This window comes from Chrysemys picta, chromosome 8, assembly GCF_011386835.1.
Source record: "Chrysemys picta bellii isolate R12L10 chromosome 8, ASM1138683v2, whole genome shotgun sequence".
Classification (NCBI taxonomy): Eukaryota; Metazoa; Chordata; order Testudines; family Emydidae; genus Chrysemys; species Chrysemys picta.
In genome coordinates this window covers 35816411-35960589 of record NC_088798.1, presented here as the reverse complement: position 1 = coordinate 35960589, position 144179 = coordinate 35816411, and the positions used below count along the sequence as shown (strand labels likewise).

General features: G+C 41.5%; 1 long non-coding RNA gene across 1 annotated transcript; it reads right to left on the bottom strand.

The window, feature by feature from the left end:
• Positions 1–40460: 40460 nt before the first annotated feature.
• On the bottom strand, positions 40461–114217 carry LOC101940588 (uncharacterized). Its single transcript, XR_256848.4, has 6 exons — positions 114065–114217; positions 106442–106541; positions 59986–60093; positions 54968–59251; positions 54302–54478; positions 40461–41952 (listed from the first exon to the last, which is right to left on the bottom strand). It is a non-coding gene; the product is annotated as an uncharacterized LOC101940588 (long non-coding RNA).
• Positions 114218–144179: the final 29962 nt, after the last annotated feature.

Sequence of the window (144179 nt, the reverse complement as noted above, 5' to 3'; positions counted from 1 at the left end):
GGTACGTCAGTGTACAGGGAGGGCTTAGTTCAGGGTGTAGGGAGGAGTATTAGGGGTTGTGTGCTGGGAGGACTCCCCTGCGGTCCCTGTTCCCAGAGGGATCTGCCAGCCACAGAACCGGGTCTCCACATCCGGGGGGCTCTTACCAGCTGCCTCTGCGGGAGCAAAGGGGGCTGGGAACTGAGGAGCAGCTTCAACCTGGGGCACGAGCAGGAGAGGAAGGAATGCTGAGGCTGTCTGCTCCATGGCACCAGCCAGAGCAGCAGCTGCCCCACATTGCCCGGCTCAGGCTTCCCGCCTCCGACCTGGCCAGGGGGCGGGGAGAGGAGATGGATGAGGTGTGGAGCTGTCCCCGGGACTGCCTTGATCTTGTGCTGGAGTTTGGGGCAGGAGGGGCAATGCCCTCTGTGTCCCCAACTCTGTCCACCGTGGGCTCATGGCTTCTGCCCCACAGGGAGCATCAGGGCTCGGGGCTCCGTGATTCAGCCCTGTGCCTCCCAGCTTCAGTCCCACAGGGGATACCAGGGATTAGGGCTTCAGCTGCGGGGATACGCAGCCCCCTTGAAAGGGCTCGTGGACCCCCTGGGGACCATGGACCCGCAGTTGAGAACTGCTGGTGTAAGGTACCCAGAAGACTGTAGCTTTCTCTATATTTTAATTGATATTGACATTTTCTATATACTGTACATTACTGGGCACTTTAGAACATGCTGCACTTAGGAAACAAATTACCATGAACCTCATACTATACTTGGGTCCCTTTTATGGCTGATAAAAGCTAAGGAATCCAGATACAGGTTAGCACTTCCCAGACCCTCAGCCTTACTAATAAGCAGCAATGCAGCGGGAGAAGGGTTTGGACATGGAAAAAAATGGACAGTCTTGAGTGTTGTCAATTTTCTTCAGTAATGGAAATATGACTAGGAAAAAGTCAAATCCAAATGTAAAACTTATAAACCTCTAGACACTGTAATGGGGGGAAGGAGTGGTAGAGAATTTTAACATGAGATTGTTCCCTAATATTCACACCAGTAGTTAATTTACACTAGTAGAGAGACACCAGAAGCAAATCCACTGGAAATCAATGGAATTACACATCAAAGTCAATGGTGCAAAACTGTGAACATGGGAGCAGAATCAGTCCCTAAACATACAGTTTCATAGATTTTAAGGCCAGAAGGGACCCTTTAAAATGATATAGCAAGAAAAGGAAATGAAACCTCCCTTTAAAGTGTCCGGCTAAATTACATATGCAGTTGTATTGGCATGGAGGAGTGTGCACAAGTGTTTTTGCACAAGATTTTTTGCGGGGTTTGGGGACGTGACTAAACACAATTAGGCCCAGACAACACTAATATTGAATTGTGCTTTAACCATCTTGGGGGAAATTGTGTCATCACCTGTTTCCCAATACATAGTAAACAGGTCCCACTGCAAGACTGGGAGCATACTGTCTAAGTTAAAGAAGTTATATTCAAACTAAAGCTCTCTTCCATTATCAGGGGACTGTTCACCAGAGGGACAGCCCAGAGCCAACAAAAGAGTTCTCTCCTTTCCAATCAAGGTACAAAAACATCAACATAGGGGATGTTGTATGGGAAAGAGCAGGGCCAGCCTTCATGATCTGGGGAGGTTAGGGAGGGGGAGAGGAAATCAAGCGGTGAGTTGCCTTACTCCTTTCATAGAATCACAGAAATGTAGGAATGGAAGAGGTCATCAAGTCCAGCCCCTTGCATCCCTGAAAGGTGCTTGTGCAACCTGTTCTTAAAATCTTCCAGTGATGGTAATTCCACAACCTCCCTTGGAAGCCTATTCCAGAACTGAACTATCTTTACATTAGAAAGCTTTTCCTAGTATCTACCATAAATCTCCATTGCTGCAGATTCAGACCATTACTTTTTGTCCTATCTTCAGTGAAGATGGAGAACTGATCACCATCTTCTTAATAACAGCCCTTAACATATCTGAAGACTGCTATCAAATCATCTTCAGTCTTCTTTTCTCAAGGCTAAACATGACCAGTTTGTTTTTTTAAAGTTTCCTCATAGGTTTAGAAAATGTGACCTTTCATAATTTTTGTTGCTCTCCTCTGTACTCTCCAGTTTGACCACATCTTTAATTAAGTGTGGATCCAGAATTGGACAAAATACTCCAGCTGAGGCCAAGTATTCACCATTGCCAAGTAGAGTGGGACAGTTACTTCCCGTGTTTCACATAGAAAACACCTGTTAATACACCCCAGAAGATATTAGTCTTTTTCACAACTGCATCGTCATATAGTTGACTCATATTCAATCTGTCATCCACTATAAACCCCAGATCAGCAGTACTACCATCTAGCCAATTATATCACACTTTGTAGTTGTGCATTTATTTTTTTCTCCTAAATGTAGTTATTTGCACTTGTCTTTATTGAATTTCATCGTGTTGATTTCAGACCAATTCTCCAATTTGTCAAGACATTTTGAATTCTAATCTTGTCCTCCCCCAAGTGCTTGCAATGCCTCCTAGCTTGGTGTCATTTGCAAATTTTATAAGCATATTCTCTCCTCCATTGTCCAAGTAATTAATGAAAATATTGAATAGTACCAGACCCAGGACTGACCCTTTTGGGACCCAATGGTTTGGCAGCAAACCATTGATAACTACTCTTTGAATACAGTCTTTCAACCTAAGTTCCCTCTAAGCTGCACGGCCATGCACGGCCTATTAAGGTAGAGATGACTCACTCAGCCCCGGGCCTGCCACAGCCAGGGGAGGGATGTCCCTCCCTTGGCCCCAATCCAGCCCGGCCCGGACCTGCTGTGGCTGGGGGAGAGGTGCCTATCCCCCGCCCCAGCCCAGGTGCTGCTGCGGAGAGTGAGAGCTAGGGGGAGTCCTCTCTCCCTGCCATAGCCCCGGGCAACCTGCACCCCAAACCCCTCATCCCCGGCCCCACCCAAGAGCCCGCACCCCCAGCCAGAGCCCTCACTCCCCCACCCCAACCCTCTGCCCCAGCCCTGAGTCCCTCATCCCTGACCCCACCCCAGAACCCACGTGCCCAGCTGGAGCCCTCACCCCTCCACACACCCCAACCTTCTACCCAGCCCTGAGCCCCCTCCCACACTCCAAACCCCTCGGCCCCATCCTCACCACATGAATTTTGTTATGTGCACCAATATGGAGGTGATGTGTCACACATCAAAAATAGTACATAGCAAAATTAATTCTGAACATGCATGGGAAAAATTAGAGTTAACACTGCTTTCAACCAGTTGTGCATCCACCTCATAGGGTATGTCTACACTACGAGAGTAGTTCGATTTTACTTAAAGCGAATTTGTGGAACCGATATTACAAAGTCGAACGTGTGTATCCACACTAAGGACAGTAATTTGACTTTGTGAGTCCACACTAACGGGGCAAGCGTCGACATTGCACAGTGGGCAGCTATCCCACAGTTCCCGCAGTCCCCGCTGCCCACTGGAATTCTGGGTCGAGCCCCCAATGCCTGCTGGGGCAAAAAATGTGTCGAGGGTGGTTTTGGGTAACTGTCGTCATTCAACCCTCCCTCCTGCCCTCCCTCCGTGAAAGCGCCAGCGGGCAATCAGTTCGCGCACTTTTCTGGTGATTGACAGCGCGGACGCCACAGCACTGCGAGCATGGAGCCCGCTGCGATCATTGCTGCAGTTATGGCCGTTGTCAACACCTCGCACCTTATCATCCACCTTTTTCAGAGGCAGATGCTGAGAAATCGGGCGAGGAGGCTACGGCAGCACGGTGAGGACATTAAGTCTGAGAGGGGCACAGACCTCTCACAAAGCACGGGACCCCGCGCCGTGAACATCATGGTGGCAATGGGTCATGTTGATGCTGTGGAACGGCGATACTGGGCCCGGAAAACAAGCACGGACTGGTGGGACTGCATAGTGCTGCAGGTCTGGGATGAATCACCGTGGCTGCAAAACTTTCGGATGCGTAAGGGAACTTTCCTGGAACTTTGTGAGTTGCTGTCCCCTGCCCTGAAGTGCAAGGACACCCGGATGCGAGCAGCCCTGACTGTCCAGAAGCGAGTGGCCAAAGCCCTCTGGAAGCTTGCAACGCCAGACAGCTACCGGTCAGTCGCAAACCAATTTGGAGTGGGCAAATCTACCATGGGGGTTGCTGCGATGCAAGTAGCCAACGCAATCGTTGAGCTACTGCTCTCAAAGGTAGTGACCCTGGGAAATGTGCATGTGATCATAGATGGCTTCGCTGCGATGGGATTCCCAAACTGCGGTGGGGCTATAGATGGAACTCACATCCCTATCCTGGGACCAGACCACCAGGCCAGCCAGTACATTAACCGATGGTACTGCAAGCACTGGTCGACCATAGGGGACGTTTTACCAACATCAACGTCGGATGGCCGGGCAAGGTTCATGATGCTCGTGTTTTCAGGAACTCTGGTCTGTTTAGACGACTGCAGGAAGGTATTTACTTCCCAGACCACAAAATAACTGTTGGGGATGTGGAGATGCCTATAGTGATCCTCGGGACCCAGCCTACCCACTAATGCCCTGGCTCATGAAGCCCTATACAGGTGCCCTGGACAGTGAAAAAGAACTCTTCAACTAGCGGCTGAGCAAGTGCAGAATGGTGGTGGAGTGTGCTTTTGGCCGTCTCAAGGGGAGATGGAGAAGCTTACTGACTCGCTCTGATCTCAGCGAAACCAATATCCCCATTGTTATTGCAGCTTGCTGTGTGCTCCACAATCTCTGTGAGAGCCAGGGGGAGATGTTTATGGCGGGGTGGGAGGTTGAGGCAAATCGCCTGGCTGCTGATTACGCACAGCCAGACAGCCGGGCGATTAAAAGAGCCCAGCAGGATGCGCTGTGCATCCAGGAAGCTTTGAAAGCTAGGTTCCAGAGTGAGCAGGGTAACCTGTGACTATTATGTTTGTTTAAACAGAAGCTGAACCTGCCCCCGTTTCCTTACCCAGTTAATGTTGACTATCCTCTCCAGTTACCAACCCCCTTCCCACACACCTTTAAAAATAAAATAAATGAAACTTTGTTCATTAACACCATTTTTTTTATTAAGGATTTCATGGTAAAGTGTTGAAACTGGTATGCAGACTGTGGTGGGGAGCGGGTGTAGTGATGGAAAGGACGCTTCTAAACTCGAGGAATGACAGGCTCCTGCTCCTAGAGTGGTCCGCAGTGGTGGACTGGTTGTTTCAACGGAGCCTGCCATCCCTCCTTTTCAGGACTCTGTGTGTGGGGGCTATGTGACTTTGTGGCGGGGGAGGGCGGTTACAGATCCCCTGCTGTGTGGCTCTGTCATCCAGGCTAAGGACCGCTGCATAAGATCTGTAACTGCCCTCCCCCGCCACAAATTCTCATAGCCCCTCCCCCCCCCCACAGAACATGAAAACCACCTCCCAGACTGACCAGGGTGTCTACTGACTGCAATGTGTGTGTGACCCTCTACTGAACCTGCCCCCATGTCTGTACCCTGGTAAAGGTGACTGTCCTCTCCAATTACCAACCCTCTTCCCCACTTTCAAACACACTCTCCTCTAAAAGAACATGACGGAAACAGTAATAAACAGAAACATATTTTTTATTAACAACTACACAGTTAGGGGATGAAACTGGGACGGGGGCTTGGGTGAGGTGCTTTTGGAGTGAAGGAAAGGACTTATCAAATCTTTGGGAATGAGAGCCTTCTGCTACTTGAGCAGTCTGCAGGGGTGGAGTGACTGTTTTCACGGCCCCTGCCGCCCCTCCTTCTTGGGACTTTGGGTGAGGGGGGAATGGGAGTTTGTGGCGGTAGAGGGTGGTTAGCAGTAGAATGCAGCGGGGCTCTGTCCTTCTGCTTCCGGTCCTGCAGAACATCTACAAGGCGCCGGAGCATGTCCGTTTGCTCCCTCATTAGTCCAAGCAGCGTTTGAGTTGCCTGCTGGTCTTCCTGCCACCACCTGTCCTCCCGTTTGCTGTGCGATCGCTGGTATTGCGACATGTTCTCCCTCCACTGGGTCTGCTGTGCTGCCTCAGCTCAGGAGCAGCCCATAAGTTCTGAGAACATCTCGTCCCGTGTCCTTCTCTTTCGTCACCTGATCTGTGCCAGTCTCTGGGAGGGGGATGCTGGGGTAGCTCGGGAGACACTCGCAGCTGTGGGATGGGAAAAAGGGAGTGAATTCCTCACGAAGATACAGTTTTGTGAACAATGAATATAGTCTCTCTGTGAACAAGACCATGCACAGTACCTATCACATGCACACTCAGTACAAGGTCGAATTTTCGGCCTTCCCATTGAGTGCCTGGGGTCTTGCTGTACAGCTCACACAAGTGGGGCCGAACAACGGAATTTGGCTAGCAGGCGAACATGGTAAGCCGTAGACTTTTGGCTGCTTAGAGCTTAATTTATAGCAGTGCCCTCCTTTCATGTTCCAAGCAATGCTCCTAGCGTTGGCCAATTCCTGCTGCCAGCAATCCGGGCAGCATGAACTCTGCCCCTGTCCCACCCCCCCTCGCAGCCGTCCCCGGGAAAGATCCCTGCATGCTGCCCCTGTCCTGCCTCCACCGCGTGGCTGTAAACCGCTGGTTACAGTTATGTAAAGGAACAGGCAATCAGTCCCAATACTAACATTCCCCTAATTCAAAGCAGGTCACCATGAGTGATATCACTCTGATGAGGATTTTGGAGACAGAGAAAGACCGCATGCTGCGTGAATGCCAGCAAACACCAGGGCCGTATGCTGCCATGCTTTGCGAGGCAATGATCCCAGAGTACTTGCTGCTAGCCTGGCATGGAAAAGTTTCCTACCATGGAGGACGCAATAAGGCCGCTCTCCCCAGGAACCTGATGCAAAGGCTTTCACAGTACCTCCAGGAGAGCTTCGTGGAGATGTCCCAGGAGGATTTCTGCTCTATCCCCAGACATATTGACAGAATTTTCCAGTAGCTGCACTGGCAAGGACTAAAAACTAAAGTGCCTAGGGCAAACTAATCATGAAAAACCCATTGTTAAGATACCATTCCTATTCTGTTCAAAATAAATGTTTAAAACACTTACCTACTGATGTTTCCCCTGATTCACGGTCCGGGTTACTGCCTTGGGAGGGTTGGTAGGGGATCTCTGTGAGGGTGATGAAGAGAGCTGTCTGTCGGGGAAATCAGCGTTGAAAGCGCTGTCGACTGCCTCGTCCTCCTCATCTCCTTCCTCCTCTTCCCTGTCTGCGAACATCTGTGAGGAAGCGGCCGTCGACAATACCCCATCGTCAGAGTCCACGGACAGTGGTGGGGTAGTGGTGGCGGCCACACCTAGAATGGAATGCAGTGCCTCGTAGAAACGGCATGTCTGGGGCTGGGATCCGGAGCGTCCGTTTGTCTCTTCGGTCTTCTGGTACCCTTGTCTCAGCTCCTTGATTTTCATGCGACACTGCGTTACATCCCAGCTGTATCCTCTCTCCGTCATGGCTTTTGAGATCTTCTCGTAGATCTTCGCATTCCATTTTTTCGATCGCAGCTCCGAAAGCACGGACTCATCACCCCACACAGCGATCAGATCCAAGACTTCCCGATCAGTCCATGCTGGGGCCCTCTTTCTATTCTGCGATTGCATGGTCACCTCTGCTGGAGAGCTCTGCATCATTGCCAGTGCTGCTGAGCTCGCCACGATGTCCAAACAGGAAATGAGATTCAAACTGGCCAGACAGGAAAAGGAATTCAAATTTTCCCGGGGCTTTTCCTATGTGGCTGGTGGCTGGTCAGAGCATCTGAGCTCGGACTGATGTCCAGAGCGTCAACAGAGAGGTGCACTGTGGGATAGCTCCCGGAGCTATTAGCGTCGAATTCCATCCACACCTACCCTAATTCGACATGGCCATGTCGAATTTAGCGCTACTCCCCTCGTCGGGGAGGAGTACAGAAATCGATTTAAAGAGACCTCTATGTCGAAATAAATAGCTTCGTTGTGTGGACGGGTGCAGGGTTAATTCGAGTTAACGCTGCTAAATTCGACATAACCTCCTAGTGTAGACCAGGCCATAGTAATTTCATCTAGACCACATTCCCTATTTTCCCTACTGCCAAAGGAGGGAGAGACCTGGGCAGAAAGGTGCCTGATCTCTCAGTCCTATTACCAGGTGAAGGGAAGTTAGGTGGAAACACTGTAGAGCTGCTTCTTCATTTCTGCTGCTGAATGGTGAGACTGAGCCAAGTGGTGAGTTGCCTTCCTCTCTGGTATGTGTTATTAGACTGGGAGATCAGGCAGCCAGTTCCTAGGGCTGGAAATGGCAGCGTGTTTAATATGCATGAAGTCCTCCTGCACAACACAGAGCTCGAATCAGCTGGTTGCATTGCGCATGGTTAAAGCTGATCATAAGAGAGAAAAGCCTTATCACTGTTCAGAGTGAGACATAGAATTCTTGGAAATACAGCAACAAGAATGACTAACTCAAGGCTTTTACAACACACAATATAAGGCTCTACATTTCTCACATGTCAAAAATTAGGTACAGTGCACAGTGAGTTCAGTAACAACAATACAGAGTCTATTCAGTAACAGCATATTCAGTGCAGTATGTAATATCTAGCCGTGTAATCAATGTTATCACAGTAGTCCCATTTCCTTGGTTTGCAAGGTTAAATAATTAAAGCAAATTAATATTAGTCAGTCAAGGTCTTAGGCTATGTCTACACTACACAGCTCTTAGCGACATGGCTGTGTCGCTACAGCCATGCCACTAAAAGGTGCTCTGTGTAGCCGCTGTTTGTCAGCTCTCCTGCCGACAAAAAACTTCCACCCCCCACTGAGTGGGGTTAGCTTTGCCAACAGGAGAGCGCTCCTGCCGACAAAGCACTGTTCACACTGGCGCTTGTCGTCAACAAAACTTTTCTCTTTATTTTGTGGAGGGGGGGATTTAACATCTCTGAAAGACAAAAGTTGTCGTTCAATTGCCAGTGTAGACATAGCCTTAGTTATACTGGTAGTACAGAAAGATGGGTATTACACAAGTTTCAATGTAGTCTACTGAAGCAAGGCGATATGGGTGAGCTCTTAGCAGCGCTGTAACACGAAGTGAGGAAAGCCACATACTAATGGGGAAAGTTCTTCATACCCTATATGAGGTAGACGTAAAAGCCTTAAACTGTGATGAGAGGGGTCTCCTGTGGCCCACTGCATTAAGCTATAGATGGGAAAGGAGGCCAAGAAGCTAAGGAGAAACAGAACTAATGGTAAAGAACCAGAAAGTAACAGGAGCACAAAACATGGCCTATAGCAGGGGTTCTCAACCTGGGGGTCAGGACCCCTCAGGGGGTCACGAGGTTATTACATGGGGGGGTTGCGAGCTGTCAGCCTGCACCCCAAACCCCGCTTTGCATCCAGCATTTATAATGGTGATAAATATATAAAAAGTTTAATTTATGCGGGGGTCTCACTCAAAGGCTTGGTGTGTGAAAGGGGTCACCAGTACAAAAGTTTGAGAACCACTGGCCTATAGCCTGCAAGAAGCCAGGTAGAGGGTCAGGTTGCACAACAGGAGCCATGAAAAACTCAGAGAGAAGACAGAGCTTAAGACAGTCCCTTTCAGGTCCATTATATTGCTGCTTTGAGCTGGAGCATTGGAAACTGAGTATTTAAAGTGTTAAGGCACCTTTTCTAGGTAGGCAGAAAATCCTCAAGGGAAAGAGAAAGACAAAGCCTATTTGATCCTGCAATGTTAGAGCCCAGAAAAATAGGCTTAGGCCACAGACACAGAATTTAAGGATGGGGTTGTAGTCCCAGCAGGATATCTGCTGTGCATTGATGTAGCTGATAGGAAATGGAAGGGTGAAATGCAAGAAGCTGTGTTTCAGCAGTTCATAATACAAGTTTTGATCTCTATAGAAACAAGTAAGTAAACCTCAAAGAGTCATTGATCCTTGTCTTACTGTCATCCATTCACTTCACCTCCATATATCAATCTGTTAGAATGCTTGAAAGGGTGAGAGGGTCCCTTTTCTTCAGAGTGATTGGACAAAACTGGATCACTGTTTCTAAGCAGGCAGGATGTGAAACTGATTATGCCCTAGAAGAATGTGGGTCTCAGGCTTTCCTCAGGGTCATTATTTAAATGACATATTATTAGATTAGCCAATAGGCAAACATTTCAGTTGGTACCGTTGGATGTGGCCTGTTAGCTGAAATTTTGCCCCTGCATATACACACACACATGTGGTTTTCTGTTGACTTCAACGGTAGCCTCACATGCCTATCTCTGAGTAGGCTCAGGCCTTATGATTTTATGTAGGCAACTTCTTGCTCTCATTTAGTTTGCCCCAAACATTAATATATACAAATCAATCTAGAAGTACATTAAAACAAGCTGGGTTAATTATGTCAGCCGTGGGCGATAGTGGCTCACAAATGAGCCAATGACGTGATGTAGTTGCAAACAAGGCTAACTTCATTCTGGGGTGTATTTACAGGAGTGTCATATGTAAGACATGGGATGTAATTGTCCCACTCTATTTGGCACTGGTGAAGCCTCAGATTAATTATTAATTCCAATTTTGGGTGCCACACTTTAAGAAAGGTGTGGACAAATTGGAGAGAATCCAGAGGAGAGCAATAAAAATGATAAAAGGTTTAGAAAACCTGACCAATGAGGAGAGGTTACAAAAGCTGGGCATGTTTAGTCTTAAGAAAAGACAAATGAGGAGGAGACCTGATAACAGTCTTCAGATATGTTAGGGGCTGTTATAAAGAGGACGGTGATCAATTGTTCTCCATTCCACTGAAGGTACGACAGGCAGTAAGCAGTTAATCTGCAGCCAGGGAGATTTAGATTAGATATTAGGAAAAATTTTCAAACTATAAAGATAGTTAAGTACTGGAATAGGTTGCCAAGGGAGGCTGTGGAATCCCCTTCATTGGAGGTTTTTAAGAACATGTTAGACCAGGGGTCGGCAACGTTTGGCACGCGGCTCGCCAGGGTAAGCACCTTGGCGGGCCGGGCCAGTTTATTTACCTGCTAACGCGGCAGGTTCGGCCGATCGTGGCCCCCACTGGCTGCGGTTCACCGTCCCGGGCCAGTGGGGGCGGCGGGAAGCTGCGGCCAACACATCCCTTGCCCGCGCTGCTTCTCCGCATGCCAAACGTTGCCGACCCCTATGTTAGACAAACACCTGTCAGGGATGGCCTAGATATACTTGATCCTGCCACAATGCAGGGGGCTGGAACTAGCTGCTCTTTCAAGTTCCCTTTTAGCCCTACATTTCTATGATTCTATGTGAATGGATGTATAATTCTGGAATGGATATAAGAGAGAAGACGTTAGACTGGTAATGTAATGACTTAAACACCATGAGTCATCATGCTTTGTTATGCTCTGTATGGAGGTTAAAACAGAAACGAAAAAAAAAAGCACAGGACAGCAAATAGGTTAAGAGAAAACACATGCTGCCTTTTAACAATTTTTGTTGTGCTGGATTTTTGCAGATGGGCTTGTGGTACCTATTTATTAAAATAAAAAGAGTGGAAACAGGGAATATTATTTTTATATTACGGCATTACTGCTGAGTTCTGGCCACCATATAGAGCTGAGGAGAGAAGTTGGAGTGACACTGACACAGAAATAAAATGAATTGAAATTGCTACTGACAATAAAATAGGAAGTAGTGATAGACAGTAAAGGCTTGTCCCTGAAATTTTTATAGCTTCTCTGGTGCTGGAGGGAACAGTGATTTTAAGACAGTTATGGATCTTTAAAAAAAAACAAAACCCAATAATGTTGAAGTCAGCCATTGGTTGTACAGAAGGGTTATTATTATTTGGTTTTAACTGCACACAAAGCCTTTATGACTTGTAAGTGCATTGGTAATGGAAAGATATTGTCCTTGCTGCTCTGAAATTTTAAAATGGAATTGAGAGACCAGGGAGAAGGGGGAAAAGCTAATGTTAGTGGGATATTGTATAAAGATGCTGCAGCAAAAAAGCTTAATAGGCACATTAATGAAGACAACATTTGTGAGCTTCTGAAATGAACCACAAATTACACTTTATCCTGAGATCTAGTCTAACTGCATTAAGTGTGTCCTTTTCCTTGCATGTGACTATAATGCACAGCAGCTATCAAGCAACAGAGACAAGCCTAAAAAAGCAAGCACAAAAATAAAAAAGACTGATTTTTTTACCTCCACGCTACAGGCCTCAGCATAGTCACTTCACACTCCCTTAAACCTCACTGCAGGCAGGGAACCTATGTCAATTGACTGATCAAGGCCTCTGTGAACTACACACTAAAATGCTTCTTTTTCTTATCTAGAGAACAAAATGGAAACTATGGTAACAGAGACAGATCTAGTAAAGTCCATCAAAGGACTGAAGATAACTCAGTCTCCATACCCATTCAGTCCTTGACCTCTCTGCTAAGACTGCGAACAAGGGGGACAGTTGTGGTGATGGTATTTATGAACTAGACATAGGGAACTGGACCGAGGGCACAAACTCATTTTACATAGCCATAGGCCACAAAACAATTGGTAGCAGTTTTCACCTGTGCTGCACTTGAACCTGTGCTCTGGATACATAAATCCCTCTATTTCTGTATGTATTACTCCAACTTAGGGGAGAAATAGACTACTCCAAAGAATCACTCTTTTGGTTGGCAATTTTAGCTGAATCTCGTGTGTCCACCTTAAGCTGTGTTTTAACATCTAAAACATGTTTTGTATCTGTCTCACTTGGATACATTATAAGTTCATGTAAAGTACATTTCAAATACATAGAGTATTTAGAGCAGGGGGTGAGCTGCTTTTAGGGGATAAACATTTACAGTTTTGTACTTTTCCTTTGGTCTGGAACCACAGGCAGAAATTCAGAACTTTGTGTAAGAGACCTATCTTGATTATCTTTTTCTGAAGAAAATATGGAAATTTCATATTTTTATAAAACACTCCATGACAGTTTACTGTGACATGGATTTTAAAAGTAAAGCTTATTTTTATCGTCTGTGGCTTTTTTCCCAACACACTGGAATTCCTTTGACAGCAGCAAGAATAATGCCTAAAATACCCTGTGGATTTAAAATCACCAAATGAAAGTAGAGTATATTTTACAATTGTCTTTTCCCTTTCTTGCAGAAACCAAATGCTTTGCTTTTGGGGGGAAAGAAGGAGCTTGAGGGTCTCAGAGAGAGATAAAGGGTTACTTATTTCAGATGAGAAAAGGATGTTTTTTTCACAGGCCAGGATAAATTACATCCTTTGTTTAGAAAGAGATGGAGAGCATTGCGAAATCAGAAATAACTGAATCTCCATTACTATAGGGATTGTTACGTTAGCAGTTTTGTCTCTTCTCTGACAAGGCTCATTTTTAACCCGTGCCCCAAACTTCACAACTGGACTGTCATTGCAAATGAAAAAAGTAGGAATACTTTACCAAACCCAGCAAAAAACTTCAGTGGTCTATGATAAGGAGGGTTAGAGCAGAGTAAAGCAATAGAGCAGCATACCACCTGGTGCTTAGAGTATCACCTGGTACTATACTGCTGCCAGAATTTAGTTCTTAATTTATGGTGTGTAACTCCTCCTGCTATCCTAATTTAAATGGAACAAATTTTTAGAGAAGGCTCATGGTTGGGACCTAGTGATTTGTACTGGGTTCAAATTCTCTCCCTGTGTACACTCTGTGCAACCAAATCAGTTTACAAAGGATATGTATGAGAGCAGAATGTGACTCCAAACGCTATGTGTATACATTTTTCACTGGCTTTTTTGAAAGACACGTTTTAAAACAATGTGAGAGCTAGTCTTCTCGTAATGTTTTAGTTCCTAGATGATGTAAATAGCATGAGAAGACCAGACCTCTTTTTATATTGCCCCTATAAATTGGTCTCAGAGTCATTAAAACCCGTGAAAACAAAACACAATCAAAATATCAAGATATTCAGCTTCACGCAATTACCACTATTTTTGGCAGCCTTTGGAACCTGAAGGTGCAGCCCCAGTTAACAGTTTGAACTGAAGTTCTCACTAAAATGCAGCAGCAAGTGTTCAGGGAAACTTCTCAGAGTGCACATCTAGTCACGAGGCCTTTCAGTGTTGATCCAGTTTTTTAGCCATTCGGGTTTTGTCTTATACTTTTTTTTTTTTAAAGTACATCCTATATAGACTGTCTCCTGGCCATTTAGTAATAGGATTGACATTCACGCAGCTTTTATTATCCCAACCTCTGGCAAAGCATTTTGCACCAGAGGTAATAGATGTTCTTTTACAAATGGACTGTGACTCTTTCTTAAATTTATTCAAGAAATACTTAAGTAATTAGGTTCTCCAGAGGTTGAGACAATAAAGCTGTGTGACACTATGACAGATATAATCTGATTGGCCAACTGCAAGTCTTTAATCCTGAAGTAACAGACAAACTATGGAAATAGCAAACTTCAACTTCTTTGGGGATTATTTTATCACAGCTGCAAGAATAACAGGATAGTAAAATATGTCACCATCGTAAAGTTTAAAGGTCCATTTTATTTCCATATTGATGTGTGTCCTGGTTGCATACCTGACACTATGGGTGCAGGGGTATTTTGGGGAAAACATTTTGTTAATTAATCTATGCCCAATTATAGGGCAAAGGTGGGTTTAAATAGCTGAGCCCTTTGGATTTTGTATAGCAAAACCTGTTTAAAAATTATTCCTTATTTGTATCCATGGAAATACACTTATAAATATAACAAAATTTGGAGACAGTTTTTTACAAATCAGAGTATGAGATTTGTATTAATTATAAAGATTAATAAAAAAAATGGCAAGCACATTGTATTGAAGGAATGCCAGTATTATAAATTATCCCAAGTATATTTGATCTTTTTTCTTTTTTAGGCTCACCAAATGGAAAAATAAATGGGTTCTTTTATAATGTGTTTGTTGCTTGTCCATAATTTGAGATTTTTATGCATAGTTTTATATCATTGTTTTAAAAATCTATGAAGGCCTAATATTGGAGGAAAAAAGCAAACACAAATTGTGGGATTTCCCCTCTAAATTATCCTACTTTGCACAGACAATATTCAGTCCTGCAACAGTAACAGGTTCAAGGCCTGGTATCTCTGTGACCCGCCAAGTCTTAAAGTAGGAGCTGTACACCCTTGGAAAGAAAAACTTTTTCAGTGGTACATTGGCAGGTCCAGTAGAGATCACTAGTCTAGATCTTAGGAATCATAGAGTTTAAGGCCAGAAGAGATCACTAGATCACCTAGTCTGACTGTGACAGGGTGTATAAATCCCACACTGATAGGGAAGGGGCTAGAGAGCTGTGTGCTGAGGTAGCCCCACCCTTCTGCCCCGCCAATCATGCATGGCAGGAAGGAGACCTTTAAAAAAGAGGAAGCTGCAGTCAGCAAAGGAGGAAGGACACCCCTGAGCCACAAGTGGGTGGAGTGGCTCCTGAAGTAGCAGAAGGGACTCCCATACTGGAGATCCCTACTCTCCAACCATATGAGGACTACAGTGAACTCCCTGTGTAAGCCTGACAGGGAGAGCCCAATTCAGCTACCCAGCAGAAGGACTCCTGTAAAACAGCTAGACAAGACTCCTGAAGTAAGGGGATGCCACTGGCTGTTTCTTTTTTGAGTTGGCTCCGGGAAGAGTTCATCCTCAGTTGCAGTGAAATATTTGTTTCCCTTTTGATCCCCAACAGTAAAGAAATATAAGAAGGTCCAGAAAGGGTGGGGGCCATTGCAAGACCCAAGATAGGGGGACCTGTGCTGGGTCCACCCAGTATTGATAACTGTGTGACTCCAGGGACTCCAACTGGATGGGAGGAACACCCAAAGGGGACTTGTTTACACTGACCTCCTGTATATAAAAGACCACCAACACCACCCATCACTCACACACTAATCCCGACAACCAAAATTAGACCAAAGTATTACAGCCCACAGGAAACTCGATTGTTATGTGCCACAGGAAGAGAACAGGAGGGACAGAATAGGGTGTACCAGTACTCAAGGCCCCTGAAATGGCAGGGAAATTATTAAATGAGATATACCCAGATAATCCGGGCAAGTAACCCACACCCATGTGCTGCAGAGGAAGGTGAGACACTCCCACTTGGGTTCAAGTCTCTGCTCCATTAGAGACTTCCTGTGTGATGACAGGCAAGTCATTTAGCCTTTCTGTGCCTGAATTTCCCATCTGTAAAAAGGAGATAATAGCACTTTGCTACCTCACAGGGGTAACCTGAGGATACGTACATTAAAGATTGAGTGTTGCACAGATACTATGGCGATGGGGGCCATCTACAGTATGTCACAGATTTCAGACCTTAAAACTTTAATATTATTCTGTATAGAAAAGCTACTTTGGCAAGTTTTATAGGTTTCTATAATGCATTAGTTATGATTTTCCTCCTTTCACTTAGACTGTGTGTACATTTCTCACATCTGAGAAAATCAGGAATTGGTATATGTGTGTTGCTATTACTTCTCTAACAAAGCCTAGGTGTCAGTTATAAAAATAATCAATTTTTATCATTATTGCAAGTAGTTATTTTTGGTATCATATTATGCATTTTAACCAGATCTTTGTCACACACAGTATGTCTACATGTAGACTAATGTAGAATTCCAGTGAACTGTAGAATAGTTACACTGCACATCCTTATAAGTATGATTGTAATCTAAACTCTAAACTTTTTTGGGGCAGGGAGCATCACGTGAGGAAGTATTTGTACTGTGCCTACCATAAGGGAACTTCAATCCCTGACTAAAGCCCTTTGGAACTACCATAATATAAACAAACAATTAACACAGTCACCTACATTACTGTGCCTGTGCTTCTATTTTGCTGATGTTTTTAGTATGCGCCTTTCAGATTTCATACTTTTTAAAATAATAGTGCAGTAAATCAATCATAATTAACTCATAAAAGTATTATTATTTTCTCTTAGCACTATGTGTGCATGACTCAAAGCCAAGATTTGTCTAAAGTGGAGTAAGTATTTAGAAGCATAATTGTTGTTACTACTTACAATGCTAATAAGTATGTTTTATTTTTCTTTCTTTGCATGTAATTTTTATTGTGTATTTCCCTCTTTTTAAAGCATTTCAAAAGCCATTATAATATGTCACATTTTCTCAAAAGAAGTCTTTAGTCATAAAACTTGTCATTTAAGGTGAACTTTAGATCCCACTGATTTTCTGCTTCAATTTGTAAGAAATGAGTCGACGGGCAAGGAATGGAATTTAGAGCTGCTTTTTTGGCAAAGACCAAAGCTGATCCTGAGAGACAGTTCAGCCAGTTTCAACAATATGAACATCAAGAAGGACTCTAAGCCATGTAAGGTCAAGAAGTGGCCAGGGGCGGGGGGTGGGAGAGAGAGGTTTAAGATGCATCACAGCTGTGCCATTGCTCGGTTGTCCAGATCTAACCTTTGAAAGGCTCCATCTCTTCATCAAAGGCTATTGAAGAAAGCAACAAAAAACTAACTTTGAGATGATGTTTTGAAAAATAAAGATTAAGACCAAAAGTGTAAAAGGACAATCTCTGCCTAAAAGAATAGCCACAGAGATCTTCCATTGTGTACTGCTGTCTTTGATAAGTAGTTTGTGATATTTGATACGAGGCAAGTGAATGACACTGGCATACTTAATTTTCAGTTTTACAGCCACTTCTGTCAGGCTTATTTTGCACCTTCATTAAAGAGTAGCTAACAAAATAGACAAGCAGAGATCTGAGATGTCGGGAAGCAAAAAAACAATATCTGTGAAAAGATTATATTTAAAAAGAACCCTTCTGATAGAGGTTTACAATGACTTTTGCTTTTGGCTAGCCACTTGGTTGCCTCCTTTACTGTCAGATACAGAGCACTGAGGCATCTTTATGCTGCACTGGCAACATAAAGGGGGCAAAAACAATATCCCTTGCACGGGGAGCCTCCCTGGTTATTGCACACCTGAAATAACTACATGCTCTGAGTTTGAAAGGAGGAGTGGTCAGAGCAGAGCATACGTTTGGAGGAGACATGGCTGAATTGCAGAATACTACAGCCATTGTCTGCTTCCCAGGGCCCATAAGTAGCCATGAGACACAGCATGTTCGGTTAAAGCAGCCCCTTGGGGGGCTCAGAAACAGGGATGTTCTGTACCTTTCCCTGCATTATACATTGATCTTGATCCCAGAATCCAATTTAAATTATCTGGATTTATAGGTGTATACTTCACTCAGACAGGATTAATCATACGGCTGTATGTGGATTTTTAGCATGTTTTAAGGGCTCATCATTACTATTTCTATTACTGTAGCAGCTATCATTGATCCCACAATGTAATAAATCTCATATAGATTGTGTAGGTTTCAAGGCATTGTATGTTATATGTCAGTGGAATTCTTTGTATGGTTCTCAATGTTTTGTTTTACATAACATACCTTGTGTACTAACCACTGTATTTGTTTTTTGGAAAATTCATGTAAAAATAATAAAGATAGTAACTTACTCTCTCGTTATATCAGTGCAAACCAATGCAGCTCTTAATACACAAACAGCAAAGCTGACCAGGCATCAGAGAAAAGGTCAGCTCTGTTAGTATTTAATCAGACAGTGGACAGATGAGAATGAAGGAAGGAAATGGGAAAATAATGTGAAAGTACTTTAACATTTAAAGTGACACAACATTCAACTAACATTCACCAACCTCATCTCTAATTACCGCAGTGATTAAGTAGTAAAGACTTTGGTCCCATGGGGATTGCAGTTCTGAAGAAAATACAGTGACATGTGTTACATATTTTTTTCCCTGGCAAATTATTACGGAAATTCTGATCTCCATGGGTTTCCTAACAAACTCCTCTTTATGAAAACCATGCTTCATTTGTGAAGTGCCAGAGGAAGTATAGTTTTCCTGTTTCTGAAGATTTATATCTTTATTCCCATATCGTCAACTTGCCTTTTTAAAAAAACCTTTTATGTCTAAAGAAACAAGAATAGAATGCATTATACATTTGCATACTGTAGGGGTTCCTATCATCCTATGTGAAGAACAAACAGAGGAAAAGGGAGGGTTAGATAAAAGCCCCAAGTCCTTAACTCAGCATGAAGCTGGCCTAACAGTAAGTGCAATTGTAATTAACACAAGCTCTGTTAAAATTTTAGTCCTAGGGGACTCCCTGGTAGACCTCATTTAAAAATACTCCCCTCACCCCCGCCCCAATTTCCTCACAGTTTAATCATGAGATCAAGATTTTTCTGGCAATAAAATAAAAAATAAAAGAGACTGAGGTTGAGAAAGAAGTGCAAGTGCTTTGACTTTAATTTACAATTATGTTTAAACTTCCTTGTGCAGTAGATCAAACTGAATAATCAATGTCTGCTGTACAAACCAATACATATTTCATCCTGTTATACTGGTATTTATTGTATTTTCATGTCTCAGCAGATGTCCCCTTGCCCTACCTTCCACTCAGAAGAGAAGCTATAAAATCTCATCTTCTTGCAGTGCTAGCACAGGAGATGGGGGAATAGTCAAAGGGGAATCCTAGGTCTAGTACTTACTTCTTCATTCTGTGTTGACCTTTCTCCATCATGACCACATATCCCCCCGTCCTCCCACTCTGCTAATACATTCTAAATATGCAATTGTGTATTACATAAAACAAGGTGCATCATCATCATACCTAGCTCTTATATAGCACTTTTAATCTGTAGTTCTCAAAGCACTTCACAAAAGAGATATGTATGTATAATTATCCCCATTATATAAACGGAGGTCTCAGGCATCATCTGTATCAAATATATACAATAACGTCCCCAAAAAAGTCCCTAAGCAACCATGGGCTTGCATATATTTTACAAAGGAAAGATAATTATCAGGGCCTTTCCATCTCCCCAGGCATGCTGATGGAGTTTGGAAGATCGAGAAAGAAGGAGACAGCTACCAATATCCCAGTGCTCTGGTTTATATTATTTATTATTAGTATGATCATGTTTATAAGAAAGAATTAGAGCTGAGCAAATAATGCATTTTTCAGTTCAGTGGTAATTTCAAAAAATTGGGTGAAAAAATAATTGTGTGTCCGAAAAATGTCACCTAGATAGCTAAAGGATCTTGTCATTTCCTAATGAGTCTGAGTTTAGCTGGAAACCTAACAGATACACTGAGAATTTCAAATTTTAAAACGAGACATCTTTCTTCTTGGTGGAATTGTTTTTAGTGCTAGGAAAGATGTTCACTCTCTCAGCACCAAAAAAGATGTTAACCTTACTTTTCCAAGCTCAATTTATGAATCATTCATGATCAAGTGTAGATGCTAAAGAAGTCATGAGAAACCTGGTTGAGAGCATTGAACCAGTAACAAGAATATTTAGGGGGACTTAATGGGAATGCGAAAAAGTTTAAAATATGAATAGGAGTGAACCAGTAAGTGAATGCAGTAGACCAGAAAGCTTATCAGTTAGTTCAGTCCCATTTATGTTATCAGGAATACCTAAAATACGAATATTGTATGATTTTGCAAAATGTTTCAGATTCTCAAGTTCTCCCTATAATATTATGTTGTCTTTAATGATTACTCTTGTGAGTGATTTCACACTCTCAAGTTATGCTTGTGACTCACTAAAACCTTTCTGAGATTCATCAATAAGGTGTTCTAAATTAGTCAAGTTGAGTGAAACAGCATTTGACTTAGAATCAAATGGATCAAATATTGTTTGCAAAGAATGAGTTACAGTAAATATAGTTCCTTCTTAGAAGCACCTGTAGTTACAGATTTAGAGGAAAATTCTTTGTTAGCTGATCGTAAAACCTGTCTAACAAAGATAGTCAAAATGTATAGAACTGCCATGAGAGCAAAAGCATCCACATCGCCTTTGCTTTCCCTTTGTCATTCCCGACTAGCCATAAATTATAAATACTTTATTGTGCTTTCTTCCTTATCTCATGCCACCTCTAGGCGGTTGGAGAGAACATAGTCAGGAAAAAGGAAGAAGATGAAAGAGATCACCTTAGAGCCTATTGGGATAAAGATGCCTGGGTAGAAAGCAGCAAGAAAAGCAAAATTAAACTTCCGAGGCCGTGCAGGACTAAACCCAAGAGATTAACCAGCATGACTTGCAAAGATGGTAAAGTTTATTTGACATCATATTTCCAGGTGCAGGACCAACCTGAACCCATTGGACCTGAAACACCACAAGTCAAGATCAGGTAGTGAGGGTTATACCCTTCTACAACACCACCCCAGGCAGCACAACATGTGATCAATTGAGAGCCTCCAGAGCTCCCAGTAAGTGGCACGTAAGTGTGTCAGAGAAGTGAGGGCTTTATTTCCCCTACAATGCCAACTCTGGCATGGCCTCCAGAATTCCCAAACAGCAGTCCCCATATCCTCTTTCTTATGACAGCTACTGTATGTATATGGCAAGAAGAAGGGCAGACAGAGTGTGATCAGAGGTTACCAGAATTCTGGCTCTTGGCTAACAGATGGTGAATAAAACAAACTGTAATGGTCAGTTACACTCACCCCTTCCACCTTGCAAGAATATTCTGTCTGTTTCTTTCGTCAAACAATGACTTGGCAACAGTAGTTCATGCAATCAGCACCTAAAGCAGGGGTGGGCAAACTACAGCCCACGGGCCACATCCGGCCCGACAGACCATTTAATCCTGCCCTCAGCTCCAGCCGGGGAGCGGGGTCGGGGGCTTACCCCACTCCGCATGGCTCCCAGGAAGCAGCCAACATGACCCCGCTCTGGCTCCTACGTATTATGCGGAGGTGTGGCCAGGTGGCTCTGCGCGCTGCCCCGTCTTCAGGCACCACCCCCGCAGCTCCCATTGGCCGTGGTTCTCGGCCAATGGGACCTGAAGGGACGGTGCCTGTGGATGGGGCAGCGCACAGAGCCGCCTGGCCTCGCCTCCACATACTACATGGAAATTGGAGGGGGGGGGGGATCATGCCAGCTGCTTCCTGGGAGCCGTGCAGAGCGGGGCAAGCCCCCAACCCCGCTCCCCAGCTGGAGCTGAGGGCCAGATTAAATGGTCTGTCGGGCCAGATGTGGCCCGTAGTTTGCCTACTCCTGCTTTAAAATAAACATCAATATCGGTTGAAATGATAAAAATAAAAATAAAATTCTGCCAAGCCTATGTAAAATTCACTTGTTTGCCACTGCAGTCCTCAAAGAACCAGAAATTAAGGAAGTTCTATGGAACACTCAAAAATTAGCCCCAGATTAGACCTTTAGCATGATGGAAAACTAACATCACGCTCAACCTGGGGTTTGAATACACCCAGAACACGATGTGAAACTGAGTGGTCACCCCCACACCTAGCCAACTCCATTTTTTAATTTATTTTTTGTAATTTGTGTGTTGTGCTTAGATATTATGGGGTAAGAGCTTTACAAATTCTTCCCAATAGATAATTTTGGTTTAAATAGTATCTTTTCACAGTGACAAGTTGCATGCATACTAAAATTGTGAAAAATAAATGCGTTCAGATTAGTACTACACTACAACAGGTTAATCATCAACAACTTGGCTTTCTATTAAATAACTCTGGTCTCTTTTTCATCAACTGTGTTAGCTGGTAAAACTGCAAGGTATTCACACTTTGAGCTGATACAATTACAAAAACAATCACCTGTTTTCTTAATTATTGTAAATTGCATTCTTACAAAAACATAAGTAAACGTTCACCTTTTAAAAAGAGCAAAATCTATGTATTGCTTTGAAAAGGGCACTAAATGGCTCTTTTACTTAGGACAGAGTGGTAAAATTACTCTTGTTCCTGCAGTGCCTCACATTATGCTGTTGGCCTTTGCTATGATGTCAAGTGTTGGCCTTCGTGGTACTGCAATTCTCTTTTAAACAAATAGATTTTTGTGAAATTGCTTGCACAGAATGAAATTTGCAGACTCTCATATCTGCTAGTGGGACATTTGTTACATATTCTGTTTTGAATTTAGTAATACATATTTCAATGTGGCATTGCTTCTTTGAAAGGTTAGAAACCTCTTAGTCCTGTGAGATTTGTGTCAGCATCTGATTTTGTGTGCAAGGTAAGCGTTAAATATTAATACGGAGAAAGGTCATGCACTCTTTAACCCCCAAAATGGAGTTAGTAAATCAAGATCTGGCAGTAAAAAAAATACAGGGCACATCACTATTTGGTGAGGGCAAAATCTAAATTTAAATTAAACTAAATTGTCTGTGGTGTATAGATAAAGTATGAAGGTGTGTGTTTTTAAGTAAGCAAAAGTAAAACACCAGACTGCTTTTGAAGCAGTGGTTGGAGAAAATTTGTTAGAAGACCATTAATAATATCTCCCTTCTTTCAATAAATGTCTAAAATTAGAGGAAGTTATGTGATTAGTCTAATGGTTGGAGTAAAAATAAATGGGGAGTTGCAGACTCTTAGGACAGATCTTCATCTGGTGTAAATTTTCATGACTCGGTTGGCTTCAGTAGAACTATGACAGTTTACATCAGACAAGACTCTAATCCACACTGAACCACTGATTTATAGCAAGAGTCATGATCTCTTTATATACCGTTCAACCCACCTAGAAACTAAGGTAAAATGTGCAGGACCTTGCTGAAAATCAGATGATGCACCTAAATGGAGTTTCCATAATCAAATAAATTATAATATATTTAAATCTCTTGTGCTGTGACATATAAAACTGGATTATTAATGATTATGTCTGATAGATATCTAAAGCTAAGTTCCCCAGCCAGCTGAACTCCATGTAACAAATAACCAACCACATCTGTTCAGCTGCCTAGACAGGTTCTACCTCCAGCCCTGGAAACTCTGGCCGGTAAGCCCTTCCGATGATTAAGCCGCACGTGCACCCCCACCAGATACCTTCACCAAGTGTCTTTATTAGTATTTCTTGCCTCATGTTCCAGGTACAACAAAATATAGCAGCAAACAGAACAGCCTCCCTTCTGCTCCCTGACGCAGCCTTTTATACTGCTTGCTTTCTTCTCTGAGCTATCCAGCTGGTGTATTAATTACCTCATTAGCTCATCAGACTCCTACAGGTGCAAGTAATCCCCACTAACCTTCCAAACACAGACTATTTAACTCTTTCCTACTCTAACTAGCCAGTGCCCTGCAGGTTCTAAGTGACCAGGTGCTGGTTCCTAAAAGGGATCCTATTTATAGCTGCTAACAGTACCCTGTCATAACTTACAAAGGGACATTCACAGCTGTGGAGATGGGGACTGGATTTTTCTCATAAGGAAGACAGTCCATTGAATCTACTCATGGATGGTGGGTATCATAGGCCGGGTGAGGCTGTGCCTCCCCAAACAGCCACGTGTGGCCCCACCCATGCTCTGCGCCCAGACCCTTCCTCCTGCTTCTGCTCGGCGCAGCTCCAGTCTCCCTGGGGGGGATGGCGGCCCTGGCTCAGGCTATGCCGCCTGCCCTCCTGGTGCTCTGAGACTGGGGGGACAGGGGCTGTGCTACTTACCCTCCTGGCGCTCCAGGGGGCGGCTGGGGTCACTCTGGGGCTGGAGGCTCTAGCCTTGGGCTGGTGGTTGTGCTTGGGGGGTCATCTGGTGGGGGCTCAGAAGGGGCAGGGCCTCAGGCAGTTCATGCACTGCCCATGACTCTACTAAGAAGAGACAGAATGGGGAAATAATTTTAATATTGTAATAAGGGGGTTTACAGATTTACCCTAATTGTAAGAAATGAGTAGAAGTTAAAAAACATTAATAATTTATAACAAATGTTGACAGGAAAAGGTGCAAAAGTGGGATAGGAAGACCAAATTAGTCCAAACAAAAAAGGCCTATGGATACAATTCAAGGCCTGTGTTAAGAGCATGCCAGGTAAATAAGAGAAGTGTGGACCCAGAAATCAATAAACCAAAATTGATGTATCAGAAACTAGACCTAACTTGTGAACAGAATAATAAGGGGATGAGCTATTCCTCCCTTTACTGCCTTTTTGGGGTCCTTAAAAGAAAAGAGGTGGGTGGGGAATTAAGAGAATGCAACAATTGCTGACTGCAAGAAGAAGAAGAAGTGAGCTTTACCATCATGGCTGCCACACCACCATCTCCTGGGACCCCAAGATCCACCATGACACTATTAGGACTGCATCATCCTGATCCTGAGAGCTGTGTTAAGCAGACTGGGCCAGAGAGAAGGATCCCAATGACATTGCCACCTCCACTGGCTCTGGCTGAATCCTGAATACTTGAGATGTGAACCTTTGTTGTCTCCCCCCCATCCCCACCGACACACACAACTGTCCTTTTCTTTCCCCACCTTATTTCTTCTCTTTCCTAGAATTCTCCTTTTACCTTCTGTCTAATAAGAAGCTGGCTTAGCTGGCCAAACACTGCTGGAAAGCTTGTGACCAGAAAGGCAACTAAAAGCCCTAAACCACCCACTGCTGGTACAAGTTTGCCAGATCTCAGACTGGCTGATAAACCTATGTGCTGTGCCTGTTTCTCTCCAGCAGTAAGATTGCAAGTGAAAGTCAACACCGAAGACAGAAGCTGTATTTTCTCTCTTGGCTATTCTTTTCTCTCCCCTCGTGTATGTTTGTCTTGTTTTGTCTTCTGGGAACCGGGATCAGACTTAAACAGCATCAGCAATTACAATAGCTCCAGCCCAACTTTTTCTCTTTTCCCCCAAAAGGACAGTTATTACTACCAGATACTGTAAACAACGTGATTTTTTCCCCCCTTCCAAATACTCTACAGCTGAAGGGAAAAGGAAAGAGGGCTGTTGTTTAAATGAAAGCCTTACTTAATACTTTGCATTCAAATGCTTTAACTATTTTTCTTTCTTTTCTGTATCTTTAAAAATATGTTTAAAAGATTTTTCATGATGTAGTTGCCATTGTAGTAAGCAAGCTGAAGTCTCTGTATAACAAAGTCTGAACCTTGTTTAAAACTGTTTAATGTTTCGACCACAGAGAAGATACGGGAAGGGAGAACTCTGCAGCCGACAGGTAGACAGCAAAGGGAAGTGAACCATTTAAACATAAATACTGCAAATGCATTTGTTAAATGGGTAGGGGTGTCATTCTGAATAGAAGCAAGGAGGAGTCCGGTGGCCCTGAATAGAATGTAGATTGTTGTAGCTCTTACATGCTATTATTCGAACCAGAGCCCAAAACAGGTGAGATTTTACACATGGAAGAGATTGAGGCCAAGGACAATTTTAAATAGTCATATAAAGCAGTCTCCTAAAGCTGCCAATCATTTTAAATTATGTCAAGTTGTATGTAGAGAAGCATATATGACCTGATCCAAAGACTTCCATTGACTTCATTTTTGTGATGTGGACTCTTGTGTCCATTGGGAACTGTGTTAAGTCCTTCAAACTCATTTCCTTTAGCACGTTTACCTTGCTGTAATCCCAAATCAAAAAGTGTTTTTTTGAGCTTCATCCAAAGCCCGTTGAAGTCAATGGGAGTCTTTCGATCAGGTCTTATACCCGGCACTATGCCAGACAGATTTAATCCCTCTTAAATATTCAGTATGAAACGTAATCTCTCTTTACCTAAATTGTAGCTCTGCTGGAATGAATGCTCCAGTTCTGCAAAATAATTAAAACATTTTGTAGACAGGAAAACCTTAATTCCATAATCAGTTTAAGTTATTATGTTTTGGGGTTTTCAAAGCACAGCAAGGTTATAACATACATCTGCACTAAAGACTTATGTCCCCCTGGAACATATAGATTATTTGAATGACTTCACTCTCTAAATGTAACTCTATTCATAGGTGGATTTTCCAGCATGATCCAATAATTGCTTTAGAAGAGTATTTCTGATTCTCACTAAGTAATGTTGGCATGTTGAAAGCTTCAAAATGTTTGTAATGTTTCAAAATACATAGGACCCCACTGCACTCCAGCACTGCCCACTGGAAACGAGGTCTTTAACCGGGAGGAGGGGTGGGAAATTAACGAGGGTATATTGAGAAACTAACAAACCAATTGCCTAACCGCAACAACACAACAAAAGAAATTAGAGTCCATCATCTAAGGAAATGAGAGAAGAAGAAAAGGAGAGGGGAAAACACTGAACTGCCCTAGACTCACACGAAGACATATGATTTGTCTACACTGCAATTAGACACCCACAGCTAGCCCATGCCAGCTGACTTGGGCTCATAGGGCTTGGGCTCCAAGGCTGTTTCAATGTAAACGTTCCAGCTCAGACTCCAGCCCACGCCTAGACTTATACACTGCAATTAAACAGCTTCTTATCCTGAGCCCCACATGCCAGAGTCAGCAGAGGGGGGACAGACTAGCATGAAAGGGAAAATAAAGGTAAAACAGAGTGCCTGATCATACCCCTATGTGGAAGAAAGCAGGAGTCCAGCCATAAACCTGACACATGCTCAGTGACGGTGGTAGCACAGGGCCATACATGCAGGGACCTTGTATTTCCACAGCAGCTCTGGGCCCCCTGTGGCTCCTCTGATGGCAGGCTGCCTCCAGAACCCAAAGGAAGGGGCTTCTGGGCAAAGTTATTATAGTCTGTGATTCTGCTAACTTTACACCGGTTTTTGCACAGGGTGCCGAAGGAGGGATGTGCTACAGATGACAGGCCCCTCCTTCCAAGTAGAACAGGGGAGACATGTGCATGTGTCAGAAGGGCCTGATCTGGCCCAGAGAAATTAAATACGAGAAATGGCACTGAAGCCCACAGCAGAGAGTGCTGCTGGATCTACACCCAAGTCTGACTAATCTCTAATTATGCTGGAGAGGAGGTTGTGAATCCAGGTTAATTTAACAATTTAAAATGTCTGAAGTTACCTTGGTCTGGTTGCTTAGGGAAGGTGCTCAGTATGCAGTGCATCATTTGTGTCTGAACCAAGTTTCTAAATTACTGGAAATAGCAAGTTCTCTGGGGCAAGGATCATTTCTTCTTGTCTGTCTGTAAAGCACTGAGCACATTATCATTGTTCCATAAAAATATCAATAACAGCAGCAAATAAGGATAAACAAATCTTTAAAAAAATTAAGTGCAAAAGCTGCAGCGATACGTTTTTACATACAACTCATTCAAAATCATCTCCAAATACCTGGAATGGGCATTAATTGTAATTTAGAGTTATCAGGCAGGCTGTAAAGAATAGGATCACAAATATCTTAGGAGCCCAAAACGTGTTTCTTAGCAAAAGTACATACTTTCTCTGGTGGAAGGTTTTTTGTGTGTGCGTTATGGAATATATGTTTCAATAGATATTTAAGTTTAACCCCAACTGTAAGAGGGTTTGTTAAAAGAGTAGAAAAGCTAAAGTACAAAAGGAGTCTGTCTGACTGTGTACCTGCACATTTACTACCACTGGATGTTGCAGAGTATATCACAGCCCATCAGCAGGATGAAACAGCTGTTGGGTGGAGTAAAATCTGACAAATCCTAGTTTTTCGAGACAGAACAGCAGTATAGTGTTGAGATGTCAATTCTAGCCAAATAGAGTTCTCTGAGGATGGAGGCTGGTGAATAATTCAACTAAAAAAGCCCTTTCTCAAGTGTGAAAAGGGTGTCAGTGGCACAAGGAGTCACCACTTCTAAGGAAATCCTTCCGAGAGCTGTTAAAATACCATGGTGTCTTTAGATTGTACAAAATGGATTCTTAGATGTCAGAGAGAGTGTGAGGGAAAGTAAAGAACCGTGTACAGTCAGTTTGAGGTTGGAACAGACTGTAAAAGCCCTTAGGATCAGAAAACTCTTTCAGTAAAAGGCTTGTGGTTTCCAAATAGCAGAATCAATGAAATCCCCAATAATTAGCATTATTTTAAATATCCCTCTAAAATACACTGTAAATCTCTTTGCCCTCAGAAGAGCCATAACTCAAAACGAGCAAAAGGTGCAGGCAAAACACAAAAGTGAGTCTCTAACTCACTACATGGCAACTGAGTCATTCAGCAAGTTCTCTACAACCTTCTCTGGGCTGTAAAAAGAAAAAAAGGAGGGTGGGGGAAACTATCCAAAGTTTCAGTCAATATTTACCTCTTCAGTTAATAAATTGTGATCTTGACCTCAGCAAAGGTCAATGTATTCTAATTATTATATGTAGGCACTTTCTGCACCTTTCTATTTGCCCAGACTCGTAATGTAATGAGCCACCAGTTCCACTTGCAACTTCACTTGAATTTCAAATGTCTGAATTGAACAATCAGTCATATCTCAAAGGGACAAACCATATCTAGAGCTGCAAAAAATGTTAACTTCGTTGCTAATTCTAGTGAACCAGCAAGCTCATCAGCTTGTGGGGCAAGGGAAGCAGGGATTAAGTAACAAAAAATAGCCATTTTAAATCCTCTTTTAAATATATTTGAGCAAAAAGCAGCAGAGAGCGAGGACCCTAAATAGTACTATTGCGTATAACAGAGACTGCAGGAGTGGGAGGAAAAGAAAGATGATGATCTGTCCTGAGCACTGAACTTCTTTTATGGGAGGATTGCTAGTGAGTCTCTTTCTCCCTGCATATAACTTTGAGTGATAACCATAAACTACATGTCTATTGTAACATGTACAGAATCAAACATGCGCATATTATCAAGGCACTGATGAATGTGTGCCATCAGTAAACCAGGCGTATGGCAGGTTACATGCTACCTGCTTTCTTAAAAGGTAGGCTGGGCTGCAGTCAGAGAGAAAGTTCAAAACAATATTCCCATGATTATATATTATTGTATATAGTGCCAGAGATGTGCACTGTGCTTTAGAAACCCCCCACCCCCCAAAAGCACAGCTTTCCCCATGAAGCTTATAGAACAGCTAGAATCAGGTTTCATTGGTGATCTTCTAATTCTTCTCTCTTCAGCATAAATGATCTGGAAAAAGGGATAAACAGTGAAGTGGCAAAATGTGCAGATGATACAAAACTACTCAAGATAGTTAAATCCAAATTAGACTGCAAAGAGCTACAAAGGGGTCTCACAAAACTGGGTGACTGGGCAACATAATGGCAGATGAAATTCAATGTTGATGAATACAAAGTAATGCACATTGGAAAACATAATACCAACTATGCAGATAAAATGATGAGGCCTAAATTAACTGTTACCACGCATTGTGAATAGTTCTCTGAAAACATCCACTCAATGTGCAGCAGCAGTCAAAAAAGTGAACAGAATGTTGTGAATCATTAAGAAAGGGATAGATAATACGATAGAAAATATCACATTGCCTCAATATAAATCCATGATATGCCCACATCTTGAATACTGGGTGCAGATGTGGTCTCAAAAAAGATATATTAGAATTGGAAAAGCTTCAGAAAAGGGCAACAAAAATGATTAGGGGGTATAGAACAGCTTCTTTATGAGGAGAGATTAATAAGATTGGGACTTTTCATCTTGGAAAAGAGACAGCTAAGGGGGGATATGATAGAGGTCTATAAAATCATGACTGGTGTGGCGAAAGTAAATACTTCTCATAACACAAAAACTAAGGATCACCAAATGAAATTAATAGGCAGCAGGTTTAAAACAAACAAAAGGAAGTCTTTCTTCACACAACAGAGTTCCACAGTCAATCTGTGGAACTCTCTTTCCCAGAGGATGTTGTGAAGGCCAAGACTAGGATTCAAAAAAGAACTAGATAAATTCATGGAGGATAGGTCCATCAATGGCTATTAGCCAGGATGGGCAGGGATGGTGTCCCTAACCTCTGTTTGCCAGAAGCTGGGAATGGGCAACAGGGGATAGATCACTTGATGATTACCTGTTCTGTTCATTCCCTCTGGGGCACCTGGCATTGACCACTGTTGGAAGACAGGATACTGGGCTAAATGAACCTTTGGTCTAACCCAGTATGGCCATTCTTATGCAACATCCTCCAATGACTTTAATAAGCTTGCTTTAGGCTTACAAGCTTAATGAAGCTGGAAATATTTCCATATTCACAACTCACTATCCACACACCCTTTTGTAACTGTAAGTTAGTTAAGCACTTCGGTTTTCCCTTGCTCAACACTGTTCTATCGTCAAACACTTTCTGATGCAAGAAATAAACAAGGAAGAGACTATCATTATCAGTTGTTTATATCCTTAACTCAAGCATAGTGATTCTGCAGCAGTAGAAAAATCTTTGATATCAAAAACAAGTAAAGAGTAGCATTATGATTGGCTGGCTGATTATGAGATCTGCTGGTTCAAGAACATTATGGACACTAACACTAGAACACAGCACAGACCACTGCAGCACATTTTTAAAGGCATGTTTAATATGTCTATGTGGCATTATATGACATTGTGTCCATGTAATATCCCATTTGCAAGCCGAAATGACTCATCATGATCAGACAAGGTAACATGTTGCACTCCTGGAGAAGTCACAGATTTACTAGTTTCCAACTGGAAACCATGTATTATTTTCAGATGGAACATTTAATCCAATTTTTAGCAGCTCAGATAAGCCAATATATATTATCTGCAAATACTTTACTTAAATACTACATCCAAGTCAGTGATGTATGTCCCAGTTGGCAGGAGACAGAGCGCCAGTCTGGTTTTGAAGAAAAGCACCTTGTTGAAGGTAGCATTTCCTTGTTTACTTGACAAAGTTAATTTTTTAGCTCACTTGCTGAGAATACATTTGTACATGGAGACCATCACAGGCAACGGAGTCATTTAGGCAGTTCATAAAACTAACTGCAGCTGATTTTCTGTAACAATCACATGTGAGTTAGACATAGGATCTGAGAATTATAACTTACAGTTTTTAACAGTCACTCAGTATCCATGGGCCTGCGCCCATTGAAGTCAATAGGAATTTTATTATTCACTTAATAGGAGCAGGATCAGACACATTACTTCCACATCATGACTATATATTTAAGATGCTACCAGCCCCAACATCACCTTGGTGCCAACCAATAAAACATATTGCAACAAATTTAGTTAAATATATGTTATTTAATAGTATGTGCATGGCAAAGTGGAAGGCTGGAAATTGTCTTTACAGAAGACACACATGAAGCTTCAGTAGACTGGAGATTATGTGACTATTTTGTGACCCTGGAAGACTTTGAACATCAAAAGTTATTAGAATATTTAAAACCGACCTAAGAATTAGCAAAGACAAAGGAAGGGAACTGTGGCAAGGTGAGCAGCTATATAACTATGTGCTGTGGTTTCTGAAAATTCAGCATTTTCCCAGAGTGGGGTGTGCTTCAACAAAGCAATTTCAGAGTATTCTGCCTCTGAATATTTAAACAGCTTTTGAGAGGCTCCTAGACTGGCTGACAAGGATAGGACAGGTTAGAACACTGCAGGAATTTGGCTGTCTATATTTGGATTCCAAGTTACATCATTCAGTGTCAGGCAAACCAGGATATTTAATCATTTAATGTGAAATACATCCCTGCCTGTCTTTCCATATAATATATAAGTGATACATTATTTGAATCAATAAGAAAGCTCTTTTGGGTATTATGTAGGCATAAGTGGTGCTGATGTTTCTCAGGAGTGTAAAGTGAATTATTTCTTGAATTCTCAATCAGTCCTGTACCATACCTCAGCAACAAACACATAAATGATCAGAACTGCCAGTTAAACCTGGCTTACTTAATAAGGCCCCTATGTAGTGCTGGGCAATTTTCTTTTGGTGAATAGTTAATTCTCCAAAAAATGTATTTTGGGGCACTAAAACTATTTCCAAATTCAGGTCTATCCCTCACTAGAAGAATGAAAAAGGAAACTGCAAATTAATTTGATGTAGGACTGTGGTTGGTGTCATTCTTACTGGAGAAGCAAAGTGGGTGGGGAGAAACATGACAGGAGACAGGATGAGGTCAAACATGTAGGCAGGGGAAGAGTTGTGCAGGGCCTGAAATGAGAGTACAAACAGCTTCAATGTGATATATTAAGCAAGGGAGGGTGTCAGGACTTGATCCAAAGTCCACTGAAGTCAGCGAGAGTCTTTCCCCTGACTGTAATGGGCTTTGGATGAGGCCTTCAGATGCAGGTGACATAGTTTGAATGATGGATAAGGAAGGTGAATTTGGTAAGAGCATTTTTGGATAGACCAGAGGGGACTGATAAAGGAATCAGGGAAAATGGAGGAAAGGAGTTTGCAGTAAAAATTTTAAGTTGGAGCATGGGTGTTGGTAGCAAAGACACAAGTAGATGTAAATGTAACTCACTAGCCAAAAAATGAAAAGCACTGAAAAAACGAAGAAATACATAGTTACGGTGGGAAATGGGTCACACAGAGTATTCTCCAACGATGAGACACAACAGGTACATTAGAAAGCTGGTTAATGAGATATCATGTTGTGTTAGATATTGCTCATATTCTATCATAATTGTGGCTTTTATATTTATAAATCATAATGGTGACATCTTTTAATTTTTTTAATGTTTTTCAGGGTGTTAGATTTCAGTTTTCTTATTCAGTTTTTAAAAGCATACTCCATGAATGATACTTCAGCCACTGGACTAAATTCTAATGCATTGACTAGAATATGAGCAGGCAGAGTTTAAATTTAATGGGTGATCTAAAATATGGATGGATAGTCAAGTGAAAGCACACAAAAAAAAATACAGCATGCAGAACAAAATATGTTTAGAATGGAAGCAAACCAAACCCGACTTAATGTTAGCAATGTTTGGAAGAACTGAACATATACTTTTGCATTACCAACATTTTATTAAATCAAGTAATTCCTTGCTTTGTACAGAAACAAAGATAGACATAGAGTGAAAGTAGTTTTCAAAAGTTTAACAAAACAAATGCAATTTTGAATTATATGAGCATCAAAGAGTATCTTAAAAATACAGTTTTTCTTTAGTCTTTTAAAACTCAAAGTTTTTCCCCATCCATCCCCAAATTCCTTCTTTCACCCTTCTCAGATAAAAATGGCTCCTACAGAGAGATCTTATATGTCAAATTTCAATCTGATGAAAATATTTTATTGCTGAGTTATACAACAATGAAAATAAGGGTTTATGATTAGACAGCTGATACGAGCTTTAATTCTGCAACATGACTGGTGCGGCTATAATTTTAAAAAAGCCAGGAATTCTATATCAATTGGCTAAATAACAAACAATACACTTATCATGGCCATATAAATTTAAAATCTTAAAACCATTCCACCCCTATTATCTCCACCAAAAGAAAAATGTTTATAATAATACACATATTGACTTCTGCTTTTTGGTCAATTACAAGATTTACTGCCCTACTCTTCAGTCAATTTTAACCTCTTTAGGTCAACAAATCTCAATATTGATCTCAACAGAAGTCAATACCTGCTTATTACTTACCTCCACATTTAGACGCCTACCACAAATTCTTATGGGCATTCCCCTGAAAAGCAAAAGTGTGTACTTTCTGTCTAGGTTCTATACAAAATATGCTTGCTTTTCTTTCATATACATAGCTTAACAGTCATGAGATGAAACAGATTTTGAAGGAAAAATACTAGCAAAATCTAATTTTAATAATTAGAAATGAGAGATGCTTAGCTTTTCCTCAATTTCCTTAAGAATCCACAGGCTTACCTTCCTATAACTGTTATTCAGTGTTTCCTCCCTACATAAAATATAATTGAGTAATGTGATATTTTGACTTGTTAAAATGTGAAGGTAATTAACAATAACTTTTTTTTAAAGTTCCATGTAAGCAATGTTACACGAACCTACAAAAGCTTGGAAATTCAATATTGAGGATAACAGTTGCATTCTCATTATTATTTATGTAATATACCCCAGACTTAAAAAGCAACACCCTCAATTTTCATTGTTGCATCTCCATATATAAATGAAATGAATCAATTGCATACTAGACCATACAAGATCTAATTTCGGACATTTTACACACAGCCTAAAATTTCAAACAGATTTGTTATAATAGGATTCCCAAATCTCAATTTTGGATACTCAAACTGACACCTAAGCACATAAAATAAGAATTTATGGTATGAGCCAAAGGCTGATTTCAGGTTCTAAATATGGGACTGGATATTGTGGAATGCATTCAAAATGTTGCCTCATCGGAAACACAGGATTTTGGTTTTGGCACTAACTTTTGAGAATTGGGCTACTCATAGATATGTAGTATAATGTCACTTGAACACAACGGTGCAAGTAAAGGATGGAACTCTGACTTTTGGCTTTTTAATTTTGTCATCTTAATCTATAATATTATTGTTCATTTCAGAACACATCATTGTACCACAATCTTTGTACTTCTTATTGATTACAAAAGAAAGTCCAGGAAAATGTGTATTAAAACTTAAAGTTCAATATGTTAACACAAATTTAGGTAACAGCTTAGAAACCATTGAAATCTAGTGAGTAAATTATATGGTTTTAAAAGTTATCCAAATGGAAGCAGCAGTAAATGACAGAGAGGAATGGAAGAGACTATTTTATGCCCTGTGTGCCAACATCGGTGCAGGAAGGATGTTTAAAAAACAAATGGAAAAACCATGCCGTTATGAAATAATCACATCTGCTTGAAGCCATTTCAGTCCATCAATAGGCAAATGTCTATGAACAGCTTCATCTAGAACACATTTATCTGATAAACAATTATTTTTAAAAAATTATTTATGAAAATGAAAATAAAATAAAATTATCCAAAGGAGAAAACCAGAAGTAAGCAGCTAATCATTGAGACTTAAATTGAAAAATGCCAGTTTATTCAGAGCTTTGGCAGAAAATCCATTGTTAACTTTCTATTTTCAGACACTGCAACTCACATGGCATTATTTAAGGCTTCTGTAGTATTCCATATTCATATTTCTGGTATATTGTTCCATGTTATCTGCAATATCTGAGATAAGATGAGGACTTAGATTCAGCTTTAACTTATATTTTATGTATTTGTCAATTTAATCCAGACATTTGAAAATTATTTTAAAGTAGGAAGTTAGATGTCATTTATACTCAGAAGATCTGATTCCTGACTAGTTGCATCAGTTTTACATTTACACAATATAAAAGTGGTATAATGGAGTAGAGAATCATGCCTTGAGTTTCCTAAGTAGTGTATTTGATTAACAAGGTGAGCTGATGTGGAATTAAATAGTTTTTCAGCCTGAACAGAATCAATATTATTCATAGGATGTGATAGCAGGTCTAACATTTCTAGCTTTTTAAAAATAGAGAAAGCAATATTGACACAATGTGTAAAGCATTGGTGAGTTCAGGTACATAGTACTACCATCATGTAAGAGCTCTAGGTTTGGGAGCAACAATAAAACTGCAATTCATCTAATCAGGCAAGAGACCAAGTGCAAGGTTAAGGTGACTACTTTGTGGCTTTCTTGGTCTACAGGAAGATGTCTGGAGGAGGACAATGGTAATTCATTTAGCTTTTCTGCATTCCTCATGATTAGGGTGTGATGGGTTCCCCCTCAGGGTGCCACCTGAAACTGGGGTATCACTGAGCCCCCCTGACCTGCCAGCCTGAGCTCCCTTTTACACTGTACTGCTGTGACAAGCTGCTAAGCTCTCTCCAGACTCCAGCCTGCATTTTCACCAGCACACATACAGGTAGGGACACACCCAGCTGCAATTCCACACATTATAAGGGATAGCAAACAGATCAAAGCAGATTACCTATCAAATAAACAAAAAATGCAAACTAAGCTTAATACAATACATAGATCGACTATGAATAGCAGATTCTCACCCTAAGTGATGATACAAACAGGCTACAGATTCTAAATGGGAAAGCTGCACTTGCTTACACCTTGGAATCCCCAGGTGTTCCATTCACAGGGTAAAAATCCCTTTAGCCTGGCTTTAGCACTACCCCCGGTTCAGTCTTTGTTCCTCGGGTGTTTCTAGGAGTCTTCTTGGGTGGGGGAGTCAGTGAAGAACCACAATGATGCCACTCCCCTGCCTTATATAGTTTTTGCATATGGCAGGAACCCTTTGTTTCAAAGCTTGGTTCCCACACCACTCAGTGGAAAAATACTGACATCCCAAGATGGAGTCCAGCACCAAGTGACCTGGTCACATGTCCCTGGAGTGTCACAGCCACCATTACTCGGAGGCTGTCTGTAGCATCCTCAGGAAGGCTCCCCAGGTTGGAGATAAGCTTCTCCTAAGTCCTTGTTGTCTCTAATGGCTCATTAACTTGAATGGACCGTTCCCAGCCAGCCATCTAGACTGAGAACCTTTTGCCTAGTGGGCGTTACCCAGGTGTAACTACAAGTGAGATACAGATACAGTCAATATTTATAACTTCAGATACAAAAATGATACATTCATACAAATAGGATAATCATATTCAGCAAATCATAACTTTTCCAATGACATTTCACATGATTTATCTTGCATAAAACAAATCATAACTATGTCATAATCATATCATAATAATATCTCTATGAAGAATATGGAGTGCAGTATCACATAGGGCATGGAAAAACCTGAATTACTGCCTCAGAGAAGACTATGAAGGCTGTATTCCCCTCTGGGGATAACTGCACAATGACAGTGGGAACCAAAAGGCAGGAGATAATGGGCACAGTGGCAATACCTTCCAACTCCTTTGTACATTTATATTACATTGCACTGATTTATTATGAGCTTCAGTCTAGTCTCACCTACACCATTACACTGGTGAAATGCCATTAGCTGGTATGGAGATACTCCTGATTTACATCATGAGAGGAAAATTGGGCCCATACAATGCCTTTGATCCAAAACATATTTAGATACATAAACATCAAGGAGAGGGGGCAAATCCAGCCACCACTCCATGTTAGTTCCTCCATGGAGAGCCCCCGACAGTGGAACTAGTGGAATTCTACTGCTCAAGACAAAGAGGGCTGGATTCAGAGGGAAGTGATGCAGAGAAAAAATACATCTGCATGGCATAGAGCCAAGCTTTGTTCAATCTCTCTGTGAAGAAGTGTGGAGTGGGTGGGAGGCCTGGGCAGACTACAGGAGCTACTGCTTTAGGGATTCTCCCATCCTCCCCTTGCAGAGGTCTATCTGATAGGTAGGCGCTACTAGACATTAGACTGCAGTAGCCTCCATGGAGAAGATAATTCCTCTCCCTGACCCTATATGTGCCCAGAGCCTGGGCATGCTATTCATGGTAGAACCTGGGTTCAGGATTTGGTTCTTACCATTTGGCATAAATGTCACATTTAATGGAATTCAAGCAGTGGTGCAGTTCATTTACTAGAACTGGTATTAGCATTACATTCCAAACCTAACAAGTTAACATATTCTTTTTAAATACTGCAGATTAAATTTCAGGCCATCTGGAGTCTTAAGTTTCGAAAGTAAGGACTTAGGAAGACCACAAAAGAGAGAAAGGCAATATTCAAAATAGGTGGAATAAAAATTTCAGCACAGGCAGAACAGAATTTCAGCAAACGTCCAGTGCCAATGTAAGGCAAAATAGAAGGAAAAGGACCTTTTGAGATAAAAATACATTTCTGGCCTTGACAGCAAAAAGTACGTTTAAAGAGTGATCAGTAACATGCTATTGAAGCCACAGATAGTGTGATAATGAGAGTCACAGAAATGAATATGTAACAAAGAAGAAGCATAGATAGAATCAGATGGATGGAAGGAAGAGAGAAAAAGAGGGTAAATATAATAATAAAGAGCCAAATTACCCCTCCCATAGTAAAGGCCACAGGAGGGCTTAGAGCAAGGAAATATCAATGAGGATCCCCTCATGGCGGTTCTCCTGCATTATTATTTTTATTTGGGGGAGATGGGGGGGAATAGTTTCACCAATGAAAAAGTCATGGGGACCACCCAGAATCCTTGAAGATCCCAGGAGATTAACAAGAAGCCATGGCTATCCATGTGGAGGCCCTGTGGCTCTGCTGCAATTCTGGGTTCCCAGCCCCATCCCTCTCCTGCCAGTGATATCCCTCCAGTGAAACAAGTTGTGACAGTCTATACCTCTATGTTCACCCCTTTTACAAGACTATGATAAATTTTGTACAAAGTATGCCATGTGGGGTATCATTTGAAAACTCATAATTTGCTGATCATTATTGTCCTGGTAAAATACGTGTGGCAATATTGTATGTAAAGTTATAAGATTTTACTGTAAGATATTATTAGGACATGTTCCAAGTCTGGAGAGCAGTCACAAACCACTTCCCCAGAGACAAAAGGCTAGCTGACGCCTCGTCCAGGTGCCAATAAAATCAAATGGATCATCACTAGGTTAAGTAGCTATTCTATGGCAGGAAAGAGGGTGTGGGCAAAAATCTACATCTTGACAAAGAAACAGCTGGGTGTTCCTCTCTACACAAACTTTCTGTCTCCGGAACCTCAGCTAGAGATGATTCTCAACGAAGAGACAGAGCTATAAGAGAGTTGCCTCAATTTCTCTCTCTAGCTACAGCATCAACTACCCTTGAAGAACCAAGGAAGCAGCATTGGACTGGGGGAGGGATCCTGACTGAAAGACATTCAGCCAATAAGACTGCTGAAATATGTGGTGTGAGAGACCTTTGCTTTGAATTTGCTTAGCTTGTTAAGTTAGGCATTAGTTGCATTTTGCTTTTATTTTCTTGTAACGATTTCTGACTTTTATGCCTTATTACTGGCAATCACTTAAAATCTATCCTTTTGTAGTAAATAAATTTGTTTTACTGTTTTATCTAACCACTTGGACTGAAGTGTTTAGGAAACTCCATTTGGGAGAACAGGATTTGTGCATATCATTTTCTATTAATAAATGAGGAACTTTATCTGAGCTTGTATTGTCCAGGAAAGAGCTGAACAGTACAAGAAATACATTTCTGGGGAAAGTCTGGGACTGGAAATTTGCTGGTGTTTCTCTGTAGCATAATTCAGGAGTGGCTGGCTATAGCATTTATACATAACTGGGAGTAACTTACATGCTGGAGGGGGTGTGTGAGCAGACCAGGAATGGTAGCTCTTACAGCAAAGCAATGTAAAAGGCACCCCAGGTTGGAGAACTGAGAGGACACAGCTATTCATTGTATCCTGGGTAATGTCACACAAATATACATTAAAAACCTAAGATTTATCATTAAGCCTCTAATGTTTCAGACTTAGGCTATGTCTATACTACCACTGATGTCGGCAAAACTTCTCCAGTGGACATAGCTTATGCTGCTCATTGGGGGTGGTTTTTTTTATACCGACAGGAGAGCTCTCTCCCATCAGCATAAAGCGTCTTCACCACACACACTAGTGGCACAGCTGTATTGGTACACCCTCGCTGCTGCCACGCTGTATGTGTAGACATGGCCACAGGTTCCAAAGTATTTTCTCTCTAGTTCACTGGTACTGTATGAGCTGAGTGAAATCTTGTTATGGGTTGAGTAAAAACATAATTCAGACTGATGTGTGAATGTATCCTTCACTTAAGATACTTGTAAGAAACACTTAATGAACTACACCTAACAAGGCCTAGTAGAGTCTCCCCAGAAACTAGAACCATGTGGTGGTATCGGGGATGGGGCACACAAACTTTCACTGGGTATTGTGACCAGGGCCGGCTCCAGCAAAAAAAAAAAAAAAGCCGCGATCGCAATCGTGACTGGCAGCGGCAATTGGGGGGGGAGGGGGGGAAGCCATGATCAGCGGCGGCAGGTCCTTCACTCCTAGAGGGAGTGAGGGACCTGCCACCCCCGAATTGCCGCACGTGCTGCCCCTCTCCCTTGGCTGCCCCAAGCACCTGCTTGTTAAGCTGGTGCCTGGAGCCGGCCCTGATTGTGACCAGGTTTGTGTTAATTTTAATTTAAAATCTTCAGGTGTGTTAAAGGCTCTATGTTAGACTTTCCAGTGACATGGCATAGCTGTGTTGATGGAGCTATTACTGAAGACAACTTTTAAGTGGGGATCTAACTGATAGGACTACTGTTATAAGAATCTCTTAAATTCCAACATGTATTTCACTGGCCAATACCAAACTCTTTTTATCATGTTATGTATTCCATTTGAGTTCGCTGCTTGAAAATACTTATGATTGTCATCCTTGACCAGGTTTAAATTGACATTTTTATCACAGCATTGCTGGAATGGTACTGCAAGTTACTTGCTTGTGAGTAGCTATCAACTGGCAGAAATTTAAACAGAGGTTGGTTGATTAAAATTATATGCCAAGAGTGATACAGGCAGCAAAATAGCGAAAGTCAGCCAAGGTAGCAAAGGGAGTTAAAACTATAACTTTTCAGCAGAAAGGGGACATATATGCAAAACAAGTATAAATACCACATCTTAATTTAATACTTTATCATCAAAAAGCTACTAATTAAAACTTTCCAGGTTCAGCTGGTCAGGTTTTATAGCTGAGTGCACTCTCTGAGCATGCGCAAACCAACACTTATGAGATTAATTTGTAAACTCTTCAAATTCTGAATCCCCAAGGTTTATGCTGTCTGTGCGTTGTTTGCATAATGCAGTTTTATACTGCAAAAGCATTACCTATAAAGGGATTATTTTCATATTCGGCACATTAAAGATCTAGCACAATTCACAGATATCATACTGTGTTTATGCCTGAGATAACAGGTAAAGAGTTTCTCATTCTGATTATCCATGAAGCAAACTAAGAATATGAATGTTTTTGGAGAGAATGTTCCCTTACTGAAATTAATTCCCCAATGGTTTTATTAAAGTCTGCAAATTGCATTATATTCCCATCATATTTGAAATATTGCACTCCCTTAATGCCTGCTCTAACCCATGGCATGCCATCTTCCCTGGAGTGTCTAGACATGGTGTCTTAGATTTATGTGTATGATCTCAGTGTGTTACAACATCACTCCTGACTAATGCATTATTACAATACTTACATATATTCCCAAGTGCCACTATATGGATTAGAAAATCACCAATCTGCATATGCACACCATCTGTGCTACTGACAGCAAAACATGCATGATAACACTTGCCTTATTTGTAGAGAAAATTCAGAAGGTACTGTAAGAACAAATGGGAACACAGTCTTTTTTATGTTTTGTTTTGTAGACTGATAAAAGAAGACAAATACTAATTTTACAGAATGACAGTCCATGCCTATGAGAGTTTAAAACAGCAGTGTTGTCTTGAAAACCCTGTAGAGAGAGAAACAATTGGCAATAATATGCAAAGAGACAGCCTAGCATTTTTGAGATTGCAAATGATATGGCAACTTTCAAATGGCAGTGAAGGCTACTAGTGTCATGAATTTTAAAAATCTCAGCTCATATGCAACTCTAGTTTTGTAGCAAAACTGCCCGTAGTCAGCAATGAATTCTCTCTCAATTATAAGCTGCAAGAGTGCTTGCAAAAGATGAATGAGTCTCTGTCTTACTGAGGTGAAATGCTTTTAAAGGACAGGAATCTGCTTATCTTTGATTGATTGCTCAGTCTGATACTTTCCTTTATAAAGTTTATTGACTACAAGCCCATAAATCAATGAAAAACAAATCACAGGTTCAATTTTGGGGGCACTGACATCCTGCCATCTTTGCAGCTGCAACTCAGAAGTCAAGGAGCAAAAAAAAAAAAAAAAAAAAAAAAGAAGGGATTTATGAGACAAAAAAGACTGTTTTGAGTAAATTATCACTTGAAATAGTTTTAAATGTTTGTAAACAAGGACTTGGGTCACATTGATCACTAAAATGTTTAAGTAAATGTAAAAGTATAATGAATACAAATATACAGGGGAGGGTTGTTTGTTTAAGTCATTAAATGCACAGGAGATGTAATTAACAGCCAAACACACTTCTATTTTGCTATCAAGACCACTCTTCTTTCTACTCCTACTAGTGCACTAAAGATGTTAATTCCCATTCTCCAGCCCCAGTAAAATGCAGCATTTTTCATTCAAATTACTCAAGCAAGAATCTAATTACTTCGGGGTGAGTTGAGGGTTAGTGGCAGTGGGTTCAAAACCTCTACCCTAAAACTCCCCCATGGAGAAAAATACTTGCACCCTAACAATGCAAAAGTCATAGGTCTTGTTCATATGTAGGATGAGGCAGAATGTGACAGCAGAATAACACAGATTAATTTGTGCTGTTGACCCTGACATAAAATCCTGTTGTGTCTTCTTTTAAAGTCAACGTTCAGGTCACTGGAAAATCTGATAGTTTTGGGATTTGTTTTGTTTTTTTTTTAAATAAAATTTCCCATTCTGAAGTGTTAAATGTGTGAAACAAATGGCAGAGTACTATCATTATACAGCACAGCCTCTCAGTAAGGGGTCCAATTTCAAGGGTACCCTGACTGAATTACATTATTATTAGCATTTTTATAATTCATGTCTTGCTGTAGTACACAAAATGCCTACATTATCCAAAGCAGCTTTTTAAAAGCTGGTTCGTGTTCTAAGTAACCAGGAGTGACCGTAGTTTTCTTTTATCTCTTTACAGCTTTTGTTAAGGGCTCAATCTGTGAGATTCTCAGCACCCTGGCCATGATCCAGAAAAACATTTCAGCATGCACGTACTTTTCTGCACATGAGTAGTCCCCTTTATTTGAATGGGACGTGCTTAAAATTATGCACGTGCTCATGTACCTTCCTGAATCATAGCTTGGGGCCAGCGTGCTCAGCACCTCGCAAGATTGAGCCCTATAGAATTTGTAGCCATTTTCACTATTATATTTCTTGTCAATTTAGAACTATGTTGGGCTGTGCCTGAAGGGAGTGCAGTGAAGGATAATGTTAACACATTCCCTTAAGAAAAGATTGGGTGACAGAAGGATAAAGACTGAACCCTTGACAGAGTGACAATCCGTGGCAAAGTGTGTGCATGTTTTTAAACAGATATTTGCATGATGTTAAATATGGAAAAGAAAACAGAAAATTAAGGAATTCCATTCAGTTCTACATGGGATTCCACTATCCTCGCGCCTCCTGAAAACATTCCATTCCCTCCATCCCACCCCCAAGATTCAACAAGTTCTTTGGGATTGAAGTTCATGGAACAATGTACCAAAATTCTTGTTCACTCTGCAGGTTCCCAGGGAATCTCAGGAAGCCTTCACCGGAGCGACTATCACTTTCTAGTGGTCTAATGGCCTTTAATTGACTTTAAACAGAGCATGGTGCTTACGAGCATTTCATCTTCCCCAGACAGGCAATAACACACAACACAAGATGCATTAATTGGATATGTGGTACATATCCTTGTATACGTTGTGGGACATGATGGCCTTGAGTCTGCACTGCCTTGTACATTGTGTGGTCATTTACACCTTGCAAAGTGAATGTAGAATGCTCCCACTCTGATTTTTCACCTACTTTGCAGAGATATACATGATTAAACAAAGGGCAAGGCAGAGGGGAAGGCTCTACTATTAGTGCAGGGGTTCTCAAACTGGGGGTCGGGACCCCTCAGGGGGTAGCGAGGTTATTACATGAGGGGTCGCGAGCTGTCAACCGCCACCCGAAATCCCGCTTTGCCTCCAGCATTTATAATGATGTTAAATATATTTAAAAGTGTTTTTAATTTATAAGGGAGGGTCACACTGAAAGGCTTGCTATGTGAAAGGGGTCACCTGTAAAAAAGTTTGAGAACCACTGTATTAGAGTATGTTTTCTAAAAAAACCCTACAAAATAAACCAAAGAGCTTTTTTTCTTTTTTACTTTGAATGAAAGAACCCAGCAGAATTTTCCTGTGAATCACAATGCCAGGAATAACAGTTCTTAAAGAAAGAAACAAACTTGAACTTTTAAGAGAAGGAATCATTTGCAGTAAAATTGGTGGCATCAAACTGTGAAGAAAGGCAATGAGTAGGTAACAGGAAGCTGCTAGCTCTTCTTTTGTGGAGCAAAGCATGTGTAGAGAAAAAGGCTTTGTCACACAACAGGGCTGGGTGGGGGCAGCTACTCTGCTGCATGTTAGACCAAGGTGTAGTAATTTCCAGTTATTTTAAATGTGATTTCAGCCATGAGGTCTCAGATGTTCACCATTAGAAGTTTGTCCACAGCTCTTGAAACAGCAAAAAAGACTAACTGGTCAATGAGAACATAGCATTGGACAATCAATATCTAAAGATTTAATCTCATTAACGTTTTCCTAAGAATTCACCTGTCAGTCTGTAGTTGGCAGCTAGTGGAAAGTTGAGTACAATGAATTAGACATCTTTTAAACATTATTTTTCGAACTATCTTCCTGATCTTTTATACTTGTTTGTTCTGCAGTTTCTTAGAAGTTATAACTGCTGGAGTACGCTGAAAACCCAAGGGAAAAAATTTAACCTGGTCTCCTATGCAGCTTCATGCTGCTGAGGTCAGTGATTAATAAAGACAAGATTCTACTTCAGGGAAGCTAAATGGAGTTCATTACAGGCATGAGAGTTAGAGAAGGCTAAAAGGTGAGAATATGGGAAACAGGATGAAATAAGAGTCTAACAAGTGTAGATTTCACTTCCTTAGTGTAACAAGAAGGACAGCTTTTAACTACCAACTACTCTTAAAATTATGGATAATAGTGTTTTAAAGGAAATATGTTATGGGAATATGATCATTGATTGCTCTATTTTCTTACAAGTGGATCCTTGCATATACATACATATTAAATCATGTGTGTACTTGGGGAAATTAATATTCCAGTGTATTTTAATTTGTCATTTAAAATAAGTTTATGTTGTGCTAATGTTGGTAATCATTATTGTAGCAATTTAAATATCGTGTGCTTTGCATTTTCCTTGAAAAAGAAGAGTAAATCTTATTTAATTTGGGAGAATGACTCACATTGCGCAATAGATGCTACCCCTGTATGTAGACTGAAAATCTCAAGAATTTTAAGATATTTGTCACTATTGCTGAATCTTTGAATGGCTATAGCAGTACTTTGTGGAAGGATTTCCCATCAGGAAATGTCTCACAAGAACCAGACTGGTTTTATCAGGCTCTGCCTGGTTATAGTTCTACCTGCACTGCCTACCAGAGTGGATCAGGCTGCATGTCTCTGAATAGGCCCTGACACTTGAGAGGAGATCTTTGGGACCTAAGGTTCTGGATGTGGCAGCCTTGGTCTCATTGGCTTCCGAAGGCATTTTCTGGACATAACAATGCTGAGCACCAAGATTGTATCCACTAAATGTTGCAGACGTGCACTAGAGGAGTCTCTCATAATGTGGTCTATTTACTCACAAAACTGACAATACACTGATGCCCTCCCATATCTACTATTTTGTTCTCCTGTAGATCATCCCCAATGCTCTGATTTTCTCTTGGGTCTGGTTAGTGGTACTGGGGAATTCCTTGCTTGGTGAGATGTCTTGAAATTCCATTGTAAACACACTGCTTTCTGTTGCAGTTGACAAGGTTCTGCACTGCCAATACCCGAGCCCAGAAGGCAATCTGACCTTTGTAATCTGCTACTAGCCAGCTGAAACCTGCTGGTAGTGCCTGACACCAGGTATTGTAGATCTAGAGTAGATAGATGAATAATTAAAAACTATGTATAAATGGATCAGACACCAAGAGAAGTTGGTCAGCATGGAAGCAGCTCACAAGTAGGGCTCATTGGTGAGAGGAAACAAGATGGGAAGGTGGGACTGGAAGACAGCATGCACACTTTCAAAATAACTTGTGAGATTATAACAGTGGGACAGGGAAAACAGAACCTAACATGTTATGCAAAGCAGCAAATCCAGTCCTGAATGGATTTGGGCATGATGCAATGGGCATTACACTTAATAAGAAACCATCAGATCCTTCAGAGAATGCATATCTGTGCAAATACCTTTGGTAGTGGGGAACAGGGGGAAACAGATCAAGTATCAAAAGTATAACTGATGGTGTCCAGGCAGACTAAAGGGGGAGTATGAAATGAGACACTTGATACTGGAGACTAGGTCTCTGGCATGGTGTTCTGCAAAAGGCTCAAGGGAGAACAGGAATTGCCGGGAAGAAGATGGACACCTGAGAAAAGTAATTTTTTTTTCTTACTCCCCTAAGTAACAACATGAATGGTGTCTATGTAGAATAGATTTTCCAGAAAGTCAGACCAGATATGATATGCAGACCATTTCTTTTAACATTTTTTTTTCATGAAACCATAGATTCCAAGGCCAGAAGGGACCATTGTGATCATCTAGTCTGAATTCCTGTCTAACACAGGCCATAAGTTCCCCAAGATAATTCCTAGAGTATGTATTTTATAAAAGCATCCAATCTTGATTTGAAAACTATCAGTGATGAAGAATCCACCATGAACCTTGGTAAATTCTTCCAATGGTTAGTTACCCTCCTGTCAAAAATGTACACCTTTTTTCCAGCCTGAATTTATCTAGTTTCAACTTCCAGCCACGGGATCATTTTATACCTTTCTCTGATAGATTGAAGAGCCCATTATCAAATATTTGTTCCCCATGTAGGTATCATAGAATCATAGAATATCAGGGTTGGAAGGGACCTCAGGAGGTCATCTAGTCCAACCCCCTGCTCAAAGAAGGACCAATTCCCAACTAAATCATCCCAGTCAGGGCTTTGTCAAGCCTGACCTTAAAAACCTCTAAGGAAGGAGATTCCACCACCTCCCTAGATAAGCCATTCCAGTGCTTACGTATATATGTAATCAAGTCACCCCTTAAGCCGTCTCTTTGCTGAGCTAAACAGACTGAGCCCTTTCAGTTTATCACTATAAGGCATGTTTTCTAATCCTTTAGATCATTCTCGGGGCTCTTCTCTGAACCCTCTCCAATTTAACAATATCCTTCTTGAATAGTGGGCACCAGAACTGGACACAGTATTCCAGCAGCGGCCATACAAGCACCAAATACAGAGGTAAAATAACATCCCTACTTCTACTTGAGATTCCATTTATGCATCCCAGGATCTGATTAGCTCTTTTGATCACATCATAACATAGGGTGCTCATGTTCAGCAGACTATCCATCACAACCCCCAAATCTTTTTCAGAGTCACTGCTTCCCAGGATACAGTCCCCCATTCTATATGTATGGCTTAAATTTTTTGTTCCTAGATGTATACATTTACATTTAACTATATTGAAATGCATATTGGTTGCTTGCGCCCAGTTTACCAAGTGAACCAGATTGCTCAGAATCAGTGACCTGTTTTCTTCATTATTGATCACTCTCCTTATTTTTGTGTCACCTGCAAACTTTATCAGTGGTGATGTTATGTTTTCTTCCAGGTCACTGATAAAAATGTTAAATAGTGTAGGGCCAAGAACAAATTCCTATAGGATACAACTGGAAACACACTCACTTAATGATAATTCCCCATTTACACTTAGCTATTGAGACCTATGTGTTAGCCAGTTTTTAATTCATTTAATATATGCCATGTTAATTTTATATCATTCTAGTTTTTTTCAAATTAAAACGTTGCATGGTACCAGGTCAAATGCATTACAGACTTCTAGGTATATTATGTCAACACTATTACTTTTATCAACCAAACTTTGTAATCTCATCATAAAAAAGGATATCAAGTTAGTTTGACAAGTTCTATTTTCCATAAACATACGTTGATTTGCATTAATTACATTACTCTCCTTTAATTTTTTTTTTATCAAGACCTGCTCCATTATCTTGCCTACAATCCATGTCAGGCTCACAGGCCTATAATTACTGAGATCATCTTTTTAACCCTTTTTAAAATTTTGCCCATTAAGTTGCTTCCAATCTTCTGGAATTTCCCAAGTGCTCCAAGATGTATTGAAAATCAACATTAATCATCCAGCAAGCTCCTCAGCCAGCTCTTTTAAAACTCTCGGATGAAAGTTATCTTGGCCTGCTTATTTAAAAATGTCTGACTTTAATGGCTTCTGTTTAACATCCCAGAGATACTAGTGGAATGGGAAGTGTTATCCTTACCTTACAAGGAGACTATAGAATCTGTTTCCCCCCGCCCCAAATACAGAACAGAAATATTTATTGAACACTTCTGCCTTTTCTCCATTATTATTGATAATTCTACCATTTCCATCTAGTAATGGACCAATAGCATAGTTAGGATTCTTTTTGTTCCTAAAATATTTTAAAAACTCCTCCCTATTGTCCTTAACTCTGCTGACCACAGATTTCTCTTTGTGTCCTTTTGCTTCCCTTATCAATTTTCTGCAATTCCTAATTTCTGTCATTTGAGTCTTAATTTTTTGAGGTAAAAATCTTTATGATATTTACATTAAGAGAAAATGAGAGGCCAGTGGGGAGAAAACCTGTTTGCATAGCAAAGCTAAGAATAAAGCCAGAGGAGTCAAATGCTAAACAAAATTAATGCGACTATTAATCTGGAATAAAACAAGAAAAATCAAATGGTAAACAAAGTTAATGTGGCTATTAATCTAGATTTAATAGCTGCCAGGGGAAGTGAACTGCATGGGAAGAGCCCTGCACCTGAGAAAACACTGTCACGGGTCATGGAATGGAGACTTTGGAACCTAGTGACAGCTGCCAACTGACCCTAACTGTAGTGATGGGCATCCTTAGTACTAAAATCAACCTCAAAATAGGTGCTCTTGGTGGTAGACTCAGAGAGGACAAGGACTTAATGGGCCTGTAGTGGTCTCTCATTTTCAAGTGAGGAGGAAGACAACTCCACCTCACTACTGCAGGCAACAATAGATGGACCCACTGGCTGGGACAGAGCAACAAGCAGTCTATAGCCCACAGCCTCCTGTGTGGAGCAGACAGCAATTAACAGGTACAGGCCTTCTAACTAGGGGAAGTGTCAACCCAGGTGTGGCGTTAGCAGCTGGGGGGTCAGTGGCAGAAGGTCTTGGGGGACCTGGCCCCTCCGGGTCCCAGCCTAAGGCCCTGTTAGTGGCGGGTGGTCCTGCCACTGTATCGGCAGGAAAATGCAAACACGCTGCCTCGCTTCCTGGCAGCACAACCGGACCAAAGTCTGGTTCCCCTGGGCTACTTCCTACCCTACTCAGCCTGTGTGGCTCCTGTGATAAATGAAGGGGGAGTGGGAGTAGCTCCCTTTTATAGACACCCAGCCAGCCAGTAGCTATAAAATCCCTCTTAGTAGCTGTTCTCTAATTGGTCTACCTGTAAAGGGTTAAAAAATCTCACTACTGCATAGGTAAAAGGAAGTGAGTGGGCACCTGGCCAAAAGAGCCAATGGGAAGGCTAGAACTTTTTAAAATTGGAACAAGACTCCCCTTTTGTCTGTTCTGTTGTTGTTCTCGGGGAGAGGCAGACAGGGAGTAGTTATGCTGTGAAAAGCTTGGGCCAAGTATGAAAAATCATAAGTATCATACCTAGAAACTACTCATTTGAAACCCCAGATATGTAAGTAGATCAGGAAATGTCTAGGAAGACGCAATTAGGTTTATCACTTTTTATTTCTTTATGGCTTGTGGACTCCTCTGTGTTAACCCCAGGTGCTTTCGTTTTGCTTTAAGCTGAACCTCAAGAGAGCTATTCTTATAGTTTTTTTTTTAAATCTAGCAAAATCTTAAGTCCCAGATGTATTTTCTTCTTTTTTCAATAAAATTTACCTTTTTTAAGAACAGAATTGGAATTTTCTATCTTAAGAGGTTTGTGCACAAGTTGTTTAATTAGCTGGTGGCAACAGCTGATTTCCTTTGTTTTTCTTCTCAGCTCTTTCTTGGGGGGGAGGGGGCGGGTGGAAGGTGAAAGGGCTTGAGGGTACCCCACAGGAAGGAATTTCCAAGTGCACCTTCCTGAGTTCTCAAAGGGGTTTTGCACTTGGCTGGTGGCAGCATCTACCAAGCCAAGGTCAGAGAAAAGCTGTAACCTTGGAAGTTTAGTACAAGCCTGGAGTGGCAAGTATTAATTTTTAGAGTCCTTGCGGGCCCCCACCTTCTGCACTCGAAGTGCCAGAGTGGGGAATCAGTGTTGACAGCTCCATTGGCACTGGGCTCCATCTCGCTGCTTCGCAGTCAGGCAGCATACTCTCTGGCAACTCCTCGGAGTCCTCTGCCTCTTAGGTCAGTAGGTTACTCAGTTGCTGATCCAGGATCCTGCAGAGGACGTGGCTCTCTAGAACAGTGGTTTTCAAACTGTGGGTGGCCACAAAGTATTGGGTCGCAGAATGTATGGCATTGGGTCACGGCGACTGTAGTCAGCACCGCCGACCGGGCCGTTAAAAGTCCTGTCAGCGGTGCTGCCCGGCTAAGGCAAGCTAGTCCCTACCTGTTCTGACACCGCGCTGCACCCCGGAAGTGGCCAGCAGCAGCTCCTGATCCTAGGCGGGGGGGCCTCGGGGCTCCATGCACTCCCCCGAGCACTGGCTCTGCACTCAGCCAATGGGAGCTGCGGGGTGGGAGTGGTGCCTGCGGGCAAAAGCCGCATGGAGCTGCTTGTGCGCTTCTGCCTAGGAGCTGGATCTGCTGCTGTCCGCTTCTGGGGTGCAGCGCGGTGCCAGGAGAGGCAGGAAGCCTGAATTAGCACCCCTGCTGTGCTGCTGACCGGGAGCTGCCCGAGGTAAGCCCATGCCCCAACCCTGCACCAGCCCTGAGCCCCCCCAAACCCAGAGTCCCTTCCTGCACCCCACACCCCTCATCCCTGGCCCCACCCCAGAGCCTGCACCAACAGCCCAGAGCCCTGACCCCTCCTGTGCTCCAACTCCTGCCCCAGCCCACAGCCCCCTCCTGCACCCCAAAACCCTTATACCTGGCCCCACCCCACAGCCCTCACCCCTGCACCCCAACCCTCTGCCCCAGCCCTGAGCCCCTCCCACACCCCAAACCCCTCTGCCCCAGCTCCATTGGGTCGCGGGCATCAACAATTTTCTTCAACTGGGTTGCCAGAAAAGAAGTTTGAAAACTACTGACCTAGAAGAGATGTCCACCTCCTTGTCTGTTCCAGTCCCAACTGAGCTACAGGGCCCTCCTTTGATACTTCCTGTCCCACCTTGGTACTTCCAGTGAGGAAGGCTCTGCCCACCATGGGGAAGGTAGCATTCCTTCACTATCGAGTCCGGAGGGAGGCCACTCTGACTCAATACAGGGCCACAGAGATAACTTTGGGTAAACCAGTTTACAATAAAATTACTTCCCTAACACAACCTCAAACCTTTGCCCACTCCTAGAATTAAGTTTGAATCAAACCTTCCTGAGAACACTTGACTCTGGCAACCACTCTACAGCAAGAGATAGGAGGAATGTCTCCAAACAATGCTATTTGTGATTCAAAGTACCTAAACATTCAGGTGAATATTTGGCTTGTAGTAGCATAATAATGACCATGCCAATGAATGAGTAGATCTCTATTTTGGCATTATCTGTATTTTTGCTACTTTAAGAGTGACTTCTTGACAATTTCATACTTCACATTTGTCCTGTTACCTGTTCCCAGATCTTGAAGAAAAATCAAGAACCTAAATTATTGTTTTGCTTAGATAGCAATTATAATAATAGATTAAATGCCAGTGTGTGTGTGTGTGTATATATATATAGAGAGAGAGAGAGACACCTATCTCATAGAGCTGGAAGGGACTCTGAAAGGTCATCAAGTCCAGCCCCCTGCCTTCACTAGCAGGACCAAGCACTGATTTTGCCCCAGATCCCCCTTAAGGATTGAACTCACAACCCTGGATTTAGCAGGCTAATGCTCAAACCACTGAGCTATCCCTCTCCCTTGAATTAATAGCATGATATTACTGAGGCTCAAATAGCAGTCTTAGTACATAAGCAAAGACGTCTGAATAAAAACAGAGAAAGGGCAAAATATTTTAAATATATCATTACTACAGATAAATGTTTGAATAAAGTGGAATTCAATGTTAAAAAGCCAGTGAAAATTATTAAACATCTGCGTTTTGTTATGTACAGCAACTGCTCTCATAATGCATTAGCTTCAAAGCCTATGTTCAAGTCAAAATCTACAGCTTTTAGTCCAGGGCACAGCTTTCAATCATCTTTCTTTTTTTTTTTTAAGAACATCTAAATGATAACATGTTTCAAGCAGCTCCTTCTGTGGAGTTGAACAAAACTAAAGATCAAAGTTAGTGCAATCTTGTTCAAAGGTGAAGAGGTGAAATCTTATGCATTCTGGAGGATCAGAGAAAATGGAAATGTACAGTGCTTCTTATGTGACACCTGAAGCCCACTTTCATTTAGGCACCTCATTTTCATTTAAATTCAGCCCGTTTCTCATCTTACAGTAACCATAAGAAATAGCACAGGACCTTTTTGCAAACAAAACAAAACCAAAAAAAAAAAAAAAAAATTCAAAACACACCAGTAAAGGTGAAAATCATCAGGGTTTTTTTTAGAATGACTGAGTTCTCCACATTAAGTTCTATATTCCTCCGTAAGCAGTAACATATATGTAATCGAGGAAGATGCAATCATTATTCGGTTTTTCAAGTTTCATAATGCTTTTGGTAAAGTAGGGTTTTTTGTTAAACCACCACATTTCAAAGGTTGGGGTGAGTGGGGGCATCTGAAAACGGCATTTCTTTCCTCCATAAAATCTTCGTGTGAGTGATGTGCCCTGGCATAATGTATCACAATGAAATGCAGCTGCCTAAAAGGAACTTCAAATGATGTCCTTTTTCCAGAAAAAAAAAAATGATAAGAAAATAGGCACCTTTTCAGCAAAAAAAGCTTTTAAAGCTTTAAAAGCACTGCAACCTGCAAAAAGGGTTTCAGGTAGAGGCTTCTTTACTCAATTTTGTATAAGTACCTGGAAACTACATGGGGGGAAAGAAAGTAGAAATGGGAGATTGTGCTTATACACTGAGAGAACTCGAGTACCCCAACGTAACACAGGATACCCAATGTGAATGACCTGTGATGTGATGTCACTTCTATATGTATTACCTCTGGATGACATAATTAATGGAAATCATGCTACAGCACCAACAGTGCTGATCTGTGAATGTTTTAACACTGGGGTCATGTATATGCCTGCATCTGAATCTGAGTCTAAATTTCATTGCTGGCCCCTTGTCCACATGTGAACCCAACCCTGAAGTGTGCCTTAAGCCTTGCTTGCTGTTTGGAGCAGCTTCTTCTCTCTCAACCAAGAGGTATGGGTCCTGTGTTCTGTATCTTGGCAACCTAGTCAGCCTGCTGCCCTTTCAGAAAATGGTTACAATCAAATAATATACTAGGAGTGTAGTCCAATACATAAGGAATAAAATATCTAACGATCACAATGCCCAAAGTAACAATACAGCAACAAGGGGGACTTTATTAGGTATGGAGATAAGGATACGGAATAAGGAAAGAATAAGAGTAACTAGAATAATAAAATAACAACAATACCTTAAACCCTCCCCCTTCCAACATTTACCACCCTAGGTAAATTTATGCACCTGCCTAGGCAGATAGAGAGTTGAGAATCAATTCTGTACTGAGTGTTGCAGTGCTATAATTTGTGGCTGGCTTAAAACTCACAAGCAAAATAATGAGACATGGGATTTCTTAGGAGGTCTTCACCTGAAAAGAGCAGTATCATCCTGAGGTTCCCTGGTCTGGAGTCAAATTCAAAATTAGGATGGCTCTTGGTAGACTTACCTGGAATCAGTCCTCAGACTCCTGGGCTGCCGTTCTCTGCTGGGCTAATACCCTTCAACAACCCAGTAACTGTCAACAGAATTCAAAGTTTCTTTTTGGGTCGGTATGGAAAGTTTAATGGGGACCTCCCAGGCTGTGATGCTTCTCTCTCTCTGCTCCATTCCAACACAACAACAGCTAAAACCAAAAGTAAAACAAAACCTTTTTGTCTCTGAATTCTGGGTTATGATTGGTTCTGGAAGTAGCTTACAACCTGTTCTATCGCCACCCAGGACTCTAGACAAGCTGAGAAACAGAGTCCCGAGCCTCTCTAGTCATTGCTGTTATAGTCCAGTCCGAGTCCCATAGAGTCTTAGAATAATATACACCTCTACCCCGATATAACGCTGTCCTCGGGAGCCAAAAAATCTTACCGCATTATAGGTGAAACCACGTTATATCGAACTTACTTTGATCCGCCGGAGTGCGCAACCCCGCCTCCCCGGAGCACTGCTTTACCGCGTTATATCCAAATTCGTGTTATATCGGGTCACGTTATATCAGGGTAGAGGTGTATATCCAGAGTGGATTAAATCTACACCTTGGTCTCAACATTCATCTCTACTTGTGAGTCCTGTAGGGCCCTATAGAGCTTGTTCACACTACCTACTTCCAAAAAGCCAATACCTCAAAAGACGAAGAACTTCATACTCCCTTCCATATCCACTTGCCCTCCGGATTTTCTTTGCACCTACTAACCCTACAAGAGAAGAGAGACATATTAATATGTGTGGCTACTGCTTTTTTTCTGCATACTGTGGAACCCTCCTTGGTGAGGAATTCATAGAATCATAGGACTGGAAGGGACCTCGAGAGGTCATCTAGTCCAGTCCCCTGCACTCAAGGCAGGACTAAGTATCTAGACCATCCCTGACAGGTGTTTGTCTAACCTGCTTTTAATAATCCCCAATGATGGAGATTCCACAACCTCCCTAGGCAATTTATTCCAGTGCTTAACCACTCTGACAGTTGAGAAGTTTTTCCTAATCTAACCTAAACTGCCCTTGCTGCAATTTAAGCCCATTGCTTCTTGTCCTATCCTCAGAGGTTAAGAACTATTTTTCTCCATCTTCCTTGTAACAACCTTTTATGTACTTGAATTCTGGAGATATCTGCGGCAGAGGAGCCCTTGAAGTAAAGCACATACGTGTGCCATGCTTTGTAGGCTAGGCAGAAGTTGGTGGGGTTCAGCAGCACATGTAAACAATGGTCACCCACCCGTCTGCAAATCATAGGGAATCGGTTGGTTAAGGATTAAAACTCCCAAGTCACAGAGTGTTTGTGTAATGGGAATTAGGGCTGTAAATTAGTAGTGGACAGATGCAACCATCTCTAGCATAAACCATGCTTGACAATATATAGGATACTGCTGGACCCTTCATTGTATTGCTACATTATACCTAGGCTTGGAAGGATTCCATTTTTTAATAAATAATTGTTGAAAAATTTCAATTTCACCATACACACACAAACCAAAGAAAACAATTTCCATTGATATCAATCAAAATTTACAGATCGGCAAAGAAAGAAAAATGCTACATGAGAACTTAGAGTTTGATTTAAGGCTATTTACTCTGTATATTTTGACTCGTGATGTTGACAATTTGTGTTTAAATGGTTATAAAGTTTAACTTTTTGAATCTCAGTGTCTATCATTAAATAATAATTACACGATTCCCTCCATAATTTCCCACAAGTGTGAAAATTGAAATACATTTAAAAAAAAAGTTTAATAATGATCATGGATATTATCTGTCAAAATTATAAAAAATAAAAATCAAATTCGCAAGCCTAATTCTACCAGGTGATACACTCTGTTGTCCCAAAACTTTGAATACATTTGCTGGAGTGTCAATTAATTAAGAAAAATCATAAACCTGCTCTTGGATACATAGGCATGCATCACTGCTTGCCTTCTAAAGTAAGCCATAGTGCATAAAAGCAGCAGCACACTGACCAGGATAGCCAGGTGAATGAAGAAAAACATAGAGATGGATTTAAGCAGCAGGCTACAACTTTATTAACTGAACACTGGGGAGGAGCTTTATACTAGAACGGGGCAAAAAAAATTGGCTAAAACTTTTTTTTTACTTAAATATTTTGCGAATTGGTGTCAATTGTGGCAAACTCTGTTGAAATGAAAAAAGAAAAAAATTCCAGAAGTGTCTAAACAGATCAACATTATCAAAATGAAGTGTTCGATTTTTTTGAGTTTCACAAGAGGATACAGGCACCATCTACAAAACCAAAGAGGAGGTGGCGGTGGCAGCAGCTGCCTTTTTATAGCCCAGTAGTTAGGGCACTTGCCTGGGATGTCAGAGACCTAAGTTAAAACCCTGGCTCTGGGGCAAAGATTGGAGCATGCATGTCCCCCTCCCAGGTGAATGCCCTAATCATTTCACTACAGAATCACTCTCTCTCTCTCTCACCTACTGACTTATTAAAAAGGGTTAAAAATGTCCAACACAAAACATTTAGTTTTGGGTTGAACTAAATGTTTGTTTGACCTGAAACTACATTTTAAAACCTTCTTCGATTAGTTGAAACTTCTGAAAAATTTTAGTTAGACCTGGACTGAATGTTTTCAGAGCTTCCAGTGACTGGAACAATCAGCTATTCACACAGCTGTATGCCCTGCCTCCACTGCCTGTCACATACCAGACATGTAAGTGGGTCCAGTGCAGGGGTTCCAGGGCTCACACCATATAACCCATAACTCAAGGAAGTCTCTCCTCAGCCTACCCCTACGATTCAGCTCACTGAATCCTCCCACCCTCCCGAGGATAGAGGGTATCAGAGAACAACATCGGTCTGTTAAGACTTCACCTTTCCCCTTCTCCCATAGGCTCCAGGTCCACCAGTGAAATCTCAAGTCTCTTTTACCACTGAGCATGGGTAGTGTGTGAATGCACCAATGGGGGAGGCTAGCCCCGGGCTCTTTCCCCTCTGCCCAAGGCCCCACCCTCCCAGAGCCCAGAGCGCACACACCCACACCCCATGACCGATGGTCCACCCCCACCCCCAGGAGCACCACGCTGGCAGTGCAGCCAGAGTCCCCCAGCTCTGGAGCACTGGACAGGCATTGCACCCAACTCCAGATGGGCAGATGGACATGCGGCATGGCGTTGGCCCAGCTCCAGTGTCTCCAGCCCTGGGCCTTGTGAGCACCAGCAGCAGCACTAGCAACCCAAGTCTCTCCACCATAGAAGAGCAGGAAGGGAACTGGAAGCAGGCAGGAGGGAGCCTGGGGGCAAAGGGTGGGTGGGGCGACACCAGGCTGTTTGGGGAGGCCTATGCTACCTGCTGCCCATGCCTCAAAGACCTGGCCTTTGAGGCCTTAAACTGGACACCAGCCACACTTTGCAATTAATTAAAAAACCACATTCTTACAAGTTACTAATATTAATATCTAAACCCTACTGCTATTTCACCAACTGTGCATCCATGATTCTGCAAGGAAGGCAAAAAATCCCACCGGGTGTCTGTCAATTTGGCTCCAATAGGAAAAATTCCTTCTTGACTCCAAAACAGGTGATCAGTCAGACGTGTAGCATCTTAAAAACTCAGCTTTTATATTACAACTACTGGGAGAAAGGGGGGAGCAGATAAAGGGAGAAAAAGCCTGGGTAGGGTTCTAAATTAATGAGGGGAGGACAGTGAAGGGCCAATATGCTCCCATCTCCTTCTGGAGAAGGAGGGGCCCATGTCTGTGTTTCCAGGCATACAACTCTCCCCCTCCCTCTGTAGCTGTCCACACTGTAGGTCTGATCAAGTTTTCCACCTGGTAAGATAGGTGGGTGGCGGTAGCTGATTTTAAATGACACACATCCATGCAGGTTCACATATATGAGCACAAGTTTAAACAATAGAAATGCAGCCCTTGTTGCCACCTGTTCACCAGCGTTTGAGATCACCTTTTAATTTTCTTTGGGGTTAAATATAAAGAGACATCAAAGAACTGATCTAATGCCCTGTGTTTGTTGCTGATCTCCTGGGGTTACGCTCAATGCGAGGTTCCTCTGGAGAATGCTGCATGAGAGCTAAAGCTTTATATGGAGGATCTCAAATAGGAATTTAATGTGGATTTTAAAAGAAGCGATACGCTTAATAGATGAACATTTTGCAATATTTAAGGAGCAACCTTTATGTGAACTATGAGAGACTAATTTGCAAATATGGACTGGCCAAATCCTGCATTTCCATGATCAATTTGGTAGGCATATAAATGGCCATATTATCTGCTTAAAGGATGGATTAAAATGTCCAAATATTGAAATTTCAACTTTCCTTTAAGGTACCTTTGCCTGAAAATTGGGCTAAATTATCCATCTTGGAAAACAGAGCTCCTGGTGACAGCTTTGTTTAGCTGAACATTTCAGTAGTGTTTAGCAGTCCCAGTTCAACTTCTACACACCTCTAGAAAGCAGAATCATATGAAAATAACTCACTGATGTTGTAATAGCTATAGCAGCAGCTAATATTCATATTAGGCCATAACCAACAGTACTTTTTTTTTTTTGAGACCCTGCCTCAATTAGCCAGCATGTCCCTCACAATTTTCTACATCCTAAGTGACTGCTCCATTTTGGGGCAATGGAATGTTGAAACCCATAGGCAGGGCACAGGCTGCCTCTTAACAAAGGGTACAGTCAGTCACTATACTCCGGCATACATGACAGAGACAAAATCTCATAAGATGGAATAGTAGGTCAGAGGTAGCATATTGTTATTGTTTCGTTCTGTATTTGTATTTTTTATGGACTATAAACCCTGATGATCCAATAAAGGGCTGTGACCATGAACTCCAATTGGCTTGCATAGTGCTATTTCATGGAGGGGCGAGTCCAACAGTAATGAATTCATTCAACGTAACGATTTTGGTTTCACAGCACTGCTCTGTTTCCTGGGTACCTGCAGAAGATAAGCGAGTGTGTCACTGTCATAAATTCAGACACATATACAACATTAAAATATCTTATGGCGTGCTAAGACTCTGTGAAATGTCAGAATAATAGATATGGTGACCGTATTTGCTATTTGCCAAAAATACTAATTAACTAGTAAAAGTTAATAAAAATATACATTCCTAAAAATTATGCAACAGCCAAAATATCATTTTTGTCTTATTCATGGTTGTATGAATACAAAATGCCATTGAGTCTTCATCTTTAATACCTAAGGGATTTATAAGCATATTGCCACAATAAAACTTGGTTCATCTGTACAGTACACAGCCCAGATATGCATATTTAATTACTTTGAAAGTAATTTACTTGTATAGATGGTGGTATTAGAGGGTCTTATTTCAATTTAAGTTACTTCTGTTTGAAAAACAACATTATTTTGGTATGATTCTCCAGTAAAGAATTTGTTTTATAACAGATGAATAATACTTGACAATTATAATTAACATACATGATTAATTGGATACATTCACAATAAATATTTTGTTTGAAAGTGTACATAGTAGAGGAGGCAGTTCCCTAGCATTCTAAATTCAAAGTTCTAATTTTTATGAAGTGTTAGGCAATATTTCTTAAGTAGGAAAAAAGGGCCAAATTCATTCGTGGTGTAAATTGATGATATTCCACTTAATTTAACCCTGGGATTTAGAAAAAAAATCTGTTGCAAAATTGTCTGCTCACCTATAAAGGTTAAATGGATAAAGCTAAAGGGCTCAGTTCAAAAACACCCGTTATAATTACAGGATTCTTCCATGGCAAGTAGTTGCACATGTCTTGTACATGTGTGAACTGTGCACAAGATAAAAATAAATTAAGTAAATACTATGCATAGCACAATTATGGGAAGGTAAGGTAGGCATTAACAGCAGAGAAATCAAAACATGTAAGTAAGTAAGATAACACCTGGTTTCACCTAGACCAATTATTGATAGTAAGTTTTCCTCAACAAAGTTACTTCTTCCTGTAGTCCACTGCAAAAAGGGTAATAGGACAGAATGTCCATCAGCCTTGCTTTTCTGCCTGCAATATAGCCTCTCACCATGCTCATTCCATTCAAACAACAACAATATCCAACAGCACATGTGTAAAGGAAAAAAGAAAGCCTTATAGCATATTGTATTAATTATTAAACAGTTACTGGTAAACCATAAATGTTTCTTAAAGAAAGATTGCTTTCTGGTAAAACACTGCAAAAAGTCCATGTTTGCTAGACTTTCTTCAGTAAGTGTCTGTCTTTATTAAAGCGATCTGTGTCTCAGAGGTAGCATATGTACCATGTGCTTCTGTGGTTGCTATGGTAAGCATTCATGTTTTATTGAAGAGTAAATGGCCAAAACCCACACAAAGGGCTCCCAGGTGGCCCTAACATAAGCTACTTTTTTTCCCCTCAAACTATTTTTGTTTTATAATGAATATGCATGTTCAGGGCCAGATTTAGGGGTAGGTGACTCAGGCAATGGGCTGGGCTTCCAGGCTCAAGGTGCTGTTTTTGTTGTTAGAGACAAAAGGGAAAATAGAATGTTTGAAGTAACATGCTTCAGGTATTCCATACGTGGATTCATTTTTCAATAACCTCCTAGAATGTTCTGGACCTGGTAGAATCTTGTGGAACCTTCCAAACTGTATGAGAACTATATTTTCCTCAAACCTCCTAGAATGTTGTCAGCCATGCCCTTCCCGGTATATAAGGGGCGGGGCATCGGCAGTCAGTTAGTGAAATATAAGAATGGACTGAGGTCAAGCGAGAGCCCAGTTGTTATATTGTGAACCTTGTTTTATTGTGAAAGTGTACTTGTGTTTCAAGACTTGAAGAGTGTAAGTAATGACTAATAAAGAACATATTTTATGAGATGCCAGAGATATCTATTGAACCTCTATCTACTCAACAATATAAAAGAAATACCATTCTTTTGACATGCTGTACATGTAATGTTTGATGACTTTCTAAGATTGTGGAACATAGACTTTTGCTCTCCCTAATACTCTGTTTTCTCCTATAGAAAATAAAAGATGCCCCTAAAGAAGCCTTCTGGGGTTTAGTATAGGAAGCGAAAAGCTCAGTTGCAATCTAGTTTGCAGCAAGGGCAAATTTTAAGGGTTAACATTCTAAGGCTGTCACCTACTGTAACACTATTCAACACTGGTCCATCCAGTGTTGGTGCACAGTTCAATTTCTTGATGTTAGTACATTTCAATTATTCTTAAAATTAAAATGTTTCTATAAGCTTAGAGGAAACATTTTTTTATTTGCTTGAATAAATACAGATTTACAAATTCATCATTTTATATGACAGGGACAAATCAGGCATGCAAAACATGAAATGGGCTACAAATCCAATAAAAAATAAGGTATTCAAAAGTTTAACAAATAGAGCATGGGGACAGGGGCGCCCGGAGGAGGGGGGGCAAATGGGGCAATTTGCCCCAGGCCCTGGGCCCCACAAGGGCCCCCAGCCCCACGAGAATGTCTGAGGCTCTCCCGGCCCTGGCCCCGCCTTCCCCCATCCCTGGAGCCTCAGCACACCAGGTCAGGAGCGGCCATGGACAGCGCTGCAGTGGCGTGGCTCTGGCGGGGCCTGAGCTCCTCCCACTGAGTCAGAGCCGCGTGGTAAGGGGGCGGGGCTGCGAGCTCCGGTCCCGCCAGAACCACGCCGCTGCAGCTCTGTCCAGGGGCCAGGGCAGCTCCTGGATGCGGCACGCTGAGGCTCCGAGAGAGGGGAGAGGAGGGGGTAACCCAGGAGCGGCCCTGGACAGCGCTGCTGGGGGGTGGGGGTGGTGAGGGGACGGGGAACGGGGGGTTGGTGGGGTCCCAGGGTGGTGGTTGGGGGGGTGGTGAGGGGACAAGGAGAAGGATGGGTCAGGGATTCTGAGGGGGGCAGTCGGGGGGCAGGAAGTGGGTGGGGGTCAGATGGGGGCAGAGCCAGGCTGTTTGGGGAGGCACAGCTCATTCTTCAGTTTGAGGCTTGCAGACAGTTATTTAACACAATGAGCCAAGCTGTTATCTTTCCCCTTAGGGCTACCATCCCTTTCACTTCTCAAATGCCAAATTATAGTCTACATTTAATTTCAGTGCCATAGGGAGATTCATGTCAGGGGAGGGTAGCTTCATTTAAAATTAGCCAGTGGGGGAGGGATCACATGAGAAGAGCAATATCCTACACCACCTACCTCCTTCCCAACCCTACCAAGGGAGACCCCCCCTCCCCTGCATTCCCCAAGGCTCCAGAGGGATTAATTCAGTGGTCCTCAAACTTTTGTACTGGTGACCCCTTTCACATAGCAAACCTCTGAGTGTGACCCCCCCCTTATAAATTAAAAGCACTTTTTTATATATTTAACACTATTATAAATGCTGGAGGCAAAGCGGGGTTTGAGGTGGAGGCTGACAGCTCGCGACACCAGTTTGTGAGGGACCCTATGGAGCCAGTCTCTAGGAAACAACCTCCATGAATTTATCTAAGTCCATTAATGGCTATTAGCCCAGGATGGGTAAGGAATGGTGTCCCTAGCCTCTGTTTGTCAGAGGGTGGAGATGGATGGCAGGAGAGAGATCACTTGATCATTACCTGTTAGGTTCACTCCCTCTGGGACACTTGGCATTGGCCACTGTTGGCAGACAGGATACTGGGCTGGATCAAGGATGGACCTTTGATCTGACCCAGTATGGCCATTCTTATGTTCTAACCTAAATGAACCCAAAGTTATGGAGACAGATATGAGTCCAGGAAGCCAGCAGAGAATCCGAAACCTGGAAAAATCTCTGACTGGATGGGCTCAGGCGTTTGGTCACAAGCTGAGGTGGTTCAAAAGTTTTGGATTTTTTTAAGCAGAATTTTTTTATTGTTTCTTTAAACAATCAAACACAGCAAGCAGCAAATATTTGGCCACACACTCCTGAAACCCCAAACCATGTTCAGGTTTTGGCAGACTAATTTCAGCGTTTCAATTAAAAAAAAAAAACAACAAATTTTGAAGGAAAGCAGACACTGTCCGTGATTTTTTTTGCCTTTTAAAAACCCCTAGTTTTCGATCCAAAAAAAGTTTTGATGGAAAATATTTGTCCAACCCTTTTAATGAGCTTTAGTGCCTTTTAGCTCTAGCTGATGCTGAGAACCAGTGATACCTTGTAAAGGTGACTTGGAAAGAAGTTTTCTCAAAACTGGGTTTGTGCCGAGATGCGGAAGGTTTTTAAATGTTTATTTTTCCCAGGGCCGTCCGGGAGTGTGGGGGGGAAGCGAGTGGGGCAATTTGCCCCAGGCCCCGCAGGGGCCCCCATGAGAATATAGTATTCTATAGTATTGCAACTTTTTTTATGGAAGAGGCCCCTGAAATTGCTTTGCCCCAGGCCCCCTGAATCCTCTGGGCGGCCCTGCATGGGGGTGCCGGAGACACTCCTCACCTGGGTCAACATTTGATCTAGGGCCGGCCCTGTGCATGTTTTCCTATCTGAAGTAAGGACCCTCCTTTCCTTTAAGGTAAGCGACTTTGCCTTCATTTTGGATTATGATCTACAGATTAAAAAAAGATTATGGGCCTGATTCTGGGAGGTGCAGACCATCTTCAACTCCCATTGAACTCATTGTATTAATTTATGCCTTATGAAGGGTTTAGTGAAACAGATTGCTAACGTCCTCTTGTCTTCCTCCTCCTAATTACAGAAAAAAGTCTCAGTATGATGGGGAAATGACAGGCTTGCTGCAGTTAGCATGCCATTATAAGACTGATATTTTTAATTTCCCCTCATAAAGAAACAAATCCTCCAGCTTTCAAACTTTAGGTTTACCTACAATTCTCACACGCTGTCTGTTCTAAGAACCTTAAACAATTATTTTTGTTAAAAAAGGCCTTCAAAATGGCTCCTTTTAACATTTTTTATAAATTGTCTAAGGTTTCTATGTCTCTCAGACTCCAGCCAAATTACACACCAGGGCAATATTTGAAATGTAGATAGAGTCTGACATTACCCGCTACAAGAGGCAGCTCCTAAGAACAGCAACGGTAAAATATTAAAGGAATAAATATTAATTAAAAATTGCGATGGACTTGAGGGCTTCAAACTAGAGCTGGTGCCACTTGGCAACCGGGCAGGACCAAAGTGCTGCCCCGATATTTCCTGAGTCAATCAGCCAGCCCCCTTTGCAGCTCTATTCCAGGAGCCACTTAGGAGCTCCTGCTGATGGCCACTCTGACAAATCCATCTCTCTGTTCCTACCTCCCCCGGCCCTTCAGTGAGAGCCTGCCCAGGAAAGGTGACTGGGAGGAGAACCCCAGCAACCAAACACCACAGCTGCCTCCACTGACAAGAGCTGCCTCCAGCACTGCACACACCAGCCCCATGTGCCTCCAGAGGCACTGCCCAGAGCCACCAAGACCCTAATCCCAGCTGGTGGCTCCACTGGAAGCAGCAAGGCGGTACATCAATCTGCCCTTGGTAACAGCTATTGAGGAGCAATAGCTGAGCGCTGCAGGGAGGAGCCACTGCCTTCTCCACCCAAATCTCCACGCATGCTTTGGAGTCTGTCGTGGCCACAAAAAATTCTGCTAATGGCCGCATGCGGCCACAATGGCTACAGTTGAGAAATGCTGCTGTAGACATAGATAAACAAGGACTATGAAAGGGGTTTCCAATGACCCTGCCAATAAAAGGCTGAGAACTCCTCCCTCCCTGCCAGTCCCCTGGGCAGAGTGTGGGCAAGGTTATGTGTGGATGTGGCGTATGCAAGAATGTAGGTGACAAAGGGTAGGTGGGTGAGTGAGTGATAAAGAATGGGAGAGTATGTGAGTTGATGGGAGTTTGATGCATGAGCAGTTGGGTGCATTACTGTGTGTGCCCACGTGGAAACCCATGGACGAGTAGGTATGTGGTTGTGAATGTCAGTGAATGCAGGAGTGAAAGTGTAGGGGGTCAATGTAAGCATGGACAAATGGGCGTGCGTAGGTGAATGCAGAGTGTGTGTGTATATACACACACAGGATGGATGTGCAATTGGGTGGGTGCAGTATGGGTGTGTGTTTGAGTGTATGTGGTGTAAAGGTTGGGTGGAATGAGAGTGTGTAGATGAATGTATTGAATAAGCAGGAGTGAATGGAAGGGACTGGTTATATATGGGGATGGGAAATGAGAGTGCAATATAGAAATGTGTGTAAAAGTGGGACGGGGTAGCAGTATAAGTGCAGGATTTCTGTTACTAAGCCACTGTTAACATTAACAACAAAAAATTCACAGAGAAAAAACTTTGCAATGCTGTAGTTTAGGGCAGACAGACATACTGCACATCTTTTTTGAAAAGGCCTTCAAAGATTTTTTCACGTATAAACAAAAAGCTAGATTTTTAAAAGCATGGAAACAAAGTTAAAGGTTCTATTTTATAAGGCACAAACACACCCCAAACTTTGGGGAAATCATCTTAAAAATCAATTTCTCTATCTCTTGCTCTCTCTCATTCATACATACACACAAGCATACAACAGATACACACACTGAAACATACATATATAAAGTCAATCTTAAATATAGAAACCAGAGCAAGCAGCAATGACACTGGAGTATCACTAATATGCCCTCACTAAAACAAGTCACCAGAGCTAACAGCTGCTGAAGATGTTTCTTGAGATACAATGGAATCAAAACCATTTCACCTGCTAATAGCAACAAAATATTTGTGAACAATCTTCAGGCAATTAGCACTTTTAAAACTGTGTGTGGTGTTCAGTTCCCAAAAAATGACTGGAGTGGAAGCATTGTTTTCTCACCAAGTAAACTTTTATTTCAGGAAGGTGAAAAACCAGGGGAAACATGACAAAAAGAATAGATAACGGAGAGCAGTGAGAAGGCAAAAATCCTCTTAATTATGTTGTAGACTCTGCCTTTCTCTCTAGCAGATTCTTCTGCTAACCCACACTGTGTAAAACAACTGACATGCAGAGCATTCTACAGATGACTCAGCAGTGGCACGTATACAGCCGTGCTTTACATCTCAGGCATGCAGAAGGTGTTTGATATTTGTATTCATGAACAAACCAGAGATCAGATGTCTTTTTTTGTAAGGAAGGAGGAGAAATAAGATTAACTGACATTCGGGAGAAAAAACACTTCATCTATGTTAAAATCACGTTAACCACAATTACTGTTCATCCTCATCCTCTGAGTGGTAAATTAAAACGGCACATATATAATCGGTAGATTTTTCTTTATCCGGCTCTCCATAGGTGAGTCATGGAAGACTGGTTGAACTAAATCAGGGTTCTTCTCTCGGTCATAATGACACTAAAACAGTGAAGAACATGTATTCTGAGGATATGATGGATTGTGGATAATATAAGGAAACAGTAGCAATTATTGTCAGGCAAATCAAGGCCAACTTGCTAGTTCCCAGTCTAGTACAGGATTTTTGTTTGACTCAAGAAAAACTCACCTGTACAAAATTTCACTAGGTTGTTGGGGTTTTTTTGTTTTGTTTTGATTTTTTTTGTAAAAGCAAAATTGACAGACTATGTCCAAAGCCTATCATTGAGTCTAATCTGATGCAAGTCATGTGAATGAAAGTCATTACCACTGGATAGCTGTCCAGTGGCTAATCTAAAATCAGTTAGTGGTCTCAGTGTAAAAGCAGACAGGCATCCATCTACTTCACAAAAACCTCAGCCAATCTGGCACTAATTGCCAGCACAGCAGCATCTAGCCACCCAGTTAACAGTCTCAGCAGAGAACAAAGACATTGAATGGACATGGAAGCCAAACCACTCTCACCCACAGAAGTGATCCATCCTCAAAACAGGGCTGAGGAATGTAGTTGTTATGTGGATATATATATAGGGCTTTGGTTTCCAGTCTGTCACTTTTATGGGCACTAAACTGCAGAGAATATAAAAGATATTTAGAACCCCAATGCCTGGCAAAAACCACTTTAGGAATCCTGAGCTTTATAAGTCATCGATGGGACTAGCTGGCTTCCCAATTACATCCTCCCAGCTGACTGAATGCCAGAGGTGGAATTTAATATACTGTAATTCCATTGTTGATGGGAACTAGCAATATGCCTAAAATTTGCTAGTTATGCTTTGGCTGTGGGATTGTTCACTTAGTTCTACATTAATACAGAAGTCCATGCACTTTTAATGGATAAACTTTTTGTTTCTTTAAAGTGAATTTAGTGTGTTATGAAAGGTAATGCCTTCTTGACAGAACTGGAGACTGAAGACCTCCACAACGTGTATATGCAAAACAGGCAGCGGCGGTGAAAACTTCCACAGAGGACCCTCACAATGCACCTTGTACATTGACAAGAAGAGACCAGTTACCAGGGCTGAGAGGGTGGGTCCAGGTCTAGATCTGAGAAGGCAGTTTGGTCTCTGTGGCTCATTCAACTGGTCACCACTGAAGCTACTGTCAGGAAGATGTGCCAATTGTGAAATGTTTTCAGAGGCAGGAACATCAGTCCTGTAGGAACTTGACCATGACTGTCAATTTATGTGAAAAAAAGCACAGAGAATATTCTCATGCTACAAGCAAATATTGTATTAATTTTGGAGTCTGAGGATAGTTTAGCCACTGGGTATCCCAGTGAATGTGGTGTTGCTATGGCAGTATCACCTTTGTTTTAACATCCACCTTGTATGCTTACCAGTAAGATTTTTCATATGCCTATTAAGAGGCATCACTAGGTTTATACTTGCACATACATTGCTGTCTTCCCCAGTGACAGACATTTTACTACAAATAGGGAGTAATATTCTAGGAGCAGAAAGAATATAATCACGCTGCCTTCCATATCTTTTGCTTCCTGACATAGCCTTTCAAGCATGTAATAATTTAACGGGTAAAAGCAAAACTGAAATCTCCTGCTTAAGATAAAAAGGGTTTTGTAATGTTATTTTCTTTTGTAGGCCAAATCTTGTGGGTCCTTATTCAGGAAAACTTCAATTGACTTAAATGGGAGTTTTCCTAATAAAAGGCTGAATAAAGAATTCAGGATTTGGCTCTATAGATTTAAGGCCAGAAGGGACCATTATGGATTAGTCTGACCTCCTGCATAACACAAGCTATACAGTCATTGGCATTGATCTACTACATTAATATTAGAAATATTCTCTCCACATAGGTTTCAGTTGTAGCCGTGTTAGTCTGTATCAGCAAAAAAACGAGGAGTCCTTGTGGCACCTTAGAGACTAACAAATTTATTTGGGCATAAGCTTTAGTGGGCTAGAACCCACTTCATCAGATGTATGAAGTGTAAAATACAGGAGCAGGTATAAATACATGAAAGGATGGGGGTTGCTTTACCAAGTGTGAGGTCAGTCTAATGAGATAAATCAATTAACAGCAGGATACCAAGGGAGGAAAAATAACTTTTGAAGTGGTAAGAAAGTGGCCCATTACAGACAGTTGACAAGAAGGAGTAACAGTAGGGAAAAATTAGTATTGGGGAAATTAAGTTTAGGTTTTGTAACCTAACCTTCTGTTATTTCAGAAGGTTGAAAAAGCTACTGGGGGGAAGCTGTTCTAGACTTGATTTTAACAAATAGGGAGGAACTCACTGAGAATTTGAAAGTAGAAGGCAGCTTGGGTGCAAGTGATCATGAAATCATAGAGTTTGCAATTCTAAGGAAAGGTAGAAGGGAGTACAGCAAAATAGAGACAATGGATTTCAGGAAGGCGGATTTTGGTAAGCTCAGAGAGCTGATAGGTAAGGTCCCATGTGAATCAAGACTAAGGGGAAAAACAACTGAGGATAGTTGGCAGTTTTTCAAAGGGACACTATTAAGGGCCCAAAAGCAAGCTATTCCGCTGGTTAGGAAAGATCGAAAATGTGGCAAAAGACCACCTTGGCTTAACCACGAGATCTTGCATGATCTAAAAAATAAAAAGGAGTCATATAAAAAATGAACAGGAGTACTTGTGGCACCTTAGAGACTAACAAATTTATTAGAGCATAAGCTTTCGTGGACTACAGCCCACTTCTTCGGATGCATATAGAGTGGAATAAATATTGAGGAGATATATATACACACATACAGAGAGCATAAACAGGTGGGAGTTGTCTTACCAACTCTGAGAGGCCAATTAAGTAAGAGAAAAGAAACTTTTGAAGTGATAATCAAGCTAGCCCAGTACAGACAGTTTGATAAGAAGTGTGAGAATACTTACAAGGGGAGACAGATTCAATGTTTGTAATGGCTCAGCCATTCCTAGTCCTTATTCAATCCTGAGTTGATTGTGTCTAGTTTGCATATCAATTCCAGCTCAGCAGTCTCTCGTTGGAGTCTGTTTTTGAAGTTTTTCTGTTGTAAGATAGCCACCCGCAGGTCTGACATTTAATGACCAGACAGGTTAAAGTGTTCTCCCACTGGTTTTTTCCACTCTATATGCATCCGAAGAAGTGGGCTGTAGTCCACGAAAGCTTATGCTCTAATAAATTTGTTAGTCTCTAAGGTGCCACAAGTACTCCTGTTCTTTTTGCGGATACAGACTAACACGGCTGCTACTCTGAAACATATAAAAAATGGAAACTAGGACAGATTACAAAGGATGAATATAGGCAAACAACACAGGAATGCAGGGGCAAGATTAGAAAGGCAAAGGCACAAAATGAGCTCAAACTAGCTACAAGAATAAATGGAAACAAGAAGACTTTTTATCAATACATTAGAAGCAGGAGGAAGACCAAAGACAGGGTAGGCCCACTGCTCAGTGCCGAGGGAGAAACAGTAACAGGAAACTTGGAAATGGCAGAGATGCTTAATGACTTCTTTGTTTCTGTCTTCTCCGAGAAGTCTGAAGGAATCATGGGAGACGGGAGAGATTCCAGAAGACTGGAAAAGGGCAAATATAGTGCCCATCTATAAAAAGGCAAATTAAAACAACCCAGGAAACTACAGACCAGTTAGTTTAACTTCTGTGCCAGGGAAGATAATGGAGCAAGTAATTAAGGAAATCATCTGCAAACACTTGGAAGGTGATAAGGTGACAGGGAATAGCCAGCATGGATTTGTAAAGAACAAATCGTGTCAAACCAATCTGATAGCTTTCTTTGATAGGATAACGAGTCTTGTGGATAAGGGAGAAGCAGTGGATGTGGTATACCTAGATTTTAGTAAGGCATTTGATACTGTCTCGCATGATTTTCTTATCGATAAACTAGGCAAATACAATTTAGATGGGGGTACTATAAGGTGGGTGCATAACTGGTTGGATAACCGTACTCAGAGAGTTGTTATTAATGGTTCCCAATCCTGCTGGAAAGGCATAACAAGTGGGGTTCCACAGGGGTCTGTTTTGGGACCGGCTCTGTTCAATATCTTCATTAATGACTTAGATATTGGCATAGAAAGTACGCTTATTAAGTTTGCAGATGATACCAAACTGGGAGGGATTGCAACTGCTTTGGAGGACAGGGTCATAATTCAAAATGCTCTGGACAAATTGGAGAAATGGTCTGAGGTAAACAGGATGAAGTTTAACAAAGACAAAAGCAAAGTGCTCCACTTAGGAAGGAAAAATCAGTTTCACACATACAGAATGGGAAGAGACTGTCTAGGAAGGAGTACAGCAGAAAGCGATCTAGGGGTTATAGTGGACCACAAGCTAAATATGAGTCAACAGTGTGATGTTGTTGCAAAAAAAGCAAACATGATTCTGGGATGTATTAACAGGTGTGCTGTGAGCAAGACACGAGAAGTTATTCTTCCCCTCTACTCTGCGCTGGTTAGGCCTCAACTGGAGTATTGTGTCCAGTTCTGGGCGACGCATTTCAAGAAAGATGTGGAGAAATTGGAAAGGGTCCAGAGAAGAGCAACAAGAATGATTAAAGGTCTTGAGAACATGACCTATGAAGGAAGGCTGAAAGAATTGGGTTTGTTTAGTTTGGAAAAGAGAAGACTGAGAGGGGACATGATAGCAGTTTTCAGGTATCTAAAAGGATGTCATAAGGAGGAGGGAGAAAACTTGTTCACCTTAGTCTCTAAGGATAGAACAAGAAGCAATGGGCTTAAACTGCAGCAAGAGAGGTTTACGTTGGACATTAGGAAAAAGTTCCTATCTGTCAGGGTGATTAAACACTGGAATAAATTGCCTAAGGAGGTTATGGAATCTCCATCTCTGGAGATATTTAAGAGTAAGTTAGATAAATGTCTATCAGGGATGGTCTAGACAGTATTTGGTCCTGCCATGAGGGCAGGGGACTGGACTCGATGACTTCTCGAGATCCCTTCCAGTCCTAGAATCTATGAATCTATGAATGACCCAACCAATCCCAGTCTTTATTCAGGCCTAATCTGATGGTATCCAGTTTGCAAAATAATTCCAGTTCTGCAGCTTCACATTGGAGTCTGTTTTCGAAGTTTTTTTGTTGAAGAATTGCCACTTTGAGGTCTGTTATTGAGTGACCAGAGAGATTGACGTGTTCTCCTACTGGTTTTTGAATGTTATGATTCCTGATGTAAGATTTGTGTCCATTTATTCTTTTGCGTAGAGACTGTTTGGCCAATGTACGTGGAAGAGGGGCATTGCTGGCACATGATGGAATGTATCACATTGGTAGATGTGCAGGTGAATGAGCCCCAGATGGCATGGCTGCTGTGGTTAGGTCCTATGATGGTGTCCCTTGAATAGATATGTGGACAGAGTTGGCACCAGGGTTTGTAGCAGGGTTGGGTTCCTGGCTTGGTGTTTTTGTTGTGTGGTGTGTACTTGCTGGTGAGTATTTGCCAAACTGGATACCATCAGATTAGGCCTGAATAAAGACTGGGAGTGGCTGGGTCATTACAAAACCTAAACTTAATTTCCCCAATACTAATTTTCTCCCTACTGTTACTCACACCTTTTTGTCAACTGTCTGTAATGGGCCACTCTCTTACCACTTCAAAAGTTATTTTCCCTCCCTTTGTATCTCGCTGTTAATTGATTTATCTCGTTAGACTGACCTCACACTTGGTAAAGCAACCCCCATCCTTTCATGTATTTATACCTGCTCCTGTATTTTACACTTCATACATCTGATGAAGTGGGTTCTAGCCCACAAAAGCTTATGCCCAAATAAATTTGTTTGTCTCTAAGGTGCCACAAGGACTCCTCGTTTTTTTTCTCTCCATATAGGTACTTATAGACAATAGTTTTTGATGACCTGAGTAGTTCTCAAATCATTTGTGTCCAATTTTTCAGCATCCTTTAGATGGGACACAGTATTCCAGCAATGTTCTTACCAATATACACAGGAAATGTCACCCCCCTCTACTCCCATTTTGTTGTGGTCTTTATAAGCACAGGACACTAAGTAGAGTTCGGCAGAAATAATCTTCACTTGTAATCACCCTCATTTTTCACTCAATGACCCACATTTTTGATGAAATGGAAACAAATCATTACAAATGTGAGTTTTTCAATTTGTGCTATTAGAACAAATAATAGTTATAGGACTTAAGGGGTGCTGATTGCAGGGAGAAAAGGAATGAGTGCTAGATAGAGAAAGTGAAGGGGTATGTATTTGTGTTTATGCACATGTACACAAAAGATCTGAAGACTGGAAATACCTTGGTTAAGCATATGAACTTTTGGGTGCTTCTTCAAAACAAATTTTGGATCCTTTTGAGGTCATGACTTATTTAGTAATCAGTAATAGATTACTTCTATGAAAAAAACATTCAATAATATGTAATTGATTTTTTCAGATTTACTTATCTGTCGTTTGTAAACTAGATTACCTTTTAAGAATAACTTTGGGTAGATAGCACTATCCAAGAGTGTATATCCATATATGGACATTCTCACCTGCAGTTAAACAGCCCATTTGATGCATCTCTATTTATATTATTGGTGCTGGAAGGGGAAATTGCATACTATTTTTATACCTGTATACACAGCATCTCTCCCCATCTCTCACACCAATTTTCCTTTTTACAAGAGACACTGTACAATGTCTGGTATTGCACTACCTTCGCCAGCCAGAAAAGGGTCAGTCACACAATACTCTAAAACCTCTCTGTCAACTGAGCAAAATTAAAGGGCAGAAGGCTACAAGTATTACTATTTTGATTACATGAATCAGAACAAAAATCACTTACAAGAGTGAACAGTGCAAACTTTAAAACATGCCAGCTTCACTCTGACCTTAAATGATGTTACAAAGTTATACTGAAGGATATGGTACACAGTACAAATATTTGCTGCAGACCAACTGTTAGTGTGTTTGCAGCTCTGCAACATTCATTTCTAAATGAATTACCTTATGGGGGAAAACCAAAAAGCAGAAAACTAAGAAATAGGGGTCAAATTCCTCCTGTGAGATCTACCTTGTAAAATTATCCAGAATGTAATAATACCATGTTATTGACTTAAGCACAGTTCCCTGTGACATGCTGCAGCTGACCTGTAATTTTTATCCTACATGTTGCCAGCACTATTAAAATGACACTTGTGAATGTAAATTAAGCTCACAAAGGGGACAGATTGTATGATTCTGGTTTCTCTCAGATGCCTGTAGGCTATCACAGATTCCATATGTGAAGTAATTATGTTCACTGAAGGAAAGAATAAATGCTGTCAAATTGTGTACTGAGAGAGAAAGCAGCTATTATATTTCAGTAGTCACTGGAGCATTGCCTCAGACAGTGGTAAGATGTATAAGAAAATTCAAAAAACGAACAGTGTTATATTAAATATCACCTTTAAATGAGTATCTGCTTTTGAATATATATTATACAAAGCTGATATTTAACTAATAAAAGCATTTCAACTCTTTTAGTCATATTCCCTGCACCACATTTAGAGTGTACAGTACGGAATATTTATAAAAGGAATAATGGGTAGAAATACTATCTTTCAGATGTTAATCATTTTCTTAATGCAAGGAGTCCCCTGCATTCCTGATAGAAACCTGAAATACTGCCCCATCATTTTCCTCCTTCTCCACCATCACCACCTTAATGTCCTCTTTCCCTCAAGGAACTGTGCAACAGCCATCATCTTTCCAGCTGTAGGGGACTGATGGAGTTTCTCTTCAGAGCCTGCCATTGCCACTCCTTGATCAACCAAAAGTTTCACTGTAAAGGGATGTGAACCACTGTCCTCCACCTGAAAGCAAAGCGCCAAGTAATCTCAAGCAGGTTACTAGTCCAGGAGAGGAGAGGCTAGAAATCAAACCCTGGCTTTTTTCATAGCACTGTAACACACTTCCAATAGCTCACATGGATGGGCTTTGTGTTTATTTTTTGTTAGTTTGGGACAATGTTTCTACACTGTCACACTTAATTACAGTTTACTCTACTATTAATTAAAATTTGGAAATTGATAAATAAAAATTATTTTCTGTAAAAAAGTAATAAAAATATTCTTTTTTATTAACCTAGGCCTATGTCTCATTATCATAAGGATCAAATTATGTGCTTTCCTAAAACATTCACATGGTCTATAAAGAAGCTTCCGTTGGCACTTGCAAACTTCAGTTTTTAAGAGCATGACAGCTCTGATGCTCTCACGTGGCTTCTAAGGAAGACCAAGATCTAAAACGGCCTTAACATCCAACCACAGAACTATTAAGGAAGAAACTGCTTCAATCATGGAGCCGACAGAACTACTGAAAGGAAAGGAACACTGTGCTCATCTTCATGGCCACTTCACAATCTTACTTTAGTGTGTGTGAGGTAAGCTTAACCTTAGATTAGTGAAATCACCAGTGGCCCTGACTCACAGAGGGGAAAACATTCAGCATGGAAAACAGCATTTTAAAAACCTTTCATTCAAGAAGAGCCAGGGATACCCAGAGAGGAGAAAGGTAAATTCTCAATTTAAGTGCTTGTAGGTTTGGGATTTTCATCCAAATGCCAGGAGAGAAAGTTAAGATTTTCTGAAAAGAGCCTCTCCAGCCATAAGTAAGGAAATATTTAATATTTTGACTTAAGTTTTGAGAGATACTGTTACAACATTTACATAGACCTTGTGAAAAACTTCACAACATTAAGAAAACCAGTAAATTGAATTGTTTTATGTCGTTATTTCCATTTGGCAGAAGAGTAAAATTCAGTTTGTCACTCTGCAGTTTCATGAGTTATATTTTCAATTAAAAGCCAGGTTTTGTTAGTAGCCTGCTAGCTCTAGTCCTGGGCATTGCATTTCTAGGCCTGTCTAGATTATAAAAAAAGGCTAGGGGGAAATTCATTCCAATTTAGCTGCCCTTCCAGCTCCCTAAAGTACCAGACTGTCCCGCTGCTGTCAGAGAATCTGTTATTAACACTACTGTGGGTATGAGGAGCATATGTTTTGGCCATCAGGATTTATTACTGAAAGGACTCAGGAAGCAGGTTGGCTGGAGCAAAGACATGGCACATTTGTTAACTGTCCGAATACTGAACTCAGCTGAGGCCCACATCCTTGTCTGCAGCTTTGAGCCATCTTTGTGCTAACCTAATCCTGGGCTGGAGGTCTACCGGGCCAGTTCCCTTAGGCAGCTCTAAGCTGTCACCTAACAATGGGTCCAAGGGGCCAACATGGCATCAGAGATTGCAGGTATACATGGAAACTGCAGAAATGCCCCCTTTTCCCAGCCATTTCCTCCTTACTAGGAGCCAGGAGGATGATGGGAAAGAAGTCATGACAACGCTTGAGGTTCCTCCTACAGTTGGATAATTCTCCTATGACTGGCTACTCTGACATCAGGGTGTTGTTCAAGTCAGCTAAACTGTAGCCCAGGTTTTGGCATGATTCTGCTCATGCTTCTAGAAACTTCTAGTTTGCAGGGAGCATGCTTAGAGGCTCAACGCAGACATTATTGTTGTTACTGCAATATTAATATTCCATTATGTCTATCTTTACAGCCACCACAAGTGGTAAATTTTCCATTGCCGTGCTAGTGAGAAACATCACAGTTGGACACATCTGCTTAAGTCAGGTTTTAGTTTGTGCAAAATAATTCACACAATTTGCTTAAAATTACATTTTCCCCCGATTTTGACAAAAGAGAAACATTCTGCAGATTTTCTATGTCTCTCCCCCACCCACCCCCCAAAGTTGTCTAAAAAGGATAAGGCAGTTTTCAAAGACAAAACTGGTATTATCTTAAAACTCATCCTGAAAATCTGCATGCAATTTTTTTGTCATTTTTGCAACCAAAAAATTGCATTTGGTAACCACAGAGAAGACATAGGAGACAGTTGAAGTAAATGCAAAATGGATTCTTCTGAGCACACAGAGACTCAGGCTAGGTCTACACTACCCGCCCGAATCGGCGGGTAGAAATCGATCTCTTGGGGATCGAATTATCGCGTCTCGTCGGGACGCGACAATCGATCCCCGAATCAACGCTCTTACTCCACCAGCGGAGGTGGGAGTAAGCTCCGTCGACGGGGAGCCGCGGAGGTCGATTTTGCCGCTGTCCTCACAGCGGGGTAAGTCGGCTCCGATAGGTCGAATTCAGCTACACTATTCGCGTAGCTGAATTTGCGTATCTTAAATCGACCCCCCTCACGTAGTGAAGACCTGCCCTTAGTTCTCCATGCACCCACTTACACATTCAACCACCCCCTCCACATGGAGCCTTGTACACAAGCTCATTCCAGGACACCTTCCTTGCACTTTAGCTAAAAGAGCTCCCAGGCCACTTTGCTTTCTAGCTCCTCTTCCCATTCTGAAGAAAGAACGGCATCCCGGGGTTATTTTGCTTACTGCCTCATTTTGCTCCTTGGCCCCCACCTCTGTTCCTGAGGTAACAGAAGCAGCACATGGGCAACTCCATTCTCTTCCTCCCTCACTTAAAAAACCCAGCAGTAGTGCGGAGCATCTGTTTCCTACTTCCCTCCCCTTAAAGGATCAATGGCTCTCAGGTCTTTCAGCCCTCAGGCTTTTCCCCTTACATCAGGGTGAGGAGTCCACTGCATTGTTCCCTTTCTAAGTCAGCCTACTCTTCTGCACCAAGTTCCTGTAATATTTAAACCCTGCAGATAGGGGTGGAGGACCCAGGATGATTTTTCCACTGCCACACCTAAGGGTAGGGCACAGGAATCTTCACAATTGCATGCTTTCCCCAGACCCGCCCAATTTCAGGCAGAGCTGGAAGCTGTAGCTCTCATCTGGGCTTCCCTCATTCGCCAGGCTCTGAGGATGTAGCAGGTACAGCAAGGAGAGCGCCACTGGAAGAGCATAGTGCAGAGACTGCTAAAAGGTACATGCAGCCACACCACACAGGTGTGCACATTAAAGGAAACCCTACCCTGAAACCAGCCTGCAAATTTTAGACCGGAATAACAGTTGGTCCTCTTTTATTCGATCTATTAGAAATAAAGTTTGTCTTGATAATGAATAGGAAAGAAGCATGTATACCAGGGGTCGGCAAGTTTTGGGAAGGGGTGTGCCAAGTCTTCATTAATTTAAGGTTTTGCATGCCAGTAAAAGGTTTCGCGTGCCAGACCAGCAGCGCGGGCGGCAGACGGAACCCCAGACCGGCCCCTGCCAGCCACGGTCCCGGCCGCCAGCCCCGCTCAGCCCACTGCCAGCCCGGGGTTCCGTCCATCCAGGCCAGCAGCGGGCTGAGTGGGGCCGGCGGCCGGGACCCCGGCTGGCAAGGAGCTGGCAGCCGGAACCCGAGATCAACAGCAGGATGGGCCGCTGCCGGTCTGGGGTTCCATAATCCAGGCCAGCAATGGGCTGAGCGGGGTCGGCGGCCGGGACCCCGGCTGGCAGCAGTGTGCCACTAAAAATCAGCCCGCTTGCCGCCTTTGGCGCTCATGCCACAGGTTGCCGGCCCCTGATGTATACACTCCATTGTGAGCATAGGAACCAACATGATGTTAAGTGAAAAACACTAACAAAGAGCAAAATCTGCCAAACTACCCCTCATCTCTTCTTTAAAGTTTGCCTTGATTTCAGGCAGGCTTCCAAAATAAATCCTGGCTAGCTGCTTTAATTTGCATTCTTTTACTACTACTATTTGTTAACATCTGTGAGTAGGTGGCTCAGTTATTAAGGGCCAAATATACCCAGGCAGCACACAGCTCAAGTACTGGGCTATACAACAGACAGTTTACAGGACTGTGAGGGAGGAACCCTTCCCCAGGCCACAGAGCAGTATCACCCTGTGCTATTATACGTTGTGAGAAAAGGAAAATTTTCCATAGCAGTGAACGCTCCTGCCTGCTCCTCCCATAGTCCCATACTCTCCTACCCCAACCCCCGCTGCAAACATTCAGGGCACCACTGCAAATCTCAGCTCTGTGCCACAACCGGGTGTAAACATCTCTTCCAACCCCCCAAGAATTCATCCCTCCACCATCACGCCCCAACACTGATCCTACTGCAAGGGAAGTCTCTGCAGCTACAGAGAGAGGGGCAATATTTGCTCCTAAATGAATCAGTTCAGTATGTAGAATATTAATATCATTAGGTCATTCATGGATGGGTGGATGGATGGAGGATAGAGAGATTGTATTTAATTGAAAACAAAGGCAAGCTGCTATCATAATTGCACAATACGCTTTATACTATTGTTACTTTTCCTTTTATACAAATGGAATAAGCTGCCAATTTCCTAAGCAGTTCAAAACTATTAAACAATTGTTTGCAAAGTAATTTATGTCATGTGGGAGGCAGAAATGGAATGCAGAAATGAGAGGTTCTTTCCAGTTCACAGCATTGACAGCAACTGTAATATATGACTCTTTTGGATGCACTGTGGCAGAAGCAGAGTGAGGATCATCTAGAGCTGTTCACCAGAGAAATTGTTACACACCAAAAAAGAATCAAAGATCTCAGAATTATGGAGACAGAGAGAGCAGTGTGTGCGTGTAAGTAAAAGACATGCTTTGCTGCCACAGTTTTTATAGGGTTTGGTGGGATAATGTTGCGCAGAGGTAATAAAGTTGGATCTTTAATAACAGTAACTAAAACCAACTTACCACTTTAAATGACCTTTCAATATTCAATATTGTTGTCCCGTTTAGTTTACTAAAACGACATTTACTTCGTGAAAAATATTATGCAACTCTTTAAAATTCCAATAGTCAGAAATATGCTACACTGACATTTAGAATTATCTCAGAACACTTTTATGATAACTTGAATTATTTCCACACGATTAGAATTTAAGATTTTTAAAATGTATTTTGAAACCATTAAAAATAATAGCCAGTGATTGCTTGGGCATTCAGGTTATCTGGTAATGATATTAGGATTTCTCTTGACAGCTGAGTAATTACTTCCTTACTATGCTCAAGGCGAGTTTGAACTATGTGCCCTGTTCAAGATTTAAACCTGCATTGGGTAAGGTAAAGGGGTATTCAGCCTGATAAATGACATATCAAATGGCTTTTTTCCTTTCTTTCTTTTTTTTAAACAATAAGGGAAACATATATGGTACACTGTCTTGATCAGCTCTGAAATAAAAGAATGGGAGCATCAGAATTATTCCATAATATGTGGCAATGTGGGACATAGATACTGCAGCAAAAGCAGGTATGTTAATTCTCCAGTATGTCTCCTTTGAATATGAACTCTGTTACCCTCACCAAATGTTCCACTCTCACCTCCATATTCATTCAGCTTCACAATTTATTTTAAAATAATGCCAAACACAATAGGAAATAAATATTTCCTATAAGGAGCCAAATTCTGTGATGCTTAAAATCAAGCAGAACACAAGGGATCACTCAGTGAAAGTGAAAGGCAAAAATAATTGCTCTCTTTCTCCTTAAAATTCCACACACTCGTATTCAGTGACTTCAGCTTCCACACTGATGTTCTGTCCAACTTGTTAGCAATACACATCCTAGATCAACTATCCCATCCATCTGCTGGGGAGGAAGCAGGGCAGGAGGAGATGCTGAATATGAAAAGAGAATCTGTGAATCTGTGCTTAAGTGGTGGTTGGAGACTCTCTGCTGAGGGGGACGGAGACGCCCATCTGTTGCCCTGACATTTCATCTCGGGAGGTATGCTGCCTGCCAGGGGCCCGTCTCCGAAATGTTACAGAGGCATTGTCGAGGATTATCCAGCCCTTTGACTACTACCCCATGCTACTCATCCATGTGGGCACAAATGATACTGCGCGGTGTGACACTGAGCAGATCAAGAGTGACTACAGGGCCCTGGGAGTACGGGTGAAGGAGTTTGGAGCACAGGTGGTATTCTCTTCGATTCTTCCTGTCAAAGGTAGGGGCCCGGGTAGAGACAGATACATCATGGAGGTGAATGCCTGGCTGAGAAGATGGTGTCATCAGGAGGGCTTTGGCTTCCTCGACCACGGGATGCTATTCGAGGAAGGACTGCTAGGCAGAGATGGCAATCACCTTTCGAGGAGGGGAAAGACCTTATTTGGACACAGACTGGCTAACCTAGTGAGGAGGGCTTTAAACTAGGTTCGAAGGGGACAGGTGAGCAAAGCCCACAGGTAAGTGGGGAACATGGAGACCTGGGAGATGGGTCAGAAACAAGAGGGAGCGTGGGCTATACTGGCAGAGAGAAAGGAGGGTCAGGGCAAAACTGGGAGGCAAGATCACACCAGTATCTTAGATGCCTATATACAAATGCGAGAAGTATGGGAAATAAGCAGGAAGAACTGGAAGTGCTAATAAATAAATACAACTATGACATTGTTGGCATCACTGAAACTTGGTGGGATAATACACATGACTGGAATGTTGGTGTGGATGGGTACAGCTTGCTCAGGAAGGATAGACAGGGGAAAAAGGGAGGAAGTGTTGCCTTATATATTAAAAATGTACACACTTGGACTGAGGTAGAGATGGACATAGCAGATGAAAGTGTTGAGAGTCTCTGCGTTAGGCTAAAAGGGGTAAAAAACAAGGGTGATGTCATGCTAGGAGTCTACTACAGGCCACCTAACCAGGTGGAAGAGGTGAATGAGGGTTTTTTTAAACAACTAACAAAATCATCCAAAGCCCAAGATTTGGTGGTGATGGGGGACTTCAACTATTCAGATATATGTTGGGAAAATAACACAGCGGGGCTCAGACTATCCAATAAGTTATAGGACTGCATTGCAGACAACTTTTTATTTCAGAAGGTTGAAAAAGCTACTAGGGGGGAAGCTGTTCTAGACTTGATTTTAACAAATAGGGAGGAACTCGTTGAGAATTTGAAAGTAGAAGGCAGCTTGGATGAAAGTGATCATGAAATCACAGAGTTTGCAATTCTAAGGAAGGGTAGAAGGGAGTACAGCAAAATAGAGATAATGGATTTCAGGAAGGTGGATTTTGGTAAGCTCAGAGAGATGATAGGTAAGATCCCATGGGAATCAAGACTGAGGGGAAAAACAACTGAGGCGAGTTGGCAGTTTTTTAAAGGGACACTATTAAAGGCCCAAAAGCAAGCTATTCCGCTGGGTAGGAAAGATAGAAAACGTGGCAAAAGACCACCTTGGCTTAACCACAAGATCTTGCAGCATCTAAAAAATAAAAAGGAGTCATATAAAAAATGGAAACTAGGACAGATTACAAAGGATAAATATAAGCAACCAACACAGGAATGCAGGGGCAAGATTAGAAAGGCAAAGGCACAAAATGAGCTCAAACTAGCTACAGGAATAAAGGGAAACAAGAAGACTTTTTATCAATACATTAGAAGCAAGAGGAAGACCAAGGACACGGTAGGCCCACTGCTCAGTGAAGAGGGAGAAACAGTAACAGGAAACTTGGAAATGGCAGAGATGCTTAATGACTTCTTTGTTTCGGTCTTCACCGAGAAGTCTGAAGGAATGCCTAACATAGTGAATGCTAATGGGAAGGGGGTAGAAAAGTTAGATGCCTGCAAGTCACCAGGGCCTGATTACATGCATCCTAGAATACTCAAGGAGCTAATAGAGGAGGTATCTTAGCCTCTAGCTATTATCTTTGGAAAACCATGGGAGACGGGAGAGATTCCAGAAGACTGGAAAAGGGCAAATATAGTGCCCATCTATAAAAAGGGAAATAAAAACAACCCAGGAAACTACAGACCAGTTAGTTTAACTTCTGTGCCAGGGGAGATAATGGAGCAAGTAATTAAGGAAACACTGCAAACACTTGGAAGGTGGTAAGGTGATAGGGAACAGCCAGCATGGATTTGTAAAGAACAAATCGTGTCAAACCTATCTGATAGCTTTCTTTGATAGGATAATGAGTCTTGTGGATAAGGGAGAAGCAGTGGATGTGGTATACCTAGACTTTAGTAAGGCATTTGATACGGTCTCGCATGATATTCTTATCGATAAACTAGGCAAATACAATTTAGATGGGGCTACTATAAGGTGGGTGAATAACTGGCTGGATAACCGTACTCAGAGAGTAATTATTAATGGTTCCCAATCCTGCTGGAAAGGTATAACAAGTGGGGTTCTGCAGGGGTCTGTTTTGGGACCAGCTCTGTTCAGTATCTTCATCAACAACTTAGATATTGGCATAGAAAGTACGCTTATTAAGTTTGCAGATGATACCAAACTGGGAGGGATTGCAACTGCTTTGGAGGACAGGGTCATAATTCAAAATGCTCTGGACAAATTGGAGAAATGGTTTGAGGTAAACAGGATAAAGTTTAACAAAGACAAATGCAAAGTGCTCCACTTAGGAAGGAAAAATCTGTTCCACACATACAGAATGGGAAGAGACTGTCTAGGAAGGAGTATGGCAGAAAGAGATCTACGGGTTATAGTGGACAACAAGCTAAATATGAGTCAACAGTGTGATGCTGTTGCAAAAAAAGCAAACATGATTCTGGGATGTATTAACAGGTGTGCTGTGAGCAAGACACGAGAAGTTATTCTTCTGCTCTACTCTGCGCTGGTTAGGCCTCAACTGGAGTATTGTGTCCAGTTCTGGGCACCGCATTTCAAGAAAGATGTGGAGAAATTGGAGAGGGTCCAGAGAAGAGCAACAAGAATGATTAAAGGTCTTGAAAACATGACCTATGAAGGAAGGCTGAAAGAATTGGGTTTGTTTAGTTTGGAAAAGAGAAGACTGAGAGGGGACATGATAGCAGTTTTCAGGTATCTAAAAGGGTGTCATAAGGAGGAGGGAGAAAACTTGTTCACCTTAGTCTCTAAGGATAGAACAAGAAGCAATGGGCTTAAACTGCAGCAAGAGAGGTTTACGTTGGACATTAGGAAAAAGTTCCTATCTGTCAGGGTGATTAAACACTGGAATAAATTGCCTAAGGAGGTTATGGAATCTCCATCTCTGGAGATATTTAAGAGTAAGTTAGATAAATGTCTATCAGGGATGGTCTAGACAGTATTTGGTCCTGCCATGAGGGCAGGGGACTGGACTCGATGAGCTCTCGAGGTCCCTTCCAGTCCTAGAATCTATGAATCTATGAATCTGTCTTAAGCCAAGACAAAGGGAGACTAAGTCTACGTAGGGGATTGGGAAGTGTTGAGGCTGAAGACTGGATGGCAGTAGGAAGCTGGTTATACCCAGTGTGGCTTATGCCAGTGTTTCTCAACTTTTTTGATACCAGGAACCAGCTTGCTGCCTTCCTAAATGTTCATGGACCACTTGAGAGGGGAAAAAAAGGAAGAGTGTTTCACTAGTACTTGCTGTTTTTTCCAATATTGACAGGCATTTTGTACTATCTGCATGTAAAGCACATTTTACTTGCTTACCAACACAATTTGCTTTTAACACTCCTATGCATAACCCTGACTTTGTTTCTCCATGAAAGCTGAGCTTCTCCTCTAATGCCATGGCTCCAGACTTCATGGCTCAAGATCATCTGACGAAAGTTGTGCTCTATGGCCAACTTAAGAACTTCCCGCGACACAGAGTAAAGCCAAAGCTCTGAAACAGCGACAAGGTCAAGCAAGGGCTCAAGAAATTCAGCATTCCCAATGACAACTGGGACAATCCTAGCCACAATTGTTCACTTTGGAGAAGCTGGGTTAAGATTGGTACAGTCAGCATAGAGAGCCAGCCATCAGAGAGCCCAGGCTGAGCCCTGCAGGTGATCCAGGAAGCAGAGTATGCTTCAACTTCCATCTGGCAAGCAGGGCCAGCTCCAGGCACCAGCCCACCAAGCACGTGCTTGGGGTGGCGCCTGGAAGGGGGCGGCGCGGCGGGACGCTCCGGCCCGAGAGCGGGGCCGCGACTGGGCTTGCCGCCCTCCCCACGGCGCTCCTGCCGCTGGGGGCTCTCCACCCTCCCCTCGGCACTCTGGCCGCCGGGGAGAGCGGAGAGCCGTGGCGGGCTCTCCGCCCTCCTCCCGGCGCTCGGGCCGCTGGGGAGAGTGGAGAGCCCCGGCTGGGCTCTCCGCCCTCCTCCCGGCGCTCTGGCCGCCAGGGGCTCTCCACCTTCCCCCTGGCGCTCTGGCCGCTGGGGAGAGCGGAGAGCCCCAGCCGGGCTCTCTGGCCGCCGGGGAGAGCGGAGAGCCCCGGTCGGGCTCTCCGCCCTCCTCCCGGTGCTCTGGCCGCCAGGGGCTCTCCGCCCTCCTCCCAGCGCTCTGGCCGCCGGGGAGAGCAGAGCCGCGGCGGGCTCGCCGCCCTCCCCTGCCGCGCTGGCGGAGGGGGGGAGGGCGGCGGGTGGCTTTTTTGCCTAGGGCGGCAAAAAAGCCAGAGCCGACCCTGCTGGCAAGTGAACTTGTAGCCACTGTGGGAAGGTTTGCTGCTTGCACATCAGGATCTTTTCCTATAACATTGCTAAGCACCATCATCTGTCAAGATGTTGGACAGCCATATAACCAACACAGGGCTACTACTCCAGTTCTGTTTATTTGTTAAAATAAAGTCCAATTTGACCAGTTGTGTGATACAAAAACATTAACCTGATTTTTAAACATTGTTTCAAATGAAGGGTACCAATAATTTTCTCTACAAGTGTATACTTCATTTTGTGCATTAGAGATAATTCAATTGATTTAGTTTTTAAATAAAAAAAAATCAGATGGATTTGCTCACTGTACTGTTAATGACATTTTTGTGCCTGTCTTGTAGACACAAGTCTTTCAATCCAGGGATGAATGTCTGACAAGGATATTCAGAGTGTCTTTCCAACGTTCAGCCAGTTGTGGTATTTTGTTTTCATTGCAATCATCACTGAAAATCCAATTTTGCAGAGGTACGTGGAATGGAATGGGAGCAAAGTTTTGACAGCGAGTTCACTGAGTTATGGATATTCAGTTCTGATTTTGATCCAGAAAATAGGTAGAGTCACTTCATGAAACTGTAACTTCAGACCCTCATCACTTGACAGTTTCAGCAACTTGTCCTCCAACGATGGTGACAAAAAAGCTTCAGTTTCTAGAGAGGAGAAAGAATCATGAATGCATTGCTTTCTTTTCCAGGTATCAGAGTCTTAAGGGAAATAGTCCTCGAACTTTTGGAGAGTTGATTTTAGATGTGATGCAATTATTTCACATATGAGAGGCAGATCCACACCTTACTGTCATCAATAGCCAGAAATGCAAAAGATGGGAACATGTCACAATAGTTGCATCTGACTCTCTCTTTCCAGACTTGGAGTTTTGTTTTGGTTTTTTTTAAAAGGCTGTGAACTTTTCAGCCAATTCAAAGACACTCAACATACTTCCCACTTAGAGAGATATACAAGTCTGTCACATCTTACACTGGGGTTACATTCCGCAGTCAGCGCGTAAAGCGAAAATCACGTATAGTCAAAATTACATTGAGTATAATGGCGGGCAGAATCACCCGCACTACAGGTACAGTATTAAAATTGTTATTTTTCTCTTTTTTTTTTGGTTTTGTCTTTGCCGACCGCGTAAATCTGAAATTGCGCTTGTTAAATGCGCGTAAGATGCGACAGACCTGTATTTGATCATTTAGATCAGCTCAATCTGCCAAATATGCAAGTTTGGCAAGCCATTGTAAATCCTGAAAATATGCTGCCAGAGGAGACTTCTTTTGAGCCAGAAAGGTTTCAAGTTCACATTGCAGTTCATACACTCAGTTTAATACTTTGCCAGGGGATAACCACCGCACCCCTCAGCGTGTAAGAATAAGTGATGGTGTTCAAACCCCATTTCTTTATTGCAGCAAAGAGGCAAGAATTGAGTCCATTTGCTTTCACAAAATTCACAATTTTAATAACTATACTGAGGACATCATTAGGCTCTGGAGACGATTTCTTGGCTGCCAAGACCTCTCAATGAATAGAGCAGTGTTGTTTGAGTAGTCAGTGCAACTTCCATCACTTTCGCCATTACACCTGAATGTCTTCCTGTCATTGCAACCATTCCATCCATGCAAATGCCAATGCAGTGGTCTGACTGAAGTCCATGTCCTGTCACATACTCATTTAGGACCCAGAAGATTTCAGCATCCGTTGTATTTTGTAGCAGTTCTTCACACCAGAATGTGCTGGGAGATGGAGCAGGATAGTACAAACGGTGGACATAGGAAAAATGATATTGTGTAAAGGACAACAAAATTATGAGAGGCTTAGAAATGTTTCCAGTGCCATAGGAAGGAACATTAAAAATATTAGTGCCAGCTCTTGAGTTAGTGTAAATCTGTATAGCTTCACAGAAGTAAAGATCTAGCCCTTCGTATACATAGAGGAGATGAATAACTAGGGACATGATCAAGACATGCAAAATAATGAATGGTGTAGAGAAATTCATTAAAGTACTCCTTTTTATCCTCTCTCAGAATGAAAGAGCAAGAGTTCGCTCATTTAGGAGTCAACAAATTTAATACTGATTAAAAAATACACACATGCATCAGAAAAAAAAACAGACTGAAAATTGTATGAGAAAAGTCACTCTTGTGAGAATTCCAGTGTTTCCTGGTGTCATCTGAAATGAGGAAAGGCAAAGACATGCAAGAAAAATGAATAAGTAATGAGTAATTAGAAGACAAAGTACATAAATAAAACCTATATTATTTCTTTAAACCCAAACAATTTTTTAGCTTTAATTTACTTGGAGCTTTGGGTACAGGTTCAGGTCAGCTCTTATTTTATCTGAACTATTTTGCCCATTTGTACTGTTAAGGAGACAAACTTAATTTTTAATCGCATATTACAGTCCATTTCAATTCAGCTAGCAGCAACATATATGCAAAATACAAGCAATAGACTCCAGTAAAATGCATGAGATGACTATAACATCTAATGCCCGTGAACATCCCTCCTGTAAATGCTCACTTTATCAGTACTACAGCTTCAATTAACATAAATAAATCCCACCGTCTCATTCCCAATTTCTATATATTTGTAATCAGTGATGGTAAATTCTAGGTCAGATATTACATATGGCTACAGAACCATGAATCATGTTATACATTATTTTTGTAACAATATGAGAATTACACAATAAATTATATCCATGTAATAAAGGGAACAAACTTTTGTATTGCACTTATTGCTGATTATTTAAAGTTGGTATATGTTTCAAGGCAAGTGCACTTCAAATCCTACAAATAAAGCATCTGTTTTATGGTATTATCTCATTTTGTATTCTGTTTGTTTATATCTCTGCAGAGAAACCATATTGTTATTAAGGGTGTCGTTATAATAGAAAATTGCATTAGCTTTTAAAATCCTATTCTATTTTATGTGTATATAAATAGAAACATTATGATCATATAAGATTCCCATTTGTTCTTGTCACACTCTTGACTATATGCTAAATGCACTCAAAATACCAATCATTCACCAGTATTTAAAATGTTGCCCCTTCACCTCTTTGTACAGACACCTTTTCTCATCTGAGGATGCAAAAATCTCCCATTGCTGATCATGCAATTACAACAGCTTGTGTTGTTTCTCTTTTTCTTTCATCACAAGCATGGTCCAAGGGCCTTGTTTTTAAGATACTGTACTTTCTTTCTTCCTTTTAGAGCAGAATGCACTGAATTCAAATAATGCCTTAGCCCACTAAGGGCCAAATATTTAAGGGTATTTAGGCACTTACAGATGCAGATAGGGGATTTTCACAAGTGTTTAGGCATTTAATTCAAATTGATTACTATGTGAGCTAGGCACTTGTGAAAATCCTACTAGGTGCCTATCTCCATCTTTAGGTGCCTAACTCCCTCTTTAGGTGCCTAAAATCTGCTCCTAAATGTTTTCAGTTTGCAAGGAAATGTCTTTGCCTTCCAGCTCTCAGATGATGTGCAAAATGTTAAGAACAGAGCTAGAAAAAACACTTACTTTATCCAAGTTGACACAAAAAGCTAATCCATAGGATCTTTCATTTGTATCACAACCATTTATAAACTGCATCATCTCTGGTTTTGAGATGTGGCCTCTGACTTATATCATCTTGTGTAATTAGTGCAATTCTGTTGGACGTTATGGGACAGAATGGAAATACCAAAGTTCTCTGTAACATTTTCGGGGCTAAAGCCTCTTTACCAAGGAAGAGGTGTTATAACGCACTGAATGCAGTAGGAGGAAAGTGCAAATCTGCATTATTGGGGGAGAGCCCAGGTACAGATAGAGCAGATCCAGGGGGGAATTTGGGGTGAGGCGGGAGCCAGGGAAGGGGTAATGTGTGGTAAGTTCATCCACACCTACATAGATACAGTAGTCTACCATCAAATATAGTGGGCTGCCATATAGTAGGTTATTATACTCTGAGCTCTGCACCCAGGTAAAGATGGAAGATTATGCTCCTCAACTCCGAAGCACATCTTTGTGCTACCCTGCACTCAGTTCAGATTCTCATATAGCCAGGCTATGCAGGCACTGGCATCTGGCCCTTATGATCTACTAAGAAAGACTACAGTATAAACTCTCCAAAACTACTGCATGCAGGAATCTTAAAATTAATTATAGTAATTACATTGTAATTGCTAAGAAGCCAGACTGAAGTTAATACGATTCCATGGAGATATACTACAAAGGTAAAGCTGTTAATTTTGTGAATAATTATTTTCTGAATAGATTAGAATTTGTATTTCATACTCCGAGTTTCTCAAAGTGTTTTACAAAGACATAATGGTTTCTTTCTTACAAGTTGTAATAACACAGTAGTTTCTTAAGTAGTTTCAATATTACAGAATCTGGATGGAGCAAAACCACTTGTTTCTGTTTAGAGGCTGAACAAAATTTGATTAAAACAAGAAGCCCTATTCTAAACATTTAATTTCAGCAAAGAAAACATTGTTTATAAAATACCATAATAATGGTAGCTATTCCAGCTATTTAAATAATATAATTATACATCTCATTTCAAAGTAGAGAAGTAAGAGTTAGTTTACTAGTTAAGCTAAAATTGTATGCCCCTTCTCTTATAAATATATACAGGTAACCTATCACTAGTTAGTGACAATTATATATGAACCATAATTTGATCTTTAGCACAGTTTCTGTGCTTGAAAAGATCTTTACTTATGAAGAACCTTTTTCTCCCCCTTCCTAAAATAATGAAAAAACACCGTTGTCAGCATAATAGCCTGACATTCAGGATGCCAGCCTGTCTCTATTGGAGTCAGATGTGAAAATAAATAGATATTAAACTGTCAGTCAATGAAATTACAAAGTCAAGAACAGCTCTGGCTGAGATCCTGTGTGTTCTGTTTGATGGACACAGGTGTTTAAGTGTTATGAAATCCAACAGGGCCTTAGAGTGAATAATGCACCTTCCAGCAGACCTGGATTAGCCAAAAGAATGGTGATGAACTTCCCGTCACCCTGAGGCTTCAGAACAATCTATATGGCCTAAGAAAGGGTCAAAAATCATTGCAAGTTTCTCAGTGCTAAAATGTGAGAAGTCTTAAAGCTTATAGTATAGCATACCTCTGGGAACTCATGCCATGTCCCTCTAAAAGAGTGAAGTTACTCCCACTGGCCTTGCATACAAATCTAAGGCGGACACCAGAAATCCACATCATTATTTATTATTCATGAGGCACTTAAAGTCAATCATCTGTCACTAATAAACATTAATACTATTAAAAATTAATGATAATCTTACAGCATGCTGAGACAGATTCTCCTTTCTGTTTGATGAACACTGGAGCAAAATACATCACATTCATTTACAGACTCTTAAGTGTTTATATTACATACAATATCATGATTTTGGCTCCTCCTTCAAATCTCTCCTCAAGACCCACTTCTGCTGCAGTGCTTCAAAATTAGCATCCTAGCCCGAGGATATTAGTTTATGTTTATTTATGTATTTATAGTAAAGAAAAAATGTTTTCAAACCCATCAAATTGTACTCAAAACTAGACTATGAAATCACTGTTTCCTTTTTCCCACCTCTCCCTTTCCTTATTGTTGTTTTACTTCCTAGTAGACTGTAAGATCTTTGTGGCAGTGGCCACGTCTTCCTGTGTGTTCCCTGGCACATTGGGGCCTCAATCTTGATACTTCTCTACCAATAAATAATAGTAAAAATAATAACTTCAGTTATGAATTCCCCAAAGTTTCAATGAGCTGCAATAAGTAACGGCTTCTTGAAGGCTACTGTAATCAAAAGCCTATAAAATATTGTAGAAGTGTCTTTTTTTGTTAATGGCCTAACAAAGCTAGTTGAAGTCAAGAATAAAGAGGAAGCCATGGCCCAAATCCATCTTACAGTGACGTTCTAATCTAAAAAGTGACTGTAAAAAGGGCATTGTGGAGTTCTATATACGCATGTGTCTCACTGCTACCTTAGCAATTTTTGTTCAATTTTTAAGTAAAAGTCTTGGATGATGCACTTCTCCCCAGCCCCAGTATAGTTCTGCCTCTGCATAGGCATAACTAAGCTCAAAGTGTGCAGTTGTCTCATATCATACACACCATGTTTTGCATCATTCCTCACTTATTATCTAATTGTGGAAGTATCAAATACACCTCTACCCCGATATAACGCTGTCCTAGGGAGCCAAAAAATCTTACTGCATTATAGGTGAAACCGCGTTATATCGAACTTGCTTTGATTCGCCAGAGTGCACAGCCCTGCCCCCCGTCCCCGTCCCCGAGCACTGCTTTACTGCGTTATATCCGAATTTGTGTTATATCGGGTCGCGTTAGATCGGGGTAGAGGTGTATATTATAAATAATATACCAATATTCAGTTTTATCACAATATCAAATTGGATTCTTATCTGCAATTTATGGTTTAAAATGTAACTGAATACATCTATATAAACCTACCATTACGGACAGTCCTAGAAAAGAATGGTTTATTAATAGGATTCTCTGTCTAAATTCAAACTAGCCTCAAATATGATTATTTGTAATAAGTATCTAAAAACTAAACGGCAAGGTTTAGCTACTGACGATGTAATGGGAACACCTGGCAAGAAATGAGATGTATTAATCATCTTCTTGCAACTTATAATATTTCAGTGCCAAATCATTTCCCCTAGAAAAGCAATGACTCTTAGAGGTTGGAAGAAATATGGAAATAGAATTAAAGGATGGCAGTTGTCTTATTTTCTTTACTTACTGATGTGTTTCACATGAACGTGGTAGCTTGGATTTGCAGAGAGCAACTATGTGATCCAGAAATATATAGGTAAACAGGAAATATGTGAGGCCTTTTATCATTTTGAAATCAAGATCTAACATTCACTGTGCTAGGAGCAGGGGAAAGGGCTGTGCTGCATAGCCTTGGCATCACTTGCTCCTCTCTCAAATAAGACTCAATGATATATCAGAAAAGTGATGGCATCCAAAACAAATCATCCCTTCCGAGAGATATTCAGTCCACTACAAGTGAGAATTTCTAGCATCTTCTATAGCAAAATCTTATGAGGGCTTGTTTTGTTTGTTTGTTTTTTCCGGTGTTTATTTATGGGGGGAGGTGGCTGCAGTTTTCCAGCATAGTGCGGTCAGCTGCCTCCTGTGCACCCCCACACAGCCTGTGGTCACTCTCTGGTGCCCTGATAACAATTTCTCCCCTCGTCAGGTGCTCCTATTGCATTCACACTAAATAAATAGTCTCACAGACCCTTCTGGCCAGGCTTTTAGTCATTATTCATTCTCCCAAAGCAGTAAACCAACACTGAAAACAACACAGCCATTATCATGTGGGTCTTAGGCTCTGTTCTTTGGGCTCTCTCTTTCTCAGCTTACTTTTAGACCTCCTGCGCCTCTGGCAATCTCAGCAAGCAATACAACAACCCCCCACCCCTTCTCTGTAGCCCCCTGCTGCTCTTAGAATCATAGAACCATAGAGTTAGAAGGGACCGCAAGAGTCATCTAAGTCTGACCTCCTGCCAAGATGCAGGATATTCTGTGGTATCTGAGTGCCTGGCTGTAGATAACGGATTTCTTGGTGTGTTTGGGTCTGTGAAGGTAAGTGTGGGCCTTTAGTGGAATCACCTGGTCCAACCCAAGTGCATCTCCATCGTAATCAGGGTAGGCTAACTCTAACCCCTCTAGCCCTTAAAGGCAAGCCTCCCCGTTACCTCCTGCTAATCTGAAAAGTATTGGGCCTGATTCACTGCTTTAGCACACCAATTTTATAATAGCATATTTCCACTGACTTCAGTGGAGTTGCACATACTGTTTATGTGTATGAACTATGGGTATGAATAGAAGTCCTGATCCTGTAGTCTGAGACACATGAGCAGAGCCTTGTGCCTACATGAAGTCCCATGGAAAACAATTGAGATCCACATGGCTGCCGAGGGTCTGCCTTCATAGATAAGACTGCAGAATTGGGCAACAGGAAGTCCTCAATCTCAAGATGAAGGTTGTACCTCTGAACTCCTCACACCATACTTAGTAGTTCATCCCATCTTGTTTTCCCCCAATAGACTCCTTCCTAATTTGTCTCCTCTTTAGCTTAGAATTCTTGAGCTGTCAAGCCAAGTTACTCTTATAAGGACTCTGGGAATTGCAGTCAAGAAAGATATATATTAAAGCATCATTATTCAAACATAAAAATGTAATAAAAATGTTAACAAGGTTTCCCCAAGGTGGGGTGTTTATTAACTTTTTGCAGCACAATTACATTCCTACAGACAAATGCTAAACTTAAAATACAGCAGTTATGTCCTGAATCTACCTAGGAGACGTGGAAAAATACCAGCATCTTGCAAAGTAAACTTTCTGATAGCAAACACTTGCCCGAAAAGCTTTTCTATTAAAGAAATTAGTGTGTGTGTGTGTGTCTGTATTTTCAGTGTGAGTTACAAACAGCCTAAGAAGGAAGAATAGGGACACTCAATTTTAACTCTTACAAATCTGATGTTGTTTCACATTATGCTATGCAAGTCTCATCTTACTAAGTCTTATCACATCCTACCTGACAGAAAGACATCAGGACCAATGTGACCCAATGTGATGGGACTTTAAAAAAGTAAATGATGACAGAAGCTATGCACATACAAAATAATTCTATATAGGCCTTCAGCATATTGAGAGTAATTAGTGGTTTATATATCACAGATCAGTGGTACTCTGTGGTTCTAAGATGACTAAAAAATTGAGTCAAACATTCTCAATTCATGTCTAATTTATATATTTTTGTCATATGAAAGACACTTGCTGAAGCTGTTTTCTATCTGCTGTCTGTTAAGACACACAGTACTCAGTAGGGGTCTGTCTCCATGATTCATTGGCTCAGATTTCCTATAGCGTTTACATGATGTCTACTAAGCCCCATACAGTTTTGTATCCATTATAACCAGGGGAAAGCAAGCAGGGCTCGGGAGGCTGAGCATCTATCTAAGAATAGCTTCTGTCTTCTAGTTTTCCTCACAACAAATGAACAATGGCTACTTTTTACATGCTAGTATTGCATGGTGAGGAGAATTTATAGGAACTTATCTGAGTTAAATAAGGGAAGCAGCATTTAGAGTGAAGCTCCTTAAATGAGCAGGTCAATAACTAGTTTACTGAGACCCAGGCACGTGGCTAATGAGAGGACAAAGAATTATTCTTGTCAAGAGAGAAAGAAAGGCTGCCCTGGTTTTGTGCTAAATAATTACATTCATTATGTTTAGTGTAGCCCTGCAAGTGGTCTTTTGCACTAGTAAATTCATTAGCAAAGCTAATAGGCAAACTACTATTGGGGCAAATTTAAACAATTGCAATAGGATGGATGGCAAAGCTAGGTAAGGGCAGGATGAATACTAACAGCCAAAGTCAGTTTTAAGTGTAATTGAATTTATCTTTTCATCAGCTTTAAGGCTGCCTCCTGGGCTTGAAACAAGAAGCGGTAAAGCCATCAAAAACCAAAGGATGTTCACTTGATTGGATTTGCTGTTAGCATTTTCAGTTTATCAAGCTATCTATGCTGACCTCTTGGCACATGAGTACAATTATGAACATGACAAAAATTAAAATGTAACTAAATTGACACAATGTCTGGAACATGCCAGGAAATCCACCCCCGCAGGAGAAAGACTGGGTAAGTAGCCAGACCTTGCTAATTGCAAAGAAGGTCATGTAACTAAGGCTGGGTCAGAAGAATGTGGGAAGCAAGTTCCAGAGGCAGGAGCACTCTATGGAGAATGGCCTATTCATTGCTCTCCCTTCAACCACACCAGATATATCTAGGGATTGCCAATGAGCGCACCCCAGTTGATCTCAGCTCTTGGGATGGAACATAGGTAGTGAGGCACTCTGTAAAACAGCCTGGACCAAGGTTCGGATTAAAGTAATTGGCAGCTCTAGACACACCAAGACACGGGACCCTCCACTTGGAGTAGCAGCATCACCTTCTTCCCCCAAGAAGAGCAGCAGCACAGGGGTCCGCTTCCCCACCCACAGGGGTCCGCTTCCCCACCCCCAACCAGGAGTGACAGCAGGGGGCTTCTCTCCCCTTGGAAGCAGGTGGGACAGCAGCAGGAGTCCCCATCCTTTTCCCAAAGAGGCAGAAGTGACAGCAGGGAGGCTTTGCGATCTTAACCCAAGCACCTGGCGCACACACAGTCCTCTGTTGGGTGGTGGTTGGCAGGGGGACACTCAAGCAGTTCATCATAGTAACATCCCCTCTTTGAGATACATGGAGAAATTCACCTCTCTTAGAGCTATTGTTTCAGGCTGTCTGCAGACTCAGGCAGATGCCACTGAGTAACATATTGGTTACACTTAAATCACAATTTTCAAGCTTTTCTTCACAACCACAAAGTCTAGAAAGTTAGTTTTTAAATACGAGGTTAGTGTCTGGTGCAATCACATGACTGCAGGAGGTTAGGTCTTATACTGTACATGTGTAACCTACGTGCCTAACAGGGAGCTATTACATAAGGCTTGTCTACACTGGCACTTTATCACGCTGCGACTTTCTCCCCTCATGGAGGTGGGTTTTTTATAGCACTGGGAGAGGTCTCTCCCAGCACTGGTGCCATGACGACTCATCCACGTTAAAGTGCTGCCGCTTTAACGTGGTAGGAATAAGTTGTGCCTGGGTCATTGCTGCTGGGCAAATGCACAATTAGCACTCCACACCCAGAAACCTCTGGAATTGGGTGTGGTAATTTTGAGTATGCTCAATAGGTCCTCTATAGGTGGACTCAGACTCCACTGAGAACAAGTAGTCAGGGCAGCTGCTTTACAAATGACCATGTCTCCTGCATGGGCTGGGAGAACCTGAGCCACAGGAACAGAATGCAAGCTGGTTTCTCCCCTGCGCCCCCTGCCCCGGAAGCATTGTGCAGCAGATTAGTGATATTGTTAGCCCTCCAAGGGGAAAGCCCAGGCAGTATTAATCCAAGAAAGGGGAAATTGGAAGGGAAACCTAATTGCTTTTATTTTAATTGTATATTCAAATGTTATTTGTAGGGCTATCAAGTGATTAAAAAAATTAATTGTGATTAATTGCACTGTTAAACAACAATAGAAAACTATTTATTTAAATATTTGTGAAGGCTTTCTACATTTTCAAATATATTGATTTCAAGTACAACACAGAATACAAAGTGTACAGTGCTCACTTTATATTTATTTTTATTACAAATATTTGCACTACAAAAAACAAAAGAAATAGTATTTTTCAGTTCACCTACTAGTGCAATCTCTTTATTATGAAAGTTGAACTTACAAATGTAGAATTATGTACAAAAAAATAACTGCATTGCAATAATAACTGCAATGTAAAACTTTTGAGCCTACAAGTCTCCTCAGTCCTATTTCTTATTCAGCCAATCACTCAGACAAACAAGTTTGTTTACATTTGCAGCAGATAATGCTACCCGCTTCTTGTTTACAATGTCACCTGAAAGTGAGAATAGGTGTTCACATGGCACTGTTGTAGCTGGTGTCACAAAATATTTCCATGCCAGATGCACTAAGGATTCATATGTCCCTTCATGCTTCAACCACCATTCCAGAGGGCATGTGTCCATGCTGATGACAGGTTCTGCTCGATAACAATCCAAAGCAGTGCGGACCGACGCATGTTCATTTTCATCCTCTGAGTCAGATGCCACCAGAAGGCTGATTTTCTTTTTTGGTGGTTTGGGTTCTCTAGTTTCTGCATTTGAGTGTTGTTCTGTTAAGCCTTCTGAAAGCATGCTCCACACCTCATCCCTCTCAAATTTTGGAAGGCACTTCAGATTCTTAAATCTTGGGTCGAGTGCTGCAGCTTTCTTTAGAAATCTCACATTGGTACCTTCTTTGCGTTTTATCAAATCTGCAGTGAAAGTGTTCTTAAAACAAACAACATGTGCTGAGTCGTCACCCAAGACTATTATAACATGAAATATATGGCAGAATGCGGGTAAAACAGAGCCGGACACGTACAATTCTCTCCCAGGGAGTTCAGTCACAAATTTAATTAACACGTTTTTTTAATGAGCGTCATCAGCATGGAAGCATGTCCTGTGGAATGGTGGCGGAAGAATGAAGGGGCATATGAATGTTTAGCATATCTGGCACGTAAATAGCTTGCAACTCCGGCTACAAAAGTGCCATGCAAACACCTGTTCTCACTTTCAGGTGGCATTGTAAATAAGAAGCAGGCAGCAGTATCTCCCATAAATGTAAACAAACTTGTTTGCCTTGTGATTGGTTGAACAAGAAGTAGGACTGAGTGAACTTGTAGGCTCTAATGTTTTACATTGTTTTGTTTATGAGTGCAGTTATGTAACAAAAAAAAATCTATATTTGTAAGTTACATTTTCATGATAAAGAGATTGCACTACAGTACTTGTATGAGGTGAACTGAAAAATACTATTTCTTTTATCATTTTACAGTGCAAATATTTAATAAAAATAATATAATGTGAGTACTGTACACTTTGTATTCTGTGTTGTAATAGAAATTAATATATTTGAAAATGTAGAAAAACATCCAAAATATTTAATAGATTTCAATTGGTATTTTATTGTTTAGCAGTGCAATTAATCGCAATTAATTTTTTTCAGTTAGTCACATGAGTTAACTGTGATTAATCAATCGACAGTCCTGGTTATTTGATTTTAGCCAAACTGTTTTAGTTAAATTGCCTCAACCATTGCGTATGATTCACCAACTCTTCTCTTATTTAAATGTGATGATGGGGAAAGAGTCATTTATATTTAGCTATTCTCAGTTTTGTATTTTTCTTGTAACCGTTTTTTTTATTTATATACTTAATCTGAGCATTTGATTAATTAGTGAGCTGATTAGCTGAGTGATTTCAGCAGAGGAGGAGGAAGAGTCTGCATGGATTCCAGTTGGAGGTTTCTAAAAGCAAGAGGAGAGAAGATACTGTTCCCATGCTTTTGACTCAGTAGACTGTAGAGATTTTAGTGATCAAAGACTGTAACTGAGACTCAGGTGAACTTAACCTACGTTTTTGGAACTCTGAGCTACTTCTCACTGTGTTTCTGTGGGAACTGACCTTTTTAGATTGAATTTGTTTTATTTATGCTTATATATAAACTGTGAAAATAACGTAATGTGAATTATAAAGTAGCCTCGTTATGTTGCAGAAATTAAGTTATTAGTGTTTGTTTTTTCGTTATAAGATTTTATAAAGTTGGTACTTAAGAATGAAGTTAGTTCCTTTTGTTCTTTTGGACTTGGTTGTGGGGAGGTTGACCCTATGCAATCCTTGCTGAAAATCCTGATTGACTGAACTCTGGGTCTGCATTTGCTTTTCTATGGGACTTGGGGGATTTTAGGCACTAGAGAAGGGCTGTGAAGTAAACTCTAGCCCACCCAAATGTTATGCATAGGCCTATGGTTCCTATTCTTTAATCGAGCCCTAACTAAACCCTAGCCGTAAAGGGATTTATAAATCAAAAACTCAACCCCTTAAAGTGAACCTAGAAAAAGTTTGGAAGCCACTGCAGTCAATTTATGGACCACATCAATAATATGCTCCATGCAAGAAACACTACTAAATAAGTGTGTAGCATCACTCTGCGCTGGCAGAGATTTCTAGGTGTTCCTCAAAAGGTGGCCCTAAATAGAGCATATTGCAATAATTCAATATGGAGGTGACAAAAGATGGGTGACTGCAGCCAGGACTACATCTTGAAAGAAGGAGAAAAGATTATAATCTCTCTATCAAGAGCCAAAGGGGAGAAAAAGCATTCTTGGCTCCAGCTGCTACCTGGAAATCCAGAAGCAGCCTCACACTCCTCAGGGAACCTGCATTATGAATCCCTCAGCTGAGTTGCCATCTTCTCTGGGTGGTTTCCCAATCCAGTCATCTTGATTTGGATGGAAATTCAGACACTACCTCACACATCCCAATCTTGGGGAGAAACTGGGAAAACCGATACATTGTACTGTACATCTCTTATGAGTGTTACTGTCTAGACTGATTTCAGAGTGGTAGCCGTTTACTCTGTATCAGCAAAAAGAATGAGGAGTACTTGTGGCACCTTAGAGACTAACAAATAAGCTTATGCTCAAAAAATTTGTTAGTCTCTAAGGTGCCACAAGTACTCCTTGACTAGACTGAGAGATCTCTGGGGCGGGGATTGTGCTCATTGTTTATTTGTAAAGCACCTAGCTGACTGAGACACGAGGTACTAATGTAATATTGATACGACTTCTAATAGTAATCAGCATATTAATGGCACTGCAGCCTGAACGGTCTCACTTTCTCCCACATGCATACTGGCCAGGAGGGTGACACTGCAGTATCCCTCATGAAAGAGTTCTTAGTGCAATAAGCCCCTATTAATACCACTCTGAGTAGAAAGAGCTGAGCCAACCATGAGCCACATTAATAGATCTAGAGCATATGGTCTATTCTTTCAAAAAATAGCTGAAGGACCTAAAGAGTCAGCACCATCTTTGTCACTAGGAGATCACTGACTAAAAAGGCCCACAATATCCCTTTTCCATGTCCACACAGGCTTAAAAAAAAATCAGACTGAAAAGAGTCAAGGAAATCAGAGGACTCCAACTAATGACAGAGTTTCCCTCAAGACAATTTTCTCACTAACCTTCCCTGCAGGAAAGATGAAAGCTGGGAGATGATTAGTGAGAGAATTGGGGTCAAGAGATGTTTTATTAAGCGTAAGCCTGACAACCACTCATCGGAGAGATGGTGGCACCTTGTTTTCCCAAACAGAAATACTGACAATCTCTGTGAATAACGGACTGAATGTTCCTCACTAGATTTTACCAGCTATTAATACAAACACATTATTTGGCTTTTATTTTCGGGGAGTCTAAAACTTCAATTACTTGGTTGTTACAACCAGAAAAAGTGCCTCTATAAAAATGTCAACTTATTACTTACACTTATCTGCTTCCTAAAGTGCCTGTTCTCTCATCAATAAATATCCATAACCCTCATTAATGTTAATGGTAGTTAGGCACATGAATCAATAGGAGATTGGCCTTTGTCTGGTGAGTCATACCCGTGCAGCTTGCTAACAAACTAAAGTTTTTATTTTTTGTCAGCACAGAAGAACCAGAACGGGTGTGGAATGGTAAGATGTAGTATATACCACCTCGTGCAATGTCACCAACATTGGTGGCTTTATTCCAATTCCAGAATGTGTATATTTTGCTGATGGTTGGTGATGAAGTAAAGTGCAAGGCATAAACAACTAAGCTTGATTTTCAGAAACTAGGTAGAGCTGCAGTGAAGGCACTTAGAAAAAATTATGTTGACTTGTACATTGAACAAATGTGATATGAAAGCAACTGATCGAAAATAAACACAGAATGCCAGGATGGCATTTATAAAGACACTTCTCTTTCCATAACTGCACTTTGCTCTTTTCATTTCTTTAAAAATCAGCAGCAATTTTACTGTTGATCTAGAAATATATTTTAATCTTACCTATGAAAATATTTTAAACCCATGTAGAATTCAATATATATTCTTATAAAATAAATTATTTGGTATGCTCTCTCTCTCTCCACAAACCCTATTTGTACACACTCAGTTGCACTTGTATAAATACTATATATGTAACTGAATGCAATATTTTCTAGCAATATAGCTAGAAGCATGCCACATGTCCATCCTGTAACAAAGTAATTTGTGTGGTATGTAGCTCTTCAAAAGACTGGAGTACAAAATGAGTCTAGAAGGAAAAGCAACTGCTTGTCGAGTTTCTCTATCTACTCTCAGATTGCACAGATTGTTCCTCCAAATGTATAATTCTTTCACATTTGCTCTGGCGAACCATCCATCTTGTGTGTTATTTGAACACACTTATTATTTGCCACAAGTACTGTTGCTTGAACCCAGTCTACTACGGCAGCTAGGATTTTATTTTCTGATTTCCAGCCTCCAGCACAGAAGATTCATCCCTTAGGAACTTCCATTGACAGCTGAATGTAGTCTTGATACCACAGCATCAATATATCTGAGCCTTTTGTCAATACATTTAAGCCATGGGGAAAAAATAGTGTTGTGCTTCTCAGGGCCATGCACCAAAACAAAGCATGTTAAATAAACAAACACAAAAAATAGCAAAATGGCCAAATACTTAACATGCTGTGTCTCTGTAGAGTTCAAAATGATAATGAGCAGCTTATTCTGAGCCAAGGTCTCCTAGACATTTTTCACAGAGAAAAATGAAATAGAATCACAGAAAAGTAAGACTGGAAGGGACCTTGAGAGGTCATCTACTCCAGTCACCTGCACTGAGGCAAGGCTAAGTATTATCTAGCGTTTCTCAAATGCGGCCACCAGTGGATCATTTTGCAGCCAAAGCATGGGAGGGGATTGGAGGCAGCAAAGCAGTGGCCCCTCCATGCAGCGGCCAGCTGTTGCACCTGACTAGCTGTTAAGAAGGGCAGCAAGATGTATCAGCTTGGTGTTCGCACTGGCACCACCAGCATGGATTAGAGCCCTGCACCACGCAGCCTCCTCAGAGATTCTGGGCAGTACCTCTGAAGACACATGGCACCAGAGTTCACGGTGCCAGAGGCGGCTCTCATCAGTGGAAGCAGCTGCGGCATTCAGTCATGAGGGCAATCCCCTGGGCAGCTCTTCCTCTCCCACCCAGCCAGGGCAAAGGGAGTCTGGGACTCCACAGGTGGCCAGTGAGTTCCTGACCGACCTTCCCCATGCTGGACTCTCGCTGAAGGAGGCAGGGATAGAGAGATGGGTTGGCACTTCCCCCGCCTGGGGCCGCACTCATGGTTTACAGTTTCTGTAGCTACCCCAGCAACTCTATGGCTCCAGACTGCCGCAGGCTTGGCAGCTCCCCGGCAGGGTCAGGGGCTTCCACTCCGTGACATGCTACGAGCACAAAAATAGAAGCAAAGTTTGGGTGCACTGAATGGGGAGCTCTACTTCCTAACACATTCTTACTACCTAAATAAATTGCAATGATTTGGACATGTATATGTGAATATTTGTTTGTTTTTCCCAAAGTTAATTAAGTATTTTAGGAAAAATTGTCAGAGCGGCCACCAGCAAGAGTTGGCAGCCACATTCTGAGGCCACCCAAAATTTGGTTGTGAGACTCCCATGCTAGACCATCCCTGACAGGTGTTTGTCTAATCTGTTCTTAAAAACCTCCAATGATGGAGATTCCACAACCCACCTAGGCAATTTGTTCCAGTGCTTAACTACCCTTACAGTTTTCCCTAATGTCTAACCTAAATCTCCCTTGCAGCAATTTAAGCCCATTACTTCTTGTCTCATAGACTCATAGACTTTAAGGTCAGAAGGGACCTCCCGCATGATGCAAGCCACAAAAGCTGACCCACCCTCTTTCCCTTGACTCAGCTGTTGAAGTCCCCAAATCCTGTGATTTAAAGACTTCAAGTCGCAGAGAATCCTCCAGCTAGCGACTCCCGCCCCATGCTGCGGAGTAAGGCAAAAAACCTCCAGGGCCTCTGCCAATCTACCCTGGAGAAAAATTCCTTCCCGACCCCAAATATGGCGATCAAATATTGTCCTGTCCTCAGTGGTTAAGGAGAACAATTTATCACCCTCCTCTTTAAAAACAACCTTTTACATACTTGAAGACTTATGTATCCCTCAGTTTTCCCTTCTTCAGACTTAAAAAAACCCAATTTTTTCAATCTTTCCTCATAGATGATGTTTTCTAGATCTTTAATAATTTTTGTTGCTCTTCTCTGGATTTACTCCAATTTGTCCACATCCTTCCCCAAGTGTGATACCCAGAACTGGACACAATACTCCAATTGAGTCTTTATTAGTGCTAAGTAGAGTGGAAGAATTACTTCTCATGTCTTGCTTACAACCCTCCTGCTAATGCATCCGAGAATGAGGTTTGCTTTCCCCCCCCCCCCAATAGCATTGCATTTGTAACCCTTCTGCCAGGCCAAGTTGATAGCAGCAAGGGCCGGGTTCAGTACATAGGGGTCCCTTCCCAACAGCGTGACACAGAACCAGCTCGAGCCCCCACCCAGTGACCTGGGAAAATCTTACACAAACCCCTAGGCGCCTCGAAGAGGCAATATTTCCCCTCTCGCAAGCACAGAGCCTCGGTGGAGCAGAAAATGTTTAATAACATGAGGTAAACGACATAGCATTAAATTGGGAAAACACCACAACTAGAGTTCATAGACCAACCCATGAGCGAAGACCCACCCCAGCAAATTGGGCCGTGTCCTCTCCCGTTGGTTCTTGAAACCAGCGACCCAAGAATCACCAAAGTCCCAAAAGTCCACCGATCCCAAAGTCTCTTGGGTCCAGCAACCCAAGAATCACAAAAGTCCCAAAAGTCCGACAACCCCCCAAAGTCTCTGTCCCTGATCAGTGCAGCCCCAGAGTTCAAAGGGGGGGGTGAGCAGGGTGTTAAGGGGCACCTTACGTGATGCGAGGCCAACTGGCTGCTTCTCCGTGGGGTTCCACCGCAGCCTTCACCACGAACTGCTCCACTCCACCCGCAGTCCCACTCCTGCCGTCCCACGAACTGCTCTGGCAGCTGCTCCGCTCACCGACCTGTGCCCCGCGCCGCGCCGCTCCGCTCACCGACCTGTGCCCCGCGCCGCGCCGCTCCGCTCACCGACCTGTGCCCCGCGCCGCGCCGCTCCGCTCACCGACCTGTGCCCCGCGCCGCGCCGCTCCGCTCACCGACCTGTGCCCCGCGCCGCGCCGCTCCGCTCACCGACCTGTGCCCCGCGCCGCGCCGCTCCGCTCACCGACCTGTGAGCCGCGCCGCGCCGCTCCGCTCACCGACCTGTGAGCCGCGCCGCTCCGCTCCGCTCCGCTCCGCTCACCGACCTGTGAGCCGCGCTGCTCCGCTCCGCTCCGCTCCGCTCACCGACCTGTGAGCCGCGCTGCTCCGCTCCGCTCCGCTCACCGACCTGTGAGCCGCGCTGCTCCGCTCCGCTCACCGACCTGTGAGCCGCGCTGCTCCGCTCCGCTCACCGACCTGTGAGCCGCGCTGCTCCGCTCCGCTCACCGACCTGTGAGCCGCGCTGCTCCGCTCCGCTCACCGACCTGTGAGCCGCGCTGCTCCGCTCCGATCCAGCCGTCCCTTGGGCCACTCCCACAAGGCTCTGCTCTGCTCTGCTAGCTGCTCCTCCAGCCGCTCCGCTCACCGACCTGTGAGCCGCTCCGCTCCGCTCCGCTCGCCCCCGCTAAGCTAAGTTAGCTTAGCAATAATAGCTTCAGGCTCCCCCACTAGTTAACACAGCCTCAGTGATCTCAGCTCTTAAATAGCTTTAGCTCTTTTGTGATTTCAGGTCTTAGTGATTTCAGCTAGTAGTAGGGGAGCCCCAGTGCTGGTGCACTATTGGCCCAAAGTGAACTCAGCTCAGCAGTCTGTAACTAGACTCCTAAGGGAATCAAAGTTAGCTCTGACATTCAACAATGGAGAGAGGAGGAGGTGCAATTGGTGTTTCAGGCCCACAAAAGGGACCCACACCACCAGGTACCAATACCTGCCCCCGACCTCTCTCAATTCACTGGGTTTTGTAACCCATGCCCCTTGACAAGCAAATGCTACTTAGGTAATGGTGAATGACTCACTCAGTCCTTCTGTCATACAACAGTTCCACTGGCCTTGATTCACAGAATCAGGGTAACAAAACTTTATTCTTCCTGCCCCAATAACAGAGAAACTGGGGATCCCACACCAGCCAAAGTAACCACTTTGAGTTGCTGTTGTTTCATGCCAGGCGAGTGGGTGTGCCTATGCAAACAAGATCCGCCCCTGGAGTTCTTTTCCACACTCGCCATAATTCACCACCAGATGTCAGGGTAGAGCTCATCCTGACTCTGCTTACACATTGATGACTCATATTTAGTTTAGACACTAACAAATGTATTTGAGCATAAGCTTTCATGGGCTACAGCCCACTTCATCGGATGCATGTAGTGGAAAATACAATACGAAGATATATATACACCCAGAGAACATGAAACAATGGGTGTTACCATACACACTATAAGGAGAGTGATCAGTTAAGGTGAGCTATTATCAGCAGGAGAGAAAAAGAACTGTTTGTAGTGGTATTTCCCCATGCTTATTTTTCCCCTCTACGGTTCCTCACATCTCCTTGTCAATTGCTGGAAATGGGCCATTTTTATTACCACTACAAACAGTTCTTTTTCTCTCCTGCTGATAATAGCTCACCTTAACTGATCACTCTCCTTATAGTGTGTATGGTAACACCCATTGTTTCATGTTCTCTGGGTGTATATATATCTTCCTACTGTATTTTCCACTACATGCATCGATGAAATGGGTTGTAGCCCACGAAAGCTTATGCTCAAATAAATTTGTTAGTCTCTAAGGTGCCACAGGTACTCCTGTTCTTTTTGCGGATACAGACTAACATGGCTGCTACTCTGAAATCTGTCATATTTAGTTTGTGATCCACTATAACTCCCATTTCTCATCTTGTATTTTTGCAATTGATTATTCCTTCCTAAGTGCAGTACTCTGCATTTGTCCTTATTGAATTTCATCCTATTTATTTAGAACATTTCTCCAGTTTGTCAAGATCATTCTGAATTCTAATTCTGTCCTCCAAAGCAACCCCTTCCAGCTTGGTATCGCCTGCAAACTTTATAAGTATACTCCCTATGACATTATCCAAATAATTGATGAAGACATTGAACAGAATCGGGCCGAGGACCATTCTCAGCAGGGCCCCACTCGATATGCCCTTCCAGCTTGACTGTGAACCATTGATAACTACTCTATGTTTTTCCAATCAGTTGTACACCCATCTTATAGTAGGTTCATCTAGGCTATATTTCTCTGGTTTGTTTATGAGACAATCAGAGGAGACAGTATCAAAAAAGACTTACTAAAGTTGAGACATATCATATCTACCGCTTCTCCCCATCCACAAGGCTCGTTACCCCTGCCACAGAAGGATATTAGGTTGGTTTGACATGATTTATTCTTGACAAATCCATGTTGACTGTTACTTATCACCTTATTTTCTTCTAGGTACTTACAAATTAATTGTTTGATTTTTTGCTCCATTATCTTTTCAGGTACTGAAGTTATATATACACACACACACCACAACAACAAAGGAGAAATAGGGTTATAATGATATAGTGATAACGACGCCAGGTAACGTTGCAAATTAAATTTAGAGATGTTGTTAATTCAAGTGTCCTTTGTAACCAGCAATTCCTTAGGGGCCTGATCCTCTTGCAAATTGCTATGCATCGTCCAACTCCCACTACAGTTAATGGGAGTTGATAGTGCTCAGCAGCTTACAGGATAAGGCCCTATATTGTGTCCTCATGGAGCTGCCATATTCAAAGAATTCTTAGAACTGACAAAGTTAAACTAAATCAGGGCATGGCTACTAACTTGATCCTATGAAACTACAGTTCTTATACCGAGTTTTTATAAATGAACTGATGAAGCTACACAATTCATATCTTCTTGATGATCCCACAGTGCTCAAGCATTCATAGAGAATTCCTATGACCAATATAACAAGCCTACACAATTTGCAACACACCTGTTGTCTGATCTCATGAAGCTATAGCTTCTCCACCAACCAGTCCTCTGGAGTATCATGTGCATCTGCTCAAAGAAAGTCCTTCTTTCTTCCCAGGAGGCTACAATTAAGAAGGAGATGTCAAAAGTAGGTGTTAAAAACAACTTTTATCAAAGAAACATGTATTGATAATTCGACTAGTCTTTGAAGAGTTACAACATGGAAAGTTTTGAGTGGTGTAAAGACAAGTGGCATTAGTAGTCCTCGCTCATCTTGTATTTCCTATAGAGAAATCCTCATCTTGAAATCAATATTTGATAAACTGGTAAAAACAAGCACTTCTACTCTTGAAGAGTGCCATACTGAGTAAGCTAGCAAGCTTATGATTAAAGGACACTCTCCTTTTAGATCAATATGTTTAACTTGGATGCATTTTGAAATATTAGATTCCCTGCATAACACAACTTTTGAAACATGCTTTGAGCAAAATACAAGCTGAAGCAAACTTTTTCTGCATGTGAAAGTTGTGAGGTTTGTTGTTATGAAGACTAAAGAAAACAAGCACAAAGTCCTTTTATATCCTTTGTGTTTCTCATCCTATCCCAATTTATTTTCTTAAGTTATCTTCTTCCATAAATTAATTTGGGCCTTGTGCACCATTTCCCCTCCTCCTGAGAAATTTAGGGTTTGTCTCCACAAGCAATTACATTGAGCAAGGCAGGGTGTGAATCTACCTCATGCTAGTCTGCTGCAGGCAAACTGTCCTCGTGCACCCTGCTGACACGTGTTAATAGTTTCTTAATTTGCTTACAGCTAGTCCCATTTCAAAGAGCACAGATGTGTAAACCAAATTGAAATGCTTTCATTCAGGAATGTTAAAATGTTTCATTTTAATTAAAAATTTCTGATTGAAAAGTTTCCAAATCAACAGCTTTTGGATTTCAGCTGGAAGGTTTTGGTTTTCAGTTTTTCAATGAAAAGAAAAATTTTCCATAGAAATTTTCAAAAAAAAAAATTGTAAATGTTTTCTCAAAATTTTCTATGAGAAAAAAATTCTGGACAGCTCTATACTGATGCATCTCCTTTCTCGTAATCTCCCACTTTAACAACTCATTGTTTAAACTGAATGACAACTTACATTTGGGGGTTCTTCTATTTTCAAATTGTAAATTATTTTTGGAAAGTGACAATCAGAGATAAAAAAAAAAATCAGGAAGCCATACTGGGTATGGAAATTTGGTCAGCAAACAGGTTGATCAAGGTTAGGCAATGCCTTAATGGGATGTGTGTCAAGGCGGATGAGGCTGCCCTTGTTCTGAGGGCATGGTTCCATGGTCTAGATGATATTTTGACGTTAGTTTTCGGGTATTTTTCATTTTGGTCTCTCAGCAATAACATGATTCAATGGATACTCTGCGCTCAAGAGGTGCCAGCAAGAATTCTTGAGGAACTATTTAGAGCTAGATTTTTACTTTAGGCACAGCTCTGAATAAAGAGTGATGTAAAAGCTGAAGTACCCCAAAAGCAACCCTAGGAAATGTTGTGATGCAGACACATGCCACTGGTTTGCGATTTCTCCCCTGATTCCTTCTTGCTCCAGAGTGGGAGGGACAGGGGGATGCAGTGATTTGCTGTTGGTCTATATACCACACCAGCTATGCCACCCCAAACATCAACTGGCTCTATCCCCTACTCATCAATGAGTAGGAGATGGAGCCAAGGTGCCAGCCATTTCTTATCCCTCCACACCCACTTGCTTCCTACATGCACAGACCCAAGGCCCATGTAGACTGGTGGGGGGAGGGGAAGAAAAGGGAGGGCTCCTAGGTCCTCTTTATTCCCCTGCACAGGTGCATAGACCAAGTGATAATCTAACTTTCAAGTGTTTTCATAAGGAGAGTGAAATAGAACATGTTGGGTATACAGGATGAAACTAGGCACAACTCCTATCTAAGTGAGTGGGGAGTTGCATCTGCCTATAACAAGACAGTCTGAAATACTATGTAGTTTAATTGTAGACATGTCGGTCCCAGCTCGTCTCTCTCACCCAATAAAGTTCGTCCAATAAAAGCCTGAATTTGGACATTTTGTTTAATGTAATAAATTATAGTTATTTACTGTGATCAAGCATGTGTCTCTGGACAATATGTGGAGAGCTTCCAAAAATCTCAGTTTACCTCCAAACAATATTTATTCCACTTGTGGCATAGTGCTTCTGGAGAGTATAAACAGGCCACAAAGTATACCCCACTCTGTAGCATATGTTGCTCTAACAGAGAAGGGAATATTAGAGGTTATAGGAAGAGCACTTGCATCTGTCTACCCTTAGAGTGTAACTGAAAAATAAATTACCTTTCCAACAGACAAATTCTGAGGTTAATTAGGTGATCACTACACAAAGAATACAAAGTTTCTATTAGGGAATGTGATTTTATTTGTCACAAAAGAAATGTGTCTCTCCACTTTGCCCTAGTCTGATAAAAAAAGAAAGAGTATGGTACAATAGCTCCATTGCCAAGTGTATGATGACTTAATATAACTTGTTCTGAAAGAAAGCAGCCTGTTGTTTACTGCATTTATCGACAATCTGTGAAAGTAGACCAGAAATCAGTCTAATTACCAGGGTGCCAGTTGTGCTTGTTAACACCAGCTTTGTGACCAAATGTTATTCTACAGTTGTCACATCACACGAGGGTTTCATTACTAACATAATAGTGAACAAGATCACATGATGCCCAGCTATTGATTGATCTGCCATACAAAGGAAGGACATAGTTGTCTCAGTTAAAACAAGTCACAGCTTTGGCTGCCTATATTAAATGCAATGGAATGTAGAATAACCATTTCTCTTGTAAGTGAAGTCTCGCTGCCCTGTTCCCCAAATTTCTGTGTCTTAGCCAATTAAGAGCTACAAATTTGCACACCTCATCACTGGAGAAGGAATGAACTCATCACACTTCCACCCTTTTTTAATCTTCAAAGAATAATTATTGATTAGCTCTCTGCAGTTGTATCCAACTGAGGATTAGGCTTTGTTCAACGTTTGCTTTACAAAAGTATAAACTTCTGTCAAATCAAATACATTTTAATAGATCCTAGTCACAATTAGGCAATAATGCAAGGCTAACAAAAACACTCCTCATTCTCTCATTGCCCTGAGAGTATCATATCTCAGGTCACAAAAATATTTCACTAATGAGCACCACAAACAAAAATGGACTAAGTCTGAACGACCCTCAGACCCTGATGATATTGCTGGTTGTTCATTGGCTTTACATAAACACTACCAACAGTTTTCAGGCCTGTGAATAATATTCAAAATGAGCAGCCTCAGGTTTTTTTCAATGGATATTATAGTATAAAAGTGGATTTGTTTATCACTGGGAGCATACAGAAAAACAAGCACGCCTCATCATCTTATCAGATGATGAATGATTTATCAGGCAGAACGTGAATCTGCTCCTAACTGAGTCTATTTTCCTGTTTATGCTTGTTGAACAGATACAATTTAATGAAGAATATAAAGTACTTAAAAATCTGTCTACCATTCATAGTTTAATTAAACTGACATGTACTTCAAAAACAGAGACACAGAAAACATTAATTTGGGTTATAAAGGGCATGGCATTATTAAAGTGTAATTAAAACAACATTCACTTACAATTAATAGCTAAGTCAATTTAATTATTTAACATTTGATTGTCAGTTCTGGCTAGACTCCCTACCCTAGGGTAGGTATATTCTTTGGTCCTGTTGTAAAGTACAGTACACTACTCCCCCTGTACTATAGATTCCTCTTAGTTTGGACAAGACCTGAGCAACAACCACAAAAATGTCAATACATTCTAACAGAACCGTTACCAGACAAGACACAGAACATTGGAACATGTGAAATTCTGCAGTGTTGGAAAATACAGGGTTCATGCTACCTAAGTGTCAGGTTAAAGCCATAAAAACACAAAGTAGTCACCCAAAAGACCAAATTTTATCTGGCTCCTACCCAGAAACATAAATCCTTCCTCAGCAGTCATGTGATGGAAATTCCAGTGAAATTCAACTTGGATTTGTTCAAACAAACACACAAGGAAACTTAATTTCAGATTCATAATCAAACCCTAAACCAGAAGAGCTTGTTTTTGCATACTTCTAATCAGAATTGAAGCCCCAATCGCACAACCTGTTCCATGCAGCCAAAACCTTGTGCCTATGAGGAATACCACTGATTTTGATGGGGCTTTCTGCAGTCACAAGGGTCCACTCATACAAAGCAGCTTGCAGGATCCGGGTTTTATTCATCACATTTTTCAGACTGTGGATTTTTTCAAAATTATTCAATTGCTTCTTGCTAATTTCACGTGCTCTCTGGCTCACTAAATGAATTGTGTTGTTAGTTTTGATTGGTTCCATAAATCACATGGTATGTTTTTTGTTTCCTCATTGAATAATTGAGGAAAAAATTATAAACAAAGATCATACAATGAAACCATATATCTCATCATATAAGAAACGCCTCCCCGGCTACACAGCATTTACAAGCAACATTCATATATTATTTGCCTACACAGCATTTACAAGCAACATTCATATATTATTTGCCTAGATAACAACACTACAGAGGGTGTTGTAAATTTGACTGTCCATTGTGAAATTTAAGGTGTTGAAGCTTGGGGGCCGTCTGTCTGAGAGACCCACCTTCTTCCCTATGCAGAGCTCAAGCTGGAGCTCCTCTGATTAAAAAGAGGGGCAGTTGCTGACAGTGTAAACTTTACACTTGCTTTAAAAAAAAAAAAAGCCAGAATCTGTAGACCATTAGGGCAGACAGAAAAGCCCATACTTGTCTTAGGTTAGGATAAAGGCTCATGTTTGTTCAGAGGATGGGGTACAATTTGGAGTTCTGTTTACACTTGAATTTGATGTTTTCTGCTTTTTTGGGGGTGATGAGAGTCTTCCAGTTTTCTTCTTGGTTGTCTGATTGTGGATTTAATGAATGCCAAAAGAGTCAGAATCTTGAACAGGTGAGGGGGTTTCCTGGGGCAGGGGAGGTGGGGAGGGGTGTGTAATGTACATATAAAAAAGAAATAGAAAACAATGAATAAGATATGATGCATACCTATATTTCACCTCTGCACTGAGAAATTTCAAGAAAGAAGGGAGTGGCAAATGGTGGGACTTAGTAGAGTTTGCTGGTGGAAAAATCCAGTGCTGCTGCTAATATTTGCTTTGTTTTCCAAAATAATTATTTTATTTTCAACATAGAAGCTATATCATAGTAAGACCGACCACAGAGTAAATGCACATGTGTGGATATTGCTTCAGACTTTGGATATGGATGCATCACCCCAAGAAAAGTGGTATATTTACAAATGGCAGAATCTATAGCATGCAAATAAAATGATTATTTTGATAAATGAATCTCATTTGGAGGTATGTTGGAGAATTTAGCAAAAGAGTTTGTTATGAAATATTACATTGAGTGACAGGGTCCAAGTTGTAAAATTCATATCAGAACTTTCTTGAAGATCAGAATGAGGATGGGTCAGGATCCAGGGTTCTGGATATGTAATCTCTACAGATATTCAAAAACCCTAAAGCTAATTCTTTAAAAAAAATACAACCCTAAGCGTTGGAGCCTGTCAAGGCAGGACTAAGGTGGACCATCAGAGTAGCTGGAGTGGTAGGTGAAGTGTAGGAGATACATTTTAAAGTAAAATCAAGGGATACCATGGTCTATATACCATGCAAGAAGTTGGAACTAGTAAAACCAGTTTTTAGCCCAAATTTAGCTTGTTTGCTTGCATGCAAATCCCAGGCGAATTGCTAGCCACCTCCCTAATCAGATATTTTCATATCTAGAACCAGGCAATTACTGAGCATTACTTTCTATATGGTTTATTTTCAGTATGAAAATTAAGACATTTTATGAAACTCTGTATATCGTCCTCTTATTTAAAGACAGTTGAACAGATGATGTTTTCCAGTTTTAAAATATGTTTCAGACATCATCCCCTTCAAATATCAACATATTCTTCACAAAGTTACATAGAAAGCCTAGAAGTCTACAAACCATCAGTAATGTAATTACAACCAGCATTTATGAAAGCATATCGATCTCTATTTCTGTTTTTAGAAGTGCAAAAATCACATTAGAAAACTATGGGTAGCTAATTAAAGCTTTGTCACCCACAGGACCTAGGTGAATTGCATTTGTTGCATTCTCTGATATAGAAGAAATCTTATGAGAAAACTTTCAGAAAGTATGTGATCGCACAATTTGCTTTGCTATTGAAATCAAGGCATTGGATGGGGATTATATTACTATTATGTTTTTATCCTTAAACTAAGCTTGAAATGTCACAGGAGCTGAAATTAAAGCAGAAGCAGAGCAGGATATTGTTTGGTATTTACATATTAAACGCAGTCAAAAGGCAGTGGTACTATTGATTTTTCTGATACAAACAGATTTAGAGTACTGATAAAAGCCACTTGCTCGTTGAGCTTCAAAAATCTAGATGATTTCTTCTCTGCATAATCCAACAAGGTTAGTCAAGCAACTTATTTACTTTAATACTATGGATATACAAGGTATATATTTAAAGGGACACTATCAGGTTTTAATGCATTTAAAAAAAAATCAAATTTCTTCACCTTTACTAAAAATACTTTAAAATTGAAATTTTAAAAATTGAATTTAGTTTTTACTGTTCAAGATATTTGTTGCATTTCCCTCATCTGATTAAAAGAGACTGATCCGTAAATATAAAAAACTGTACCTAGAAATTGTTTGGGCCTAGTGTATGCTCGGATGCAAATATTTTTTGTCCTTACAGTTTCAATGTCCCAACACACAAGGATGCTAATTAGGGATGGGGAAATCCTCTCTTTTTGAAAGAAAATTCCCCTAGATTTTACCAAATCTATGGAAAATGACTCCAGACACCATCATACAAGGTTCTGTATTGAGACCTTGCCTGTCAATATTATGGGGTGCATTCTAAAGCTGTGTTTTGATGCCTTAAGAAATTCTTATTCTCTAGGTTTAGGGGATGACTTGGTAGTGAAAATATCATGACAGCAGCTGCAATGTCTCATAGCAATGTCAATAAAATTTCACAAGGGCAGTTAATTCCTGCAATATTTCAAATTACTGTGAGTGGAGACAAACAGGGGGAAAATGAAGAAACAACAGGGAGAATGAAGACAGAGAGATACAGTAAAGAAAAGAGAAAGAAGTAAGACTGAGGAAGAAAAACACTTGGGGAAAGATTATGAAATGAAGTGGGAAAACTGGAAAAAGAGTTGGGAAAACAGAGGAGGGAAGAGAAGGATGGAAAAGAAGGAAGAAAATATTTGACAGGAAAAAGTGGAGATGGTTGCAACACACAAAAGAGGGAGCTTAAAATAGGGTTGAGAGAAGACAAGGTGGGGACAAAGGGTAGAAACATAGATGTTAGCAATATGGAGCAAAAATATCAGTTAAGAGAAGCGAGAGAATTAGACGGAAGGAAAGGTAAATTAAATGCAGAAATCCATAATAAAGGGGGACAAAACCTCAATCGAGCTGCACAGAGTATACAAAAAATTAACTCTGGAGAGGTCTGTGGAAAGCCAGGGGAACACAAGGAAAGGAGTGCACACATTCTTTACCTTATGAAGCAGGGATACAGACGAGCAGAGCCTCTATTTATAGCAAACCCAATAAATAAAGCAAACATCCAGTCTAAAGGACCTGGAAGGAGAAGAGGGACATTACAGAGCTATTACTTTCCTCTCACAAGCAAAATAATCTGTTCCCTTTGTATCCTGCCTTTCACATCATGCCGGGTAAAAAAGCAAAACAGAATTTACAATTATGGATTATCAGTATCCACAGTCCATCTGCTTGGTTTAACCACAACAGAATGTGTGCATGTGCATTCAGAGAGATGGGTATCATTAGACCAATGAAGTTAACCAATGTATAAAAGCCAGATCAGACCAGTAATAAAGTTTGTGCTTCATTATGGATGTTGAAATCCTGGTTGAAAAAAAATCTATTCAGAAATATTAAGCTTCACAAATTTTACAGTCAAACCATCTCAACTGAACATTGAGGAATCAGCTATTTAGAAGACTACAGCTTCCAAGATTGAAACCTGTACAGACATTTACTATATAAATTTACAGAATTAGAAAAACTGGACATGTTAAAATACATCAGTATATTCATGGCTGTAAAATTATTGGATTCATGTCTCATCAAATTTACATTGTGGAAACTGAATATAGTATGATTAGGCATTATTTTAACAACTACATTACAATACAATTTAAAATAAAATGGCCCTTCATATCACACTAATATCAGTGTTTTAAATAACAAAGGGGATTTTTTTAAATAAAGGAAAGGATTAGCATTTAGTTTCAATCAGGATAAGCAACACTATACCAGTTGGTGTCTCGGAGATTCAGGATTTTATTAATATTCCAGAGATGCATTTGTGTTGCCTCTGGGTACACTGAAAAGCCACTTAAACTGCACTTAAAGCAGCACTACAGGATCAAATTGATGTGCATCAACCATTTACAATAAAACTTGATTATTATAAAGGCATACATATTTGCATAATTACATGTTTGATTTTTTGATAATGCAGCATACACTACAAAATGTTGCTTCATGTAGAAAGACATCATCAAAAAGCACCATCTGCTGTAGTGTTTAATGCATTGCAGTGTTTGAAAAATTCTGAAGGTAGATTTCTGAAGATCAAAAAGGAAAACAAGAGTTTTCTTTGAACAGGAGGTATAGCGCTGGAGGCTGGAACATGGTGGAGATTGGGCTTTTTGTTTAGTTTGTTTTAAAACAACATTTTCAGAAAAAGAGGACAAAAAAGCAGCATATCTCATTACAGTTCTGAAAAATTTAGGCTTCAGCAATGGAGTGCATTTGTGTGAAAACATCAAACATGTATTAGACATACTAAATGTAATAAAGTGGTTGTGTCTGGAAGTAAAGCAGTGCAGGTTAATTGCTTCGGAGGTTGATTACCTTTGCTGAAGAAACACTGAGCATCACAGTGACTTAAAATATATCACATAGAAATAGAGATGGAGATGAAGAAAAATATTTACATTTGTTCAAAACAAAGGAAAAACAACCTCCTTCTGCCCACTGGTCTATATATTAATAATAGCATAACTGTTAAATAGTACATAAATTACAAAAGCCTGACCCTAAAATCATGCAAGTAAAAGCACCTTACAAAAATGTGAATAATCTATGAGTGAGGAGCATGAAGAAGTTTCAATGGTACACTGTAGCTCCATGGGATCCCAATGTCCTAAACACTGTGCCTTAGGAACTTCAGACGGGACTACATTAATGAAAACTAGGTATCTTTTAGTTTGCACTAGAAGCATCCACTCAGGGGAGTTACAGCACAACACTTTGGCACGCTGCAATTCACACACCTCTAGTCTGAACTATGGGATTCTATAGACAAGCCCGAAGCGTATTAAGCCTTAGGACACTCTTGGTACGCAGGCAGAGTGTTCACATGGGGAGTTAGTGCAGAATAGCTTGGGCGCTTTAAATTCACATCCTAGCTCACAGTGCATTAACTTCCTAGGGTAAACAAGCCCCCCACCCACCTCTCCAAACGTACACAATTCTCAAACATGTCAGTACCAAAATACAGAGGTACCCATTTATCCGTGGTTAGATATTTTATTACCCACCCACCCTCTAAATGGATTTAGCCTAGACTACAGTATATGTTCTAAATGATTGAGAGGTCTTTCCTGATTTCCTGGCTCTTCAGGAAGCCATTTTGAGATTATGGGAAAGACAAATGTCTCATTTATTTATAATGTAAAAATCAAGGCGACCCCTAAACAATAAGAAAACTTTAAAAATATATGTTAGTACACTGCCCAACTAAAGCTATAACTCTGGTTGGTTGGGGAAAGGGTGCTGGAGAAAATGAGCAAAGCAATAAACAAACGAAAAAAACCTTAAAATAATTAGTTTTCTTCTTGTGCCTGAATCTTCTGGTGTTGATGAGTTTTCCTCTCACAGGCTGCACTAAACATTGCTAGAATCAGCACTGCAATGATTGCTAAGCACTGTCTCCTTCCCTACCCTCTCTGCACTAGCTAGACAGGATTTTTCCTTTCATACATCATTTTCAACTTGCTGCAGTGATTCCACAACAACAGGAGGCTCTAGAAAGTTAATGAATAGCAAATTATTTTTTTTGTATTGAAGTTTCTGTTCTAATGTGTAAGACTAGATAGACTGAGTGGTTGAGCACATAGGGCATTGCCACTGATTTCATTTTCATTGCATGGCACTGACAGGCCATGACAGCAAAGTCATTCATCTCAAGTTAACAAATCAAAAGAAAGAGGGGAAAGTGTTTTTTGTTTGAACATTCAGAGCTACAATATTTAGGGCAAGGCACTCGGGGCATTGCCTGCCCCTGATTGTTATTGCACAGCAGTGACAGCAAAATTATTTAAGTTCCTAATTAAGAAGAGAACTGAAGCAAAATATGTTTGGTCTGAATATACTATAATATCTAGGGACCATTCACTATATCATAATAAGCTGCCTTAGATTCTGCGTCTCCACACCAAATCTATTGTACCAGTCAGTACTAGCTGGTATTTTGCAAGTGTCTTTTTTTTTTTTAGTTTTGTTTTATTATTTGGATGAAATCTCATCTTGCTGGTTAATGGTCATGGGCTAGTAGTTTATAAAGAAAATTAACTGGAAAGAGTGAAAAAATTAAAAAAGGAAAAAAACAGTAACATTCCTTCCTAGGGTCCCTGCTAACTCAGTGTCTGTATTCTATTCCATTTCCACCCATATCACTAATTCTAATGCTACACTAGATTTCTGGACATCCAGAGAACACTTTCTGTTGAACAGCTTATTGTCAATATTGTCCAGCCACTTGGAAAAAAACTGGTTACACAGATCATAGTATATTTGTTATACTAACCTGCACCTGTTTATTTTAATGACGAGGGTGGACAATTCAGCCTTCCTTCTCCCCTGAACAAATGGCTAAAGAACTAAGAGCAATAGCTGTTTGATTGTGAAGCAGTTAAGGCCTAAAAAACTATTTATTGTGAACATAATTTCTCTCTTAATTAGTGTTTGTTTAGAAAGGCCATCTTTGCATGGTTCCTACCTCTCCTTTAAGTAATACTTTGGTGTGTAGGCAGTAGCACTGATAATGCAGCTCCCCTATATTACTTCTAGCCAATTCAGTTCCAAGCCATGAACCGTGACTTCTGCTTTTCTGCTAACTCTGTTCATTTTAATGTTACTTTTTCCTTCCCTACCATTCCATTCAGTTTGTTTCATCCACCTATGGCATTTCCTCTGTTGTACAGAGTGTGAGCTCCCTGGGGCAGGGAATGTCTGTTATGTCTGTCTAGTGTCTAGCCCTCAAGAACACTGATCCTTCGTCTTATTCCTAGACACTACAGTAAAACAAATAATTAAGAAAAAATTTTAATAGTCAATTACTATTGATGGGGATTACAGTGGATGAGAAGCTGGATATGAGACAATAGTGTGCCCTTGTTGCCAAGAAGACTAATGGCATATTGGGCTGCATTAGTAGGAGCATTGCCAGCAGATCGAGGGAAGTGATTATTCCCCTCTATTCGGCACTAGTGAGGCCACAGCTGGAGTATTGCATCCACTTTTGGGCCCCCCACTACAGAAAAGATGTGAACAAATTTGAGAGTCTAGCGGAGGTCAACGAAAATGATTAGGGGGCTGGGGCAGGAGATGCTGACAGAACTGGGCTTATTTAGTCTGCAGAAGAGAAGAGTGAGGGGGGATTTGATAGCAGCCTTCAACTAACTGAAGGGGGGTTCCAAAGAGGAAGGAGCTAGGCTGTTCTCAGTGGTAGCAGAGGACAGAACAAGGAGCACTTGTCTCAAATTGCAGTGAGGGAGGCCTAAATTGGCTATTAGGAAAAACTATTTCACTAGGAGGGTGGTGAAGCACTGGAATGGGTTACCTAGGAAGGTGGTGGAATCTCCATCCTTAGAGGTTTTTAAGGCCTGGCTTAACAAAGTCCTGGCTGGGATGATTTAGTTGGGGTTGGTCCTGCTTTGAGCAGGGGGTTGGACTAGATGACCTCCTAAGGTCTCTTCCAACTCTAATCTTCTATAAATTGCCCTGGATTTACAACCATATGCACCAATTGTGTAAAAACAGGGGTTATTGCAGAAGTCAGAGCAGCAGGGGTCACCGTCTGGCACATTATAGAGAACGTTTTTCAGGATGCAACTTCACCTCCCTTTTTTTTTGAAAGAATAGTGGATGATGCTGATCACTCCTACTCCCCATCTCATTAAATAAAAACCTGGGGCCCTGCTTTTCAAAGGCATGGAGGTGTTACTGTGCTCATTGTTGTAATGCCTAACTGATTTAGGAATCTAAATCTCATTTTCAAAAGAGATTTAGGCATTTAAAAGCCTAAATTCCACTGAAAATTAGTGGAATTTAGGCTCTTAAGTGTCTAAATCCCCTTGAAAAAATGAGGTTTAGGGACCTAAATCAGTTAGGCATTGCAACACTGAGCACACCACCACCTAATTACCTTTAGAAATCTAGGCCTGGGTTTTAAGTAGCTAGCTGTCTAACTCAAGAACAAACAAGATATTTATCAGGCAAGTAGAACATCTCTGTAAAAGGAAATTAATAATTTGGGACTTTTCAATTCAGAAACAGATGGGGATGGTTAGGAATATATACTGAGCTGGAACTATTGTTTTTGACTAACCCCATGTTTCCCCCCCATTACCTCAACCCCACAAAGCACTTAAATCCTACTGCCCCCAATGGGATTACCTCACATACTTAAAGATTAGGACTTGTTTAAATGCTTCATTGGATTAGGGTCTATGTTAGTTTGTATCAATATACCATGAAGACAGCAACAGAAACAAACATACTACGGTTTTGATTCATGGGTGCACTTCCAGTGTTTGAGAGACAACAGATTCCATGTGATGCAACAGTGAAGTCTCTATCACAGAAAAAAATATACTGTGTACAAGATCATTTTATTGTGAGCAAGTGGTTCCCTGAGAATTACTTTCTGTATATAAAGACTAAATGAACCTAAATTCACTCTGGAACAGATGTGGTGTTCAATGGCAAAATCTGTCAAATCCTGAATGTAATGAGATGATGTTATGAGGGAGAGAGTGCAAACATTTTCCAACTGCATTGCCAACTCCTACCCTCTGGATGGTCACATGCCTAGTTAAGAACAGAGTATGTGGACATGCACATCATCTTCTGCTTGTGTTTTGGGGATAGCCTCTCCATGCAGCCAACTGTATTCTATAAACAATGCTCTGCTAATGGGCTCCTTCAACAAAGAACATCTTCAGCATTAGTCACTTATTAACGCTAAGCCATAACCATCCTCCTGCCACAATAGTGCACCATGATGTGATAATGGTGCCATATTCAAACCCACAACACTCATTTCATTAAGTGAACTTTAAATATGGTTGTTGAAATAAAATTTCAAAAATAATTTCCCTTTATAATTTTCATCAATTTTACATATAGTAGAGAACCATTCTTTATTGACAAGCTTTTTTGAGTATGTTGATATTATAGAGGGTTGGTTTATTACTATATTGGGTTTATTTTAATATGACAATGACCCTCTGTCTTTCATATCACATATAATTACCTTTTTATTGTATATTTTCTAGATGACAGTGGCTATCCACGAGATACAGCTGAGGATCTAATTGGATTTTGCCCTTATAGCAGCAGACGTTCACTTATTCAGAATTCATTGATCATTCCGGCCTTTTGGGATTCTGAAATCTCATTCTCTTTTCCAATTGTCAAAGCACAGACTCAATAGTGCATTTCTTGTCTTTGCAGCACCTCATTCAGTACAATACAGCAGTCAACCATGGGGCTATAGTCAATGATGGGGGGTTCTTATGAAGGAAGACAAAGCTAACTCTTACTGGCGTCAAACACTGAGAAGAGGTGGCTCTTTCTGAAAGGTGGGTTTACTGATAGCGAGGGGCAGCTTAGTGACAGTCATACTATATATTTTATACACTAGGAGGAAAGAACAGGGAAAAAGAATGCAGAAGAGAAAAAGCCAAAAAGAAAGGCAGAAGACGGGAACTAAACAGCAGGGAAGGGTTGAGCAGAGAGATTCATGGGAGTAGAATCAAAGACATTTTACTATCAAAAGAAAGCCTACATGGCAGGAAGAGGCATATCTTTGAAGCAGTTTTAAGGATGTTCTAGTCACTAAGCACACAAGAAGGGAAAAGGAGGTTAATGAAATATTAAGAACTGTTCATGTTCAGTGTGGTTACTTGATCTAGCATTTTTAAGAGAGGAAGAGATACAAAAGACAAACACCAGGAAAGACTATGACATTTAGAGGGGTGGAGTTAAAAAGGGGATAGGAAGGCTACTTTGTCAACAGCAAAGACAGTCTTGTCTACTCTGGTATACAGATTGTTCTTAACAGCTGGGAAGTTTGCATCTGTATAGGAACTGGGAAGTGGCAGAGGCCAAAACCAAACCAAAAATAAACAGACAAAAAACCCTGTGACGTTGCACTACATATGTTTATGAGTGTAAATATAATGTAACTGAAATATGCTTTATGCAAAAGGTCTCTTGTAAGGTATCATTACAAAGCTTATAATCTACTGAGTGTGGGCATCCTATTTGTATGAATGTATCATTCTTTTATCTAAAGCTAGAAATATGAAGTATTACTCTGAAGTCCTATTGTAACTATGCAAAGTGTGGGTCATTAATGGTTGCTTGGAATCTAGATGGCTCCCATTAACTAGGACAACTGGATGTAAATGGCTCTGTTTACTTGTAAGCCTTCCTGGTGCCAGCCAGTGAGTAATGAAGTCTCACAGGACATGTGAACTGGAATCCATCTTAAACCTGGTGCTTATCCATTTAGAAGGAAGGATAGGAACCCCGAGAGAGCCAAAGAATTCCCGCCTTGTGCCAAACGTATAAAAGGGGGTGGAACCAAACAAAGGGGGTTGCCAGTCATGAGATATCCCCCAGTTACCACCTGAGCTGGAACTAACAGGAACTGTACTGGGGAAAGAATTGGGCCCAGACTAGGAAGGAGTCTAGTCTGTAAAAGAAGCTTATTGGAACATCGCTGAGGGTGGGATTTGCCTGTATTCAGTTTCTTAAATGCTTTAGGCTTAGACTTGCCTGTTTTGTTTTATTTTGCTTGGTAACTTACTTTGTTCTGTCTATTACTTGAAACCACTTAAATGCTACTTTTTATACTGAATAAAACCACTTTTGTTAGTAAACCCAGAGTAAGTGATTAATACCTGGGGGAGCAAACAACAGTATATCTCTGTGTGTGTGTGTGTGTGTGTGTGTGCGCACGCGCGATAAAGGGCGGACAATTTATGAGTTTACCTTGTATAAGCTTTATACAGAGTAAAGTGGATTTATTTGGGGTTTGGATCCCATTGGGAACTGGGTGCTGGAGGTAGGTGATTTGCTCAGTAGTTTTTGGTTAAAGCCTGCAGCTTTGGAGGCATGGACCAGACCTGGGTCTGTGTTGCAGCAGACTAGCATGTCTGCTGCAACACAGGTTATGGAGGCCCAAGGTGGCAGCGGAAAATGGGCTCAGAGCTAATTCCAGCACATCAGGTGACAGGCCCAAGGAGGTCTCTGTGACCGAACCCATCACAAACCCCACAAAGATGGCATTCCCTTTAAGAAGGCTTCTAAATTGACACTGCAGTCAGAGGTTCTACTTCTTATTGTTCTAGAAGGTAGGCAGGCTTTCTTCCTTTCCCTTAGGTGACAGGACAGGGAAGGAGACATGTTACACAGTTCCTTAGGACTTTACCTCAGAGCCTTGAGTCAGAACTACCGAACTTATAGTCAGAAAAAGGACTAAGCCCAGCTCAGGCTAGTGTCCTGGAATCTGACCGGGCCAGCTCCGCAGAGCAGCTAATAGTGCTTCTGGTCCCTTTTTTTTTTCCCCCCCTCTACCCCAGCTTCCTTTTCTTGTATTTTTTTTTTAAACTACAGTATACAGTGTGCGCGCACACACACCACGCACACACTATACAATTTATGTAGCACCACAGCCCCGAACAGAGAACTCCTTGATTGTGCCCAAGCTGTTTTGGCCATAAACTCCAGTGTCCCTTAATGGGTTACCAGACTAACTGATGTTCTTGTTTAGAACTAAAATTCTAAACTGAAATTAATTCAAGCTAAATAAAACCGCAGTATATGGGGCTGGAGCAGAACCCCTGAAGTGGAAAGGAAGGATTGTCCAGTAGCTAGAACACTAGCCTGGCCCGTAGGAAACCTAGGTTCAGTTCCTTTTCTGCCATAAACACCCTCTGTGACCCTGATCAAGTCACTTAGTCTTTCTGTGGCTCAGTTCTCCATCTGTAAAATGGGGGTAATAGTACTGCCCTATCTCACAGGGCTGTTGTGAGGTGCTCAGATTCTATGGTATAGACATACCCCAAGATAGATCTCTACCTTGAGTAAGGAAATGGGTGTCTCCTGAATCAAGTATAGCCTCCATGGGTGCCCAACAGTAAAAAGTCTGAATGACTGATATATTGAAGCATGGAAAAATTTTCTAGCCCTCAATCCCTGTATATCAAGCCATGAATGCAAGCTAGGTTAAAAAAATTGTGGAGGGAAAGTAAACACATTTTCTCTTTATTACTCCTTCTAGGAAGTATAGTAACTACAAACTCAGATACCAAGTAAATGACATCATTAATTCTGAAACGAGTAAGACAAAAAACACAAACCAATTCAAAACATACATATAAAGATATGCACAAACCTAGAGAGTCTTAAAAACCTGAAAATCTTGTGTAAGGAATATGCTATAGTTTTCAAATAGGAATTATCCATTGTTCCCAGGATAAGGTCTTTTATTTACTTGTGAAATCTCAGTGATATTTCTTGTTTCAATAACACCCCCTCCATAAGATAGCTTTATTAAAGTTTGAGTGTACGATAAAATGAAGATAATGTCTATAGATTTTATTAAAGACCAAGTCATTTGTTCCATGGTGATTTTAGAGCAGCATATTAAGTGTGCATTCACCAAATATTACAAATTCTAGATTTATTCAAACTCCCACAGAAAAAAAAATCAAACTTGTAAATTGTGCAGATCATATAACCAATAAAATATTTATTGTTGCACAATGTATTGTTAACTGTGTTGACTACTCTTCACCAAGGTGCCACAGACATGAAAAATTAACCAATGTAGAATATAAAATAGTTTCCCCCCCCCAACTCCTAGAGCTAATTCCTGAGCATACAAAGCAGATCTGACCTCAGAGCTGTAATATAGAAATACTTCAGTGAAGAAGACACCATAGTTGAATACTTGACAGCAGAACAAAACAGAGAACAGCATTAAAGCCATGTAGTTGAGGTGCTGCATGCAAATGCAGGGAGATTTGAATTAGTAATGTTGAAGGTCTACTTAAAATAGACAGTAGACATGTTGGCAAATGTTTTAATGACATCTTCCCATTCTAAAAGATTAAACAATTACACACAGCCCTGTGAAATCCAAGACGTTTGGCAGACAAAAAAAAAACAACAACAACCAATCTCTTCATATTTATAAAAACAACTAAATATTTCAATGTACTTCCTGTCTTGATTTCATAAACCTGTGTGGAAATCACACAACATCTTAAACCAGTTATTTTTCTTACCAGTGAATATGAAACAAATAAAAGCCATCCCAAAATTCTCTACCATTTTATTCTCTTCCAAAGAGAAGCTGAACTTCATTTGAACTGTGGCCATGGTGATCTAGCTATTGCAAACACTGCTAAAGAGAAAGTTCAGTAAATAAAATCATGAGCTGCAGCTTGGAATTCAGGCTGGCTGGAAAACAATTCTGAATCATGAAAAGCTTTGCAATATTGTCAATTTGTTTTTGTTCTAGTGCAGAACTAAACTTATTTTCAAGAAAGACATTGATAATCTGGAGAGTGTTCAGAGAAGAGCCACAAGAATGATTAAAGGATTAGAAAACATGTCTTATAGTGATTGAGCTCGAGTCTATTTAGCTTAACAAGGAGACATTTAAAGGATGACTTCATTACAGTCTATAAATACCTACATGGGGAACATATTTAATAATGAGCTCTTCAGTATAGCAGAGAAAAGTATAACATGATCCAGTGTATGAAAGTTGAAGGTAGTAGGGTGACCAAGTGTCCTGATTTCAATCGGGTGCTCTGGTCAAAAAGAGACCCTGGTGGCCCTGGTCAGCACTGCCGACCGGGTCATTAAAAAAGTCTGGCTGGCAGCGCTGCAGAGCTAAGGCAGGCTAGTTCCTGCCTGTCCTAGCTCCACACTGCACCCCAGAAGTGGATGGCAGGTCCAGCTCCTAGGTGGGGGGCCACAGGACTCTGTGCACCGCCCCAAGCACAGGCTCTGCACTCCCATTAGTCGGGAACTGTGTCAGCGGTGCCTGCAGGTGAGAGCAATGCACAGAGCCACCTGCTGGCCACTTTCAGGGTGCAGTGCGGAGTCAGGACATGCAGGAAGCCTGCCTTAGCAGCCTCCCCCCCCCGCGCTGCTGACTGGGAGCTGCCTAAGGTAAGTCCACACCCCAACCCTGAGTCCCAACTCCCTGCCCCAGCCCTGAGCCCCCAACACCCCAAAGCCCTCATCCCCAGCCCCACCCCAGAGCCTGCACCCCTAGCCAGAGCCCTCACCCCCTCCTGCACCCCAACCTCCTGCCTCAGCCTGGAGCCCCTTCCCACACCCTTCATTTCTGCCCCTCCCAGAGCCCACACCCCCAGTGAGAGAGCTCACCCCCTCTTGCACCCCAACTCCCTCCCACAGCCCAATGAGAGTGAGAATGTAGTGAATGGGAGGCAGGGCCTCAGGGAAGGGGTGGGGCTAGGGTGTTCGATTTTGTGCGATTAGAAAGTTGACAACCCTAGAAGGACATGATGAAGATGTCACAAAGTGTATTCCACACAAAGATGGACTACAAGCTATCAGGAACAGTATCCCTGATAATGTCACAGCTAACCTGGTGGCTGAACTTTGGGATTTTGTCCTCACCCACAACTATTTCACATTTGGGGACAATATATACCTTCAAGTCAGCGGCACTGCTATGGGTACCCGCATGGCCCCACAATATGCCAACATTTTTATGGCTGACTTAGGGGACGAGAGCTAAGGAAGCGTTGTTCTAACGCCCCTACTCTACTTGCGCTACATTGATGACATCTTCATCATCTGGACCCATGGAAAAGAAGCCCTTGAGGAATTTCACCATGATTTCAATAATTTCCATCCCACCATCAACCTCAGCCTAGATCAATCCACACAAGCGGTCCATTTCCTGGACACTACTGTGCTAATAAGCGATGGTCACATAAATACCACCCTATACCGGAAACCTACTGACCGCTACACTTACCTACATGCCTCCAGCTTCCATCCAGGACACACTACACGATCCATTGTCTACAGCCAAGCTCTAAGATATAACCGCATTTGCTCCAATCCCTCGGATAGAGACAAGCACCTACAAGATCTCTATCAAGCATTCTTAAAACTACAATACCCACCTGCTGAAGTGAAAAAACAGATTGACAGAGCCAGACGAGTACCCAGAAGTCACCTCCTACAAGACAGGCCCAACAAAGAAAATAACAGAACACCACTAGCTGTCACCTTCAGCCCCCAACTAAAACCTCTCCAGCGCATCAGAGATCTTCAACCTATCCTGAAAGATGATCCTTTACTCTCACAGATCTTGGGAGACAGACCTATCCTCGCTTACAGACAACCCCCCAACCTAAAGCAAATACTCACCAGCAACCACACATCACTGAACAAAACCACTAACCCAGGAACCTATCCTTGTCACAAACCCCAATGCCAACTCTGTCCACATATCTATTCAAGTGACATCATCATAGGACCTAATCACATCAGCCATGCCATCAGGGGCTCGTTCACCTGCACATCTACCAATGTGATATATGCCATCATGTGCCAGCAATGCCCCTCTGCCATGTACATTGGCCAAACCGGACAGTCTCTACGCAAAAGAATTAATGGACACAAATCTGACATCAGGAATCAAAATACTCAAAAACCAGTGGGAGAACACTTTAACCTGTCTGGTCATTCAATGACAGACCTGCGGGTGGCTATATTACAACAGAAAAACTTCAAAAACAGACTCCAACGAGAGACTGCTGAGCTAGAATTGATATGCAAACTAGACACAATCAACTCAGGATTGAATAAGGACTGGGAATGGCTGAGCCATTACAAACATTGAATCTATCTCCCCTTGTAAGTATTCTCACACTTCTTATCAAACTGTCTGTACTGGGCTAGCTTGATTATCACTTCAAAAGTTTTTTTTTCTCTTAATTAATTGGCCTCTCAGAGTTGGTAAGACAACTCCCACCTGTTTATGCTCTCTGTATGTGTGTATATATATCTCCTCAATATATGTTCCATTCTATATGCATCAGAAGAAGTGGGCTGTAGTCCACGAAAGCTTATGCTCTAATAAATTTGTTAGTCTCTAAGGTGCCACAAGTACTCCTGTTCTTCTTTTTGCGGATACAGACTAACACGGCTGCTACTCTGAAACCTATCATTATCTGCTTGTTCATGGAATAATAGATAAGGGAGGGAGAAAAAGAGTATGCGTGGCTTTGTCTACACTACGAGCTAGCTGCGTGATTCCCTTTGTAACCTACTCAAGCTACCTCATGTATAAATAGCAACGTAGCTGCAGTAGCATGGATAGCATAGATCCCACTGATCTCAGTGGAAACTGTTAGGTGCTCAGCATTTTTGAAAATCATGCCATTTTTAGTTGCCTAAATATGACTTTAGGAACCTAGTTTTAGACTCCCATTTCTGAAATCCTTAGCCTAGAGCCAAACTTTGGTATCGCTAAGTGCACTACTGAATAGAACTGTCTGAAAAATCCTGCACTGTGACAAGACAACCAGCTTACAAATGTACAATGGTGGAGATTTTGTCCTTCCTATAATGGAAGGCAGTTAGTGAAGATGAAGATGAATAAAGTCTAGGAGATAAACCACCTTTTACCCATTTAGAGTGAAAGGATTCAATTTTTTTCATTCAACAAAGATTTGCAACATACCAGCCATGTATTTGTTGGCAGTAAGTTTTACAAAGCACTTAAAAAAAAAAGTTTGAGGACAAAGGAAACCCTGGGGACTGCTACGAATTATTAGTCAGTCCAGTGACAACAGGGATGAGTCAAGAGACTTTGCTGCTCACCAGGGAGTTGGGGGGGGGGTCTTCAAGAGGTATTGTAGGACAGTAAGAGCCTAGAGAGTATGAAGCTCCCCCAAAGAAAAAAAATATTGTTTATGTTTTCATTAGGGTTGAAACTGCAAGGTCCAGGGCTCCCTTAGGCTTTTTCCCACCCACCCAGAGATTTGTGGGTGCAAAATTTCACTATTTTTCCAATGGTGAAATTAATGCATTTTCTCTTTTGAGTGTGTCACAAAATTGTTTGCCCTAAGTTCCTATTAAACAGCATTCTGAAAGTCTCCTTAAGAGAGCACCGACTAGAAAAGTAGATTTCATTCCTCTTTTCACCATAAACTTTTTTCATTTGCTTCCCTAATTACCCAAAAAAGAACACTAAAGGCTCAATTATTGCTTGTTCATCATTTCCTAAGTATTTTCTAGCTTGGTTTTTACAAATTGAAATTCAAAATTTACTGCACATTTCCATGCAAGAGACTAGCAAGATGTAACCTTTATAGAAAAGGCTAAAGATAAATAAAAATATACACACTGATGAACAGTGAAAAGATAAATGTTATAGTTCCTGATGACAAAAAAGGTTCCTAAAATGTGATTGATTTGGGTAGTCCCCATCTGAAAGGTGATCTGCAGTTTAAACAAAAACCTTTCAGGGCAAATTCTGCTCTCCTTTATGAACAGAGATTTTCACTGAGCTCAACCGAACCTGTGCTGCTTGCAAAGGCAGAATTTGGTCTCAAGCGCTAGGTGCTCATTGCCCCCCAATAAATATGATGACTATTTGTAATTAGTTTATTTTTCACATAACACTAAAAGAGGGTTTGAAGGAGGGAGTTTCAGTTGAAAGAGACTGCTTAGCATTTAGTGCATGAGAAATACACAGGGACTCATGTAAGAAGGTGTAAAGCTAAGAGTTGGTGAGGACCCAGACAACTTGTTTTCACTAGAAAAAAAGCTGTGTAAGGAGTAAGGTCTCATTGTAAAAGCACACCTTTCTCCTAATGCACACACAGGATGTCTACATGGGGATTTTTTTTAAAAATGAGTGCTTAGGGTAAACTACAACTTGTCTTCGCTATGAGAAAATATATTGAACCATGTTAGCTCACAGGTGATAATTGAAAATATTAGTGCGGACAAGACAGTTGTAGTTTAACCACCTGTTATGGTATGTCTACACCACACAGTTAACTGAGGTTTTTGTCCAGGTCTGAGCCTTAACTCCACTAACTGTCCACACACAAAAACCTCTGACCAGGGTTTAGAGATGCTTTAAACCTAGGCTAGCTTACCCACCTGGGGATGTGGATTACAGCTTTAACTCAGTCTGGAACCCACCCACTTTGTAGTGAAGATGCAAGCTAAATCACTCAAGTAACTAACAGCCCTGCAATGCCCTGCCCACAATTCTCCCCAAGGACAGAAGTTCTCCCACAATTGACTGGCAAAGAATTATGGAGCATCTCAGCTCTGAGAATCATGGGACCATGCCCCCAAACACACACAGATGAGCGCAGAAACAGTGAGGACACAACACAAGTAGAGCTTTGCAGTAGGAATGCTCCCACTTGGACTAGACTAACCTGAGTGTCCAGACCTGAGTGCCAATCACCCAGATTATCAGTGCAGTGTAGACAAAGCCTGACCTACCAAATGTTAGCCAACCCAGGTTTAAAAAACAAAACCAAAAACATCATTACCTTTTCCCCCCCGTTCTGGATACATTGAATGTAACCTGAAACAAACATTTGGGGGAATATTCATGCCAGCCTTTACAAAGGAGTTAACTACCCAAGTTAACTGGCACTCCATTCGAGGTAAAAGTTCTAATAGAGACAAACTTGGCATCAAGGAGAGAGGATAAAGATGAAATAAGCTGTTAAACAGGATGTGGAAATTCTACTTGATGTAGAAAGCATCAAGTTAGATATTTCTAACTTATTTGCTGTCATTTTTCGCTCGTGTCTGTAAACTTGAATCCCACTACCAATCACTAAGATCATGGTCTCTGCTGGTGATGTGATGCACATTACAGATCAATGATGGCACATGATATCTGCCTCTGGGAAGATAAGTCTACTCTCTCCCAATATGCAGAAGCTTAACATGTTGCTACATTTTTACTTTACATTATATGGGTGTAAACCTGGAGCCCTTATTCAGACAAAATCCCCCATTTACTTCAGTGTTTTGCCTAGATAAGGTCTGCGTAAGGATTCAACTGAGCTAAGCCCTATGGGCTTGACCCAAAAACCATTGAAGTCATTGGAAATACTCCTATTGGCTTTAGATCAGGCCTCACAATTAAAATAGGGTTATGAAAAATTAGCAGAAAGTTGGTACTCATTTAGAATGGAGTTAGCTGACACAGATTTGGAAGAAGTTGCAATTAACAAGTGGCTACTTATGATTATTTTGGCAGATCAGCTTTAAGGTGCTTGGATCTAATAAACTTAAGAGAAAGAAGAATCAAGGGCTGTAAATGAAATAGAGTTCTGATTTTCATGAGAGATTTTTGGAAAGAACTATGGTAAAGTTAGAGGAATAATTTAGAGAATAATTTTCTTCTTTTGTTGGTACATGGTTTGTCATGGGGAGACAAAGCTGTTTTCTAGAAAAGTCTGTTTTTTCTTTTCTCTATATATCCGCTGCTGGACTCCCTCATGTCTCCCAGTGATACGTGAAATACTCCATTCAGATGAACCTCTGCTTACTTCTACATATTGTGAATGCTCATTCAACAATGTTTCTTACAAAACTCTGCCTCTGATCCATGAGCACTGCTGATTGAGGCATTAATACCAACAGCAATTACTAATCCAGCCCTGGTTTATTTCAATTCAGCAAAAATAGCAGCTTCTCCATTATTCCATCTACTCTTTAAAATTATAGAAAGACATAGTAGGTTAGTGAAAAGATGGGCGTAGACTGTAGAATTTCATATAAGAGACTGAAGAGTGCTGAAGCCTAAGGGAGCAGCCAGCCCTCATTATGAAGAGCTAGCACAAAGCAATGAAACAGATGCCCCTCCTTAGGAAGCTATAAATTGTCTGAGTAGCATCTTTCAGCAAGCACCCTTCCAGAAAGTTAGAAGCAGAGTATCTATATTTAAGAGCTTTCTGGCTCAGTGAGAGTATTGTAGCCTAATCTATATTGATTAGAACTTAACATGTTGTAGTCCAAGGGGATTCAAATGCAGACTGGCTACAGTACCAAAATTACATGAATCGAACCTATGGGCTACACAGAGGAGATAACAGGCTTCAAAACACTAACTTTATTACCACAATAAGCAAAAAATATACCTGTTGGTACATAAAATAGGAGAGAATGATAATACACAATGTCCAGCAATGGCATTATACATGCAGTCTGTGGTGGGGAACCTGAAGTGAGAGGCGATGGAGTCACAGATATCAGGCATTCTTCATCCTGACATTCCCTACATTGAGCTGGTCAATGCTTAGAGCCTATGCCTTAGCAACATCTCCAAAAACGCTTGAAAATTCTGCAAGCCCATGCTCTGCAGTGTCCCACAAGTCAGCCTGTCTATCAATATGCTTAAGCTTGCAACGTAAGGTCACTTATGTCATTTAGTTAAATTGACATACCCAATATGCAGGCTTTGGGGCCTACAGCCTACTCATACTTTTGTTACTGCTTCATTAATACCACATGCTCCTATAAGCTACAGTATGAGATCCATGTAGTAAGAATCTTTTAATTATTAAATACTGTAGATCTTATAAAATAGAAAAATATGTTTCACTATACTGAAGTATTACAGCATGATAATCCTGAATAGTTTTCTCCTTGCTCCTCTCAGTTTTACAAATGTAGAAAAAAAATACTGTTAAGACTACAACCTGCCTGATTTATAGGCTCCAATACTTCAGTTAATACCAATAACTTCAGGGTCAGTAGTGACTAAGGAATGTACATCTGATAATCAGTCAAGAAGACTGTGTATTTTCTTTGGAGCATAGGAAATAAGTGAAGTGGTGGGCCTATAGCATTGCCATCATGTCTTATAACCAATATCTCAGTTGTCATCCATAAATATTGGATATCAGGAAGCATCCTACTTGGTAAATTTACAATTTGTGTGTGACGCTTTAATACCCTGTCAGGATTGAGAGCATTTCCCCCACATGGTACATCTTGCTGAGTTTCAGACAAAGCACTCAAGGCTATGAAGAAAACAACATTTTTTAAAATGGCCATCTTATAAATAGTCGCCACAGAAGAGATTATTTAGGCCATTTTTTCCAGGCAGGGATTTGAGGGGGTGGGAGTAAGGGAGGAGGGGGAGTAATAACTTATTCAAGAGAATACTTCCATTATGGTTAGTGATTCATTTACACATCAGAAATCCAATAAACATTCCACCACAACCAAAGACAGGACACACAATGAAAGTAAAGGATGAATGACTTACCAGAATGGAGGGAAGCTTTAATAAAGGAAGAGCATCCAGCTATCATGAAGAGGATTAAGAACACAAGCTTCTTACAAGTACTTATCACAATAGATGCCTTTAACTGGCCAGTCAAGCCCAGAGAGGAAAGCATCTAGTTTGAGGTGCTTTTTTAGTTAAAATATTGAATCTGACTCAAGCTAGTAATGATAATGTATACCATAAACTCCAGACTGAATTACTATTTTATGATTGGGTGCTTTGAATAAGCTTGCTGTTGCCTGTACATTTTTTTCCATTTTATACACACCCACTATATAAAAATCAAGCCATCCCCATTCTTTTCTCCTGGGCCCCTTTATGATAAACTGGCACATGAGCGTCAGCCTAGCATACTTGTTTTTTCCTCAGTCCTTCAGTTTTGCCTTTTCTGTGATTTGTTTGTTGTTTTGTTTATTCTGCTGATGCGACTCACTCCATTCCCATCCTCACCCTCACTAGAAGGATGCATCCTGCTCAGGACTGGAAAGGGATGTAGCTCTGTGGGGCCATCGCACATACTAAGGAATGCAAGAGCATTGATGCAAAGCCTGAGTCAATAGGCTGCTTCTTAAATAGTATTCCTATACATATGATCAGCATCTGTACACATGTAGCTGCTGCTAAAGCTGGAAGTAGAGGTGGGTAGTTTTGCCCACTGATTTACCTGCAGCAACAAGTTTGCAGTGAAGACTCAAGCTGGATTTAGTGTTATGAAGATTCCTATAATAGGATAGCCCAACTTGGAGTTCCCCCCACCCCAAGCAGGCTGCAGCATGACAAGCATGTCTGCCTCAGTTTTCCCTTTCAGAATCTCCAGTAAATTCACTTCCGGTTCTCTTGCTTAATGAATTTGCCTCATTGGGGCTAGCCGTTTACCAAACGGTTAATTGAGTCCCCACCAAAAGTCCCAAACATAGTCCATTTCTCACTCCAGTACAAGCAGTAATTAAAACTGAAGACCTCTCATCCCATGACACCCCCTGTACCATACGCCGATGCTTAGACTCTCTCAGTCCTACCTTGTCCTTGTACCAGGATGGACAGCCACCCCAGCCTTTCTACCTGGAGTGCACCCACATTTTTCCCAGAAGGAACCCCACGGCCTCTCTGTTGGGAGCATCCCTCACTCCCTCTGGCCCACTCACAGTTTCTCTGGGTCCAGGTCTCTGGCCCAGGAGATGTCAGTGGGTAAACTCCTCCACTACTCCCTTTGGCACTAACTTAGAACTAGCAACTAACTCTTGCCAGGCCTCCTCCTGCCTTCAGCCCTGCCCCTTATGCCAGCCAACAAACTTCTCTTGCTGCTTTCCCATCTTCAGTCTTCTCCAAGGAACCACCACTTCCTTCTGAGAACAATTTTCTATTGTTCCTTCTAGGACTTCTCCAGCCTCTCCTGTTCCTCCTGACTGACCCAGCCCGCACTGACTCACTAGAACTCTCCCATACACTGGGTCTCTCCTGACTGTCCCAGGCAGCCCTGAGTTAGGGTCTCTCTGGTACTTTATAGCCCACAAGTGCTGCCCCACTCCCTTAAGTGGCCAAATGAGAGCACCTGCTGTCAGCCAGCAACACTGAATCTACTTCAAATATTGAGGCCAGCAAGACAGTTCCCCTCCCTCTCTCTCGGCCACAGCCACCCTGAACTAATAACATATGCACACACACTTAGGGCTTGTCTACACAGGGACATCCAGGAAAATTAATCCAAGTTAATCAAAAGTGTGATTTTGAGATGGATCAATCGAACCTCATTAAACCCTTGTGTGAACACCCTGATTTAGAATTAAAGTGGCTTTAATTCAGTTGAAATTAAACAAAATTAAGGCTACTTAAATTCTCAACAACAGTGTCCACACAGGGATTTAATGCAGTTTAACTAATCCACTTCAAATTCATACCTTTAGTTAATTTGGATTAATTTTCCTGGAGGTCCCCAGAGTAGACAGGCCCTTTTTACTTCTTTCTTCTAATCCTGGGAATTATATCTGTGCTAGGACTCCTGGAACATAGCATAGGACTCAAAAGAGGGGATCCAGTTTTCTGCAGCTACTCATTGGCCAAATGATTACATTAGTACAATATCAATGTAAAAAAATAAAAGTGGATATTCATGCTCAATACAGGCATCTGTCTTATTCCTGATTATTTTTGTGTAAACTGTGTATTACAAAAAGGGGAAAACAGGTGTATGTCAAATTCTAGACCCAGAGCTGATTTCAGTAAAGTCTAACATAACCACTCAGACAAGACAGATGGGATAAAGAGATTTTTAAAAGCTACAAATAAAAACTAAGACTGAACTTTTAAATATTCATTTTGAACTATAGAGAGCTATGGCTTCTGCGTGCTACAGATGGCTCAGAGATTTAGTGCAAACAAAGGACCAATTTTTGAATACTCATAGCTGCTCAACTATAATAGCTAGAAGCCCAAAACTCCAGGGGTTTGAGATGATTCAACTAGATCCTCTTACCTGCCAAATTTCATCAAAGCAACATTGCCTTTTACTATCTTATAAGAATGAAAGAATGAATAGATTCTGGGGGTGGTTTAAATAAAACATGGCCTGCCTAAGCTCGAACAAAAATTACAATATCAATAGGAAATACATGGTAAAAGGGTTTCTATCCCAAATATTAAAATACGGCATAAGATGAATCATGAAAAAGTTCATAGATTGAAAGCATAAACAGAAATCCTTAGGAGGTTTACAAAAATTAAGCATAACAAAAATCCTGCTAGTTATAACCAGTAATTGCTGACTGATTGCCAAGTGCAGCCTAAGAGCGGGACATGTGTTTCTTTGTAGGTAGCAGGACATGACCTCATCAATCAGAGATTATCGTCTGCATAATAGTTTATGGGGGAAAAAACACTAACATCAGCTTCTGGTCTGCCTTCCAGGCAGAGACAAATGGATACAAATACAACAGGAAATGGGATAAAATGTATATTACAGTGTTGCTAATGCTATACAACATTTAGCTGGTTTGCACTATAGCAAGAGGAGCTGCTCTGGAGAAGGCTGTATAACTCTTTCCATTCAAACCTGTTTTTTGCTGCTTACAACTTTCTCAAAATTTTGCCTTAAGAGGCGGGCATTGTTTTTTTAGTTTCTATTAGAACAAAATTGAAAAATAAAATAAAATTTTGTCAGGCACTATGTACATAGAAGGACAGATCACCCTGCAAAGGGGCCTAGAGATGGCGGCTGAACTGGGAATGTTCTTCAAAATGTAAAACTGTAGGACACAGCAAACAGAAGACATTGCTGAATCAAAGCTATAATCATTACAAGCAGCAACTGGAAAATATCTTTACAGGGCACAAGATGGGATGGTCCCAAGATGTTTCAATTCTCCTTTTCTCAAGTTATTTTAATGATCACTGGGGGGTGGGGGGCAGCAGGGGACTCACCAAGACAGCATCTCCTCATGGCCAGGTATGGGGTAGCAGCTCTCTCCCCTTCTGGCACCCCTTACCGATAGCACTATGGTCCTCCAGTGGTCTGCCTCTTCCCATGACTCAGACCCCCCAGCCAGGTCACAATTTAAGTTGATCCCTTCTGGGATAATTATGTCCAAACTCAAAGGAACCAAAGGTCTTCTATCCTTCTCCAACTCAGCCTCTGCACACTCTTCACATCTCTCCCAGGCTTTGCAGAATTCCTCCTCACTTTATCACAGAGCGCTGCCTGTCAGGGACTTCTCCATGGAGGCCTGGCTCCTCCCAAACCACTGGCCCGGAGGCCATCTTCCCTGGAGTTCTCTTCTCCCAGGCCTGGCTTAGGAGTCTCTTCCTATCCCAGTTGCCCTCTCCCTGCAGTGGCAGCCTCAAGGTGTTTCATTTGCAGAGGGAATGCAGGTTGAGTTGACCAAGTGGAACTTTATTAAATCATGCACACTGTTCTGTACATCCAGCTGAGTTGCTTCCAGCCAACTCCCCACATTTCCCACTTACCTGGCGTCCTGTCAATAACACTCCCTCTGACTCCAATTCTATTGTCCAGGGTACAAGCTTCTTTCTACATGCCCCACTACTGTTTATTTCCCCTTTAGTCCAGGTCTTCTTCCAAAGCCCATCTTTCCTAGCCTTGCCCCTCTTTCAGGGCCTAACTCCCTTTTCAAAACTTTCACCAGTCATGCCCTTCTTTCAGGGCCCTCTGGCCAGGAATGCGCCTTTCCCTACAACCCAGCTTTCTTGTTCCTTTTCCAGCACTTCCTCTCAGGAGAGAGACTCCCATAGCCTACTTTCCCAGGGACCTCTCCCTCCTCTCTAGCCTGAAGCCCTACACTTATATTACCCACAGCCCTACCCAGGGGGTTTCATCCCAAATTCATCCTGGCCCCTCCTCTAGGTATAATTGGATGCACGTATTGAGTGCTCCACTTTCTTTTAACCCCTTAAGGCAGGGGTGGCCAACCTGTGGCTCCAGAGCCACATGTAGCTCTTCAGAAGTTAATATGTGACTCCTTGTATAGGCACTGACTCCGGGGCTGGAGCTACAGGTGCCAACTTTCTAATGTGCCGGGGGGTGTGTGTGTGCTCACTGCTCAACCCCTGGCTCCGCCACAGGCCCCCACTCCCCCTTTCCTACCCCCTCCCCTCATCCTGCAGTGCCCTCACTCCTCCCCCTCTCCCCAGAGCCTCCTGCACATCACAAAATAGTTGATTGGGAGGTGTGGGGAGGGAGGGGGAGGTGCTGATCGGTGGGACTGCCAGTGGGTGGGAGGCGCTGGGAGCAGGATGAGGGAATGGATGGGGGGATGCTGATGTATTACTGTGGCTCTTTGGCAATGTACATTGGTAAATTCTGGCTCCTTCTCAGGCTGAGGTTGGCCACCCCTGCCTTAAGGGATAGTGTGAGAAGGTTACATCCCATCACTATCATATAAATATACATTTTGAAGTAATTGGTATTCCTTTTCTCTTGCAATAATCTTTAATTTGTTCACCTGCAAGCACAATATACAAAGTAGAAGAAAAGTTTTCTGAATAGTATAACATATTCATAGATTGTAAGGCAAAAAGGGGTCATTATCATTATCTGACTTCCTATATAACATAGGCCAAAGAGCCTCACCCAATATTTTCTGCATCAAGCACATAACGTCAGTTTCAGTTAGTATACATATTGTAAAATGCAATCCAGTCTTGATTTAAAGAATTCAAGTGACGGAGAATTCACCACATTCCTAGACAAATTGTTCCAATGGTTAATTACCCTGACTGTTAAAAACATGTGCCTTATTTCTAGCCTGAATTTGTCTAGCTTCAGCTTCCAGTCATCAGTTCTTGTTGTGCCTTTTAATGCTAGATTAAAGAGTCATCTACTATCAAAAATCTCTTCCTCATATAGGTACTTGTATACCTTGATCAAGCCACCCCTAAACCTTCTCTTGGATAAATTAAATAGATTCAGTATCTTTAGTCTCACTATAAGGCATGTTTTCCAGACCTCAAATAATTCTTGTAGCTCTTTTCTGAACTCCATTCACTATTTCAGTATCCTTTTTGAAGTGTGGACACCAGAACTGGACAAATTATTCCACTAATATGGAATACAGAGGTAATAGTACCTCACAACTCCCCTGTTTGGTATTGATATCTCCCTATTTATATATCCAAGGATCATGTTTGCCCTCTTAGGCTACATCTAAATTTGCATGGGGAGGGGAAGAGCAAGGAGACATGTCTACAGACAGTAACGTTTGCCCAATTCTCAGGGAATTTGTCTAGGCTTTTTGTTCATTTAGTCTTGTCACAGACTGTTCTATCTATTCCAGTGACATCATCATAGGACCTAATCACATCAGCCATACCATCAGGGGCTCGTTCACCTGCACATCTACCAATGTGATATATGCCATCATGTGCCAGCAATGCCCCTCTGCCATGTACATTGGCCAAACCGGACAGTCTCTACGCAAAAGAATTAATGGACACAAATCTGACATCAGGAATCAAAATACTCAAAAACCAGTGGGAGAACACTTTAACCTGTCTGGTCATTCAGTGACAGACCTGCGGGTGGCTATATTACAACAGAAAAACTTCAAAAACAGACTCCAACGAGAAACTGCTGAGCTAGAATTGATATGCAAACTAGACACAATCAACTCCGGTTTGAATAAGGACTGGGAATGGCTGAGCCATTACAAACATTGAATCTATCTCCCCTTGTAAGTATTCTCACACTTGTTATCTAACTGTCTGTCTGTACTGGGCTAGCTTGATTATCACTTCAAAAGTTTTTTTTTTCTCTTAATTAATTGGCCTCTCAGAGGTGGTAAGACAACTCCCACCTGTTTATGCTCTCTGTATGTGTGTATATATATCTCCTCAATATATGTTCCATTCTATATGCATCCGAAGAAGTGGGCTGTAGTCCACGAAAGCTTATGCTCTAATAAATTTGTTAGTCTCTAAGGTGCCACAAGTCCTCCTGTTCTTCTGTTCTAACTCTATGTTCATTGTATGTCTGTAAATAAAAGTTACTGTTCATTTCATTTGTGTGTGCACCTTGCTTTCTGAGTAAGACCAAAATTATATTTCCCATTTGTTTGGGATGGGTCCGCAGGAGCCACAACACATGACTGATTTCTGTAAACGTGCGGTGCCAGAGAAATGCCGTGAATTCTGTTTCTCCCCCCACTATGTCCCATTCCTACCCCAACTATGAATTTCCTACTGTTACCAAAGAAAAGCCATGGTTCATGACAATGAACTAAGCTGTGGAATAGCTATTGCTGTCTGAAGCACCAGAGTGAAAAATCAGAAGAGAAGTTAACTGAAGTGTCTTTATGGCTCTGTTAACAACTTAATTGTCAATACAGAAAAAGGAAACAGACATTAAGAATGAAGATAAATGGCACTGAACAGTGCTTTTACAATCCCTCCTCCCTCACCCTCACTACACAGTCACCACTTGCAACCCTGGGAGTACTCATGCCATGGGAGTGATATTGGTGCATGGCATCTGATAAGCATTGTGAGCAACATTGTGAAGAAGGTATGTGTGAAGCCCCTACCAAAACCTTAAAGAACTATTTTTAAATTACTTTAACAATGCTTAAGTATTCCCCATAAAGCACCCTGAAACAGAGCTGTTAACATATAACAGAAACACTGCTCATTGATGACATTAAAGTGCATATAAACAGTCTGCAGCACAAAACCACAGCCAAAAGGTGTTAACCTCAAGAGCCCTCACTCAATTGTCTGTTTTCAGTTAATACATTAACATTAGCTTCAGAGAATTAAAACACATGGAGGTATGTTGCAATGCTTTATTGAGCTTTTCCATGCAGGACGATAGTATCACAATAGTGTCCATTAGCACAATCCCAAGTCACCTTCTGGCTCCACACTTCTGATTCACAATGTGCAAGCAAATTGCATTACAGATTTCTCTGGATCACCAGGAAACAGGAGCAATGTGCACGTGGGTAGGATACAGATGCCTACATGCTTTGAAATCCATATCTGTCCTATGCCCACTTGCTGTGGACATGTTCCCCTTTAGTTTCACATATGTTGTGCAAGACACACCATGCCATGATAATGTGAACCATGTTGGCTACATTAGCATCAAGATGGGTCCACAAGCATCAACAAGCTTTCATACACTCCACCATCTTTCTGCAGCTACTCAGTTTATAGCTGAATTCCCTTTTTCTTGGGTTGGCAATGTCAGAGTACAGCTTCCTAAGCCATGTTTGGAGTGGTTATGCAGGGTTCCCCAAAATAACTGGGGGGGACAGAAACACCACACAGAGCCATATTGTTTTATTTGGCATAACTGATTAAAAGAGTTTTAAACTAGGAATTCGGGGGAGATGGTTTGGAGATGCTCGTGTAATCTCCATGCCTGATTCTCACATTGAGCTAGAGGAAAATCAAGTAAGAGGATACAGCAATGAAGAAAGGAACAGAGGGCAAGAGAATGGACATCAATAAGAAAGAAATTGCCAATAACAATAACTAACAGTCAGGCAGGCAATGCTGGGAGTAGGATGACTGTAGCTAATCAGGCGAGGAATCTGGGCGAAGCCAAGCAGCAACAACTATGATATCTGTATACCAATGCAAAGATCCTGGGTAACAAAATGGAGGAACTAGAACGACTGGTGCAGACAGTGAAGCCAGATATTATAGGGATAACACAAATATGGTTGAAGAGTAGTCAGGACTAAAGCACATATATTGAAGGGTCTGTGTTGTTCAGGAAAGACAGAAATAAAGATAAAGGTGGTGGAGTAGCGTTGTATATTAATGAAGAAGTAGACTGTAAAGAAATTATAACTGATGGAATGGATAAAACAGAATCTATTTGGTTCAAAAATTACTTTGGGGAAGAAAGTTAACAGAAGCTCCACTGGAATAGAGTTTGGGGTATACTACAGACCCCTAGACTCCAATTTGGCTATGGACAGAGACCTCTAGAATTTTTAATGAAATAAATACAACTGGGAATTGCACAATTATGGAAGACTTTAATTTTCCAGATATAGATTGGACAAAGTGCTACTAATAATGGTAGGGCCCAAATAATTCTGGATGTGACAACTGACAGGTTTCTTCACCAAATACTCACGAAACCAACAAGAGGGGATGCCATTTTAGATTTAGTATTGGTAAATTGCGAAGACTTCATAGAAGAACTGGTTGTAGAGGATAGCCTTCATTTGAGTGACCATGAGCTAATTCAGTTTAAATTAAATGGAAGGATAAACAATAATAGGTCTTCAACTAATGTCCTTGATTTCAAAAGGGCAAACTTTAAAAAATTAAGTGAATTAGTTAGGGGAGTAGACTGGATTAAAGAACTGAATGTGGAGGAGACTTGGAATTACTTTAAGTCAAAGTTGCAGAAGCTAGCTGAAGCCTATATCCCAAGCAAGGGGAAAAAATTCATAGAGAAGGGTTGCAGACCAAACTGGATGAGCAAGCATCTCAAACAGGTTAGTAAGAGAAAGGCAGAAAGCCCACAAGGAATGGAAGATGGGAAGGATTGGCATGGAAAGCTACCTTTGGAGGTCAGAAAATATAGGGATAAAGTAAGAACTGCCAAAAGCCAAGCAGAGTTGGACGCTGCAAAGGAAATTAAAACCAATAGTAAAAGGTTCTAGAGCCATAGAAATAAAGAAAACAAGGGAAGAAGAAGTGGGACCGCTGAGTATTGAGATAGGATGGAGATTAAAGATAATCTAGGCATGGCCCAACACTAAAAGAATACTTGCCTCAGTTTTTAATAAGGATTTTTACTGAGAAGAGGGTAATGGCAGGGTGGCTAGTGGAAATTAGGATACAGAAATAGAAATTAATACATTGAACATGGAAGTCAAACTCAAACAGGTTAATGGGAAAAAATTGGGGGCCTGGATAATCTCTATCCAAAAATATTAAAGGAACTGGCACATGGAATTGCAAGCCCAATAGCAAGGAATTTTAATGAATCCATAAACTTGGGGGTCATACCCTATGATTAGAGAATTGCTAATTAGTTCCTATTTTTAAAAAAGGGGGGGGAAGTGATCGAGGAAACCACAGACCCATTAGTTTGACCTCAATTGTATGAAAGGTCTTGGAACAAATTTTGAAAGAGGAAGTAGTTAAGGAGATAGAGGTAAATGATAATCGGGATAAAATAAAACATGATTTTACAAATGGTAGGTCATGCCAGACCAGCCTGATCTCTTTCTTTGAGAAGATAACTGATTTTTTAGACAAAGGAAATGCTGTAGATCTAATCTACCTGGATTTCAGTAAAGCATTTAATACAGTTCCAAAAGGGAAATTATTAGTTACATTAGAGAAGATGGGAATTAATATGAGAATTGAAACATGGATAAGGAACTGGTTAAATGGGTGACTACAATGGGTCATACTGAAAGGTGAACTGTCAGGTTGCAGGGAGGATACTAGTGGAGTTCCTAAAGGACAAGTCTTGAGACCAATCTTACTTAGCATTTTTGTTCGGAACCTTGGCCCAAGAAGTGGGAGTGTGATAATAAAATTTGCAGATGACACAAAGTTGGGAGGTATTCCCAATATGAAGGAGGACTGGAATATCATACAAGAAGATCTGGAGGATCTTGAAAACTGGAGTAATATAAATGGGATGAAATGTAATAGTTCAAAATGCAAGGTCACGCAGTTGGGGACTAACAAGAATTTTTGCTATAATCTGGGCACCTATCAGTTGACAGTGACAGAGGAGGAGAAAGACCAGGGTGTATTGGGTGATCACAGGATGACTATGAGCCACTAATGTGATGTGGCTGTGAAAAAGTCTAATGCTATCCTAGGATACATCAGGTGAGATATTTCCAGTACAAATAGGGAAGTGTTATTCCCATTATACAATGCACTGCTGAGACCTCATTTGGAATACTGTGTGCAATTCTGCTCTCTCATGTTTAAGATGAATTCAAACTGGAACAGGTTCAGAGAAGGGCTAGTGAGATGATCAGAGGAATGGATAACTTATGTTATGAGAGGCGACTCAAGGAGCTTGGCTAGTCAAACACTATGGGGAGATATGATAGCTTTCTATAAATACATCAGAATGATAAATACCAGGGAGGGAGAGTTAAGCACCAATGCTGGTACAGGAACAAATGTATATAAACTGGCCATCAATAAGTTAAGACTTGAAATTAGATGAAAGTTTCTAACCATCAGAGGAGCAAAGTTCTGGAATAGGCTTTCCAGGGGAGCGAAAAACATAACTGACTTCAAGACTTAGCTAGATAAGTTTATGGAGGGGGAATGGTATAATGAGACTGCTTACAATGGCATGTGGCCCATCTGTGATTCCTAGCAGCAAAAATCCCCAACGGCCAGAGATGGGGCACTAGATGGGGAGGGGCTCTGAGTTCCCTAGGAAAGAACTCTCTGTAGTGTCTGGCTGGTGGGTCTTGACCACATGCATAGGATCTAACTGATCGCCATATCTGGGTGTCAGGAAGGAATTTTACCCTGGGTCAGATTGGCAAAGACCTTGCGGGCGGGGGGCTCGCCTCTCTCTACAGCATGGGGCAAGGGTCACTTAACTAGTGTAAATGGTGGATTCTCTGTAACTTGAAGGTTTTAAAACATGATTTGAGGACTTCAGTAGCTGAGCTAGGGGTTATGGGTCTATTACAGGATGGGATGGGTTAGGCTATGTGGCCAACAATGTGCAGGAAGTCAGACTAGATGGTCACGATGGTCCCTTTGGCCTCAAAATTTGTGAGTATATGACAATCCACAGAGACCTTGCCTATTAGTCCTTCACGAATATAAAATGTAATTTTAAACTTCACTTCATCATGGTAATAGACAATAAGCTATCTTTCTAAAATCCACAGATTCATTGATCTCAGCCTAGAACGACACAGACAACCTGACTTACTCACCTCCTTGTGACTCACTGCACTATGCTCCATCCTTTTGAACACATAAATCCTAATTATTTTTTAAAAATCCTTTACTACAACACTGATAAAAATGATTGCTACACTCGTAGCATACAAATGTGGAAATGTATAGGAACAGGAGCTTCATTTTCAAAGTGCTGTTTTTTCCCCAAGAAAATGTGTGTTGTCTGGAGAACTCAGCAATAGTCACCAATATTTTTCCAAGAATAATTCTCCACTAGATCCTCAGCTGCTAGAGCATTGTGTCATGCATTCTACTGAATTTTTCATCACTTGTATTGTGAATATCTTAACCCAGGCCCTAAAAAAGGCCTCGATGCTTGAGTAATTCCACGGAAGTTTGAACATTTATCCAAATGGATGAACATCCCACACAAAGTCCCTTACAAAAGGTTCTCCTTCCGATGGTTGGCTTCTTGAGAGAGGCTCAGTGATTTGCTACAGGTTTGTTCTTGCAGGGGACAATAGACCTATTTTCCCAGCTCCAGCATTTTCTGGGGCATCTCTCCCTCCTTGGATACAGCACAGGACATC